This window comes from Cavia porcellus, unplaced genomic scaffold (assembly GCF_034190915.1).
Source record: "Cavia porcellus strain 051 isolate PalLab524CR breed Dunkin Hartley unplaced genomic scaffold, mCavPor4.1 scaffold_31, whole genome shotgun sequence".
In the NCBI taxonomy this organism is placed as follows: Eukaryota; Metazoa; Chordata; class Mammalia; order Rodentia; family Caviidae; genus Cavia; species Cavia porcellus.
Genome location: NW_026947514.1, coordinates 41,246,505 through 41,390,683, shown reverse-complemented (window position 1 = coordinate 41,390,683; position 144,179 = coordinate 41,246,505). Strand labels below are relative to the sequence as shown.

The 144,179-nt window shown below is 38.2% G+C and overlaps 1 protein-coding gene across 1 annotated transcript; it reads left to right on the top strand.

Annotated features, from left to right (window-relative positions):
* Positions 1 to 66,637: 66,637 nt before the first annotated feature.
* LOC100734545 (dehydrogenase/reductase SDR family member 7-like) lies at positions 66,638 to 133,494 on the top strand. Its single transcript, XM_063240808.1, has 7 exons — positions 66,638 to 66,825; positions 95,634 to 95,786; positions 97,481 to 97,587; positions 98,050 to 98,289; positions 100,664 to 100,786; positions 118,559 to 118,771; positions 132,747 to 133,494. The coding sequence occupies exons 1-6, from the start codon at positions 66,705 to 66,707 to the stop codon at positions 118,754 to 118,756; spliced, it is 942 nt and encodes a 313-aa protein (XP_063096878.1). The 5' UTR covers positions 66,638 to 66,704; the 3' UTR covers positions 118,757 to 118,771; positions 132,747 to 133,494.
* Positions 133,495 to 144,179: the final 10,685 nt, after the last annotated feature.

Here is a 144,179-nt window from a genome sequence, read left to right as displayed (position 1 = left end):
GGGAAGGTTTATTTCTTATATTTCTTATGTGATTGGAGGTTTCAGCCATACTCAGTTGGCTCCAAGGCAGCATGACATGGTGGGCCTTCATGGCCACTGTAAATAGCAAAAGCAAAAGAGAAAGACCCTTCTTCCCACCCACACTGGCTCTGCTCCTGGGTGAATGAAACACACCACCAATCCAAGTGCTAAATGATGAACCAATCACAAATGCTAGATTCAGTTGCTTCCATGATTGAATCAGGCTTTGAGGACACATTTAAATAAACCACAACAGTCTGTTTCTTTTGATTGGTGAGTTGAGACCATTTACATTAGTGGTTATAACTAATATGTATTGGCTTATCTTTTTTATTTTTTATTTTAAAGGAAATGGAACAGTAAAATGAAACAAAAGAAAACAGTGATAAAATAGTAGAAAATCCACAATCATTACTATATTGCCTATTGTTATCCTCTAAGTAGTTGCTCAAGGCTATTGGCTTCAGGCTTCTAAAGCCAATCAATCAACAAAAATGTCAGGTTGTTTCCCTACTTCAGTTATCATCTCAACCTGTGTTGTGTTCAGTTGCTTATGGGGATGGGGCGGGAGGCAGAGATGGCTTCCTCTGGTTCTCACCAGCCAACAGGGCCACTGCCAGCACATGGGGGGGCTGCATGGCCTCCTTGCTGTTTCTCCCAGGCCAGCAGGGACTCTACTGGCACAAGAAAAGGGTTGGGGTCTGCATGCTTTCCTTTCTGCTTCTCCTCAACTAGCAGGACCTCTGTCGGTAGAGGTAGATTCCTGAATTCTCTCTCTCCATGAGCTTCACGTCTTGGGTCAGATCCTTCCCTTGTCCATGGGGCCCACCTCCCTCCTCCATCTCTTCCTCATGTTGCTTTATTCCAGGGTCTGAACACCAAAACTTGAAGAGCTTCTTTCTCTGCTGATCATCACTACATCATTTTCCCAGAAGTCCTCTGGTTTATCTTTTTCATGTTATTTTCCTGTGGTTGTTTTCCTGTCTTTCTCCTCTCTCTGTTCAACTGCTTGTCCTATCTGGTGAATTCTACCTGTTGATGTTCTTATGTTTATAGTCTTTGTTATCTCTTTCTAATATGTCCTTCATGCAACTGGTTTGATGGTCATAAATTTCTTCAATTGTTTTTTGTTCTGAAAGTATCTAATTTTCTCATTGATTTTGAAAGATAGTTTTTCAGGGTATATCAATCTGGGTTTAAGACTGTTTTCTTTTAAGGCTTAATATATCTCAGTCCAGGCTCTCCTTGATGTGAGAGTGCATGTTGAGAAGTCTTCTGTGATTCTGGTGAGCTATACATAAGTGGAGATTTTTTTCTTTTGTCCTGCTGTCTTTAATGTTTTGTTGTGTTGAATTTCTATATTCTTGATTATTTTATGCCTTGGTGTAGGTTATTTTGTCATAGATATTCAGAGTTTTATATGCTTCATTTGGTTGTATGTCAAATTCATTATCCATGCTATGGAAGTTTTCAGCCATTATTTATCTGATGAGGTTTTTAATGACATTTGTGCTGTCTCCAGCTTTCTCACTGACTCCAGTCAATTATACTTTTCTTCATTGATTTATCTTGTACCTGTTTGGGTTGATTTTTTGTGATCTCTTGCTATTTTGAAGATATCTTTCTTTTCCTGTTCACTATTCACATTCCTGTCACTAGATCTGATAGTCTATCCTCACCTTCATTCAACCTTGTATATATTTTAAATGGAGTTTTTAATCTCCTGAATTCTTGTTTGGATCTGTTTCATTGATTACATTTCTTGTTTATGTTGGACATTCTTGGTTTCCATCATTTTCCTAACTTCTTCTCTCTCTCTCTCTCTCTCTCTCTCTCTCTCTCTCTCTATATATATATATATATATATATATATTATATATATGCTTTATCTCTCTATATTTATCTCTCTATATATATATACATCTGCTTTAATTTCTTTCATTTTGATTGCCATTTATTTTTTTTATCTAGATATAACTTTTTCTGTGACCTCTTCCATTTGTTTTTTTCCCTTCTTCTGCTGTCATTTCAGAGAGTTCCAGTGGTTGGCTTCTGATTTACTCTATCTCTTTGTCCTCCGGACTTCTTGTGGATGGGCTGGGAATCTGAGGTTGCATTTTGCTGCTGCTGCTGCTGCTTCTTGTCATTTTCTATTTTTTTTTTTTAATTTTATTTTGGGTTTTTTGTTTTTGGTGTTTGTAGATTTCCCACGTTAGATAGCTTTATTCCTCTTATCAAGGCTTTCCTAGGTGATGTCTGTTTCTCAGGGATGTCATCTAGATAAAGGTGGTACCTTACCAATATACTAAGAATGTGAAGTTGCTATCTTTTTAACTCAAGGCCCATTCCTTTAATGCTGGACTATGGTGGTATTTATGACCCCTTGCAATCTCAGCGTTGTCATACATGGAGAAAAAGTTGATTATAACAGGAATGGCATGCTGTTTAAAACAGTACAGTTAGCAATAACAATATACTGAAGCACAGCCTGACTACTGACAAACTGTGTTAAGTATTTCCTGATATAACTGTTAACCATAGGAGCAAGTTCTATAGTTATATAATATAATATAATTTATACCCATCCTGCCATTTGCCAGTTCAATCAAAATGAGCAAGACTGGATCAGACTTACTTTTCCAGTGAAGTATTTGAAATATATATATATATATATAACTTGTTCCACAAAGTACTTTGTGGACTGTATATGCGCCATGAAGAAAAAGTATTTTAAGAAACAATGAAAGAAGAAATGAGCATAGAGATTTTTCAAATGGGAAGGGGCCAAGAGTTGGAGGGAACAAAGAGGAATTGGAGGAAAAGGGCACAAATAATTAAGACATGTTATGTGCATGTACAAAATCCCCATAAGAAATGTAATCATTATGTACTGCACACATTTAATGATAAAAATAATTTTAAAATGAAATGCTTATTAGACATAGTTGTGAATATATGTATTTATGTATGTTAATGATTGTAAAGGAATTTTCTATCCTGTAAGTTCCCTACTCAGGAACGAGTTCCATTCTGGGAGAACGTTCATACACCAGATTCATTCATAAGTCCAAGAGAACCTTATACACCACTGACACAAATATATAATACATATTGCTTTTCACTTCATAATGGCACCATTCACATCAGCACTGCTTTAGCTCTTGCTGCCAGGCATCCTGGCTCTGATGGAGTACTGTAATACTGTACACTGTGGCACTGAACAATAAACACACAGCAGCAGAACTGTGACAATGTCCGGCAGACAGGTGAGATGTTTGTGATTTGTTTGCACATACCAAAATTCATAATGGGAGGTACATTCATATCTGAAAGTTCACAACTTGAATGTTTATAAGTCAGAGACTTACTGAACTATCAATGTTAGCATTATTTATTGGTATTTTTCTCTTGCAACAGTTAAATGCCACAACCATTCCTGCACAGAGGGAAAGTCACTTAGACTCAACTTATTCAACTCAACTCTATATGTCTTCTTATCACAATGATATTACTTACTCTGAGAACCACTTGGTCTGTGCTTCAATGAGTTGTTGCTTACCAGACGACAGTATTTATTTTATGCTTGTGCAAAGTGCATGAATCTTTTTAGGAAGCAGAAGAACATGATACCTCTTCATGGTTGAGATAGATGTTCATATCCCTGACCGAATGGTTTAAACAAAAGGACAGATGTGACCTTGACATTGGCAAAGCTAAATAATTTTATAAATGTAATTGTATAAAGGTTGAAATGTGAATGAGAAGAGAGGACACCATTGTGCTGACAGCTATCCTCCAGAATTCAACTTTTATAATGGTTGAAGAATGTATAATTATGTCTCTGGGAGGACCTGGAAGGGAGAATCCTGGAAGCCTATTTTAGGTAACATTTAGAAAGCCACAACTGTACTTAAGAAGAAAGTTGAGAATTGAATATTACTCTAGTTTGGGTCATTTATTGTAATTGCATTGCATGTCCTTTATACAGAATTCTACAGCTCCCCACTTCTGTTCACATGAGTCAGGACTTTAGATTACTTTCTTGGGGCACCACACCGTGAACTTTTTTTCATTTTAAAAGATGAAACTTGCTTCATAGGCCAAGAATCAAATGCCTTTATCCTTCTAAATCATCTTCCTGTGCTTTCTGAGATTTTTACACTGCCTACATGTTTGTAAGGTTGCAGGCAGGTGAACAGCACTGTCCACTGTGAGTGAACTGTGTGAGCCCTAGGTAGTATAAATAAATCCAAGCAATATGATTACTTTCGGAGAGGTAGTCACAGGGAAAACCATCCAAGGCACCAAATTATGCCCAGAAAAGTCTTCTTGAGTATCTTTTGTTGCTTCCATGGTAGTAAGGTTAACTTGAGATTGTCAAAGGCAATTTAAATGTGTACAGATCACAAGGGGATAATCTTAGGGAAATCAGAAGTGAATAAACGTCAACAGCTAGTAAAATGTGGAATATTAGGAACTCTCTCTCTCTCTCTCTCTCTCTCTCTCTATATATATATATATATATATATATATATATATATATGGAATATTAGGACCTCTCTAATATTAGGAATATTAGGAACTCTCTCTATCCTGCTTGCTTTTCTGTTTAGAGAAATTCATTTCGTGACATCTGTAAGTTGTATCTGCTCTTGACTTGGCCTTATGATGACTCATTTCCAGACAGTGACACAACTGTCATATGTTAATGTGCAGATTTTGAGCTTGCTTAGTTTTTAAGCTTATTTTCACATCTGTATCCCTAGGTCTGGCCTCGGAAAAGCAGAGACAAAGCACAGAAAGGTCCCTCCTTCTTAGAGCACAGTTCCCAATAAAGGGGCAAGGCTTACTTTCTGTAAGATCTGGTGGCTCTGCAACCCTTTGGAACCTCCAGGGGAAATTCAAAGATTGCTCAGACAAGGAAGCACAGCACCAGTAACTGGCTTTCTGTACATTGGAAAGAAGTTGGAAAGAGGACTTGAGATGAACACAGAAGAAGAAAGAAAGGACTGAAACAAACAATTGGGGGAAGAAAGATCAAAAGTCCACTTTGAAATGTTTTACCCTGGGGCACTGCATGCTGTAGTAATAGGAGAGAGGTCTCATGTTGCTCTGTTTGTTTTTTGGGGTCACTTTTGGTGAGTGAGGGGCAGATACCAGGCATTGAACTCAGGACCTTGTGTTTGCCAGGCAGGTTTTTGTTTCACTGAGCTACACTCCCAACCCTGCTCTGTTTATTTATTTTTGGTTTTTTTGAGACAGGGTCTCACGATGCAGTTCAGGCTAGCCTTGAACTCACTATGTAGTGCAGGCTGGTTTTGAACTCACAACAATCCTCCTGATTCAGCCCCCTGAGTGCTGCTGTATTTATTTTTATGATTTTGCTTCACAGAAGATCTTTTGGCACTTGTTATATGTTAAGCATCATTCTACAAATACGAAGTATCATGCCTCACATATATTAACTCACATAGTTCCTCATAACAAGTTTAAGAGGTAGCACATTCTATCACCTCCATTGGATAGAAGAGGAAAGATAGGTTGAAATGGAGGAGCCCACGTCAGAAGCAAGTCAGGACAGAGCTGAATCTTGGCTCTAAACCACTGTGCAGAATTACAGCTGTCAACCTCTCCACTCTGCTTGTATACAAACATTTCCTACTCTTCTGGAAACTTAGATACTGAGACATGTGGATGAGGAAAGTGGATACTGTAATGGTTGTATCTAGCTACCACAATTCAACTTTTATCTGAAGAGTACATAAAAATATCCTTATAGGGGACTTTGAAGTGAGAATCTTGAAATTCTCTTTCAGGTAAGACTGAGAGAGGCACAGAAACTTACTACATCTAAAATTCAGCTTTGATAATTTTGAAGTTTGATGTCAGTAATTTTGATGTTGATCAGCTAAGAATTTTCATTTTCAAATAGCAGAGAGGTTGAGTTTGGCTCATGCACTGGATGTTAGCTTGATAGCCTATGAAAGAAAATTCCCTATCCAGTTAGTTGAGCATAGAGACTAATACAATGGGAGACTAGCGGAAGAGATTAGAGGTACTGTTTGGAATCCGAAATTCACCTATGTCGCTTTGAGTTGTGGGAATTGTGTTGGCCAGTGTTGTGAAGAGCATGAAACTTTACCTATGGGGGATGAGTATTCATCAGGATTAACAGTCATCCAGTTGCTTTATTATATCCACAGTACCAGTTTTCTGTTGATGGCAAAAGAACTGGACCATTATTCATACAAAATCAACACCAGAAAAAGAGTGCCATAATTCATCTAAAAGATTTTAGACTGTTCTGGGGACAGTGTATTTTACTTGAGATTAAAAGTACTTTTGAATCCAGGTGTTGTGGCACATGCCTGTGATCCTAGCACTGGGGAGGTTGAGGCAGGAGAATGGCTACAAGTTCAAGGCCAGTGTGGGCTACATAGTGAGTTCAAGACCATCCTAAACAACACAGCAAGATCCTGTCTAGAAAAACAAAACGGAACAAAAGAGTGTGTTGAATATCCTTGATATAAGAAAAGATGGTAAATCCTGACTGTTTATCTAGAAACATAGTTCAATCTTAAAAGTATGAGAAATAGTGTTTCACAACCTCAAAACTTGTGTTGGGCTTTTTTATTAGTATAGATTTGCGATATGTAGAGATTACATTGTCCTTGGATGTTTCTTACGCAGACACACTGATCTTGACCCTCTTTCCGGATTCTGTAGCCCCACCCTCCTGTCTGCTTTATTTTTCACATCCCTTTCCCATCTCCATTGTCTGCCTTCCTTTTTCTTAACATGTGTCTCTATTTTGATCTTTGAATTATTTGTATTTGTAGGTTCTCTCATCTTGTAGAGACCATATTTAAACCTTTGTGATTGACTTATTTTACTTAGCCATACAGTCCCAAGACCCATCCATTCTCATAAAAATGACTCAAATTTATCCTGTATGCTCAAATAGTACTCCATCATGCATAAATACATTCTCTTTATCCACTCATCTGAGGGGTCTCACATAGGACACTTCCAAGATTTAGCTCTTGTGATCTGTGCTGCTATAAACATGGATATGCTTGTATTACTGCAGTATGACTTTATACTTCATTAGACTATATTCAGGAGACATATAGCTGGGTCAAATGGAGTGTCTATTTGTGATTTTTTGAGAAATCTTCACATTGATTTCCCAAGTGGTTTTACTGGTTTTCTTTCTCACCAATGGTACATAAATGTTTCTCTTTCCCTGCAACCTCACCAACATTTGTTGTTTTTGAGTGTTTGATAATAGTCATTCTTACTGGAATAGGGTAAAATCTCAGTGTTGATCTGATTTTATCTCCCTAGTAGTTAAAGATGCTGAACCTTTTTTCATGTATATTGGTCATTTGTATTTCTTCTGTGAAGTGTTTATTTAGATGCCCATTTTTTAATTGAGATTTTAAAGGATTTTTGATTATCCAACTTTTGAGTTCTTTACATAGTCTAGATATTAGTCAGAGAAATAGCTGGCAAATTTTTCCATTCTGTAGGTTCCCTCTTTACTCTGCTTTTTGTTTTGCTGTTCAGATTTTAATTGGGTATAATTTTTTTATTTTAAAGAGATTAAGACAAAAGAGGACATAACAAAGCAGATCAGATGAGAACAATGCAAGTAACACAGCATTTTACAAGACAACCCATAATTAACAGTAACTACCATAATGTCTCTTTCTTTGAAATAGTTGAGCATAGCTTCGTATATGATAGTATCAAACATAACAAAACAGTATAAAATCATTCAAGAGAATGAAAGCATTGCAGGGATTTCAGAACCAAATAGCAGAGAACGAACAATGGCTACTATATTATCTAATTTTCCATAGAAAATTTGTTTATACTATCACACATAATATCTAATAAGATATAACAGGATAGAACCAAAGGAAACAGAAAAACAAAAGCACAGTAGGACTTCAGAGTAAGATGATACTAAATCAGCTCTGCCTATTCTAATGTCTTGTTTTCTTCAAAATAGCTGTTCATACCATCACAGATAATAAAATCAAACAGACTAGGATAAAACCATTCCACCTAATGAATGCAGACATTATAAGGCTTCAGAGCAACGTAATGGGGAAGCATGATTACCACATACTTTTATATACTTGAATCATTTTTTACAATAGGGAAACTATTCGGTATTCATACATATGAGTTTGATTTGTTTCACTTATGCATATGGTCTCAAGCTGTGTCCATTTATTTATAAATATCCCAATGTGATCCTTCTTTATAGCTGAGTAGTACTCCATTGTATAAAAATACAACTTTTTTATCCATTCCTCAGTTGATGGACACTTGGGTTGTTTCCCAAGATCTGGCTATTACAAATTGTGCTGCTATAAACATGGGTACACATATATCACTGTGATATGATGTTTTCATTTCTTCTGGGAATATGCCTAGAAGTGGAATAGCTGGAACAAATGGGACTTCCAATCCTAGCTTTTTGAGAAATCTCCAGACTGACTTCCACAATGTTAAAATTCAGGTAGCTGGACATAATTCTAAACACACTAAGTCACCTTATCCTTGACAAAGAGGTCAAATGTGCTCACTGGAAGAAAGATAGCCTCTATAATAAATGGTGGTGGTAAACTGACTTTCTACATGCCTATGTCTAAAATTAGACCCATGTCTATCATCTACACTAAACTAAAGTCAAAATGGATCAAAGATTTAAATATTAAAACAGAACACTGAATGTACTGGAAGAGAAAGTAGGTACAAATCTTGGAGGCATAGGTATAGGCAGAGAGTTCATGAACAAAATCCAGACTGCATGGAAAATACTTCAAAGAATCAACAAGTGGGATCTCATCTTATTAAAAAGCTTTAGCATATCAAAACAAATCATAGTTTTCTAAGATGAGCATTTACATCTAAAATTTCCCTCTGATGACTAATTTTATTGTGTCACATGTGTTTTAGTATGTTGTACTGCCATTATCATTTGATTTTAGTATGTTTTCATTTCTTTCCTGATTTCCTCTATGACTCATTGATTATTCAAGAGTGTATTATTTAATATTGATATGTTTGTGTACTTTCCATAGTTTCATTGCTATTGTGTTATTTAGTTTCATTGCATTTCACCTGATTATGTACAGGAGATTTTCTCAGTTCTTTTGTATTTATTTAAGCATGCTTTATGGCCTAGTGTGTGGTGCATTTGGGAGATGGTTCTGTGTGGTCCTGAGAAAGATGTGCATTCTGTTGTTGGGCTGAACCTTCTTTAGATCTCTAATTGTTTAACTCCAATATTTCTGTGGGGTTTTTTTGTATTTTTCCTTTCTTTCTTTCTTTCTTTCTTTCTTTCTTTCTTTCTCTCTTTCTTTCTTTCTGGTTAGTTGATCTATCTGTGATAGCAGAGTATTATATTCCTATAGTATGACTGTGTTGATGTGTCTCATCTTTTGTGTCCAGTATCTTTTATGTTTTATGAAGCTGGTTGTACTGATGTCCAGCACAGGTATATTTACTCTTCTTGATGAATTATTCCCTTTACCAATATAAAGTAATTTTTTTCTGACTAGCTTTGGTTGAAAGTCCACATTTTCTGAAAATAGAATAGATACTGCTGCTTGCTTTTGGGCTCCTGCTGCATGTAATGTTATTTTCCATCCTTCAACTTTTAGTCTGTGAGTTTCTTCATGGAACATGTTTGTCACTTACATGCAAGATACAGTTGGGTTTTGGGTTTTGATTCAATATGCCAATTTGTGTCTTTTAATTGGGAAGTTGAGACTCTACATTGAGAGTTATGAAAGATACTGACTGATTTCTACATTGTGCTGTTTTTCTATTTCTGATGCCTATATTTTTCTCTTGCTTAAGTGCTTACCCTGCTTGATGTATGCATTCCACTAGGCTCCTTGACAGTATTGACTTCACTGACTCTATCTGGGACATCCTTGAGTACTTTACCAGTGCTGGAATTATCATAAATGTTTTAAAGTTCTCTTTGTTATCAATTTTGCAAGGCTATTTTTCTTTTGAGACCCATGGAGAAGTCTACAGACTGTTTTGTATGATTAATTTGTTACATTTATTTAATTCCACCTAAAGTATGTGAGTTACATGCTATTATATCCACTTTACAGATAAGGAAATCAGTGCTTTTTAGAAGGCCATACAGTGACAGAGATGACATTTAAATACAGGTCTACCTATGTCACATCCCATGACTTTTCAAGGTTCTGCGACTGTGATTCAACAGTTGAATTGACAATGATTGAGAGAATGGAATCTGGTTTTTGAGTATTAAATTTAGAAAGGATGACTCATCCTGCATTTCCCCTGATATAATCTGTGTCTGTCTGTCCCGATCACAGTAATTCATGGCTTATAATTCAATTTATACTAACTATTGTTTCTTTGCTTGTTCAGTCTTGTATTTTTAAATTTTTATTTATTTATTTGTTTATCTATATAAAAGCCTACTCATGCAATGGAATCTTTTTATAAAATTAATTAATTAAATATTTTTGATATCAGAGATTGAACTCAACCTTGTGCATTTTGTGAATTTTTCTTATTTTTGTATGTCATAATTTGAGTAATGAGTCATATGCTTAATATTAGGTAAAATAATTTGTTGACTGACTCACAGTAACCCTAATGAAGTTACTTTGACAGAAGCACAACTGTTTCACAGAAGGATAACTCATTATTGAGCTCAATACTTTTTTTCTGTACAAAATTAAAAGTTTGTCCCATGAGTTAAAATGTGAATGCATAAGAACTAGAGTAGGTGAAATCATAGTGAAAGCTTTTTTGAGTTTATTCTTAACGCTTGGTTGGATTTTCTGAGGGGTACTAGGAATCAAACTCAGTACCTCAGGTCTTCCAGACAGGCATTGTGCCCCTTAATGTTTATAAAGTGGAACAACAGTCCCTCATTTCTCTGATGAGACTTAATTCTGTATTCCAATCTTTTTCTGTTTCTCTTCTGATACAAATCTCTATCCTTTATTCTCTGGCTCTCTCTCTCCCTGTTACACACTGAAATTTACTTTTTAAATGCATAGCTTTAAAGACTAAAAAAAAATCAAAGTTTTTACTGAAGGAAAAAGTGTTTATCAAACCAATTATAGGCATGGCAGAATATTCAGACAGTTGGGTGTTGTAGTTCCATGGTTCTTTTATTGAAATTAAGGAACAATATCGTATAACTTATTCAAATAATCTTAGACACAAGTTGAAGTAACAAACATCAGTCACCCAGCAAAGAGTAGTGCTAATTTGAAAATGTTCTTAAAAATAACAAGAGACCACAAAAAAATCTAACAGCTACAAGATGAAGCAAAGAAGAAAAACATAAGATGGATTGCACTCAGTAAAAAAGCTGGAGATAGAACAAAGGAAAATAAATAAATAAATAAATAAATAAATACCCCTTCACAGAAATAATGGCAGAAAGCTTCCCAAATGTGTGCAAAGAATTGTCATACTAAATAAGTGAAGCATATAAAATTCCAAATAGCCATGACCAACATAAATGTATGTCAATGCATATAACAATCAAGATTCCAGAAATTCAACAGAACAAAATATTAAAAGCAGCTAGAGAAAAAATCACCTATAAAGGCAAGACCATCAAAATTACAGCTGACTTTTCAACAGAAATACTCAAATCAAGCAGCCTGGAGTGAGGTATTTTAAGACCTAAAAGAAAACAATCTTCAACTCAGATTGATGCACGCTGCAAAACTGTCTTTCAAAATCAGTGGATAAATAAGATGCTTTCATGACAAAGAACAATTAAAGTAATTTATGGCTGTCATGCCAGCTCTACAGGCTGCTCTGAAGGATATATAAGAAAGAGATAACAAAGCCACAAATATAAGAACACCAATAGAAAGAAGCCTCCAGGCAGGGCAAGCATTGACTAGAAGAGAAAGACAGGGAACCACTGACAGGAAAGTAACATGAAAGAGATAAGCCAATCCATATCAGTTACAGCCATCAATATAAATGGTCTCAACTCACCAATCAAAAGAAATGGACTGGCAGAATGAATCAAGAAACACAATTCAACAATATGCTGCATTCAAGAAAGAAAGTCATAGACTAAAAGGATGGCAAATAATACTCCATGCCACAGAAACAGAAAAAAGTAGGAGTGTCTACTGTATTTGCAGATAAAATAAAGTTTAAAACAAAAATGACCATGAGACTAAGAATGTCACTGCATACTTATTAGGTATAAACTCCACAAAGAAGAGATAATAATTATGAACATATATGCTCCAAACACCAGTGTACTATTATATAAAACAAATATTAATAGGCATGAAAAATCAAATACAACACAACTAACACAACTATAGTAGAGGGCTTTAACATACTACTCTAATAGATCAAATGGGGAAAAAATCAACAAAGAAATATCAGAATTAAACCAAGGCTATGAACAAATGTACTTGGTAGAAGTCTACAGAATAATCCACCCCAAATATCAAAATATACATTCTTCTTAGCTACACGTGGAATTCTCTATAGACTCCATATTAACCCAAAAAATGCTTAAGTAAATGTTGAGGAATTGAAATCATCTCCTACATCTGAGTGTAGCTCAGAGTACGTAGAAGTAAATGACAAAAGAAATCACAAAAACTGCATAAACTCATGAAAATTAAATAATACTCTTCTGAACAACCAATGGATCACAGAGGAAATTAAAGGCAAAATTAAACAGTATGCATAATTAAATGATAATGCTGATGCAACATAACTGAAATTTATGGGACACAATGAAAGTAGTCTCATAAAGAAAAATTATAGTGATAAATTCTCACCTCGGGAAAATAGAATGTAATCAAATGAACAACTTAATGTTGAACTTCAGACTTCCAGAAAAACAAGAACAAATCATACCCAAAGCTCATAAGAGGGAAGATATTATAAAGATGAGTAGAAATTAATGAAAAGGAGACTAAGAAAACAATACAAAGCATCAGTGAATCTAAAATTTGATTCTTTGAAAGAATAATTAAAATCGATAAATTGTTAGACAACCTCATTAAAAAGCGGTAATAAAAACACAAATTCAACCAATTGGGAATGAAAATCAATATGGATCCTACAGAAATCTAGAAGGCTATCAATACCTCATATAAGAAATTGTATTCCAAGAAGATGGAAAATATAGAAGAAACGCACAGATTCCTAGACACAATCAAATTACCAAAACTAAATCAAGAACATATAAAAATTCTAAAAAATCTGATACTAGCAAATGAAGTTGAAATTAAAAACCTACCAACAAAGAAAAGCCCAAGCCCTAACAGATTCACTATTGAATTCTACAAGAAATTTAGAGAAAATCTAATGCCACTAATGCTGAAATTCATTAAGGAAACTGAGAGGGAAGCAATGCTTCCAAAATCATTCCTGGAAACAAGCGTTATCCTGATTTCAAAACTAGAGAAGAACCCAACCAAAAAAGAAAACTTTAGGCCAATCTCCCTAATGAACAAGCACACAAAAATTCTCAGTAAAATATTGGCAAAAAATGCAGCAAGTCATCAAGAAAAGTATACACCATGACCAAGTAGGATTCATCCCCAGGATGCAGTGGGGATGAAAATCAATAAATGTGATAAACTATGTTAATAAAAATAAAGACAAAAATCAAGGGATCATCTCACTAGATGTAGAAAAAACATTTGACAAAGTTCAACACTCATTTATGATTTTAAAAACCCAGAAAATCAGAATAGTTGATCTTTGCCTCAACTTGATAAAAGTAATTTATGACAAACCAAAAGCTAACATCATACTAAATGGTCAACAACTGAAAGATTTCAGTCTAAAATCATCAAGAAGACAAGGATGTCCATTATCACCACACCTGCTGAAGATAGTCCTGGAAACATTAGCCAGAACAATTATACGAGTATTAAATAAGTAAAAGGAAAAAGGATAGAAAAGGAATCATTATTTGAAGATGACATTATGCTCTTTATAGAAGGCCCCAAAAACTCCACCAAAAGAGTTGTAGATTTAATAACCAAATTCAATTGTGTAGTTGGATACCAAATCAACACTCAAAAACCAATAGAATTTCTGTGCACCAGGAACAAACTCACTGAGAGGAAAGTAAGGGAAACCAAAGCTTTCACAGCAGATTCAAAAAAGTGGAACCAACTAACAAAGGAAATAAAAGATCTATACAATGAAAATTATAGTGCTCTGAAAACGAATTTGAAAAGGATATCACAAAATGAGCCCCTTGCTCATGGATAGGAAGAACCAACATGAAGATAATGGTTATAATTACAAAATTGTTACAGATATTTAATGCAATACTAATCAAAATATCATTAGCATACTTCAAAACACTAGAGAAAATTCATTTGAATCTGTAAGAGACCTAGAAAAGCAAAAAGAATTCTCAGCAACAAAGACAAGGTGGGGGGGAGGGGAATCACAATACCCACTTGAAATTATACTACAAAGTTACTGTGATAAAATCAGCACAGTACTGGCAAAAAAACAGACCCGAGGATCTATGGAATAGTTTAGAAAATCCAGAAAAAATTCCAAACAACAAAGTCACCTTATCTTTGATAAAGGTGCTAAACACATTCATTGGAAGAAAGATGGCCTCTTTAATAAGTGGCATTGGAAAAGCTGGCTTTTTGCCTGCCAAAGACTAAAACTAGACCTACATCTATCACCACACACTAAACTAAATTCAAAATGGATCAAAGATCTAAATATTAAAACACAAATGCTTGATCTGTTAAGAGATACAATAAGCAGAACTCTTGAAGACATAGTTATTGGAAGAAATTTCATGAACAAAACCCAGACTGACAATATAAACCCAATAACAAAACCCAGTAAACAATATAAAGAATCAACAGCTTGGATCATATCCTATTGAGAAGCTTTATTACAGAAAAGAAATTACCAACAGAGTGAAAAAAATACACAGAGTGGAAAAAATTTTAGCTAGTTGTTCCTCAGACAAAGGATTTACAACTAGAACATATAAACAATTTTTAAAAATGCCCCCCCAACCTGGTACTATCAAGCAAAGCAGAATAGGGGGACATCAGTCAAAAACAAGATGGTGAGAGTAATACAGGGCTTTAAATCAAGATAATGGAAAGTCAAAGTGAGTTACTATAATATATCCTGCTATTTTTATTTTTCCCTTAATTAAAAGGATAAAAATAAAAAAGTAAATAATGGAGTGGAGATTGAGATAAAAGAGGGCATAACAGCAAAACAGCGCAGATCAAAACATAACCATTTAAGCAGAATAGTGTTTCACCACAAGATAATCCTGACATAAAAGTAGTTACCATATTGTCTCTTTCCTTGAAATCCTTGAGTACAACTTCGTATACTGTAGCATTAAATATATCAAAACAATGTAAAACCATTTAAGAGAATGACAGCATTACAGGGTATTTAGAATCAACTAACAGAAAATGAACAATGGTTTCTGTATAATCTCCTTGTCTTTAAAAGTTTTTGCTTACACTATCGTACATAATAAAATCCAATAAGATACAACCTGTTTAGACCAATGGAGACAGAAGAACAAAAGCTTGATGAGACTTCAAAACAAGATGATACTAAATCAGTATTACCTATTAAGACGTCATTTTCTCCAAAATAGCTGTTCCTATCATCCAATCTTCTCTGCCTCATTTCTGTTGAGCTCTTTTTCTGTTATTAGTTGTCAGTTTGTCTTCTTCATTTTGTTCTCTGCTCCATTCATTGTGGCCTCCCCACCACTATTTCTGGATTCTTTGTATTTTTCTTTTTTAGAATATCCTGCAATACTCTCTGTAGAGTTGAATTGGTGGTTGCAAATTCCCCCAGTTCCTCTTTATCCTGGAAGCACCTTGTTTTTCCATCAATTTCCAGGGACAGTTGTGCAGGATATATCAATTTTGGCTGGAGATTATTATCTTTCTATTCTGCTTTGCTTGATAGTACCAGGTTTGAAAGTTTAGGCAACAGCTGTGAAGAGAGTGAGATTCATTATGACGCCCATTCTCGATGACTTTTATCTACTTTTGAAGACCTACAATGTCTCCAATGTTTTGGTTTTGTCGGTTTTGTTCTTTACTGTTTTGTTCAATTTTATTATAACTGATGATATAGGCAATTCTATTAGAGATAGCGGGAGGCATTATGGTAACCATTATTGATCACCTTGTATTATGCTTTTACATTATCTATTATGTCCACCCTTTTGATTTGATTGACTCTGTTCTGTTAGGTTACATTTGGTTCTACTCCCTTCCAAAAAAGTAGTAAGAACTGTGGGAGTAACAAAACCCAAAATGTGTAATTGTCATTGCACAAAAGAGAGGAAAAGAAAGTGCTCTAAATGATATAACTGCCTGTATGTTTAAGTGTATAAGATAGAAAATGATATCACTGAGTTTTATTGGATCATTGAACAGAACTGTTTGCAGTCTCACTGTTGGAATGTCCACTTTACAAGCTTTAATTTTGTGACTTGAGCAATTATTTCTAAGATGACAATATGTAATCCATTAACTAGTGATTTCCTACTGTTTATTTTTTTCTGTAAATCTGTATAACTTGTACCCTTTCTCTGCTTTTTTTTTCTCCTTAAATAAAATTTTAAAAAAAGAAAAGAAAAAAAATGCCCCCCCCAATTCAAAGACACGGTCCAAAACTGGGCATCTGAGATGAATACACACTTCTCATGTGGAGAAATACAAACAGAAAATGTTCAAAATCACTGGTCATTAAAGAGATGCAAATTAAAAGAATGCTGAAATTTCATCTCCCTCCAGAAAGAATGGCTGTCATCAAGAAATCAATCAATAACAGATTATGCTGGTAAGGCTGTGGTGAAAAATGAATCCTCCTCCACTGCTTGTGGGAGTGCATGGTGCAACCACTGTGGAAATCATTGAGGAGATTTTTAAAAAATCTAGGATCAGAGTTCCTATTTGATCCAGTGATTTTCTTCCTGGGTATTTGTCCAGAAGAATTAAAATCATCATACCAAAGCAATATGTGCATTCCCATATTTATAGCAGCAGTTTTTAATAGCTAAATTTTGGAACCAACCCAAATGCCATTGGTCAAGGAATTGATAAAAATACTATTTCTTATACAATGGAGTACTACTCAGTCATAAAGAAGGTTCAACTTGAGACATTTCTAGCTAAATTGGATGGACCTTGAGACCATACACTTATAAGCTGGGCATACATGAGTAGATGTTGCATTATCTCCCTTATGTGAGAATCTGAAACAGGAAATAAGGACCAAAATGTGCAATTGATATTGTGAAATCAGAAGAAATTCTTGAAACGGAAAGAGGAACTAGGAAGGGGCAAGGTGAGGGATGGAGATAAAGGGAAATGTCTTAGTTACTTCTTACTCATCGCTGAGGCAAAATACCTGATGCACCAAGTTGGGAAAGGAAAGGCTTATTTCTTACAATTTTTGGAGTCTATACTCAGTTGGCTCCAAGGCAAGGTGGCATGACAGGGCCGCAGTTCATATTGACTGCAAACAGCAAGGCAGAAACCTGCAAGAGAGCAAGACACACCTTCTTCCTGCCATTACCTCACATCCTGGCTCCACCCCTATGTGGGTATAGCACTGATACCATCAATCCAAGCACTAGACAATGAACCATCACCGATGCACAATGTAAATGCATGAGACCTGGAGGGCCATAGACATGAACCATGACAGGAAATAAAAACATTTAAAAAGGGTAAAATGGAAACAAAGTTTTGTAAATAGGAGGGGAAGAGGACTTGAAGATAGGGAAGGAAATGGGGGGGGAGGAATCAAAATAGACCATGTACTTGTACAAATTCCCTATGATGAATATGATCATGTATATCTAAATTATACCAATAAACTTAAATATTTTTAAAAGAATAACATATTCCAAATATTCTCAAACATTGACCACTAAAAATTACTGACCTCTAAACAAGTTACAATACTGTAATATAATACAAAACAAAACACCAAATATAAAGAAAAATAATTAACATGCACCTACCTGCCAACACCTATGTGGCTGGTGTGAGGAACACAAGAATGTAAAGAGTTATTGTACGCTATGAATTTCATTATCACTAATGGAATCACTGCTCTCTATTGGCTCAATGAAATTGTTTCCTCTTCTTGCAACTGTAACAAGGAACTTATCCAATCACAAAATGGTATCAAAAAATTAAATACTTAAGAATTAACCTAACCAAGAAGGTGAAAGACCTCTACAATGAAAATTACATTACTCTGAAAAAGGAAATTGAGGAGGACATCTGAAAGTAATATACTAAACTAATATATTAAAATGGCTATACAGTAAACCTTTGCATTGTGAATGACTTGTTATTTGAGTGTGTGTAAGATGAACATACATTTCTAATTGAATTTTGACTTGATAAATGAGCAGTGTCTTGCAATGTGAGTAATATGTGATACAGAATATCACGTGATTGCATAGGATCTCTCTCTTCTCTGTCTCTATCTCTCTGTCACTCTGTCTCTCTGTCTGTCTGTCTGCCTCTCTCTCTCTCTCTCTCTCTCTCTCTCTCACTATGGGATCATGAGTGATGGTTTTCTAACAGCAGTAGCTTATGGAGGAGCAGAGAAGGAGAAAAAGATGGAAGAATCCCTAATTTCAAATGAGAACGGAGAGATGTACAAATGTGGAAAAATGTCAGATTTTATAGAAAAGCCCCACTTGAATAAGGCTGCAGCAGTGCAAGCAATGAGGCTGTTTAATGACAAATGCGATGTCACGTTTCCACAAAATTCTCAAAAGGAGACAAAAGCAAGTGTCATTGAATAAGTTCCTTTCCTCCAAGAAATTTTCCCCTTTGTCAAAACAATCTTTGTTTGTTTTTTGTCAATATCGTGCTGATTTTTTTAAAATCACCATTGTTTGTAGTAAAACTGGAGATCCAGGGTTATGATGCCCCCAGACTTCTTGTTGCATAATGTTGCTTTTGCTGTCTAGGTCTCATCTAATGATGTATAAATAGGATAGCTTCCTCCAGTTCTGTGAGAAATGTTATTTGCTATTTTGATTGCTATTATATTCAATCTATATAACAATTTTGAAAGCATGGGTATTTCAACTATCTGACATCCTCTTCAATCTAATTATTCATAATATTTCAGTTTTGTAATATTTCCTTGGTCAGGTTTATCCCTAAGTATTTCATTTTTCTTGATACTATTGTGAATGATACTGTTTTCCTAATTTCCCTCTCAGTGATTTTGGCATACAGAAACACTATTAATTTTTTGAGACTTTACTTTATATCCTGCTATATTTCTGAATTTGGTTAGTAATTCTAGGAGTCTTTTAGTGGAGTTTTTAGAATCTTCTATGTAGAGGATCATGCAATCTGTGAATAATGATAATTTAACTTCTTTCTCTATACATATCCCTTTTATTTTTTGTGTATCCTCATTGGTGTAGCTCATATTTCTAGAAATACGTTGAATCAAAGTGGTGACAGTGGATATTCTTGTCTTATTCATGATTTTAGAAGAAAAGTTTCCAGCTTTCGGTAAGTATAATATTTCTCATTGGTTTGTCATAAATAGCTTTTATCAGATTAAAATAAAGAACTTCTATTTATATTTCCTTGTGAGATTTTCTTTTGTACTGAGGATCAAACTCCCAACCTCATGTTTGCCAGGCTGGTACTTATGCCTCTGACTTAATTCCCCAACCCTTCTTGTGAGTTTTTAATCATGAATGAATGCAGAATTTTTCACATTCTTTTTCCGCATTTTTAAAGATATCATATGGTATTTAGTCTTTCTTCTATTTACATGCTGAATTGCATTTTCTGGTTTGTGTACATTAAACTCTCTCTGCATCCCTAGAATGAATTCTACTTGCTCATGATGTGTGATCTTTTGATGATTTGTGGCACTATATTTGCCAGTATCTTACTGAAGATTTTTGCACCTAGTTCATTAAAAAGATTGACCTGGAGTTCTCTTTCTTTGTTAGATTCTTGTCTGTTTTGGGGATCATTGTAATGCTTTCATACTGAAACATCTTTGAGAATACTGCTTCCATTTCAATTTTATTAAAAAGTGTGAGGAATATTGCTATAAGATCTCTAAAGTTTTTGTAGAATTCATCAGTTCTGAATCCATTAGGAACTGGACTTTTTTAGTAGTTTTTATTATTTCTATTTCATTGACTGATATTGGATTATTCAAGATTATTGTATCTTCTGTTTAGGTTTGGTAGTTCATATGTATCTAGGAATTTATACATTTCCTTTGAATTTGCCATTTTATTAGTGTACAGATTCTCAAAGCAATTACTGATGATATGGATTTTGGTAGAATACACTGTGATTCTGCCTTTGCATTTGTAATTATACATATTTTGGGTCTTTTATTTCCTCATTTTGGTAAGATTGGTTAAGAATCTGTATTTTGTTTAGTGTTTCTAAGAACTAATTCTTCATCAATTCTTTGTAATAATTTTTGCCTCAATTTCATTAATTTCTCTTCTGATCTTCAAAATTTTTTATACTAGCTTTGGGTTTGGATTTCTCATGTTTTTCTAGGACTTTGAGGTACATTAAGTTTTTTAAGTTCTCTCTGTTTTTCTGATGTAGGAATTTACAACTATAAATTGGCCTCTGAGGGCTATTATCATCGTGTCCCATGTATTGAAGTATGTCACAATAATTATATTGGCATCATTATTCAATTGCAGGGACTAATTCCTTCTATTTAATCTGTGATACATTGATTTTCCAAGAAGCTATTATCTAATTTCCATGTATTTGCATAGTTTCTGTGGTGTCTTTTAATTTATAGTTTCATTGTACTATGATTCAATAATATGCATGGAATAGGTTCAATTCTTTTGCATTTACTTATGTGTCTTCTATGGCCTAGTATGTGGTTTATTTTAGAAAAAGTCCCAGGTGCTGCTGAGAAGAATGTATAATTTGTTTTGGGGTAGAACACTGTGTTTGTCTCCATTTAGTCGATTTGTTGGAAAGTTTGGTTTAGCTCTGATATTTCTTTGTTGCTGTTGTTTGTCTAATTCATTTGGCCTTTGTGATAGTTAGGTATTAATATTCCCATTTATTGGGAATCTGAGACAAACACACAGTTTTCAGGTGAAGATATACAAATGACAAATAAATACATGAAGAAATGTTCATAACCACTGGTCATATGAGAAATGCAAATTAAAACAGCATTGAGATTTCATCTCATTCTGGAAAGAATAGCTGCCATCAAGAAATCAACTGATAACAAATGTTGGTGAGGCTGCAGGGAAAAAGGAACACTGCTCCACTTTTGGTGGGAGTGTAGACTGGTGCAACCACTATAGAAATCAGTATGGAGAATTCTCAGAAGACTAGGATTGGAAGTTCCATTCAATCCAGCTATTCCCCTCTTGGGTATTTTCCCAGAAAAATTGAGAAGGTCATATCATAGTGATATATATGTGCATCCATGTTCATAGCAGCACAATTTATAATAGCTAAATCTTGGAAACAACCAAGATGCCCATCATCCACAGAGTGGATGGAAATGATGTGGTATTTTTTTTCTGTTTCAATATTCATTTTTTTATAATTTTTTAATTTAAAGAGAAAAACAAAAAAAAACAGAAAAAAGGGGGTAGAAATAATATAGAATTACGGGAAAAAACTAAGAAATCACTAGTTGATAAGTTGCATACTCTCATCTTAGAAATAGTTGTTCTGGTTAGAAGTGACATTCAAATAGTGACACTGCCAACAGTTCTGCTCAATGATCCAACAAAAACTTAATAACATAGTTATCAGTCATACACACTTGTTTTTTATCTTAAAGAGGGTAAGATCAAATATACCAAAACAGAACAAAACAGTTCATAAAGAAACAATTTAAAGAAATATGGATTTCAAAGCAAGTCCACTGGAAATCTTCACTATCTTATTGTCTCTAGTTTTCTTCCAAATAGTTGTCCCCATCTTCACACACATTAAATACATACTGCATATTATAGAACTAATCAAATCATTACAAGATGATGAAGGCTTTTTAGGTCTTCAAGGTCTGACATGGGGAAGTCAATAATGACTACCATAGTGTCTTTCATTCTCTTCATAGTAGCTGTCTTTATCTTTAGGTATGCTGAAATTGAATTTAAGAGACTAGATTAATATCACTCTGAACAGTGAATAATAGTATTTGCTAGATTTTATATCACAATTCTACAGAATTAGTATTGGGTTTCTTAGTGTCTCTTTTTCTTCAGAGTATCTGTTCATTACATGGTACATTATATAATCTGTTCCTGTAAATAGTTTAAAAAATTCTTCCCATGTGTGAATTTCTACAAGTATATCTATCCTCTCTGTACTATAGGGAAAAACAGATCATAGCAATACAACAAAACAAATTCCTAGAAAAACATGCAATGAAAAAGACCTAAGACCACAATATTAGGTGATCTACAGTAGTTACTATGCTTTCTCTTGTTATTTTCAATAGACTTGTCCACATCATCAGGCTTAATATAGTTAAGCATAGTATTGCATAGCTATTTTTATAAAAATACAACTTTGAAGACATTGTAGGACTTGAAAGTGGTTAATAATCAAAACCGGTATGGATATCTTTTACATCTTGTCATCTTCAGAGTAGTTGTCTCCACTTCCAGACTAGACACTATCAAGTATACCAAATTCGAATAAAATCAGCCAAGGCAAAACCGTAGTCTAACAAACCAGCTTCAAATAAGATCAGTCATAGTAAGACAATGTAAGTAATACAGGATTTCAGTTTAAGTTAATAGGAAATTAAGGATAGTTATCAAGGTATAACCTGCTATTTTGGGTTAGATATCTGTGCCCTCAAATCTGATATGAGTGGACAGCCTGGAACAAAATAAAATCAAACTAAACAGAGCGATAAGACTACTGTGACTTTTAAAACCTGATAACACTACTAACAATGTCCTCTGCCTTCCTTTTTTAGGCTATTTTCACCTTTCTCCTTCTCAGGATGCTTTGTATGCTTTAGTTTTTAGATTAGAGGGTCAGCCCATTGTTTATCTGAGTGTTGCTGAATCTTTTTACTCCTGAGCTTCATCTTGAGCTGTACTCCTTTACTTACTAAAGTCATAGGGTTTTCCTTCCTTCCAGCTGTGTAGTTCTACGCTGGCCAAAAGTGTCATAGCTTTCCAATCTATCTGTGGCTGCTGGATGAGTTGTCCCTATTTCTCTCTGGTTTCCTGTCACATATAGCATTGTTTTCTCATCTTTGACTTTCAGTTTATTAACCCTCCTTCAGGTTGAGTGTATTTCCCATTCAGAGCATCTCAATGGAGCCTGCCTCCTAATCTACTCTGCCTGGTTTTTTTAGTGTATTAAGGCTATCTATATTAAAGATTATAGCTTACCATCTCTGCCTTATGTGTGCTACAACACTTTACTGCTATAATTTGTCTACCTTACTCCTTCATTCCATTGTCTGCCCCATTCATTGAGGCCTCTCTGTCACTGTTGCTGGGATCCTGGTATCCCTTCCTCTCTCTCTCTGGAATGTCCTTCAGCATTCTTTGTAGGTTTGGGTTGGTGGCCATGAACTTCCACAGTTCCTCTTTGTTTTGGAAACATCTTATTTCTCCATTAATTTTGAGAGAGAGTTTTTCTGGGTACATCAGTCTTGGTTAGAGGTTATTTTCTTTCAGGGCTTGGACTATTTCCCCCCAGGCTCTTCTCAATTTGAGAGTTTGTGTTGATAAGTCTGCTGTTATTTTGATAATTTTTCCATTGTAGGTAATCTGCTTCTTTTCTCTGGCTGCTTTTAATATTCTATTGTTGTGGTGGGTTTCTGGAATCTTGATTATTATATGTCTGGGTATAGATCTATTTTGGTTGTAGGTGGCAGGAGTTCTGTATGCCTCATTTATCTGGATATCATTTCTTTTTCCAATGCTTGGGAAGCGTTCCTTTAATATATCTGTGAATATTCTTTGTAGTTGATTTTTGGTTACTCCGGCTTCCTCGCTCACATACTTTATTCTTAAGTTATGTATCCTTTTGTTGTCTTCTAGCCTTTGAATTGTTTCTTTCTGGTTCCTCATTATTTTTAAGAGGTCTTTTCCTTCACGATCATATATCATAAATGTCTCTTCAAGTTTCAAAAGGCTAACTTTAGTTTCTGTCAAGGCATTTTGCCAGTTTTCAATGGAGTTTTTAGTTTCCTGGTAATCTCTTTGGATCCGTTTCATGTATTCTAGGTTATGTTTAAATTCTTCATCAAAGGTTTCTCTTTCTTTTCTGAATTCCTCCATTCTTCCATGTGTGTTCTCTCTTATTATTTCTTTAATTTTTTTTTATATCTTGCCTCACTTGGATCAGAAGTACAGTTTTAAATTCGTCTATGAGGTCATGAAGGTATTTCTTTATGTCTGCTGATGCTGTGTCTAGTAATGGATGGTTACTGCACTGGTTCTCTTATGTATTTACTTCTCCTGGGCTTATTTTCCCATATTCAGCAGCTGGAGGGTTTTTTTTTTTTTCCCTATCTCTTGTCATGTTTTCTGGTTTATTTCAGACTGATATGTCCTGCGGGTCTCTAGCCTTCTCCATATTGCTTAGGGTCTTTCCAAAGTGTGCTGACTGGAGTTTTTGCTGCCCTCCACAATTTGCTGTTATCTGAGGTACATGCAGGGAATGCAACAATGGTGCAGGCTAGCCTTGAGCCTCTGAGCCAGTCAATCCACAAGTTAGGCTGTACCTTGTGGATGTCACAGAGTCACCGCAATTTTGTACCTGCTTATTGGGTTCCAACCAGGGGCATAGCTCAGCCCCAGCAGAGCCTGCCAGATCTGTCTGCACCAGGAGTGGCTGACTGACATCACCATGGCCCTGGACTCTGTCCATCTCCAAGATGTCCTCCAGCCAGCGACAGCAGCTGTGGGACCCAATCCCTAGCACTGACTGGGAATCAATCCAGTTCTTCCTCTTGGGTCCACTCCACACTGTGCCTCCTTTCTTCACTGCGCACCCAGCACAGAGCGGATTGGTCAGAAAACTGCGCAGGGTACGGCTTCAGGGCCCAGGTGTAGGGTCCTCTTGTGGTCTCCTCTGGTGTGGCCAGGTGGCTCCGGCTGCTTTGCGGGGCCCTGGACCCCTGATGTGGTATTTTTATACAATTAAATATTACTGAGCTATAAAAAAGGATGATCTTGAGGACTTCGTAGGTAAATGGAGACAACTTGAGACTATCCTCATTAGTGAAATAAATAATCATATTTATAAATATCACATTGTATCTCTAGTGTAAAAAGTAATAAGAAATATAGGAATAATAAAACCCAAAATATGTAATTGTTATTGTAAAAAAGAGGAAAAGAAAGTGCTCTAAAGATTATAATTGCATGTGTTCATCTAATTTTTCATGTCCAATAGTGCTTGTTTTATGAATTTGGGTGCATCAGTATTTGATGCATATATATTCATAATTGTTATGTCTTCCTCAAACTATTGCCTTTACATTGTTTCTTTTTTTATTTTAAAGATAATACAACCCCCCAAAATCAAAACACAACAAAGCCAATCAAAACACAGCAGCAAAATTGGTACAGAATTTCAAATCAGGATACTGGAAATACAATAGCTACCATAGTATATTTTGTTATTGTCACAATAGTTGTCCATTTCATCAGGTGGAGCAAAATCAAACCAAAGCAAAACAGATTAGAACCAGTCAAAACAGAACACTGAATAAAGCAAAAGCAATTAGTCAGAACAAAACAAAACAGTAAGAGCAGTATTGAATTTCAAAAACAAGAGAGGAGGAAATCTCCCATATTTGCTGTATTGCAGACTGTCATCCTTCCAATAGATGTTCAGACTGCTGACCCCAGACCTGCAAAAGGAACCAAACAATGCAAGCATTTAGTTGTTTTTTGTATCTTAGTTGCTATCAACTCAGCCTGTTCTCTGATCCAACTGGTTCCTTACAGAAGGATGGAGAGTCTGACCCTCAGCCCACATAGCAGTAGGCTCACAGGAGGTGCTATCTGACTTTTCTCTTCCTGAGCTCCACATGGCTTTCACAGCTTACCAGAAAGCCTGGCTAGCTTGCCTTTTGGTGGTCTCCTCCCAGTTCTAGCTTGGCTGACTGTCAGGAGGTGCTGACTTTTCTCTCTTTACCTTCTTTCTTTCTTTCTTTTCTTCATTCTTGGCTTGAAATCCATCTTTTATGAAATTAGGATACAACTTTTGCTTTGTTTCAGATTCCTGTGTCACACAGTATTGTTTTCTATCCTTTAATTCTTAATTTGTGAGTTTCTTTTTAAATTAAATATTTCTTGCATTTAACATTATGATCTCAAAGTCAATTTACCTAAAAAAATGACTCTAATTTTTCCTCCTTTATGGCAGAGCCATATTTTATAGTATGTAAATATCACATTTTCTTTATCCATTCATCTATTGATGGATGTATGGGTTGTTTGCAAGATTTAGCTATTATAAATTTTGTCACTACAAACATGAGTATGCATATCTCTCTGATATGTTTTTATCTCTTTCTGGAAAGTACCTAAATGGGGCACAGTTGAGTCAAATGGAATGTCTAGTCTTAGTTGGTTTTTATTTTCAGGACTCTCTCAAAAAATCATAGTGGTTTTACCAATTTACACTCCACAAAAATAGCACCTTCAGTGGCCAGGTATTTAGCTCAGTGGCACAAGCACCTCCTTGGTAAGCCTGAAGTTGTGAATTCAATCCCTGCTACCAAAGAAAAAGCACCTTCACAGTGGTTCCTTGTCCTCCACAGCTCCATCAGTATTTGTTATTGGTTGATTTCTTGATGATACTGATTCTTTCTGGAGATGAAATCTCTATGTTGGTTTAGTTTACGTTTCTTGAATGACCAGTGATGTTGAACATTTCTTCATGTATTTATTTGCTCTTTGTACTTCTTCATTTGAGAAGTGTCTCTTCAATTCAGATGCTCATCTTTTGATTGGGTTTTTAATGCACAGGGTGAGATTTCTCAAAGTTATTTATATATTCTACATGCTAGTCCTTTGAGGCATAATTGGTAAATTTTTTTTCCTATTCTGCAGTTTATCTCTTCACTGTTGGCCAATGTTGTTATTGTTATTTGTTATTGTTTTGCTGTGCAAGAGATTTTAATTTGATTCTAGTTATTTAGTTCCTGTGTGATTGGGGTTTTGTTAAAAAATTCTTTGCCTACATCTATCTTCTAGAGTTTTGCCTATTCTGTCTTTCAACAGATTGTTTCCATTTTTATATTTATATCCCAATCCATCTTGATTTTAATTTAGTGTCTGATGAGAGATTGGAATCTGGGTTCAATCATGGGCAGATGGAAAGCCAGTTTTCCTAGCACCATTTATTTAAAAAGGCTGTCTTTCTTCCATTGTGTTTGACCCCTCTTGCAAAGATAAGGTGGTTGAGTTTGCTTGGAATTGTTCCTGCATCATTATTCTGTTCCATTGATCATGAGGTCTGTTTCTTTGCTAGTTCCATGCTGTTTTTATAATGGTGGCTTTGTATTATAATTTAAAATCAGGGATTGTGATATCCCCCACCTTACACTTGTTGCCTGGGATTCATTGTGCTATTCTAAGTCTCTTCTGGTTGCATATTAATCTTAGGATTGTGTTTTTCTACTTCTGTGAGATACACTATTGGTATTTTGATTAGGAGTGCATTAAATTTGTGTAACAGTTTTAGAAGTCTGACTTTTTACTATTCTGTTCTGCCTATTCAAGAACAGGGGATATTTTTCCATTTTCTGATATCTTCTTAATCTCTAATTATAGTTTAGATTCTTCCTTTCCCATCTGCATTCCTTTTATTTCTTCTCCTTGTCTAACTGCTCTGGTAAATATATATAGATCTATATTGAATAAGAGTGTGATCGTGGGCATACTTGTCTTGTTCCTGATTTTAGAGTAAAAGTTTTTGGTTTGAGATGATTTACTATGACATAGGCTGTTTTCATAGACAGCTTTTATCAGGCTTAGATAAAGACCTTCTATTCCAACATTCTTTAGAGTTTTTATCATTAACTGATGTTGGGCTTTGTCCAATGCTTTTCTGCATCTATTGAGGTGATAATGGGGTTTTTGTTCTTGGTTTTATTATATGACTCTACATTTATTTATTTATTTTGAAGTTGTATGTGCACAGGAAGAATCCTAAGTTGCAATTAAAGTATATTCTTAAAATTAATAAAATGGCATTTGTAGAACGCAGACCTTTCCCTAATTTAGACCACTCTTCCCCATCTGACTATACTGTTATTTTGGTGAACGGTTTTCTCATCGTTATTACATGTTTCTACTCAACTTCATACTTTGTCTACATGTATCATAAGGGTTTAACAAATATTATTTAACAAAAGGATAATTTAGTGAGATTTTACTGAATCATGAAACACTCCTTCTGTATAAACAGAGTAACTGGAATCATTGAGTTCTAAAGGCTAAGAAGTTATTTCATTCCTCTACCTATAAAAATTCAGAATTGTGTCAAAATGGTAAGTTCAAGTGTATTTTCCTAGGCAGGGATTCCAATGCTTTCATAAAATGCTCAAGTGAAGAATTCTATAATCCTGAAAAGTACCAATGCCACTTACTGGCAGTGTGATTTAAGACTTATCACACAATCTCTTTTTCTCTGTGCCTCTGCTTCTGCCTTCCTCTCCCCATCTGTCAGAATAGTGGGGTAAATAACCATAACATCTGCAGTGAGTGGTAACGAAGGTTCAATGTTGAAAGCCCAGAACACATTACAAATGCTGTATAAATGCTACAAAAATAACTTAGCTTACATACATGTATTTAATATACATGTAAGAGAAACTGTCTCAAAGACAGCAGATTAGGTTATTTTCCCCTGAGCTCATAACTGTACCAACATTTAGAAACGGAACAAATCCTATGCTGCCAAGTGAAGGGCTTTTATTGTCTAACCCCTTTTATCTGTAATCTGCTTTCTCTGTTGCTCAGATTGGTCATTTCTGTTATTTAAGCTCATGGACATTCTGTCCTCTCCATCCCATTGTTGAGCTCACCTGCTGAGTTGTTATTTTCATTTAATTCTTAATTATTGTGTCTGTTAGTTCTAAAATTTCCGTTGAGGCCTTATTATAGTTTTTATTTCTTTGTTCCAGCTTTCTATCTTATTGTTTCAAGTGTAGTAATTGGCTATTGGGATACATTTGTGATGGCTGCTTTAAGATCTTTGTCAGGTGATTCTCTTGTCTGTGTTATTTTGTTGGTGACTGTCTTTTGTCATTCAAATTCTCATCATCCAAGTTCTTGGCACAACAGTTGATTTTCAACAAAACCTGGACACTTTGGGTATTATGTTACGAGACCACAGATCATATTTAAGTGTCACAGCAGTGAAAAAAGGTGCCGCCTGTTTCTGGTGGGTGGAGATGAAGTGGGGTCACCCTCAACCTCACTACTGCTGAGCAGTGGGGAATCCCCACTGCCCCAGGCACTACTCCTGTAGGCAAACAAGCTGGCCTTCCTGTTGCTGGGTGCCCCAATAGCCACAAGGGCAAAGGTCTCAGTTTTTGCCTTAGGAAGGGGGTCTCAGCTTTCCATGGTGTGTGGCTGGATAGAGCAATCACTGTCTGCAAGTTTTCTGTCTTGCTGAGTTATCCCTCCCCTGGCCCTCTTGCTAGAGGGCAAGCTTGGTATACTGCTTTTGTCTGGTGTTTCCTGGTTGCCAGCTTCTTAAGCACCCAATCTCAGATAGAGGAAGAAAAAGAAAATCTAAAGAACTGCTGAATCCTTCCTTGGGCCCCAAGGTCCCTACAAAATCCATCTTCTCTTCACATTCCAGGGACATTTCATATTTATTTTATACAAAACATTTAAGGTTTTTAGCGAGAGGAAATGGGGAAACATGTCCAGTCTAATTTTTCAGAACATTGGCTTATTTATGGAAGACTTATACCTACGGAGCTCTAAGTCTGGCCTGTAGATATCTACAAGCCCACAGGCCCTACCACTTTAGCCTAACTTGGGTCAGCAGGATGCTGACATAGCTCAGTGCCTTCTCTGCTGAGAGATGCAACTTCTTCAGAGCACTCACACAAGTTCTGGGACAGCTTCCCAGACTGACTCCCTGAGCACAAGAGCTAGAGCAGACCCTGCCTGTTACCCATCACTCAGCAGGCCTGGGCACACCTCAGCCCAGCTCCCCTGACACAGCTCCCATTAGGAGCTGGGAAACAGCAGGTCTAACCATACTGCACTTGCCCACCGAGAACCTTCTGCCCTGGAGCTGAAGAATGGGCTCTCCACATTTCCATTTGTCCTTGCTTTCCTGTCACTCCCCAACACTTGGCCAAGCTCCAGCTAATCAAGTGTTTTTATTAAAACATCTAGGGCTGAGGAAGCATGACTGTTCTTTAATATTGGTTCTCCTGAATCTTTTCTGCATCTGACATGACCGACCAAGCTTCTTACTAGTAGAGTCTTACAGACAGACACCTGCCATTTGCATGTTCTGCCTTGCATGTTACCCTGTAGATATCAGAAAAACAGTGCCGTATCTGCATTCTATGTGAAGAAACTGAGACAGAAAGAAGTCATGTGACTTGCCCATACGAGACAATTATGAGTCAAAGTCAAGCCTACATACATCTGACTTCTCAGTTAAACCGCACTCACTCCCCTCCATCAGTGCCTGCTCCCACCTTCTACAGCACCAACTTTCTCCTTGCTATACAGGACACAGAATTTTAGAATCATTTTTGATTCTTTCTTCCTCTCATTCCCCCATGTCCTCCTATCTGTCACAAAGCCTACTAAATGTTCCTTGAAGCTACTTACCTTTCTATGCATCTCCCTCTATTCAGTTCTCTGGTTATTTACTCAAAATCTTGAATTTGATAATACAGGGTAAAGCATCTTTCAGCAAAACTCAAGATTTTGGGACTCTCCCACCCAAGTTCACCTATACCACCATCAGACTAATCTCCCTTAACACAACTCTTGATTATTCTCCCTATACAAGCCTTTGAAAATCCCAAAACCCGTTTAAAGGACTGTAGAGCCTATAAGTAGCTAATAAGCCCCTCCATCTGTTTCTTCTTCACTTATGGGTAGGAGAGGCACCTCACCTTTCCTCATGCCCATATCATCATCCATGTTTTCTCCTTCACTTAGACTGCCTCTTTCTTCCATCTCCATTTTTATCTTATCCTATCCTATTCTATTCAACCCTGTGTGCCCTTTAAATGTAATTCTACTTTATTCATTTCAAGAGCACATTGATTTTTTTTAGTTCAGAAGAGAAGAATTTAAGCAACACAACTTCACAAGACAACCTGATATAACAGTAGTTACCATAATGTCTCTTTCTTAAAATAATTGAGCATACCTTCATATACAATAGTATCAAACATAACAAAATAGTATAAAACCATTCAAGAGAATCAAAGTATTCCAGGGCATTCAGAACCAAATAACAGAAAAAGAACAATGGCTACTATATTATTTCATTGTTCATAAATCCAGTAAGATACAACATCATAGAATCAAGGGAAACAGTAGAACAAAAGCAGAGTAGGACTTCAAAGCAAGATGATGTTAAATAAGCACTGGCTATTATAATTTCTTGTTTTTGTCAAATACCGGTTCATATCATCACAGATAATAAAATGATACAAACTAGGATAAAACCATCCCAAGTAATGAATGAAAAATTGTAAGGTTTCAAAGCAATGTAATGGGAAATCATGAACACCATAAAACATTATGTATTCTTACTATTTCTTACAACAAGGAGACAATACAGTATTTAAATATCTGAGTTTAATTTATTTTGCTTATGAGCATGGTCTCAAGCTGCATCCACTAACATAAACATTCTCAATGTGATCATTCTTTACAGCTGAGTAGTACTCAATTGTATAAAAATACCACAACTTTCTTATCCATTCCTCAGTTGATGGACACTTAGGTTGTTTCCAAGATCTGGCTACTACACATTGTGCTGCTATAAACATGGTGCACATATATCACTGTGACATGATGTTTTCAGTTCTTCTGGGAATATGCCCAGAAGTGGAATAGCTGGGGTCGAATGGGACTTCCAATCCCAGCTTTTTAAGGAATCTCCAGATGAATCTCCACAGTGGTTACAGCAGTCTATACTCCCACCACAGTAGAAGAGAGCTCCTTTTTCCCCACAGGCTTTCCAGCATTTGTTGTTCATAGTTTTCTTGATCCTGGCCGTTCTTTCTGGAAATGGAATCTCAGTGTGGTTTTAATTTGCATTTATCTAACGAATAATAATGATGAACATTTTTTCATGTATTTATTTGCCATTTGTATTTCTTCATCTGAGAGTTGTGTATTCATCTCAGATGCCCATTTTTGGATGGGTCTTTGAATTTCAGGGGTCTGGTTTTTTTTAATTCTTTATATATTTTAGGCAAAAGTCCTTTGTCTGAGGGACAGTTCACTAAGATTTTTTTCTCAGTATGCTGGAGATTTCTTTTGACATGCAGAAATTTTTTAGTAAGACGTGATCCCAGTTATTGATTCTGGGAAGTATTTCCCGTGCAGTTTGATTCCTGTTCATGAATTCTCTACCTACCCCTGTGTCAGCAAGATTTTGCCTAATTTGTCTTCGAACAGATTTAGTGTTTCTGTTTGAATATTCAGATCTTTGATCCATTTTAGATTTTGGTTTAGGACATAGTGATAGGCATGAGTCTAGTTTTAGTTTTCAGCATACTCCTGAAAGAATGGCCAGGATCAATAAAACCAACAACAACAAGTGCTGGAGAGGCTGTGGGGAAAAAGGAACTCTCCTACACTGTTGGTGGGAGTATAGACTGGTACAACCTTTGTGGAGGTCAGTCTGGAGATTTCTCAAAAAGCTGGGATTGGAAGTCCCATTTGTTCCAGCTATTCCACTTCTAGGCATCTTCCCAGAAGAACTGAAAGCATCATACCAAAGTGATATATGCGCACCTATGTTTATAGCAGCACAATTTGTAATTGCCAGATCTTGGAAACAACCCAAATGTCCATCAACTGAGGAATGGATAAAAAAGTTGTGGTACTTCTATACAATGGAGTACTACTCAGCTATAAAGAAGGATCACATTGAGGCATTTATAAATAAACAGCTACTTTGAAGAAAATAAGACATAATAACAGCTAGTGCCGATTTAATACCATCTTGTCTTAAAGCCGCACCAAACTATGGTTCTTCTGTCTCCATTGATTTTATCATGTTGTACCTTGCTGGATTTTATCGTATGTGGTAGTATAAACAAAAATTGTTATAGGCAAAGAGATAATATAGAAATCATTGATCATTTTTCCTGTTAGCTGATTCTAAATACTCTACAATGCTTTCATCCACTTGAATGGTGTTATACAGTCTTGATATGTTTGATACTATAGCATATGAAGTTATATTCAAATATTTCAAAGAAAAAGACACTATGGTAACTACTATTAAGTCGGGTTATTTGGTGGTGAAGCACTAGGTTGCTGAAAGTGTCATGCTTTGTTATGCCCCCTTTTATCTCATCCTCTCCCTTATTCATTAAAAAGTTATTTAATTTTAAAAAATCAACCAATAAAAAATGCTGCTGGGTCTGTAGGGAAAAAGAAACCCTTTACAACTGTTGGTTAGAGAGTAGACTAGTACAAACACTGTGGAAATCAGTGTGGAGATTCCTCAAAAAATTAGGATTAGAGGTCCCATTCAACCCAGGTATTCCCCTTCTGTGTATCTTCTCAGAAGGATTGAAAAACATCACATCACAGTGACATATGTGCAACCATACGGTTCAAAATATACAATAGTCACTGTGAAATGGGAGGAAAACTGTTCAATAAAAAGATGAAACTAAGATAGGGGAAAAGAGAAAGGATAGAAGGGAAAAGAAAAAAATGCAAGTTAGTTATACCATTAGTGTCACTTAGTTCACTGAATAGGAAAGGTTGTGCTAATATTGATTGAAGAAATTTTTATGCCCATATTTTGTACTTGAGTGACTAAAGATAATGATGTGTAATTTGTCAACAATTGTTACTTTTTCATTATTTTGTTGTGAAAATTTGTTTTACCTTTTCTTCTTAATATTAACAAATAAAGTAAAAAAAAATCAGAGTGACTATAGCTTTTATAGTCATTGATCAAGGAGGCAGATGGGGATCCTGGCAGAATGCATGGAAAGAATAGCTTTCCCAGACATTGCTTCAAAGGTGGGACAAAGAACTCCTGCACCAGGCACAGAGGCTCCCCAATTAGTGGCTCAACAAATAACTTGATGTTTGGAAAGCCAACACTTTTATTGCTGGGAAGGTATATTTCATTTTAAGTATCATGGCCTCAGCAGAGATTTTATCGTGTGTCTTAGCCCTGAAATTTTACAGGCTCTTTCTTGAGCCTCCATTCCAGCCATCAGTGGGGGATTTGAACCATTGTTTGTTTGTTGTGATAAGACACATTGGCACCTTGGCTGAATTTGGCCACATTCTTTTAGGCAATTAAGTGAACATTTACCTCGATGTAGCCAGATCTGCACATCTCAGCAAATAGGGTTGGTGGAAAGTTCAGGTAAAGATGAAGGCAAGGGGCCAACCTTTTAGGAAGATGTGGCTTGGTGGTCTTCCACACAGTGTAGAGTTGATTTTCCTTTCTCTCATGACAAGCCAGGAGCTAGGTACAAAGTGCAGACTGCCCTTCCTTTTTCTGCACTGTGGTCTGTCCAATTTCTCTGTAGGTTCCAAATTTCCCTTCAGAGCTTTGCCTAGGCTCAGAGAGCTTACTGCTCCACCATTGTTGTAGTTACTTCTTACTCACTGCTGAGCCAAAATACCTGATGCACAAAGCTGAGAAAGGAAAGGTTTATTTCTTACAGTTTTTGGAGGTTTCAGACTATCCTCAGTTGGCTCCAAGGCAGGGTGGTGTGGCAGGGCCACAGCTCATGGCAGCTGCAAACAGCAAGGTGGAAGCTGGCAAGAGACAGACACACACCTTCTTCCAACCATTACATTTTATGCTGGTTCCACCCCTAGGTGGGTGTAGCACTGACATCATCAATCCAAGTGCTAGACAATGAACCAATGGCAAATGCACAACGCAAACACATGAGGTCTGGGGGCCACAGACATAAACCAGGATAACCATTTTCCCAGAAGTATGTTCAATGTTTCTGTTTAACAGAATGTAATGGCCTTCGTTGCCTCTTTTGATAAACATTGACCTGCAGTCCAGTTGTCTGAAAAGAAGATAGCTACAACTACTTATTTTTGTGTTCACTTGTTACATTTTGTCTTCACGTTGGTTTCTTTTGCTCCCCATATTTTAAATTGTACTTTTAATCTAGATTTCTATTTGGGATTTTTTATGAGCTGCCATTCATTTCTATGCTGAGATTCATGCTTTGCATCTCCTTTGTTAACTTCACTATAGTTTCACTAGTTTCTTCTCCAGATTTTCTCTTTATTTGTCATTGGGGTCATATGTAGCTAGCTATTTATTCTTTAAATTCAAGAAGCACATTATTGAAGTATTTTACCTTCATTGGTACCTTTTCAAATCTTCCTTCTGTATAATTTAGGGTGGGTTGTGAGTCTTTGGGGGCACTTTGTTGCCTTATCTTTTCATGTTTGTGTGAGTGTGTGTGTGTGTGTGTGTGTGTGTGTGTGAGTGTGCATGTGCGCGCGCGCTGGGATTTGGCTTCTTTGGGCTAGTGCTTGGTTCTTTGAGAATGAGCTGCAGTATTGTTTGTGAGCCCCAGGAAATCCAGATATTGTTATACAGTAAAAGTCAGATGATAAGAATTGTCAATCAGCTATAGCAATGATGGTGTCAAATATAAACTGAATACTGACAAACTCTAGGAACACGCATGCTCTGAATTTTTTTTTTTTTTGTACTAAGGATTGAACTCACAACCTTGCACTTGCCAGGCAAGCACTTGGGTATTGAGCTTAATCTCTGGCCCTATTAATTGCCTTAACCAGATCAAAGAGGGCTATGATTTTAGTGAAAACACTTAGGCTATTGAGCTATTGAGCTATAGTAATTCAGACCACTAATTTTTATAGGTGTCAAGAGCTCAAGCATACCACTTGATTAAATGCCATTACTTTCAGGTCTACCCCTTCTGAAGATTGTACCTACCAAGCTTAAGGTGCAGATGGCTTCAATACTATAGAATACTGCCTGCTGCAAAGAATTTAGAACATGCACTGAATATTGCAAAGTATTTCAGAATAATAACTACCAGTCTTTCATTAGCTCTTCCAGAAATTAAGAGTAAGGAACTCTTCCTAACTCATTTTATGTGGTCCTGAAAAAAACAGAAAATAATATGATAAAGAAAACTACAAACAGGCATGTATGTATATGCATGTGCACACACACACACACACACATAGTCTTATGAATACAGATGATAAAAAGTAAAGAACACTTTTAGTCAAAGTGGTCCTTATATCGAAGCAGATAGTAACATCAAAAAGAAATGGAACTACAGACAGACATATACATCCACAGATTCATTTTTATGGATATATATATTTATATATACATATATATCAGACAAAATAGAAGGCAATTGAATTCTTCAATGTATGAAAAAGATTACATAGCATTACCAAATAAGATTTGTTTGAATAAGAAATGCAAAGCAGTTTTAATAACAAAAATTTAATAATACATTACACCATATTAATAGACTAAAAAACCAAACCCAGGTCACCATTTCAAAAGGCGTTGAAAATAACTCAATAAAATCTAATAATGTTCTTGGTAAAAAAAAAAAGTAACTGAAGGAAAATTGCTCAACCAGATAAAGCACGTCTATGAAAAATCTCTAGCTATCATATGTAAGAGTAAAAGAGAACATACTTCATGGGAAAAACTGAATACTTTCTTCCTGAAATATCCACGTCTTCTATTCAACAGTATACTAGAGTAGTAGTCACCATAATTAAGTAAGAAAAACAAATCCAAATTCAAAGAAGTAAAACTGTGTCTATTGGCAGATATCTTATCTCATATGCAAAATATCTTAAGAATCCAATAAATGTCATTAGACTAAAACGGTGTAGTAAAGTTTCAGGACACAAGATTAATATACAAAGTCAATTATATCCTATAGGTATAGGATAGCACAAAGCCAAAGGATGAAGAAAGACAATTCCATTTATAATATCATCAAAAATAATATAATACTTAGAAATAAATACATTAAAAGAAGTGTAAGACTTTTACACTGAGAACTATAAAGCACTAGTGAAATAAACTGAAGATAGAAATAAATGAAACTTCATCTCCTAGAATACTAATATTTCATGTATTAAAGTGAAGAATGAATATTTCTAAGATGTCAGTATTCCTCAACTTGACCTACAGCTTTCAGGCATTTCCTGTAAATACTGTTAGCATAAATTTACAAGATGAAAGTAATTCATTGATACCTTGGTACTCAACTACTTTGAAACTTATAAAATTTGACAGCTGATGCTTTTTGGCACAAAAATTTTGACCCAGGACTTCCCATTTGTTTGATACTTGACACACAACTAGAACTTGTCAGCCTTGCTTGCCTCCTCACCTTCCTGTCCTTCCCAGCCAAAACAATTTGGTGTGTGTCACCTCTCCCAGAATCACATGCCAATGAGTACCAAGGTACCACTCTATTTATATAGCAGTGCAAGGGTCTTGGGACCATCAAGATGGTCTTGAAAAAGGGAAAAGTTGGAAAACTTACCCTTCCCAACGTCAAAAGCTACCACAAGGTTACTACATACAACCAAGACTGTGTGGTACTATCATCATAAATACAGGGATATAGGGGAACAGAGAAGAATTCAGAGTATTCCAGAAGCAAAGCCTGAGTTGAGTTTTAAACAACAGTAGCAAGAAAAGCCACCTAGAACAGAACAGTCTTTTCAATAAAAGGACAGCAGTATGCCATATCCCAATGAATAAATGTGGTACTCTATCACATACCATCACTCATAAAAGGGAACTGAAGGTGATCACAGATCCACATACAAAGTTAAAACTTCAAATTTTTTGAAGTAAACAGAGTAAATCTTCATAATATTCAAGGAAAAAAGTTTTTCTTAGGACACCAAAGCAAAGTGATGCAGCAGACTAGTTTCTAAGACAGCCAACACTAACACCAGAAGCAATAAAAGAAAAATGAGAAATTAAAATGAAAGCTTTTGTGCCTCAGAGGACATTTTTCAGAAAATTAAAGATAACCTACAGAATAGGAGAAATGTTTGCATATTTTAAACATCTCTCAAGGGGTTTGTCTTTAAAATTACAAACTCTTACAACGTAACAATAAAAAGAAAATCAGTGCAAAAATAAAGAATTTCAATAGACATTTCTCCAAAAACCATATATGAATGACCAGTGAATACATGAAAAAATGCAACATTAGCAATCAGATAAAGACAAATCAAAATAGAAAACAATAAATAGTTCATACCTATCAGTATGGCACGAATGAATAAGTACTGAGTGGGGATGATGATGTGGAGGAACTGGAATACTGATCACATACAATGTTAATGGGAATATAAAATGCTAGAGCTGCTTTGGAAAACACTTTAGTCATACTTCAAAAAGTTACATACAGAAATACACAAGGTAAATAAAAACACATGTGCATACAAAACCAGGAACTCCTAACAGTGAAAAAGGGATCACAAGCTAAGTGTCCATCATCTGAATGAATCAACTAAGGGCAGTATATCTATACAGTGGGATAATTTGGCAATAGAGTTAAAAACTGCTACATGCTATGACATGAAAGAACTTTATGAACACAGAAGTGAAAGAAACCAGATGCAAAAGACCACATACTTGTTAATCCATTTAAGTGAAATGTCCAGAAGGAGCATATTTTGAAGGGGTGAATTCTGTGTAGGTGATTATCACTCAATCAAGCTGTTAAAATGAACTTACCAATAGGAGTCGTATTCCTGTATTTAGGCTTCTGTCCCACCATACGTCAGTACTGGAGATCAGTGAGTGAACTGTTGATACAATGGCTGTCTCCAGCAAAGCGTTTTCTGTATTCTGCCACACCTGCAGCATACAAATACCTACTTTTATCAAGTAGAATATGATAACTAACCTAAATAAACTGTTAGAGTTAACCAAAAATCACAGTCACACTTAGCAACTGGAAAATACTAGTAAGTACACAGTAGGATTACCATTCGAAAGGCTCTTGTGAATCCAACAGAGTCAGACACAGAGTGGGGCCCCTGGAAGGAATTATCCAGGGAAAGAAATCCTATCAGAGCCAAAGGTGACACTAAAAACAACGGAAGACACAGCTTTAGTTAAGCAAAGTAATGTATTTTACCATATTTATTTTGGCAAATAAAGTTTTTTATGAGTACAAGTAAGCAATTAACTGAAAACCTAATAAATAAGACAAAGAATAAATGCTTGTATGCAATGTAAAAGCATCCTATGTACAAACACTGGAGAGACATGGTTTGTAATATCAGGTTGTTAGAATTAATCATCATACCTACAGTTAGCAAAATCCGTCTGACAACACTGACCTTCAGGAGTTTTGCTTGCTTCCCTAGAAATACAGCCACAGTTCGCACATCCTTTGGATAGAAGGGGTTTCGGAAAATTCCCAAAATATAGATGCTTTGAATTTCTCTGAGTATCCACAGTACTATAAATAATATCAGCACAATGTGGCCAACAATAGCCTGGGAACTGCTTTTGGAAATCTGTGAGAACCCAGCGAAGTGATGCAGCAGACTAGTTTCTAAGAGAGCCAACACTAACACAGTGACGTGCAAGAGGATCTCTTTCCAAGGAAAGCGTCTTTCTGAAGCCCCAGATGAAGTCTGCGCTTTGGTTCCTGAGAAAGAAAATGCAGACTCAAACAACCAAATGAAGAAGAAACAGTTAGAAAGCCATCCAAGAATAATAATGAAATTATTTCTCCTTTAAATCTAATCTACATTGGCTGAGATCTACCAAGCATTTCACAGACTTGAGGACTTTAAAATTTAAAACTGCAAGTCACTGTGGAAAACCTTAGTAACACTGACCCATTAGTAGTTTGGACAAGAAAAAGCTGTTCTCCTCTTCCTCTCCTTACTGCTCTGCTGACTGTCAGCATCTGGTGTCAGCAAGTCAGCTTATGACTGAACTGTGGGTCACCCTGGAAACGTAACCAGCCTGTGTTCTATGTTGTATAAGCAGGGGCCCGGTTTGAGGAACCCAAGTTATGTGACAAAATTTCCTCACCGAATAGAAGCTGCCTCTCCCTAAGCAGAGAAACTGACTCTTGGTATAGCACTTCCAGTTCAATGACATTATTAATCTGAATGATCATTTAAATTATTCATTTAATAAACATTTAAAGCACAATAAAACAAACACTATGAACAATTTACTAAGTTTTTATACAGCAGCTAAGCAAACGCTGTAACCAGAGACCATCAAAATCAAAGTATTTATGGACACCTAAAGACTCAAAACACAAAACTTAAGTTCAGAAATTACAGTCCAACTGCACTGTAGTTGAATAGCTGAGCGCCTAGGAGTCAAAGGGAAAAACAACTTCTAACAGTGCTGACCCACTGAAGTCCATGTTCACAGTCCAGAACCAAAAGGCACAGTTTGCATGACAATGATACACAATGTGTCTGCTCACAGACGTGAAGGCCCAGTACAGCTGGTTCACTGCTTCAGTGTCACTGTCACACCACGTTGCTGTGAACAGACAGCTGGTGGAATACTAGGTTAGCAGTCTGATGCAAAATTAAAGAACAGCACTTTCTGTTGTATTATGTTAAAATAAAATTCATCCCATTCCATTAAAAGAAACACTCCATAAGATAGAGAATCAAACTACATGTGAGCGATAAGATATTTAAGGGAAGCATGCAGATTTCTATAGTTTTTTTTGGTTTTTTAGAGACTCTTCTTGGAAACATGCTCAGGGGAAGAATATTGTGTGTACAGAAATGTATACTCAGAAAATTATCTCATCAAAATTGGATTCTACCCCTAATTCATTTTGTTTTTAAATACAAGCAACAGTACATTATTTATGTTTTATGTAATATAGACCATATAATATTACATTATAATAAATTTAACCACATATAATTTTGGAGTCAGCAAATATTGGTCATTCTTCTGTATGCATGACTCAACCTCAGATAGATGATTATCATTATTAATTTTATGCCATATAAATGACTATCACTATTAATTTTATGATGGAACACTGACAACATAACAGGGATTTTTAGAATTTCTTCCCCTTAGAAAAAAAAATTTCTGAACTAAACAACTATAAAAATGTTTCATTTTGTGCACACTGACTGAGATGCGATACCATGAAGAAAGATGTTCAGTATACAGGCTTAGAGGGTGAGAATGTGCATCATTCATTCTGTCCCTGAGCTCAGCACTGGAGATTTCACATTTATCTTTGGTAACAATAATTTACATTGTTAAAGGAGTACTCTACTGTTTAGAATAATGAATAAAGGAAGAGAAAAAGTTACTGTAATTTGGGATATACTTCAGCTTTTACATCCTCTGAAATGAAATTAAGAAATTATCTGGTATTTCTGACAACTATTGCATCTGGGGATGAGCACCTCTGCTCTTTTGTCTGAGCAGCCCACCAGGATGGTAACTCAGTCCCAACATGAACTCAGAGGGTCAGAGTTTAATGAAAGGAGAACGCTGTATTTGTAAGAGGAAAAGGAGGGAGAAAGGAAGGAGATAGCTAGCTTCTTTGTTAAGACAAAATCAGGCTACGAGATGAGATGAGGACCTGTGGGCCCTTTGTTCTCAGCCTTTTTTATGAGTGATTCTTTCCTCGCCGTCTGGAACTTGCAACAACTGCACTGGCTTTGGGGCATGTCTGCCTAACGTCATTTTTTCCAGTGGTCTATGTGCAACTTGCTTTGCCCGTTTAGTTGTCCTTGAACTGCCTTTTAAGGGCTTATCTTTGGGCTGGGCAGCTAGTTGGCAATGAAGTGCCTATTCTTGGTTAACTTGGAGTTTGTAAGGGGGTGTGTAGATGTCTACTTTGCTCTATAATGACCCTGAGTGGACAGTACAGTGCTCTGGAGTGAATGCACTGTATTCACATGTGTGCGTGCCAGTGCATAGATGTGGGTGCGTGCTGCCTTAGGGTTAGTCAGCTCCCACATCCCCGCTTTGCTTCCCCTATTTTTACTGGAGGGGGGGCTGCTTATCGTTTGTGCACCCGGCTTTCTCTCTGTGTCCTGCCTGACAGCTCTTTGTTTAGTCTTTTGGTGCAAGTCCCAAGGTCATCTGTGCCTTTCTTTATCTGTCTTTTTTTTCCTACTTCTGTCTTTGACTTGCTCCACAGGGGAATCCTTCTATAAAATTTGCTCTTTAATGCCTTCCAGTCAGGATTAGCTAGAAGACCTAAGGAGGACCCTATTTTATTTTCTCATCTACAGATCCCTATCGTCACAATTCTAGATTTGAAAAGTATAATAATTTCATGTATTTTAGGCTGTATTATCATATGTGCTATATAAAGATCATCTGAAATATTTATTACTTTCTTATTTATAAAGTAAATTATTCTGAAAATTAAATGACAGGTAATTTTCCTACATGAGCCTGTTATTTCTTCAAAACTAAGTGAAGAGACTGCCTTTATCTTTTCTTATTTATTTATTTTTAAGTAGATAAAATGAAATAAAACAGATCATAAGAAAACAATTTAAGAAACACAGATTTCAAAGAAAGACTGCCGGAGATTCTTAATCTATCATATTGTCTCTTGTTTTCTTCCAAGTAGTTGTCCATATTTTCACTCACAGTGAATTCATACCGCATGAAATAGTATTAAACTGATCAGAACAGGATGATAAAGGCATTTTAGGTCTTCAAGACCAGACAATAGGGAAGTCAACAATTGCTGCCATAATGTCTCGTTCTCTTCGAAATAGCTGTCCATACCTTTACGTATGTTGAAAGTAAACGAAAACAGACTAATATCACTCTGAGCAGAGAATAATACTATTGCTAGATTTTATATCATGATGCTATGGAATTAGCACTGGGTATCTTAGTGTCTCTTTTTCTTCAAAGTATCTGTTCATTACCTTGTGCATTATATAATCAATTCTCGTAAACTGTTTAGAATTTCTAGGCATGCATGAATCTCTACATGTATACCTATCCTTTCTGTATTACAGGGGAAAACAAATTAAAACAAGACAACAAAACAAATTCCTAGAAAAATATGAAATGAAAAAGACATATAAAACCACAATACTAGGTGATCTACAATGGTTACTATGATGTCTCTTGTTATTTTCAATAGAATTATCTATATCATCAGGCATAGTATAATTGAACATGGCAGTACATAGCAATATTAATAAAAACAAAACACTGGAGATAGTATAGGACTTCAAAAGCAGTTAATAATCAAACTGGAATGGATACTATTGCATCTTGTCATCTTCAGAGTAGTTGCCTATACTCTCAGACTTGATACTATCAAGCATACCAGGTTTGAATAAAATCAGTCAAGACAAAACAGTGATCTAAAAAACTAGATTCAAATAAGATCAAAGGCAGTGTAATACAGGACTTCAGTTTAAGTTAATAGGAAATTAAGGGTAGTTACTGTAGTACATCCTGCTATTTTTGGGATAGCTGTCTGTGCCTCAAATCTAGTACAAGTAGACAGACTGGAACAAAATAAAATCAAACTAAACAGAGTGATAAGAATAATGTGGATTTTAAATCCTGATACACTATTAACAATGTCCTCTTGCTTTCCTTTTTTAGACAATTCCTCCCCTTTCCCTTTCTCAGGGTGCTTTGTACATTTTGGGTTCCCACTAAATCCTTTAGTTTTTAGATTAGGGGGCTACCTGATATCTACCTAAGTGGTTCTGAACCTTTTTACCCCTGAGCTTGATCTTGAGCTGTACTCCTTTACCTACTAAAGTGTCGATGTCCGCTCCCGGCCGGCAGGAAGGACACACGACAAAGTCTGGTAGTGGACAACCTTTTCTTTTTATTTTTCTTCTCCGTACAGCCTGCCCTGGGATCGCTCCCAGCCGAAGCCTCCTCTGGTCCGCTCCCCGCGGCTCCTTCCGGGCTTCGCTCCGAAGCCTCTACCGGTCCGCTCTCCGCGGCTCCTTCTGGGCTTCTACTTCCGGGCTTCTTCCTGGCTTCTTCTTCCGCCCAGGGGTGGCACCGGTATATATACGGGTACAGTGTCCAATCATGTTAAAGTAAGCAAGGCAAGCTGATTGGCTAACATCATCAGTTGCCAGGCAGACTATATTGTTGAGCGGGTTGCTTACGCGGTAAGCAGGAAACTAACGTGCTCGATGGGAGGGGCAATCTACCTCAGGCTTTGCTCTTTACTACAGGCCTCACGTCCGCCGCGCAAGGCGAGCTATCACAGACGCGGCTCCCAACATCTCCCCCTATTTTATTTTTTATGAATGTGCGCATCGTAGCCCTTCCTGGACTGGGTGCAGAGGCTTATGCCCTATGTGTAGGTCCACCGTAGGTCCTTGGCTTAGACCCTGGTTGGCCATGCCATGGTCTGCCAAGGCCCTGAGGCCCTCGTCCTTTTTCTAGGGCCAGGCACAAACTGGACGGAACCTGGATGCACACAAGCTTGCACTCATTTCCTCTCCGTAAAGAAATCCCCTCGGAGAGAAATTTAGACCTGGGCAGCATCTAACAGTCCAGCGGCTTACGTGCAGGATGGGGTAGGGCCTGGCTTAGGTCGAGTCGTGCTGGGGAGGCACGCTCTTACCCGTCATTGACTCTCCTACCCTGCTGTGTATTGTCACCTTATGGAGGAGAATGAGGGATGCCCGCCATATCTAGACTCGGTCGTGGGCCAATTGAGCAAGCCATGCATATGCCTGAGGATCTTCTTGTCCATTTCGGGCTACCGCTATTTCTATTCATCTTGTTGGTTGGTCTGTGATGGATCTCCAGTAGGGCAGGTCTGATCTTCAGTCGAGGGCTTTGTCGCCCGTGTCAGTCTCTCCGGTATCCACAGTGGTTCTCGTCCCGGTTCCTGTGGGAAAACACAAACCGCGCCTCGGTTCCAGCTGACCACTGGATCCGGGCCCATCCATTGTCCTGTCAGGACATCTTTCCACTTCACCCACCCTTTATGGTTGGGGGAAGGGTTGCAGTGCTCCACAGCTGGGGAGCGATTATCATTATTTAAATTTAAAAAATTGTGTGTGAATAGTGCCATGGATAATCGTGCCTTTGGGGCCAGGCCTTGGCCTACTCCCCCTTTTTGTTTTTGTAAAATTTTTTTTTGAGGCTTTTATGAGCCCTCTCAATGATTTTTTGACCTTGGGGATTGTATGGGATACCATGTTTTAATTGAACCTCCATCATTTTGCAGAACTCATTGAAGGCTTTGCCTATATAGGCTGGTCCATTATCAGTTTTTAATATTTTTGGTTTGCCCCATGCGGCCCAAGCTGCCAGGCAATGATTGATCACATTAGACACTTTTTTACCTGTTTCTGCTGTTGCGAATATGACGTGAGAACAGGTGTCTGTGGAAACATGAACATATTTAAGAGTCCCAAACTCCTGTATATGTGTGATGTCCATCTGCCAAACATCACCAGGGATCAAACCTCGAGGGTTTACTCCCATCGGTATGGCAGGTTTGTATGTGGCACAGGAGTCACATAGTCGCACGATATCTCGTGCATCTGCTCTAGAAACATGGAAATGGTTTGCTAGTGTCCTGGCATTAACATGAAACTTATCATGGAAGGCACGGGCTCGCTCGATTGGTGTTAGTAAGGTAAAAATCCATAACGGGCGAGTGGCAGTGTCAGCAGCCGCATTCCCCTGTGCCATGGGCCCCGGCAGGGATGTATGTGCTCTTATGTGGGTGGTGAAGACCTTATGGTGTCTGTTCTGAAGCAATGTCTGGATAGACAGGAACAGTCCAGCCACTGTGGAAGTGGATCTAATTAAACTGGCAGTGTCAAGCACTTGCATAGCATTGACCACATACCTAGAATCGGAGACAATGTTAATGGCTTCTGAGAACCGTTCAAGAATCATTTTAACGATCTGCAGTTCTACCACCTGAGGCTGATCTGGTTTAAATTGTATGGTAACCGGGGGCTTGCCTAGGATCACATAGGCGCCTATCCCCGTCTTGGAGCCATCTGTGTATATTGTAGTTGCTGGGACTAATGGCTCAGAGGCAGTAACCTTTGGAAAAATTATAGGGTGCTGAGTGACAAATGACAAGATAGGGTCTTTAGGGTATTGATTGTTTATATCCCCATGGAAAACACATCTCAGAATGGCCCAGGTATCTATGCAGGCAGCCAGGGTCTTGATCTGGCTGGCGGTATAGGGTACTCGGATGGCTTGTGGTCCTGAGCCAAAATGTTGGACAGCTCTATCATGCGCTTCAAGGGCCAATGAAGCGACTGCCTCCGGGTAATGCTCTATGACTTTTGCAGGTGAGACCTTAGGGTGTATCCACAGTAGTGGTCCTTTCTGCCAAATCACCGCTGTAGGCTGTAGACTAGTCTGTAGCAAACAGACATCAAAGGGTCGCCCTGGTTCAATTCTGTGTAAGGTAGCCCCACCTAAGGCTTTTTCCACTCTCTGTAAGGCAGCTCTTGCCTCAGGAGTGAGCCTCCTGTGGGAGGCTATATCTGGGTCTCCCTTCAGAAGGTCGAACAGGGGTTTGAGATCTGAATTTGGTATATGTAAATATGGCCTAATCCAATTAATGTCTCCTAATAGCTTTTGCATGTCATTTAGGGTCCTAACGCCATCCGTCCTAATGGTGACCTTCTGTATAAGTCTGGAGGCGACACTGAGGTCCACACCTGCTGACCCAGGGGTGGCCCTTGTTGAAGGCTGCCACCCTGAGCTGTCCTGTCTCTGGGGCGGGGGCCCGCCTGTGAAGGGGGCCCCCTCTGGCCGTTTTTTGGCTCTCTAGCATCTTGTCCACAAATACGGTTGCCCTGAGCATCAAAGACCGACCTACACTCCTCAGCTTTGTGTGATCCCTTTTTGCATCGCCCACAAACATATGGTTCTTCATTCCTAGGGCGAGGCCTAGCATCTGCATTGTTTGGGCAATGACGTTTAATGTGTCCTGGCTCCCCGCAGGCAAAACACCCTTTAGCCTTACATTCCCCTTCTAACCCGCGAGGTCCCCTCTGCTGTACAGCTGCGGCCAGGAGAGCAGCCACTCCCGAGTTGGAGAGCGGCCCCCCTATCTCTCTGCATATCCTAATCCAGGCGTTGAGGTCCTTGTTCTTATGAGGAGCTATCGCTGCCTTGCACTCCTTTGTACATTGCTCAAAAATCAGCTGTCTTACCAGCGGTTGAGCCACTCCCAGATCAGAAAATATCTTATCGGCAGCATCTTGCATTCGGGCCACAAAGTCAACAAATGGCTCTGTGGTACCCTGAATTATTTTTGAAAGACACAAGGAGGCAGTTCCGGCACCACTTACCTGTTTCCAGGCGCGGAGCCCTATGGCATTGATTTGTTCATAGACAGCGCCGGGGAACTGGGTCTGGTCATCAGCGTGCCGACCTTCTCCCATAAGCATTTCTTTGTTCCACCCCCGGTTTCCCCGATTGGCATTTCTCTCAGCCTGCTCTGCAGAGAACTCTGCGTACCAGGCTCGCCAATCCAGGTAACTGCCGGAGGGCAGACACGCCTTTGCCAGCTGAATCCAGTCCGCGGGGGTGAGGGGCCCAGAAGACAGATTCTCCAGCATGGCAATGATGTAAGGCGCAGTCGGCCCAAAGGTTGTAACTGCATTTTTAAGTTCTCTAATCTGCTTTATCTCAAAAGGCTCCCATACATTGCGTCCCTGGCCCATAGCTACTTGTACAGGAAATATCCCGTAGGGGCCACTATCTATCCCAGGTGGATGTACCTCATGAGACAAGCGTCCCCCCTGCCAAAGCCGCCTGTAAAAATACCGACCCGCCGGCGGCGGAGCATAAGACAGCGGCCGTGATTGGGCGGAAAATGGGGGCCCGTGCATCACTTCCTGTTCTGGCGAAAGGGGAGAGAGCTCCCAGGCGGCCGCCTCGTGGCGAGGAATCGCCTCCGGAAACGGCCCCCAAGGTGGGGCGGAAGGCTTCGCCTCCCTCTCGCGCCGGGGAGCGCTCAGGAGCTCTCTACTCCTCCGCAGACCAGGTTGAGCAGAGCGCAATTCGCGGGGCAACGCTGGAAAAGAACCCTGCGACTCCTTATTGAGCGATTTAGGCTCCTGACAGCTGGTCTCTTTGGCCTCCTTGCCATTCAACTTTCCCTCGTCCTCGGAGTCAGACGACTCCGAGGCTAGAGCCCCGTCCTCCTCCTTAGCATCCTTGTTCCCCTTGACGGACCCCTCTCGGGAGCTCCCTGACTGGGCCTGCTCAGATACCCTGCGTACTTTTGTAAGCTCTTGAGAGCTTTCTCCACAACCACCCTCGCTCTTAGTGTTGCTACCTAACATGTTTCCCATCTTTTAATATGTTACTCACCGCGTGAGGCCCAAGGAATCCGCCACTTACGCGTGAGCCTGAGGGGAGTCTAAAAGCCCTGTAGGTGCGCGCCACCCAGAGCCCAGGCTTATCCCCAACTCACCTGTCTCGCAGCTCTGTACTGGAGCGTTGTCCACTTCCACGTCTCGGGGGTGATCAGTCCCCGTGCGGGCCTCCAAATGTCGATGTCCGCTCCCGGCCGGCAGGAAGGACACACGACAAAGTCTGGTAGTGGACAACCTTTTCTTTTTATTTTTCTTCTCCGTACAGCCTGCCCTGGGATCGCTCCCAGCCGAAGCCTCCTCTGGTCCGCTCCCCGCGGCTCCTTCCGGGCTTCGCTCCGAAGCCTCTACCGGTCCGCTCTCCGCGGCTCCTTCTGGGCTTCTACTTCCGGGCTTCTTCCTGGCTTCTTCTTCCGCCCAGGGGTGGCACCGGTATATATACGGGTACAGTGTCCAATCATGTTAAAGTAAGCAAGGCAAGCTGATTGGCTAACATCATCAGTTGCCAGGCAGACTATATTGTTGAGCGGGTTGCTTACGCGGTAAGCAGGAAACTAACGTGCTCGATGGGAGGGGCAATCTACCTCAGGCTTTGCTCTTTACTACAGGCCTCACGTCCGCCGCGCAAGGCGAGCTATCACAGACGCGGCTCCCAACACTAAAGCATTAAGGTTTTCCTTCTTTATAGCTGAGTAGTTCTCCACTGCACAAAAACTGTCATGACTTTGCAACCTATCTGCAGTTGCTGGATGAACTGTATCTATTTCTCCCTGGTTCCCTGTCACATAGAAAATTATTTTCTCATTTTTGACTTTTGGTTCATTAACCCTAAAAGAGTTGATTGTATTTACTATTCAGAGCATCTCGGTGGACTCTATCTCCTAATCTACTCTGTCTCTGTTTCTTTTTTGTTAGTGTATCAAGGCCAAATGTGTTAGAGATTATAGCCAATCTTCTCTGCCTAATATTTGCTATGCTATTTTTCTGCCATTGGTTGTCTACTTTTCTCCTTTATTCCACTGTCTGCCCCATTCATTGAGGCCTTTCTGGCATTGTTCCTAGAATCCTGGTAATTTTTTCTCTCTCCCTAGAATGTCCTTCAATATTTTTTGTAGGGTTGGATTGATGATCATGAGCTCCCCCAGTTCATCTTTGGCATGGAAACATCTTATTTCTCTATTAATTTTGAGAGACAGTTTTTCAGGATACATCAATCTGGATTGGAGGTTATTTTCTTTCAGGGCTTGGAATACTTCACTCCAAGCTCTTCTTGATTTGGTGGTTTGTGTTGAGAAGTCTGTTGTGATTTTGATGGGTTTTCCTTTATAGGTGATCTGTTTCTTTTCTCTGACCACTTTTAATATTCTGTTCTGATGAATTTCTGGGATCTTGATTATTATATGTGTGGGTGTAGATCTGTTTTGGTTGTAGCTGGATGGAGTTCTGTATGCTTTACACATCTATATTATTCCCTCTATATCAATATTATTCCCTTTTCTTATGCTTGGGAAGTTTTCTTTAATTATTTCTGTGAATAACTTTTGTATTTCATTTGTGTTTGCCCCTGCTTCTTCACTCACATTTTTTATTGGTTTTTTTTTTTTGTCTTTTTCTTTTTTATTGGTACCAGGGATTGAACTAATGACCACACACTTGAAAGGCAGGTGCTTATGCTGCTGAGTTAAATCCCCAGCCCCACATTTTTTATTCTTAAGTTATAGAACCTCTTGTCATCTTCTAGACTTTATATTTTACTTCTTGGTTCCTTGTTATTTTAAAGAGATCTTTCCTTTTGCAATCACACATTGCAAGTCTATCTTCAAGTTTTGAAAGTCTAACTTTAGTTTATGTCAAGCAATTTTGCTAGCTTTCAATGGAGTTTTTAATTTCCTGGTAATCTCTTTGGATCTGTTCCATGTATTCTAGATTTTATTTATATTCTTCATCAAAGGTTTCTCTCCTTTTTCTGGGTTCCTCCATTCTTCCATCTGTGTCTTTTTGAGAGGTGCTTACATTTATTTTATGAATCTTCTTATATCTTGCTTCACTTGAATTAGAATTCAGTTTTCAGTTCATCTATGATGTCACAAAGATATTTCTTTATCTCGGTTGATGCCATGTATTGCATGTTTGCTGCCTGGACCTCTTCTGTATTTACTTCTCTTGAACTTATTTTCCCTGGGTCAGTGGCTGGAGGCTTTTTCTTGTTTCTTTTTCTTGTCATGTTTTTGGTTTCTTTCAGATATGTGTATGATGGAGTCTTAGGTCCTTTCCGTATTGCTTATGATTTTTCTGAAGCATACTGGCTAGGGGATTGCTGTTGATCTGTGAGGTGCACATAGGGGTAATGTGAGTTGGCCCCTCTCCTCTGAGCCAGTCAACCAGCGAGCACCCTCACCACTTTAGTCTGTGCCATGCGGATGTCACAAATTCGGGATAGTTTTGTCCCCTGCTATCGGGTCCCAACCAGGGACGTGACTCAGCCGAAGCAGATGCCACCAGTCCACTTTGGGCCAGGAGCAGCTGACTGACACCACTGCAGTTTCAGGTTCAGGCCTTTCCTGCCCAACTCCAATATGTCATCCAGCCAGTCACCTCCCCCTACAGGTCCAAATTCCAAGTACTCACTGCGGGTCAGTACAGCTCTCTACATTGGTTCTGCTCTCTGGTTGTAGCACATCCTCCCACCAAGAGTCTTGGGCTCACCAATCCCCAGTTTCAGCTCAACCACAACTTCAGAGCAACCGCACATTGTCCAGCTCCAACGCACCCAGCACAGCATGGGACCGGCTCCAGTGAGAACGGGTCTAGCTCCATCCTTCCATCCATGTTTTTTCTTTCTTTCTTTCTTTCTTTCTTTCTTTCTTTCTTTCTTTTTCTTTCTTTCTTTCTTTCTTTCTTTCTTTCTTTCTGTTTTGTCTTGTCTTGTCTTGTCTTGTCATTTCTTTTCTTTTTCTTTTTCCTCAGTTTCTTCCTGGGTCAGGAGTATCCCTTTCTTTTCATCTGGTCTTTTCCACGGTATTAAATTCTGGTGTCTGAGTCGTTCCTCTCAGAGAGGCTCTCTACCCTACTAACTATCAATCAGCCATCTTCCCAGCCAGAAGACATTGGAACCTATCTTTTCTTTTAGTCATACAAAAAAAACTTTGTAATTAACAAGTTTTAAATAAGAAAACAGTATTTCAAATCCAGAAAGAATTCAATGAGAAACTCTCTATGCAGTTATGTTAAGAAATCAGTAATACAGAAAGCCAAGGTATCGAAATTAACTGCCTGATCTTTCGAATAAAATTAAAGAATTTAGAATAACATTTTAAATGCAAAAATATATTATAGAAGTATATAGTTTCTCATTTCAAAATTGATGGTGACTTGAGAATCTAGTCTGAAAATAAATCTTATAAAAATTTAAATCTTTAAAAAAGGATCATATTTTTAAACAATTATACTGTTAATATTTATTTTATTTTTTTTTTATTTAAGAGGAAAAGGAGAAAAACACAAAACAAACCAAAGCGGTGTAAGGGTACACGTAATACAGAACTACAAAAAAAAAAACAAAACAAAACAAAAAAAACAAAAAAAACAAAAAAAAACATAACTATACTGTTAATATTTAAAAATCAAGTATTCAATTGTAATATATGGTTGAGACATAGTGGTGAAATTAAGAAACCAATTGTAGATAAATTTCCTATAAATTTTCCCCTTACATGTTTGACTGTGTGAAGAACTACATAGTTCCTACATAGTCTCCTGGTCCATAAATGCAGCTCAGGTGGAAGAGATTAAAACTTAAAAATAGTGAACACACATTCAAGGAGAGGACAGCTTCTCTATACAAACTAAGTATTTTAACGTTTTGTTATGTGACAAATGTCAACATACTTTAAACAGTCTTCTTGGAGTAGAGAGGACACAATGGCCAAAGAAAACTTCCCTGAGAACAAATGGCTCTTGTTCTGACTGCTGTCCTGCAGATTCTGCTCTAAATTCTAGCCACACATTGCAGGAGTCCTGAACTGTTGCCCAGAAAGTTTCTTCCTTTTCCACATTCACATCAAACATTTCATGGGACAGATTTTCCCCTTGACTCCTTGTTTATGTTTTGTAATCTAGGTTGGGCAAGAGGGGGACGTCTATGCTTGCAAGAAGGTCATCATGATTTTCATATAGAGAGTTTATTGGCACAGTGTATAGAACATTCTTACAACTGCAGGTGAAAGTGTAAAAAGGATTATTTTAATAGTTATAAGAATCCAAAAATGAATGTTGGGGCCAGAAAACCAGTATTTAGGATTGAGTCATTAGATAATATCTTTGAGATGATCCAAAGTAATTTTGCCAGCCTCCATTCAAAGTTTATGGCTTTGAATATGAACTTGGGCCTGAAACTAGCCATGGAGGTGAATAATATCTCTATCCTGATTGGTATGAAAGGAACAATGGAGAAGGTATTTAATCTCCTCCCAAGATTCAGAATGATTAAAAGAAATACTAGTAATGCACATCAACCAATACCCAGCATCACAATTTAGAACACCATATATCTGTAGTGCTTGTTGATAGATACCATGTTAGGTGATAGCTGTCTCGAAGGAATCAAATGTTTGTAGAATTTCTTTATCAATATAAGTTTAATTCTGAAGTAACATTTCAAAAATAGGCATTCATAGCTTAAGCAGTTTGAATAGAGCGAGTCAGAGCAAACATAATAGTTGCAACAATAGCAGCCAATGCGATAGCTGTGATAGTAGCTGCAATCAAGGACATAGATTTAACATGGCTGAATAGAGGAGGAGCCATATTGGAGCTACTGAGAGAAAATCAACCAAAACACAGTAATGGCAGGCACAGAGAGACAGCCCAGGCGTCCTACCACCCTGCCCAGCAACAAGAGGCATGAGAGGATAGAGCCATGCCAGTGGAAGTGGAACAGACAAAGCTGGTCTGACTGCGAGAGCCAACTTTACACACTGGGTGCAGCCTTGAACTGTTTGTCTGAGGGCACCACAGCAGCTGGGAGAGGGATACAGGGACAAACAGGTTCACTTTTGTTTGTTTGTTTGTTTAGCTTCTTTAGGTTGTCACCTTTATTCTTGTGCAAATCTATTCATATTCTTTCTTGTTTTCTTAAACTGTTTTTCTTGATTTTATGATATTTACATATGAGTAAACCTTCTCTCTAACCTGTGTGTCCTGCTTTGATAATATTTCGCTTTCTACTTCACTCTCTTTCTCCTTTCGTCTTCTCTAGTTTCCCAAAGCCTGGGTGATCATCCTTTGTCCTTCAGCCTTTTTTCTACTGTGTTTCTCTTCATTTAGATTTCTGTTTTATCCTCTGTCTCTCTTATATTTCTCCACCACATTGTAAAATCAGTCTACTAAGGAGATACACTTTGTATACAAAGAGTTCCTGGACCACGTTGGATTTTGTTATAACTGTAGATCTTCCTTCTATGGTTAAAGGTACCAAATTACTAGTTATGAGTTTGTCGGGCTTTAGGCAATGTTTGATGCTGTTGTAATTGGTAATTTTACTACTTTAGTCAGTATGTCACACCTGTTGTAATCAGTTGTTCTCCCTTGTATGACAATACTGTGATTATCTGGGGTCACAACTATAGTCAAGTATCAAAGGACTGAGTGTTGATCCAAATAGATAGCAATATTTCACCATTAATAAATTGGAAAAATAGGATCTTGGGACACACACAAAGATTGTGAACCACATACACCTAGAAGGTATCTCTGAAGAACAGACATTCCCTAGGGGTGCCTTGATGCTAGCAATAAAGCAATATACTATAAGAAACTTGTAAGCACCAACACAGAACACAAAATAAAATTTAAAAACAGAAAATCACAAAACACAGACATTAAATGCAACCCCATACCTCCAGCCCACCCAGAAAAATCTAGAGGAAAAGGAAATAGGGGAAATCAGAAGCCACACACCTGAATTCTCTGAAATGATGATAGAAAAAATTAGAAATCAAATGGATGAAGCCATAGAGGAAATCAGAAAAGAAATAATCTCCCAGGTAATAAAAAATGATGACCGTAGTGATGGACTTGCTCTGCAAGCCTGAAGTAGACATATAAAAAAAAGAAGAGTATAGGAAAATGATTAAAAAATGAATACTCAACATAGAAAAGAAAAGGAATCCATGAAACAGATTCAAGTAGATATTCAGGAAATTAAAAATCAAAAAGGAAGTTTATAAAACTCACTAATTAAAAATGAAGACAGAATATGAGACTTAGAATACAGCTCATATTTAGCAATCACAGAGGAAAGCTCTCTTACATAGCAAGGGTGCATGAAAAAACACAGTTGCAAGGCGATATAAATAAGAACAATGTAAGACTGATTGGCATCAATAGAAGACCCAGAGTCAGCATACATTATATAAAAACCTGTTGAAAGAAGTATTGTCAGAAAACTTCTCAAAACAAATCACCTATAAAGGAAAAATAATCAAATCAAGCAGACTTCTCACCACATATCCACAAATCAAGGAGAGCTTGGAGTGAGGTATTTCAAGCCCTAAAAGAAAACAAACTTTAACCTAGATTGATGTATCCTGTAAAACTATCTTTCAAAATCAATGGGCAAATAAATACCTTCATGATAAAGAACAACTGAAGAAACTCATGACAACCAAAGCAATTCTTTTTTTTTTTTTTTTTTTGGTCTTTTTCTTTTTTATCGGTACCAGGGAACGAACTTATGACCACACACTTGCAAGGCAGGCACTTATGCCACTGAGCTAAATCCCCAGCTCCAACCAAAGCAACTCTACAAAGTGTACTGAAAGATACTCTAGACAGAAATTTTAAAAAATGACCACACTTCCAAGAACAACAGCAGAAAGAAACCACCAGGCAAGGTAAGCAATTAAACAGAAGGATGTAGCGTGACAAGAATAAGCCAATACATATCAGTTATAACTATGAATGTAAATGGTCTCAATTCAACAATCAAAATAAACAGATTGGTAGAGTGGATCAAGAAACAAGATAACCATATGCTGCACTCAAGAAGCATGTTAAACCCAAAAAGAAATTTACAGGCTAAATGTCAAAGGATGGAAAACAATGCTCCATGTGACAGAAACTGAGAAAAAGCAGAAGTGGCTGTTCTATTTGCAGACAATATAAGCTTTAAGCGCAAACTGATCAAAAGAGACAAGGAAGGTCACTACATACTGGTTAAGGGCAAACTCCAGTGATAAGAGATAATCATAAATATAAATATTGATGCATGCAACTAAATAAAACCAATATATATAGACATGAATAATTAAATAAACACAACACAACTGTAGTGGTTGACCTTAATACCCCACTCAGACAGATCAACTAGACAAAAAATCAACAAAGAAATAAATGGTGTCTTCAGAGTGCTTCACCCCAAAACATTAGAATACACATTCTTCTCAGCTGCACATGGTGTGCTCTCCAAAATAGATCACAGATTAGCCCCCAAAGCATGCTTAAGTGAGTTAGAGGAATTGAAATCATTCCTTGCACAGTCTCTGAATACAGCACAATGAAACTGGAAATGAATGGCGAAAGAAATCAGAAAAACTACATAAACACGTGGAAATCAAACAACACTCTTTTGAACAATCATTGGGTCACAGAGGAAATTAAAGTTGAAATCATGCAGTTTTATAATTAAACAATAACAACAATATGACATCCTGGAACTTGTGGGATGCAATAAAAGCAGGCTTATGAGGGAAATTAATAGCGATGATATCTCATATTAGGAAAACAAGAGCTCAAATGAACAATCTCATATTGAACCTCCAATTTCTACAGAAAGATACACAAATCAAACCCAAAACTCATAGGAGGGAGGACATTATAAAGATAAAAGCAGAAATTAATGCAATGGAGACTACAAAAACAGTAAAAAGAATCAATTAATTTTCTTCAATTTTATTTTAAAGAGGATAAAACAATAAAACCACGTAAAAAAAAACCAGTGTAAGAGATACAGGATTTCAGAACATTACAAAATCAACAATAGTTACAATAATGCCTTTCGACATCTTCAAAACAGCTATAGATAACTTTGGACATAGTAAAAATCAAACAGAACAGAAAAGAATAGAAACAATAAAAATAAAACAATGAATGTAATAAAAGGTTTCAAAACAAGTGAACAATAAATCCAAAATTGCTACCATAATATATCTTCCTGTCTTTGAAATAGCTGCTCCTGCCATAGAATTTATCAAAAAATAAACAAAAGATAATAAAACCCAATCTGACAAAACAACTGAAATGATATAGGACTTCCAAAACAAGACCATAGGGAATCAGCAATGGCTGCAACTCTCAGAAGGAGATCCCTTCCCACTGTGTATCACTATCCTCTGAATTTATAATCAGACCCCTGGCCTTAGATCTGTAATGTTAGTGACACACCAAAGCACCACAGGCATTCAACTGCATTTCACTTCTATAGCTATCATCACAGCTTGTGTTTCTCCAGCTAAGTTGGTCACTTACATTGGGGATGGGATGGGGAGGTGGTTGATACCTCTTGTTTGCCAGCCCACATGCCAGAAGGGGCTGGTGTCTGTCTGTTCCAGTCCAGCAGTGGCCCATGCATGGTGCTGGTTCCCAGACTGGGCTTGCTTCCTGGTATGGCCTTCTTCCCTCTGTCTCAATCTGTGAATGGCACTGACTCATGAGGAGAGGCTGAAGTCTGGCTGTTTCAGTCTGGTGGTAGCCTTCTTTTCTCTACAAAAGTTGGTTTTTTAAAAGAGTAAGTATAATTGATTATCCATTAGTCAAACTCATCAAAAACAGAGGGGAAAATGCAAAAATTCAAGCAATTAGGACTGAAAAGAGAGAAATCATACTGGAACCTACAGAAACCCAGATGATCATCAATACATACTTTAAGAATCTGTATACTAAAATGCAAGCACAGAAGAAGTAGACAGATTCCAAGACATAACTGAATTCCTAAAACTAAATCAAGAAGATATAAAAATTTTAAATAAATTGATATTAGTCATTGAAATTGAAAACATAATTTAAAAGATATCAACAAAGAAAAACCCAGGCCTTTATTGATTCACTATTGAATTGTACAAGAAATTCAAAGAAAAGCCAATGGCACTAATGCTTAAAATCTTTAAGGAAATTGAAAGGGATTAAGTATTTCTAAAATCATTCCTGGAATCAAATATTACCCTGATTCAAAACCAGAGAGAAACCCAACCAAAAAAGAAAACTTCAGGTCAATCTCCCTAATGAACAAATATGCAAAAATCCTCAATATGATATACTCCAAAAAATGCAGCAAATCATCAAGAAGGTTGTACACCATAACTAAGTAGAATTCATCCTAGGGATGCAGGATAATTGAATATCAATAAACATAATACATCATACTAAAAAAAACAAAGATAAAAATCACATAATCACCTCAATACGCACAGAAGAAGCATTTGACAAAGTCCAACAGCCATTCATGATTTAAAAAAAAACTCTACAGAAAAATGGTATAGATGCTGTTTACTACAACCTGATTAAAACCATCTATGACATACCAACGACTAACACCATACTAAATGATCAAAAACTGAAAGCTTTCATTTGAAAATCAGGAATAAGACAATGATGTCCACTATCACCAATTTAATATAGTTCTGGAAACATTACCCAAAGCAATTAGGCAAGAGAAAAAGATAAAAAGAATAAGAATTGGAGAAGAATTTAAATTATCATTATTTGCAGATGATAGGATACTCTACACAGAAGACTGCAAAATTTCCACCAAAAGACTACTAGAATTAATAACAAAATTCAGCAATGTAACTGGATATAAAGTCAACCCACAAAATCAGTAGCATTCCTACATAAAAGCAACAAACAGAGAGAGAGAGAGAAATTAGGAAAACCACATCTTTACAATAACATTAAAAAAATGAAATACTTAGGAATCAATCTTACAAAGGAAGTAAAGGACCTATATATTGAAAATCACAGTAATCTGAAATAGGAAATTGAAAGGGATACCAGAAAATGCAAAATATCCCTTGCTCCTGGGTAGAAAGAACCAACATAGTGAAAATGGCCACATTCTCCAAATTTTTTAAAATTTTATTTAAGGAGATAAAAAAACAGAAAAAAGGCACAAGTTATACAGAATTTCAGAAAAAATAAACAGTAGGAAATCACTAGTTAATACATTACATATTGTCATCTTAGAAATTGTTGTTAAAGTTATAAAATTAAAGCATATAAAGTAGACTTTCAAACAGTGAGACTGCAAACAGTTCTGTTCAATGATCCAACAAAACTCAGTAATATGGTTATCTATCTTATACACTTAAATATACATGCAGTTACATCCTTTAGAGCACTTTCTTTTCCTCTCTTTTGTACAATGACAATTACACATTTTGGGTTTTATTACTCCCACAGTTCTTATTACTTTTTTTTGAAGAGAGTGAAACCAAATGTGACATAGCAGAACAGAGTCAGTCAAATCAAAAGAATGGATATAATACATAATGTAAAACAAAATATAAGGTGATCAACAATGGTTGCCATACTGCCTCTTGCTATCTTAAAAAGAATTGCCTATATCATCAGTTATAATAAAATTGAACAAAACAGTAAAGAACAAAACCAATAAAACCAAAACATTGGAGACATTACAGGACTTTAAAAGAAGATAATAGTCAACCAGAATGGGTGTCATAATGAATCTTATTGTCTTCACAGTTGTTGCCTGTACTTTCAAACTTGGTACTATCAAGCAAAATAGAATAGAGGGAAATCAGTCAAAACAAGATGGTGAGAGCAATACAGGGTTTCAAATCAAGTTAATAGGAAATCAAAGTGGGTTACTATCATATATCCTGCTATTTTTATTTATTTTTACCTTAATTAAAAAGATAAAAAATAAATAATAAGAAAGCAGATTGAGATAAAAGAGGACATAACAACAAAACAGCGCAGGTCAAAACATAACCATTTAAGCAAAATAGTGTTTCACCACAAGATATTCCAACATAAAAGTAGTTACCACAGTGTCTCTTTCCTTGAAATCTTTGAGTATAACTTCATATACTCTAGCATCAAACATATCAAGACAATGTAAAACCATTCAAGAGAATGACAATATTACAGGGTATTTAGAATCAATTAACAGAAAATGAACAATGGTTTCTGTATAATCTCCTTGTCTATAAAAGTTTTTGTTTATATTATCACATATAATAAAATCCAATAAGATACAACACGTTAAGACCTTTGGAGACAGAAAACAAAAGCTTGATGGGACTTCAAAACAAAACGATATTAAATCAGCACTAGCTATTATGATATCTTGTTTTCTCCAAAATAGCTGTTCCTACTATCCAGCCTTCTCTGCCTCATTTCTGTTGAGCTCTATTTCTGTCATTAGTTGTCAGTTTGTCTTCTTCATTTCACTTTCTGCCCCATTCATTGTGGCCTCTCTGCCACTGTTTCTGGAATCTTGGTATTTTTCTTTTTTAGAGTATCCTGCAGTATTCTCTATAGAGTTGAATTGGTGGTTGCAAATTCCCCTAGTTCCTCTTTATCCTGGAAGCACCTTGTTTTTCCATCAATTTCTAGGGACAGTTGTGCAGGATATATCAATCTTGGCTGGAGGTTGTTATCTTTCAAAGCTTGAATTATTTCCCCCCACGCTCTTCGTGTTTGATGGTTTGTGCCAAGAAGTCTGCTGTAATTCTGATGGGTGTTCCCTTGTAAGTGATCTGTTTCTTGTCTCTGATGCCTTTTAATATTCTGTTCTTATATTGGATTTCTGGAATTTTGATTATTATATGCCTGGGTGTAGCTCTGTTTGGGTTGTAGGTGGCTGGGGTCCTGTATGCCTCATACATCTGAGTATCTTTACCTTTAGCTAAATTAGGGAAAATCTGCTGGATTATTTCTGTGAATAGCTTTTGTAATTCATTTGTTTGTGTCCCTACTTCTTCTTTCATGTTCTTAATTCTTAAGTTATAGATCCTCTCATCATCTTCTAGCCTTTGTATTATTGCTGTTTGTTTTCTTGTTTTTTTTTTAAAGTTTTTCATTTCATGCTCCTACATTACAAATCTGCCCTCCAGTTCAGAAAATCTATCCTTAGTTTCTTTCAAGCTGTTATGCCAGTTTTCAATAGAGTTTTTAGTTTCTTGATAATCTCTTTGAACCTGCTTCACGTATTCTATGTTTTCTCTATTTTCTCCATCAAGCAATTCTCCCCTTTTTTTCTGTTCTTCCATTCCACCATCTGTTTTTTCTTGAGTGGTGCTTAGCATTTCTCTAACTATTCTACTTATATCTTGCTTTATTTCATTAAATACTTCACTTTTGAACGCATCTATGAGGCTCTGGAGATATCACTTTATATCTATTAGTGCCATGTCTAATATTGCATGTTTTCTGTCCTCATTCTCCTTTGCATTTACCTTTTCTGGATCAGTGTTCTCAGGATTGGGAGCCGAGGACCCTTTCTTGTTGCCTCCTCTTCTCTTTTTTTTTTTTTTTTTTTTGTTCCTTCCATACAGGTGTATATAGGAGGCCCAGTTTCTTTCTTTGTCAGTTACAGGTTGTTTGAATCCACTGGCTAGGTGTTCCTGCCCACTACAGTGTACTAGGGAGACACAGACCTGGGCAGCCTCTGCTGGGCCTGCCCCTCCAGGTCAACCTAGTGAAGGTTCCACTGCTAAGGTGCACCGCCAGGTGCTGGGACCTGGTTTGGGCTAGCCTGCTGGCTCTTAGTCAGTGGCGTCACCCAGGCCAAGTGCTCCACACCAATCCCACTTGAGAGGAGAATACACGACTAGAGTCACTGCAGCATCCTATTCCAGCTAGTCTGCCCAGTCCCAGAATGTCCTCTTTTGGAGCCTCCTTGTCTATGGAAGGGTCCCCGCTCCTCTCACTCACCACAAGTTGATGCAGGGCTCCCCGCCAGTCCCAATCTCAGCTCCCTATTCTCAAATTTTTATACAGATTTATTACAATACCAATCAAAACACTATTAACATACCTCACTAAACTAGGGAAAACAAGTCTAAAATTCATTTGGAATGAGGAAAGATGTAGAATAACTAAAGCAATTCTGAACCACAAAGACAAGACAGGAATACCACAATCCCAAACTAGAAATTATGCTACAAAGCTACTGTGATAAAACCCGCATGGTATTGGCAAAAGAAAAATCAGGCCTGAGGATAAGTGGAATATATTAGAAGACATAGACACAGCTCCAAACACACACAGTCACCTTATCTTTGACAAAGGAGTCAAACATATTCACTGGAAGAAAGATAGCCTCTTTAATAAATGTTCTTGGAAAAAATCGGCTTTACACATGTTAAAGACTAAAATTAGACCCATGTTTACCACCATGCATTAAAGTCAAAATGGATCAAGGATCTAAATATTAAAACATAAACACTAAATGTTCTGGGAGAGAAAGTAGGTAGAAATCTGGAAGACACAGGTGTAGGTAGAGAGTTCATGAAACATCCTAGACCTCATGGAAAATACTACAAAGAATCAACAAATGGGATTACCCTTATTAGAAACCTTTTACATATGAAAAGAAATCATCAACACAGTGAAAAGATAACTCCCAAAGTGGGAAAAGATTTTAGCCAGATGTTCCTCAGACAAAGGACTTATATCTAGAAAATATAAAGAATTGAAAAACATCACGTACCCAAATTCAAAGACCCATTCCAAAAATAAGCATCTGAGATGAATATGCATTTCTCAAATGAAGAAATACAAACAGAAAATAAATATATGAAAAAATGTTCAACATCATTGGTCATTCAAGAGATGCAAGTTAAAACAACACTGAAATTCTATCTCACTCTAGAAGAAATGCCTCCCATCAAGAAATCAACCAATAACAAATACTGGCAGGGCTACAGGAGAAAATAAACCCTTTTGACTGTTGCTGGGAAGGTTGGCTGCTGGAACCACAGTGGAAATCAATGTGGAGAATCCTCAAAAAACTAGGAGTAGAGTTCTCATTTGACCCAGCTATCCCTCTTCTTGATACCTTCCCAGAAGAGTTAAAAACATCGTACCACAGCACATAGAAGCTTGAGTTGTAATAGCTAAGTCTTGGAAACACCCCAAAGGCTATGAACCAAGGAATGGATTTAAAAAGATGTAGTCTTATTATAAAGTGGAGTTCTACTGAACCATAAAGAAGGATAAACTCTAGACTTTCATTGGTAAATGGATGCAACTTGAGACCATACTCATAAGTAAAATAAAACAGACCTACATGTGTATACATCATTTGTCTCCCTAGTAAAAGAAGCTAGAAGAGTAAATAAGATTCAAAGTCTACAATAGATAATTGAAATAGGAAGAAACTGTTCAAAAGGAAAGAAAAATTATAATGGGGAAATAAGAAATGATGGAAGGGAAAAAGAAAAAATATATTCATATATGATTTAGTTACTTTTTACTTACTGTTGAGACAAAATACCTGACGCCCAAAGTTAGGGAAGAAAATGTTTATTTCCTATGGTTCTTGGAGGTTTCAGTCCATACTCAGTTGGCTCCAAGGCAGAGTGGCATGGCGGGGCAGCCATTCATGACAGCTGCAAACAACAACAGTGAAGGTAAAAGGGTGAGACACCTTCTTCTTGCCATTACATCACACTGTCCCTCCAGCCCTGGGGGATGAAACACTCACATCGCCAGCCCCAGTGCTAGACAACAAACCAATCACAAACGCTACATTCAGCCGCATCCATATTACATGAGACCAGGGGTGGGGGAGAAATATAAAATTCCACTCCACCCCCTGCCCCAAAGACTCATGTATATCCTTTTACAAAAGACAATTAGTCCATCTCCAAGAGTTGCCAAAAGTCCTAACAGGTTCAGCATTGTTGAAAATTCTAAGGCCCAAATCTCCTCTAAGATCTATGGCGAACTTTTAACTGTAATCCTCTGTACAAATGAAATAAGGTTAAACATTTCCAAAATGCAAAGGAGTATGATAAACATTACCATTCCAAAAGTCACAAACAAGGCAATGTCAAGGATTGAAACCAAAAGGAGTTCAAAATCCAGCAGAGCAAACATTAAGTCCTTGAGCTCCACGCTCAGCATCTGAAGCAATCTGGTTGCAAGACTTGGGTAATTCCACTTCCTATGGCCTCTGTCACCACTCTGGAATGTGGCACTCTGCAGCTTTGTCCTCTGAGCATCAAAGTTTGTCACTTTTGGAAGTCTGAGGCTGCAAAAGGTAAAGACCTGCTGCTTCGGGGATGATGCCCCAGGCCATCTTTTTTATATCTCTGTTCCTTCTCAGCAAACAACGTTTTGGCTCTGTCTTTATAGTCCACAGCTTTACTAAGTTTTTCTTTTAGCCAAATTCACAATGTTTTAAATTATCTTGCTGGGCTTTTTGCTCTTGATTTGCAATATAAATCTGGGTAAAGACCTCCAACAATCGCCATGGCAATTATTAATGACCAATCTACACCAATGCATAGAATAATAAAGATTGCAGAAATTTGCCATAGGAATGAAGTGTATAAAGCAGTCAACAAAGAAAAACAAATCACCTATAATGAAAGCACAGCAGCTATCTCAACACACACCATTAAATCAAGGAGAGCTCAGAGCAAAGTAATTCAATCACAAAAGAAAGCAATTTTCACTCCTGATTGATGTAACCTGCAAAACTATCTTTTAAAATCAGTGGACAAATAAGATTCTTCCATGATAAAGAACCACTGAGGGAATTCACAGCCACCAGATCAGCCATCCAAAATGCTCCAAAGGATATTTTATAAAGCTGTACAAAGACTAAAATACCAAAAACAGGGGCAATAACACCAGGCAAGACAAGCAATTAAACAAAAAGAATCCACCAGGCAGGACAAGCAATTAAACAGAGCAGAAAGACAGGGAACCAATAATAGGAAAATAAAATGACATGGTTAACTCAATGCATATCAGTAATAATCATCGAGGTAAATGGTCTCAATTCACCAATCAAAAGAAACACACTGGCAGAATGGATCAAGATACAAGATCTAACAATATGCTGCATACAAAAAAAACACATTTAACTCAAAAATAAACTCATAGACTGAAACTAAATAAGTGGAAATCAATAATTCCTGTGACATGACCCTGAAAAAAATTAACAAAATTTATCCATTCAAGGATTCAGATGATGAGCCAGCCTACAGACACACTCTCTCTCTCTCTCTCTCTCTCTCTCTCTCTCTCTCTCTCTCTCTCTCTCTCTCTTTGGTACTAAGAATGAAACTCAGGACCTTGCACTTACCAGGCAGGTGCTGTGCCACTGAGCTATATATTTAGGTGCAGACCATGACTTTCCTGATAAATTCACCAAGCTTTCTTAAGGCAGCTCAATCATCCTTGATATGTAGTCACTAACTCCTTTCTCCTTGGCTTCTGATAGGCATTTTTTCCAGTACAATTAGTGAGTCCAAATATACCAAGGTCATTAGCTCATAATTCCCAGAGACCCCGGTAGGCAGGGACTATAGCCTCTTTCAGCATGAGAGACTATATGAAGATGATAGACCTCTGTACTCTCCACCTCTCACAAAGAATTATGAGGATTTTTCTATCAGGGTAAAAGAGGCAGGAGATTAGGGCATGGGCACTTGGCTGAGCAAGTTGGTGTGATGTGCCAATCAGGGACACCCAGGACATACGTACAGAAAGTTTCCAAGCTCTGCACTTAGGATCAATCAGAAAGTGCAAGGTTTCAATTTCTGTGCATGAAAACAATCAAGTTTTTGATAAGAGGACCTAGCTCTGACCTAAGCCTGAGGAATGAGGGATGCAAATTACCTCACCATCCACTTTGTGGACACTGTGAACTCTATGAGTAGCCTGGTTTTGATCTGCAAAGCCTATACCTTTAGTAAATGTAAGACCCCTTACTATATTTTTGGGGTGTCTTACCCAATTCTTTATTTTTTTATTTTATTTTGTCTTTTTCTTTTTTATCAGTACCAAGGATCAAACTCATGACACACTTGCAAGGCAGGCGCTTATGCTGCTGAGCTAAATCCCCAGCTCCCACCCAATTCTTTTTTAAGACATCAAGGACCTGAAAGGAGTCCTCAAAACCCCAAAAGCTGATCACAAGAATTCCTGCCTTTTAGGCTGGAGACCATGGAATGATAATTACAATGGGAAAAATAAATGATAACTCATAAAGATAACTAATACCAAGAGTTACAAAGGAGAGAATAAATATAACTACTGTGGATAAGTAACTGTACCTTTCACATTCATTTTTGCATTTAAATCTCCCTAGTTACTGTTTAAGAGTACAGATAATGGAAATATTTATAGAATCTAGACAGGCACAGCAACCAGATTCCAGCTGTGTCTCTGGCTCCTGATCCTAGCCCTGGAACTAATGGCACTTTTTAGACCAGCCATGAGAAAGTGTCCTTTGCAGGGAGATTTCCAAATTCGGTTGACGTGGTACCCCAAGATAACGTTACTGGTAGCAATCCCTCTGCTTTGTGCATTTCAGTTGGTAAGAGACATAGGCATGTGGTTGGTGTTGCCTAGCTAAGGGGTTCAGTTCCCTGAACAGCAGCGTGGGGGATGAAGAGTGAAGGGCAGGGTTGCACTCAAAGATAAAAAACTTGTTTCTCCCCAAGGCAGGAGCAGGGCTTGAGATAAAAGTACCTGTTCTCAAAATACCTAATTAGAGGTTTTCCAGTCTCCAGATATCCTGTTGACTACGTGACATGCCTAGTACAGGGTCGTGCATGCCCTTAAGCCTGAAACACAAGTTTTCCCCAGCACTTGCCCAACACGCCCAAAGGTTCCGAGGCGGTTCTAAGGTCGGCCTCCTTAATGCCTCAGGAGCAGTGGCTACAGCTCCTGGGCAGGGCCAGGCGGGACAATCAGCGGGGACCTGCCCGGCCCCTCCCTGTTCATTGTCCTTGCCAAGAGGCTTTATCTCTTGACCTTGGCGCGGGAGGCTCTCGGAGCTGTGGAGTGCGCGATGGTGCTCCTGCTGCTCGCGTTGTGCGCGCTGCTGCTGCTGCTGCTGCTGCTCGGGTTCTTCCTTCGGACTGATGGTGACCTGACCCTTCAGTGGGCCAAGAGGCGGGGTCGCAGCCCAGGTGAGGACCCGCGCGGCCGCTCCCTGACGCCCGTCCTTGCCTCTGCAGGCCAGTGCTCGCACGGGGCCTCCGAGTAGCCCGGAGACTGGGTCCCCAGTTTGTGCCCTTTCCAGTGGCTGCGCGATGGGGAGCAAGGTTCCGAGGTGCGGGGCAGCTGTGCCGCTTTGTCCCGTGTCCTGGTGGGAAGAAGAGCAGGACTTGATTCCTGCCTGGCAGCTTTCCCCGGGGGTCTGCCAGTCTGCAGTGAGCAAGGATCCTGGGGCGCACAGGACCCCTGAATGTCAGGGATTCAGGAGCAGCGTCGGGGGAGCGCTGAGCTACAGTGAGGGGATCCTGCTCAGCTAAGAGGTTCAGAGATTCTTCTCCCTGAAGTTGTGTATCCTCCGCCTCTTTACTCTCCCTAGCTGGAAAGTGCAAGCTGAGATATTCCGACTGAATTCTTAGAAACTCCTTCAGCTTTCCACGTATAGAGACGTGTCCAGAAAAATGAAGCAACAGCTCCAAAGGTAGCTTTGGAGCCTGAAGGACTGGAAGCGGGGCTTCGCTGGGCCAGGTTGCAGGGTGATACGCCTCAAGCCTGCGCGGAATGTGCTGGAGGTTCCCTGCTGGGAGGTCACAAGGTAGACCAAAAGTTTTCTAAACGGCCACGTTGTTTGAACATGAAAACTGGCTCTGAAGAAATCAGTGTGCATCTTGTTTGCCCCTTCAAAGTTCCACCCTTTCTGTGCAAATCTTGTTCCTGGGACTTTTGTTTCCGTGATTGGGTTTCAATTGTGTGCAGCACTGATCTTGAGTTAGTTAGGAAATACGCAACGCATGTGCGAAACCAGCACTGCAAAACTGTGGGAAATAGATGGATTCAATTGACAGGCTTTCTGTTTCTTACTATTTCTCTTTGTGAGTGTGTGAGAGTGCGTGTGTGTGTGTGTGTGTGTGTGTGTGTGTGTGTCTGTTGTGCCTGTGTGTGTGACTGGTGATTGAAATCATGGCTTGTACATGCTCAGCAAGTACTCTACCACAGAGCTGTACCCCTAAACCCTGTCTGTTTTAGAGCAGGAATTCCCCAGGAAAGTCAAGTTGACTTAACTCTAGAGCTCTGTGGATTGATTCCTCCAATTCAGTAGGTGGAGGGCTTGTGTCTGTTTGCCAAGGTTGGCTGCTTATCAATGTTGTGCTTAATCTTCAAGGCTTTTCTTTCTTTAAGCATGGACTTTAGAGAATTAATAAAATGGGCTTATCTAGATAAAATGGATTTATAATTTTGAAATCCATAATTTTCCTTTTTTATTAGTACATGTTTGTACTAATGGGGAGAGGGTATGTGTAGGTAACCCCTCTTAATTTTTTTCTGGCCACCTCCTCCCCGTCTCTTGGTCCTTCTCTCCCACTTGGAAAAGCTCTGCCACCGTATTTTCCAATTCTTTTTAAAATCCCCATTCCTCACCTCCCTCTTCTGTCTCTTCCTCCTGTATGTAATTTTCAAATGTTACTCAGCCCATCAAATTATGTTTGAAAAGGCAAAATATTTACAATATTCTACTAAATATTACAGTAAATGATAAAGAGTTATTTTCACATTTCAAGCAAATGTCAAAGTTGTTAAAAGTATTTTTTTAACAAATTGATTTCTTCAGTTGTTTTGTTTAACTGAAAGTTTGGAAGAATTTTAAATGGTTGCATGTCACTTAGTAATTTTCAAATTTTTATATTAATTTTACTAATTTTCTAACATATGAGCTACATCAGAGCATATTTATGAAATACATTTCAAAAATGTTAGTAAATTTTAAATGTTAATATAACCTTTAACTTAATTGTAAAATTATTCTACAACTTGCAGTAACCGAAGAGCAAGCATTGTGGTGCCTCACAAGAACAGAAGCACATACAGCATGTAAACAGATACATACTAAATCTGTTGAGTTAAAATTCTATTGAAGGAAGATGTATGAGGCAGAAAAGTTAAAGACAGAACTCTTGGCTGGGTGGAGAATTTTAAAAACGAACGGAAGACAATAATGCAGCTATAAAGAAGGATAAACTTGAGACATTTATAGGGAAATGGAAACAACTTGAGACCATAACCTACAAGTGAAATAAATCAGACTCCCAATATCATATTGTCTCCCTATCATAAGAAGCTGAAAGAATAAATAGGATCCAAAATGTACAATACCTGTAGTGAAATGGGAAGAAACTGTTAAAAAAGAAAGAGAAACTGGGATGAGTAAAAGGAGAAGACAAGATAGAAACAAGTAAAATACATATGTTTATACACAAAACAGTTAAGATTACACTACTAATTGCTATCAGTTCATAGAAAAAGAAGGTTGTGCCTGTATTGTTTGATCAATTTTTCATGCCTGTATCTTGCAATATGAGCAACCGCTTTGAATATAATGATACACAATGTACTAACCATTGTTATACTCCTACTATCTTGTTTTGAACTTCGTGCCATTGGTTTTTTCCTTTAAAATAAAAAGACAGCATCTATAAGCAGAGATAGCATATGGGAAATAAAAGTGAATCCAAGTGCAAAAGCAGAAGGAGAGGAAAAATGGGGAGAAGGAGACTGAAAATGAGATGAAGACAAAGATGAGGAAGAGGAATAAGAAAAAGAAGAGGAAGAAGAGGAGTAGGGAGAAGGAGAGGGAGGAGGAGGAGGAGGAGGAGGAGGAGGAGGAGGAGGAGAAACTCTTAAAGATCAGACTTGTCCAATATTTGAAGAAACCTCCATGTCCTGTGCGGTATTGAAGGAGAGATGAATGGGTGACTTGAAAACAGACTTCTCCACTTGGGTTGGGTGTTAAAATGCTACTCAGCAGCATTTGGAATTTATTTGGGACAAGTAGAATCTGTAGACTTGGTAGACAGAAAATGGTGCTAAATATTCTTCTTCAGAGTTGGAACTGTCATTTTTATTTAGGCAATCATTAAGCTGTGAACTTTTACCATTGAGTGGCTATTTATATAAAAACAAAACCTTTGTTACCTCTGGTTTAGATTTATCCCTAAAATAAAATTTGCCCTACACTCTGACTATTGTAAAACTTTGGCATAATACATGTTTGATAAGTGACTAGAGATGGCTGGCTAATAAGCAGTAAATCCTTCTTGCCAGATTGTATCATTCTTCAAATATACCTTACATGATGGAAAGGCATTGTATTAGAAACAAAGTATTTGGAAGGAGACCATTGTCCTACTAACAAACTTAATTTTCTTGTATATCTAAGAAACAACTGGTTTTTTAAAATTTTTATTTAAAAGGAAAAAGAGAAAAAACAAAACAAAACAAAGTGGTGTAAGGGTACAAGTAATACAGAACTACAAACAAAACAGTAAGAAATCACCAGTTAATAGATTACATATTATCATCTTAGAGACAGTTGCTCAAGTCACAGTATCAAAGCATACAAAGTGGGCATTCAGAGAGACTGCAAACAGTTGTGTTCAATGATCCAACCAAAAACATTAATATGGTCAGCGATTTAACACCCCTAAACACACTTGCAGTTCTATCCTTTAGAGCACTTTTCTCCCCCTCTCTTTTTTGCAACAAAATTTACACATTTTGGGTTTTATTACTCCTTAGTTCTTATTACTTTTTTTTGGAAGAGAATAAAGTCAAATATGGCAGAACAAAGCTGTCAGTCAAAACTAAGGATAGACATAGTACATGATGTAAAAAACAGAGTACAAGGTTATCAACAATGGTTACTATAATGCCTCTTGCTTCTTTAAAAAGAACTGTCTATCTCATTGGGTATTGTACAGTTGAACAACACAGTAGAGAACAAGACAAATAAAACTTAAACATTGTAAATATTACAGGACTTCCAAAGGAGATAATAGTCAAACCAGAATGGGCATCTTAGTGAATCTTATTGCCTTCAAAGTAGTTGCCTATACCCTCAAACTTGATACTATCATACAGAACAGAACAGAGTCTAATCAGTCAAAACAAGATAGTGGGAGTATTACAGGACTTCAAGTTAATAGGAAATCAAAAAAAGTTACTATAATATATCCTGCTAATTTTTTAAATTTTTCCCCTTAATTAAAAAAAACCATAAAAAATAACTAAATAATATTTTTAATGAATAAGGGAGAGATTGAGATAAAAGAGGACATAACAACAGAACAATACAGGTCAAAGCATGACTGTTTCAGCAACCTAGTGCTTTACCACCAAATAACCCGACTTATTAGAAGTTACTATAGTGTCTGTCTTTTTCCTTGAAATATTTGAATATAACTTCATATACTATAGCTTCAAATATTTCCATATCAAGAAGCCCACAATAAAGCCATTACAATTAATAAGTGAAAACTTTATAAGGCTTCCAGGCCACATAATGGGGAATCATGATTACCACATACTTTTATATATTTGAATCATTACTTACATTAGGGAAACTATTTGGTATTCACACATGTGAGATTGATTTATTTCACTTATGAGTATGGTCTCAAGCTGCACCCATTTATTGATAAATATCTCAATGTGATCTTTCTTTATAGCTGAGTAGTACTCCATTGTATAAAAATACCACAACTTTTTTATCCATTCCTCAGTTGATGAATGGATAAAAGATCTGGCGATTTTCCAAGATTTTCCAAGATCTGGCGATTACAAATTGTTCTTCTATTAATTAGGTGCACATATATCACTGTGGTAGGATGCTTTCAGTTCTTCTGGGAACATGCCTAGAAGTGGAATAGCTGGAACAAATGGGACTTCCAATCCCAGCTTTTTGAGAAATCTCCAGACTGACCTCCACAAAGGTTGAAAGAGTCTACACTCCCACCAACAGTGTAGGAGAGTTCCTGTTTCCCCACAGCCTCTCCAGCATTTGTTGTTGTTGGTTTTATTGATCCTGGCCATTCTTTCAGGAGTGAGATGGAATCTCAGTGTGGTTTTAATTTGCATTTCTCTAATGACCAATGATGATGAACATTTTTTTGTGTACTTATTTGCCACTTGTATTTCTTCATCTGAGAAGTACGTATTCATCTCAGATGCCCATTTTTGGATTGGATCTTTGAATTTTGGGGGGCTGAGTTTTTTTTTAAATTGTTTATATGTTTTAGACAGAAGTCCTTTGTCTGAGGGGCAGTTCACTAAGATCTTTTCCCAGTTTGTGAGTTTTCTTTTCACTATGCTGGAGATTTCTTTTGACATGCAGAAACTTTTTAATAAGAGGTGGTCCCAGTTTTTGATTCTGGGAAGTATTTCTCGTGCGGTTTGAGTCCTGTTCATGAATTCTCTACCTACTCCTATGTCTTCAAGGTTTCTACCTAATCTGTCTTCCAATAGATTTAGTGTTTCTGTTTTAATATTCAGATCTTTGATCCATTTAGATTATAATTTAGTACATGGTGATAGGCTTGGGTCTAGCTACAGTTTTTGGCAAATGGAGAGCCAGTTTTTCCAGCATCATTTATTAAAGAGACTGTCGTTCTTCCAGTGAACCTGCTTGGCTCCTTTATCAAAGATAAGGTGCTTGAGTGTGTTTGTAGTTGTGGTTGTATCTTCTAATCTGGTCCATTGATCTTTGTCTTAGTTACTTTTTACTCATCGCTGAGACAAAATACCTGAAGCCCAAAGTTGGGAAAGGAAAGGTTTATTTCTTACAGTTTTTGGAGGTTTCAGTCCACACTCAGTTGGCTCCAAGACAGGCAGGCATGGCTGGGCTGCAGTTCATGGTGGCCGCCACAGCAAACTCGAACCAGCAAAGAGAAAGACACACCTTCTTCCTGCCATTACATCACATCCTGGCTCCACCCCTATGTGGGTGGAGCACTGACACCATCAATCCAAGCACTATACAATGAACCATCACATATGAACAATGCAAACTCATGAGGCCTGGGGGACACAAACATAAACCATGACATTCCACCCCTGGCCCCCAGGACTCATGTCCTTTATACAAAAGACATTTTGTCCACCTCCAAGAGTTGCCAAAGTCCTGACAGCTTCAACATTGCTGAATAGTCCAAGTCCAAAGTCTCCTCCAAGATCTATGGCAAACCCTTAACTGTAAGCCCCTGTACAAAAGAAACAAGGTTAAACGTTTTTGAAATGCAAAGACACAAGATAAACATTACCATTCCAAAAGTTACAAACAGGGGAATATAAAGCATTGGAATCAAAGCAAGTCCAACATCCAGCAGGACGAACATTAAGTCCTAGAGTTCCAAGCTCAGCATCTGAAGCAATATGGTTGCAAGTTCCAAAAGCCTTGGGTGATTCCACCCCCAGGGCAGTTCTGGTGATTTCAACTCCCACAGCTTTTCTCTTAAATCTTCTCTGCTTGCTTTTTGCAGCTTCCCTTGGATCGTCCACGTTCCTGGCTTTTCCAAACTTCTGGGGTCTCCACTGCACCTTCAGCTTCACCTTTACATCTGCACAAATTGCCCTCTCAGGGGCACACTGCTTGGCCTGCCAGGCCCTTTGCAATCGAGGTGGAAGCCGTCTTACCCTCAGAATTTGTGAATTTTCCTTGCACCTAAAATCAGCACCTTGTGGATGCCGCCAAGGTTTGCTGCTAGCTGAAGCAGTAGCCAGGCTTTTCTCTCTCTTGGCTGTAGGGGTCAGTTACCTGGATCACAGGGCTCTGTTTACCTGATTGTGATGAAAAGCTTCTCTATGTTGCTGCCTTTCTGGAACCTCACATGGCCTCTGTCGCCATTCTGGAACCTCACGTGGCCTCTGTCGCCATTCTGGAACCTCACTTGGCCTCTGTCACCATTTTGGAGCATGGCACTCTGTAGAATTTTCCTCTGAGCAAGATTTTTCATCTTTGCTGTGAGGCACAGGGTGGGGACTTGCTTTCTGGGATGGCCCGGGGCCATCTTTCTTATCTCTCTGTTTCTCCTCAGGAATCAAAATCTCAACTCTGTCTTTACAATCCACACCTTTCCTGGAATCTTCCTTCGGGCCAAACTCACAGCATTGTACATTATCCTGCTGGGCTCTTTGCTCCTGATTTGAAACATAAAGCTGGCTAAAAGCTCCCAACAATAGCCATGCCACAGCCTCAATGTTTGATTGCTTTTTAATTTTGTTTTCAAGATTAATCAGTCCATTGCCCTTTGTCTCAGTCTCAGGCAAAGTCTCTGGGCAGGAGCAAAATGCAGACAAACTTTCTGCCAAGCCATAACACACATCATGTGGAGTCCAGCAACCAATGCAGTCCTTTCCAGCAGAAACCTCCCAGGCCTGGTCTTTACCATCTGGCTTTCTATCAGCTTTCTGGTCTCCTGAGCTCTGACAGAACAGCCTAAGCTGCTCCAGCTCTATGCATCCAGGCGACATGTCCAAACCTTTCCAAACTCTGCCCACAAGCCTTTCCAAAACCTCTTGAAAAACATAGCCAGGTATAGTCACAGCAAACGACCCCACTCCTAGGTACCAAATTTCTGTCTTAGTTACTTTTTACTCGTCGCTGAGACAAAATACCTGAAGCCCAAAGTTGGGAAAGGAAAGGTTTATTTCTTACAGTTTTTGGAGGTTTCAGTCCACACTCAGTTGGCTCCAAGACAGGCAGGCATATCTGGGCTGCAGTTCATGGTGGCCGCCCACAGCAAACTCGAACCAGCAAAGAGAAAGACACACCTTCTTCCTGCCATTACATCACATCCTGGCTCCACCCCTATGTGGGTGGAGCACTGACACCATCAATCCAAGCACTATACAATGAACCATCACATATGAACAATGCAAACTCATGAGGCCTGGGGGACACAAACATAAACCATGACAATCTTCGTCTCTGTTTTGATTCCAGTACCATGTTGATTTTACTACTGTTGCTTTGTAGTATAACTTGAAGTCAGGGATTGTGATGCCTCCTGCCTTGCCTTTGCTGCTTAGAATTGCCTTTGCTATTCTAGGTCTCTTCTGGTTCAAGATGAATTTTAGGAGTGATTTCTCTAGACTTATAAGGTATGTTGATGGTATTTTAATTGGGATTGCATTGAATCTGTATAACAGTTTTGGAAGAATGGCCATTTTCACAATGTTTGTTCTTCCTATCCATGAGCAAGGGTATGTCTTTCCATTTTCTGAGATCATCCTCAATTTCTTTTTTCAGTGTATTATAATTTTCCCTGTATAGGTCTTTCACTTCTTTCATAAGAGTAATTCCTAAATATTTCATTTTTTTGCTTGCTAGTATGAAGAGTATGATTTCTCTTATTTCCCTCTCTGTGATTTTGTTGTTAGTGTATATTTTGTTAGTTGCTATTGATTTCTGAGTATTGATTTTTGTATCCAGCTACATTACTGAATTTATTTATTATATCTAATAGTCTTTCAATGGAGTTTAGGGGGTCTACCATATACATACATGATACTATGTAGAGTATCATGTCATCTGCAAACAATGATAATTTAACTTCTTCTTTTCCTATCTTTACCCCTTTTATTTCTCTCTCTTGTCTAATTTCTCTGACTAGTACTTCGAGTACTATATTAAATAGGAGTGGTGATAAAGGACATCCTTGTCTTGTGCCTGATTTTAAAGTAAAGGCTTTCAATTTTTGGCCATTTAGTATGATACTGGCTGTTGGTTTGTCATAAATGGCCTTTATTATATTGAGGTAAAGACCATCTATTCCAATTTTCTGTAAAGTTCTTATCATGAATAAATGTTGGACCTTATCGAAGGCTTTTTCTGCATCTATAGAAATGACCATGTGATTCTTACTTTTGGCTCTATTGATATGGTGGATTACATTTATTGATTTTCGTATGTTGAACCATCCCTGCATTCCTGGGATGAATCCCACTTGATCATGGTGTGTAATCTTCTTGATGATTTGCTGCATCCTATTTGTCAATATTTTATTGAGGATTTTTGCATCTGTGTTCATTAGGGAGATCTGTCTATAGTTCTCTTTTTTAGTTGGGTCTTTCTCAGGTTTTGGCACTAGAGTAATATTTGCTTCCAGGAATGACTTAGGAAGGATTGCTTCCCTTTCAATTCATTGAATAGTTTGAGTAGTGTCAGCATTAGGTCTTCTTGGTATTTCTTGTACAATTCTGCAGTGAATCCATCTGGGCCTGGGCTCTTCTTTGTAGGTAAGGACTTCATTACATTTTCAATTTCATTAACAGAGATTGGGTTATTTGGCAGTTTTACATCCTCTTGATCTAGCTTTGGTACTTGATATGTTTCTAAGAATCTGTCTATTTCTTCTGTGTTATCAAACCTTTGAGAGTAGAGGTTTTCGAAATAGGTGTTGATGATCTTCTGTATTTCTGTAGAGTCTGTAGTGATTTCACCTTTTTCATTTCTTATTGCATAAATTTGAGCTTTTTCTTCCCTTTTTACAATAAGGTTGGCTAGGGGCTTATTGATTTTATTTATTCTTTCAAAGAACCAACTCTTTGATTCATTGATTCTTTGGATTGTTTTCTTAGTCTCTATTGCATTGATTTCTGCTCTGATTTTTATAATTTCCTCTCTTCTTTTGGCTTTGGGCTTGACTTGCTCTTCTTTTTCTAGCTGTTTGAGGTGTAGCATCAGGTTATTTATTTGATTTTGTTCTGTTTTTCTGATGTGGGAACTCATTGCAATAAATTTTCCTCTGAGGACGGCTTTCCTTGCATCCCACAGATTCTGGTAAGTTGTATCTGCATTTTCATTTTCTTTTAGGTATTGTTTAATTTCTTCTTTAATTTCTTATGTGACCCACTGATTACTCAAGAGTGTGTTATTCAGTTTCCATGTGTTTGTGAGATTTTTGCAGTATCCTTTATCATTAATTTCTAATTTCAGAGCCCTATGATCCGATAACATGCAAGGGATGATTTCAACTCTTTTGCATTTGTTTAAATATGTTCTGTGAGCTAATATATGGTATATTTTAGAGAATGATCCATGTACTGCTGAGAAGAATGTGTATTCTGATGTTGTTGGGTGGAACATTCTGTATATGTCTATCAAATCCATTTGTTCACAGGTGTGATTCAATTCTGTTATTTCTTTGCTCATTTTCTGTCTGGTTGATCTGTCCCTTGGTGTCAATGGCATATTAAGGTTTCCTGTTACAATTGTGTTACTGATAATTTGAGTTTTCATTTCTGTTAATAGTTGTTTTATATAACAGGGTGCTCTGGAGTTTGGTGCATATATATTTAAGATAATTATCTCTTCCTCTTGGAGTTTTCCCCTAACAAGTATGTAGTGACCTTCTTTGTCCTTTATGGTCAAATTGGTTTTTATAAAGTTGCTATATTTAGGGCTGGTTTTGTAGCTAGTGGTACTTAACTAGCATGCAAGAGATCTTAGGTCACTTTCTGCTTTTGGGAAACAATTATATTTAAATGTGTGAACCATTAACTAGGGTACAGTGCAGGCTCTAGGGTTAGATAGACCTGAGCTCATATCTTAGCCTGCCTGGGCACATAGGTGCTTGTGTAAACATAATTCATTTATGTGATCCTTTCTTTGCTCCAGTCCTAGTCCAAGATACTGAAGCCATGATTGTCATCTTTCTATTACTGTGCCAAAATTACCTGAAATAATCACATTGTAGAAGAAAGATTTATTCTGGCTCAGTTTCAAAGGATTCAGTATATGTTTAATGGCTCTGTTGTTTTGCTTCATTGACCTGAAAACCTTCATGTGAAGGCATAAGGTATCTCAAAGCTGCTTATTTCATGGAGCTGGAATGAAGAGGGAGATGCAAAGAGAAGGAGAAGAAGGGGTAAGGAGGGGAAGGAGAAAGAGAATGAGAAGAAGAAGGAGAAGTAGAGGAGAGGCATGCTATTGTCTCAGTATAATTCTCAGTTACTCTCTATTTTTTCAATTATATCACACTTTCTAAAGATTCTTCCCTCTACCTAAAACCACAATCAGATAAGGACAAAGACCATAATATATGAGCTTTTAGGAACATTAATGATATAAAACAGACCATTCTTCCCCTGCTCTCCAAAGGCTCATGTGTGTCTCATAAAGCAGAGGACGTGCAGTGCATCTCCAACAGCCTCATAGTCTTAACCAGCACTGCTTTGCTCAAAAACCCAATGTTGCTTTCCTCTGAGATTCCAGGCAAACTGTTAGCTAGGAGCCCTGTAAAAATAAAAGAGAATGTTACGTAACTCAAAATATAAAGACACAGAGTAAACATTTATGTTCTTAAAGGCAAGAAATAAGAGCATATAAGAGAGGCATAGGACTACAGCACCACTGAAATCCAGCAGGGCAAACATGAAATTCTATACCATTGTGTCTGCAGCCCACAAAAACATAATGTAGCTCCAAGGAACTTGGGCAACCTGTGGTCTTAATGTTTACAGCCCACGTGTTGAACTCGATCATTTTTTTTTTTTTTGCCTTCAGCTTCCTACCACAGTGATTGCAAATTCCTGCTATGTGTAACTTCATTGCCACTTTGGCTTCACTCACATAGCTTCATGCCTTAACATCTCAGGGGCTGCTTTCAAAGACTTTAGTACATCTTGATGCTGCATGAAGTCTTAGGTATTCCTCTGTCTCATTCAGCTGGTTGAGAGATGACCTTAAGATTGTCTATTTTTATCATCATTGGGACCCCTCACCTCATATGAGCCTAGGGACACATTCCCAGGAGGAGCAGTTATAGTCTGTTCTGGATCTGTAGCTTGTGTGCCGTATTTGTCTCCAGGATACATATAGAAGTCAAGTGCCATCAGAGCAAATTCCCTGTGGGGTTCTCTGGGCTCTTTGACAAGTGGACATCCATGTGTCTGGAATAGGAACCATTTGGCAAAAATCAAATTCAAGAGTTACTGGACCTTGTCCGTTCCAGAATTTGGACTGAATTATAGCCCAGGTGTCAGCTTTTACTAGGCAAAACTCAACAGGAACTTGAGCTTTGGCTATTTGATTTCCTCTGGTTACATGAAACAGATGCAGAGTCCAGACCCTAACATTAAATATTGGGACTTTAGTTACAACAAACATTTTCTCATTATAACTGGTAGCCCTAGGTTTTTTAGATGGGGAAGACAGTTTAAAATAACAATCCTGGGGGGCATAGCAAAGATGGCAGATAGATAACAGCTGGCTACAGAGGCTCCCTGAGATAGTCAACTTAGAATTCAACATAATACAATGTGGGGAGCCCCAAACAGAGGGAGATGAATTCTCTCATCCCAAGAAGAAACTAAGGTAAGAAGAACCAACCGAACATATAGTCCCGGTGCTATTGTTGGAACAGCTAAAGGTTCAGTGCTCCCGCTGCAGTGAGTGACTTGCCAAGCCATCCAAGGTCCTGCTGCTTCAACTCACTGGAGGTGCAGTCACACTGAGGTTGGGGGTCAGCCAGCCAAACGGAGAGCTGAACTGGTGGGGATCCTGTATCGACCTGTGGTGATTGACAGGAGTGGAGCCATTTCACAGAAAGGGGGATTCTGGCAGACAACATTCTGGGACTGGGCAGGACTCACAAGTACAAAGGGCAGCAGTGACTTCAGTCAGTTGTTCTCTTCCCAAACGAGATTGGTGGAGTGAGCTAGGCCTGGGTCACTCGACCTGGCTGAGACCCAATAGGTTGTCTGAAATCAACACCATGGCAGTGGTACATTAATGCAGTGAAGCCTCAGAAATTTGACTGACCTGGAGGGGAGGCGGTGCAAAGTAATACATTTCAGGACACAGAAGCTTGACTGATCTAGAGGGGAGGGGTCAGCATATGGTGCCCCTGTCTGCAACTCACTAGCACACTGCAGTGGGAAGGGTCACCTAGCCAGCATGTTTTAGAAGAACTGTAAACAACAAAGAAAGAAACTAGGGCCTCCTGGAAGACACAAAAAAGACAGGAAGAGGAAGCAACAACAAAAAGTCCCTAGGTCCCAACCCTGAGAATATTGACCCAAGACAGGTAAAGACAAAGGAGAATGAGAACAACAAACATGCAGTATCAGACACGGCACCAGTGGGCATAAAGAGATATCTTCAGGACCTCATAGATGAGTTCAAAAGGGAAATATTTAGCCAAGTAAAGCAAGATATAAGAAGATTAATAAAAGAGATGCTAAGCACCCCTCAAGCAGACACAGATGGAAGAAGGGAGGAACTCAAACAAAGGAGAGAACCATTTGATGTAGAATATAAAGAAAATATAGAATACATGAAGCAGATTCAAAAAGATTACTGGGAAATTAAAAACTCTATGGAAAGATGGCAAATCTGCTTGAAAGAAACTAAGGATAGATTATCCAAACTGGAGTACAGGTTTGCAATGTGGGATTATGAAAGGAAAAACTTTTTTAAAAATAACAAGGAAACAAGCAGTAACAATACAAAGGCTGAAAGATGACAAGAGGATCTACAATTTGAGAATAAAGAACGTGAATGAAGAAGCTGGGGTACAAACAAAGGAACTACAAAGGCTATTCACAGAAATAATTAAGGAAAACTTCCCAAAAATAGGAAAGGGAAGTGATATTCTGATATATGAGGAATACAGAACTCCAACCACCTACAACCAAAACAGAGCTACACCCAGGCATATAATAATCATGATCCCCGAAATTCAATATAAGAACAGAATATTAAAAGCTGTTAGAGACAAGAAACAGATAACCTATAAAGGAAGGCCCATCAGAATAACAGCAGACTTTTCAACACAAATCATCAAGTCAAGAAGAGCCTGGAGTGAAGTATTCCAAGCCCTGAAAGAAAATAACCTCTAACCCAGATTGATATATGCTGCTAAACTGTCTCTAGAAATTAATGGAGAAACAAGATGCTTCCAAGACAAAGAGAAACTTGGGAAATTTGCAACTATCAATCCAACTCTACAGAGAATACTGCAGGGCATTATATATAGAGAGAAAAATACTAGAATTCGAGGAGCAGTGGCAGAGAGGCCTCAATGAATGGAGCAGAAAACAGAATGAAGAAGATAAGCAGACAACTGATGGCAAAAAAAAAGAGCATAACAGAAATGAGGCAGAGAAGGTTGGTTATAATCTGTCATATAGATGGTAATGATACACTAAATTAAAAAAAAAGAACCACATGTGGAGTAGATCAGGAGGCAGGGTCCACTGAGATGCTATTTGTAGAAAATATCATTAACATGAAAAAGAGTACATAGACTGAAAATCAAATATGAGAAAACAATGTTCTATGTGACAGAACCAGAGAATAATAGAGGCAACCACACCAGTATTTGTGGATAGATTGGAAAGACAAGCTTTAATAAGTAAAGGAATACAATTAGAGATCAAGTCCAGCAGTGAGAAGGTTTACAACCACTTAGGTAAATAGCAAGTTGCCCCCTGCCAATTTAAAACCAAGGGTCTTGGTGAGACCCAAAAATGCACAGTGTACCCTAGGGAAGTGAAAGGAGAGGGAGAGACTTAAAAAAGATGGCAGAAGATATTGTTAATAGTGTATCAGGATTTAAAACCCACATTACTCACACCACTCTGCTTAGGTAGATTTTATTTTTATTCTCTTTTTGATAGATTTTATTCTGTCCCACTTTGTCTACTTGCATTAGGTTTGAGGGCACAGACAGCTATCCCAAAAACATCAGGATATTGCACAGTAATCATCTTTAATTTCCTATTATCTTAATCTAGAGCCCTGTATGACTTATACTGTTTTATCATTTCTGATCTTAGTTAAATCTGATTTGTTTGATTGCTGATTTTATTCAAAACTATTATGATTGAATGTATCAAGTCTGAAAGTATAGGCAACTGCACTGAAGATGACAAGACTCACTACGATACACATTCTGGTTTGATGACTGCTGGTTTTTGAAGTTCTATACTATATATAAAGTTGTGTTTTTATTAATACTGTTATGTACTGATATATTCAATTATACTATGTCTGATGATGTAACCAATTCTATTGAAGATAGCAAGAGACAACACAGGACCTATAGTAGAACTCCTTGTATAAAGATCTTACATGTCTTTTTTGTTTCATGTGTTTATAGGAATATGTTTTGTTTTGTTTCTCCCTCTAATATGGAAATGATAGAAATGCATGTTAAGGCTTATGCATATGTAGAATCTATAAGCAGTTTATGAGAACTGATCTTATGATACATGATGAAATGAACAGATACTTGGAAGAAAAAGAGACACTAAAGTACCCAGTGCTGATCCTGGAGTGTCATAATGTGAAACCCAGCAATAGTGTTATTCTTTGTTCAGAGTGATATTAGACTGCTTGGGTTTGTTCAATCTCAACATAATTGAAGATATGGATAACTTCATGTATGTTTAAGGGTATAGGATTGATAACCATATTTCTAAGTTTTTGTTGGATAGTTGAACAGAACTGGTTGCAGTCTCACTGTTTGAATCCCCACTTTATATGCTCCACTTTAGTATCTTGAATAAATATTTGTAAGAGGACAAGGATAATTTGTAATCATCAACTAGTGATTTATTACTGTTTAATTTTTTGAAAGTATGTATTATTTCTACCCATTTTCTGTTTTATTTAGTATTTCTTTAAATAAAATTTTTAAAAAAGACGCTACAGTACCCAGTGCTGATCCCAGAGTGTCATGTGAAATCCAGCAATACTATTATTCTTTGTTCAGAATTATTTTAACCTGCTTTAGTTTTAATCTCAACATAAATGAAGATATGGATAACTGCATGTATGTTGAAGTGTATAGGATTGACAACCATATTACTAAATTTTGTTGTATAGTTGAACAGAACTGTTTGCAGTCTCGCTGTTTGAATTCCCACTTTGTATGTTCCATATAACTTTATAAAAGGACAGTATGTAAACATTAACTAGTGATTTCTTACTGTTTATTTTTTCTCTGAACATATATATTTCTGCCCATTTTTTTGTTTTGTTTAGTCTTTCTTTAAATAAAATTTAAAAAATAATAATTCTGACTAACAAAGCCATGTAGAGAGTAAGGAAAACAGCTTCACTGGCTATTTTTCATTCCTCTGGGGCAACTATTCATAAGGTCAAGGCAAAGGTTATAGTCAGTAAGTGGACAGAAAGTAAGAACCAAACTGGATAACACAATATCAAGTTCATATGGGAGAGAACTGGGACACGCAATCCCACTTGGAATCCTGTGAATGCTATCCTCAAACTTCAGCTGTGCATTGACCCATCAGCATCTGGAGTGACAAGAGCAAAGCTTTGGGTTTGTTGTCTCTTTATAAGTGAGCCCTGGAGGAGCTGTTCAGGTGAATTTTTCAGCAGATCTAAGGCTGGATTTCTATGTGAATATGTACTTGGGTTATATGTGTGTGTAGGAATGTTTAAAGATTTAGCTGGTCTTTTAACTTGTTACAAACTGTATGTAGCTTTATATTTATCAATATATCTTTAAATGATGAGAATCCACTAAAATGCATGAGATCAGAACCAGTGACACAAATGCTGAAAACTGAGCTGACTGTGAGGCATGAGTGCTGGCACTGCGGCTTGAGCTTGCAGAACAAAGGGTGAGGGGTAAATCTTGCCCTCATTTTCCAGGAACACCAAGTAAAGCTTTTCTGACTGGGATTGATGTTTCAGTCAATCAGATTCCTCAAAGGGGAGTTGGGCCTCAGCATCAAATTATATTGCATTGGTGGCAGGTTTTCAAACAGCATCAGAAAGCAGTAGCAGGAAAGACTTGGCCAAAATATCACTGTCCAAGGTAACTACAGCGTATCTAGTCAGACTCCTGTCAGAACTCTATTCCTTTTTTTTTTCTGTCTTTTTCATTTTCATAGGTACCAGAGATCGAACTCACGACTGCCTGCTTGCAAGGCAGGTGCTTATGCCACTGAGCTAAATCTCCAGCCCTAGAACTCTATTCCTAACAGAGCTACTTCCATCTGTAAAAAGGGTGTACTCAGCATCTGTCAGTGGAGGTACTTTTTAAAGACTAATTGGTTTGGAAACAGTTTATCAGACAGTATCAGGCAGCCATGGTTTGTTGGGTCCAGCTTTGTGGGCAAATATATGGTGGAATTGAAGAGTTTTATTGCATAAGAGTCAGGTGCATATTTCTGCATAAGAGCCCTTGGTACTGGGTAAGGTCCAGCACAGCATATGGTACCTGGACAATTAGGTCTTAGCATAAGGTGAGCTTGTCACCTTTTTTGATCAGAAGGACAGTGTCCAAGTATTAGCATAGGTAGACTGCTGGGGCAACAGTCTAAATAAGCATCATGCTTTTCATGGACTCAAGGATCCAGATTTTATAGAAGCCAGATGCTCCAAAAAATTTGAGGGGTTGTTTTTTTTGTAGTCAGTTTCTGCAAGATATTGTAGCAGATCTTTTGTGTCTTTCCAGCAGGCAACTTGAGTGTCATTCTGGGAAACTAGAAAGGTCAGAAAACAAGTTTCTGGAACCTCTGAGAAGTTGAGTCCAGGACAAGTATGAAGAATGACTGGCTGGCAGGAGCTTATTGAAGGCAGAAGAGGGCATTCTCAGGGGTACCAACATGCTGTGGGTGGCAAAAGAATGAGGCAACATTTACAGAGGGTAATCCACGTGCCACTGGAAGTTGAGAGATCTTGAACTTGCTTGAGGGACCATGGTAGCGCCAAATCTGTCATCAGAGCCTACCCAAAACAAGGAGAGATTTTAACCCCTTGTGGTAATTGAGTCCAAGTGAGCTTACTGTTGTTCCAGGATTTTCCTAGTTAAAAGGACTAATGAAAGCAGATTGGAAGCAGATGAAGGCACATTTTTTGCATTCTTGACAGAATGAAGATCTTGCCCAAACTGACTGATTAACATTCTGGCAGGCTGATGTGTGCCTAGATGCCTGTTTGTGCTTTCCATGACATCTGATAGCAATGTGGTTGTGGTAAGGCAGCATGGTTGATGTCCAAGTCCAGAGGTGAGTCTTTAGTCCATATTTACAGCAAGAGAGTTTTCAGAATTATAGGATTGTGGTTATCTGTCTCAGGCTGATACAGGCATCATTTTCCTCTGGGAGAACAGTCAAAGTTGAAGATGCAGGATTAAATGAAAGTGAGTTTGACTGAGTTGGTGTGAAGGAGATGTCTTTCTAGGCTGTAAGTTTGTGCCTATTAGAGGAGCAAGAATCCAAGTAATGCAACAGACAAAGGGTGGGTGCCCTTCAGAGAGAGACCATTCAGATGTCCACTTGGGTTTAAATGCAACTTAGCTAAGAAGGGTACAAAGCTTCTGTTATGCCGTATGTTGATCAGCACAGAACTGCAGGTGAGGACCACCATGACCAGTGCTTTCCAGTCTTGGTGCACAGACAGAGCAGCTTATTGCTGCTGGCCATTCCACTCACTCACAGATTCATTCATCGGGCACTCAGAGATTAATTTTTTTTAATTTAAAGAAAAAAGCAAATAAAAAGGGTAGAAACAATACAGAATTTCAGAAAAATAAACAGTAAATCACCAGTATATAAGTTACATAACATCATCTTAGAAATAGTTGCTCAAGTTACAAAATTAAAGCATACAAAGTGATATTCAAACAATGACACTGCAAACAGTTCGGCTCAACGATCCAATAAGAACTTAGTAATATGTTAATCAGTCCTACACACTTGTTTTTTTATCTTAAAGAGGGTAAGATTAAACAGAACAAAACAGTTTATAAGAAAACAATTTAAAGAGACATAGATTTCAAAGCAAGTCCACTGGAGATCTTCACTGTCTATCTTATTTTCTCTAGTTTTCTTCCAAATAGTTTTCCCTCTCTTCACACACATTGAATATATACTGAACATTATAGAACTAATCAGATCATTACAGGATAATAAAGGCTTTTTAGGTCTTCAAGACTTGATTTTGGGGAAGTCAATAATGTCTACCATAATGTTTCTCAGTCTCTTCATAGTAGCTGTCTTTATCTTTGCATATGCTGAAGTTGAACATAAGAGACTAGACTAATATCACTCTGAACAGTGAATGATAGTATTGCTAAATTTCATATCATAATGCTACAGAATTAGCACTGGGTTTCTTAGTGTCTCTTCTTCTTCAGAGCATCTGTTCACTACATCATCTATTATATAATCTGCTCCTGTAAATAGTTTAGAAATTCTTCCCATGTATGAATCTCTACATGTATATCTATCATTTCTGTATTATAGGGAAAACCAGATCAAAACAAGACAACAAAATAAATTCCTAGAAAAACATGAAATGAAAAAGACATATAATACCTCAATATTAGGTGATCTACAGTAGTTACTATGCTTTCTCTTGTTATTTTCAATAGAATTGTCCACATCATCAGGCATAATACAATTGAACATAGCATTACATAGCTATTTTAATAAAAACACAACTTTGAAGATATTGTAGGATTTGAAAGCAGTTAATAATCAAAACCAGAATGGGTATCTTGTACATATTGTCATCTTCAGAGCAGTTGTCTCCACTCCCAGACTTGATACTATCAAATTCGAATGAAATTAGTCAAGGGTAAACAGCAGTGTAACAAACCAGCTTCAAATAAGATCAGTCATAGTAAGACAATGTAAGTAATACAGGGTTTCAGTGTAAGTTAATAGGAAATTAAAGATAGTTAACCTGTTATTTTGGAGTTAGCTGTACCCTCAAATCTGTACCCTCAAATCTAATATGAGTAGACAGATCAGAACAAAATATAATCAGACTAAACAGAGCGATAAAACTACTGTGACTTTTAAATCCTGATACACTATTAACAATGTCCTCTGCCTCCGTTTTTTAGACAATTCCTCCCTTTGCCCTTTCTCAGGGTGCTTTGTACATTTTGGGTCCCACTAGCTCTTTTAGTTTTTAGATTAGGGGCCAACCTGTTATCTATCTGAGTGTTGCTAAACCTTTTTACCCCTGAGCTTGATCTTTACTTACTAAAGTCACAAGTTTGTCCTTAATTCCAGCTGTGTAGTTCTACACTGCCCAAAAGTGTCATAGCTTTCCAGTCTATCTGCTGCTGCTGGACAAGTTGTCCCTATTTCTCTCTGGTATCCTGTCACATATAGCATTGTTTTCTCATCTTTGACTCTCAGTTTATTAACCCTCTTTCAGGTTGAGTCTATGTCCTATTCAGAGCATCTAGATGGATCCTGCCTCCTACTCTACTCTGCCTGTGTTTCTTTTTTTGTTAGTGTATCAGGGCTCTCTATATTAAAGATTATAGCTTACCGTCTCTGCCTCATTTATGCTATTTTATTCTTCTGTCATTATTTGTCCACTTTACTCCTTCATTCCACTGTGTGCCCCATTCACTAAGGCCTCTCTGTCACTGTTGCTGGGATCCTGGTATTTTTTCCTCTCTCTCTCTTTGGAATGTCCTTCAGTATTTTTTGTAGGGGTGCATTAGTGGCCACAAACTCCCACAGTTCCTCCTTGTCTTGGAAACATCTTATTTCTCCATTAATTTTGAGAGAGAGTTTTTCTGGTACATCAGTCTTGGTTGGAGGTTATTTTCTTTCAGGGCTTGGACTGCTTCCCCCCCAGGCTCTTCTCGATTTGAGAGTTTGTGTTGATAAGTCTGTCATTATTTTGATAATTTTTCTGTTGTAGGTAATCTGCTTCTTTTCTCTGGCTGCTTTTAATATTCTGTTCTTGTGGTAGATTTCTGGAATGCTGATAATTATATGTTTGGGTGTAGATCTGTTTTCGTTGTAGGTGACTCGAGTTCTGTATGCCTCTTTTATCTGGATATTGTTTCTTTTTCCTATGCTTGGGAAATTTTCCTCAGTTATATCTGTGAATAGTGTTTGTAGTTCATTTGTATTTACTCCTTCTTCTTTGCTCATGTTTTTATTCTTAAGTTATAAATCCTCTTGTCATCTTCTAGCCTTTGAGTTGTTTCTTCCTGGTTCCTCACTATTTTTAAGAGACCTTTTCTTTCATGATCATATATCATAAATCTCTCTTCAAGATTCAAAAGGCTAACTTTAGTTTCTGTCAAGGCATTTTGCCAGCTTTCAATGGAGTTTTTAGTTTCCTGGTAATCTCTTTGGATCTGTTTCATGTGTTCTAGAATTTGTTTATATTCTTCATCAAAGGTTTCTCTTTCTTTTCTGAGTTCCTCCATTCTTCCATCTGTGTTCTCCTGGGAGGGGTTTATTATTTCTTTAATTAATCTTTTTATGTCTTGCCTCATTTGGATCAGAAGTACAGTTTTATTTTTTTTTTCATTTTTTTTTAAATTTTATTTAAGGAGAAAAGAAAAAAAGCAGGGAAAGGGTACAAGTTATACAGATTTACAGAAAAAAAATGAACAGTAGGAAATCACTAGTTAATGGATTACATATTGTCATCTTAGAAATAATTGTTCAAGTCACAAAATTAAAGCTTGTAAAGTGGACATTCCATCAATTATACTGCAAACAGTTCTGTTCATTGATCCAATAAAACTCTGTGATATCATTTTCTATCTTATACACTTAAATATACATGCAGTTATATAGTTTGGAGCACTTTCTTTTCCTCTCTTTTGTACCATGACTATTACACATTTTGGGTTTCATTGCTCCCACGGTTCTTATTACTTTTTTGGAAGAGAGTAAAACCAAATGTGACATAACAGAACAGAATCGGTCAAGTCAAAAGGGTGGACATAATAGATAATGTAAAAACATAATACAAGGTGATCAACAATGGTTACCATAATGCCTCCCACTATCTCTAATAGAATTGCCTATATCATTAGTTATAATACAATTGAACAAAATAGTAAAGAATAAAACCGACAAAACCAAAACATTGGAGACATTGTAGGTCTTCAAAAGTAGATAAAAGTCAACAAGAATGGGCGTCATAATGAATCTCATTATCTTCACAGCTGATGCCTAAACTTTCGAACCTGATACTATCCAGCAAAACAGAATAGGGGAACATCAGTTAAAAACCAGATGGTGAGAGTAATACAGGGCTTTAAATCAAGGTAATGAAAAGTCAAAGTGGGTTACTATAATATATCCTGCTATTTTTTTCCTTTAATTAAAAGGATAAAGATAAAAAAATAAATAATGGAGTGGAGATTGAGATAAAAGAGGGCATAACAACGAAACAGCGCAGATCAAAACATAACCATTTAAGCAGAATAGTGTTTCACCACCAGATAATCCTAACCTAAAAGTAGTTACCATATTGTTTCTTTCTTTGAAATCCTTGAGTACAACTTCATATACTGTAGCATTAAGTATATCAAAACAATGTAAGACCATTCAAGAGAATGACAGCGTTACAGAGTATTTAGAATTGACTAACAAAATGAACAATGGTTTCTGTATAATCTCCTTGTCTTTAAAAGGTTTTTGCTTATACTATCGTACATAATAAAATCCAATAAGATACAGCCTATTTAGACCATTGGAGACAGAAGGACAAAAGCTAGATGAGACTTCAAAACAAGATGATACTAAATCTGTATTACCTATTAAGATGTCATTTTCTCCAAAATAGCTGTTCCTATCATCCAATCTTCTCTGCCTCATTTCTGTTAAGCTCTTTTTCTGTCCGTAGAGGTCAGTTTGTCTTCTTCATTTTGTTCTCTGCTCCATTTGTTGTGGCCTCTCTGCCATTATTTCTGGATTCTTTGTATTTTTCTTTTTTTAGAATATCCTGCAATACTCTCTGTAGAGTTGAATTGGTGGTTGCAAATTCCCCCAGTTCCTCTTTATCCTGGAAGCACCTTGTTTTTCCATCAATTTCCAGGGACAGTTGTGCAGGATATCTCAATCTTGGCTGGAGATTATTATCTTTCAATACTTGAATTATTTCCCCCCACGCTCTTCGTGATTTGATGGTTTGTGCAGAGAAATCTGCTGTAATTCTGATGGGTGTTCCCTTGTAAGTGGTCTGTTTCTTGTCTCTTACAGCTTTTAATATTCTGTTCTTGTATTGAATTTCTGGAATTTTTATTATTATATGCCTGGGTGTTGCTCTGTTTGGGTTGTAGGTAGCTGGGGTCCTGTATGCCTCATACATCTGAGTATCTTTACCTTTTGCTAAATTAGGAAAATTCTCCTGGATTATTTCTGTGAGTAGCTTTTGTAGTTCACTTGTTTGTGTCCCTACTTCTTCTTTTATGTTCTTAATCCTTAAGTTATGGATCCTCTTATCATCTTCTTGTCTTTGTATTATTGCTGTTTGTTTCTTTGTTATTTTTAAGAAGTTTTTCATTTCATTCTCCCATATTACAAGTCTGCCCTCCAGTTCAGATAGTCTGTCCTTAGTTTCTTTCAAGTTGTTATACCAGTCTTCGATAGACTTCTTAGTTTCTTGGTAGTCCCTTTGAACCTGCTTCACGTATTCTATGCTTTCTCTGTTTTCTCCATCAAACAATTCTCCCCTTTTTTTCTGTTCTTCCATTCCACCACCTGTTTTTTCTTGGGTGGTACTTAACATTTCTCTAACTATTCTGCATATTTCTAGCTTCAGGTCATTGATAACTTCATTCCTGAATTGGCCTATGAGGCTCTCTATATGGTGCCTTATGTGTATTGGTGTGGTGTCTGCTATTGCCTGTTTCTCAGAATTGGGGGCCAAGGAGCCTTTCTTGTTGCTGCCTCTTCCCATGCTGCCTCTTCTTCTCTGTTCCTTATATATGCAAGCTTATATAAGAGGCCCAGCTTCTCTCCCAGTCAGCCACAGCCTGATCGAATTGCGCCAGTTAGTTGTTCCCGCTCACCGCTGCGCACCAGGGAGTTACAGACCAGGCAGCCTACGCGTCTCCCCTCCCGGCCACCGTCAGGCTCTGGGATCTGGGTTGGGACAGTCTACCAGGTCCGCCGGCAGCGTCACGCAGGCCAGGCACTTTTCACCAATCCCGCCCGAGAGGGGGATGTGTGACTGGAGTCGCCACCGCGCCCTGCTCCCGCAGGACTGCTCGGGCCCAGAAAGTCCTCTGCTGGAGTCAAACTGTGGTAGAGTGTCAGTTTCTCTCACTCACCTCACCACAAGTCAGTGCACACCTCCCTGCCGTTCGCAGATTGCCATTCTCAGAGCTTCCGCGCGTCTCTCTCCTTGCCGAGCCGCTGTAGAGGCAGCCAGCCGCCGCGCGGCCGGAAACCCAAATCGCGGCTTACAATGGCGCGGTTCCAGCCTCCACACCGAGTCTTTTCTGTTCCTGTTTTAGCACCAGGACTGCATTCCAAGTTGGCTTCTCTCAGCCCAGTTCGTTCCTGAGTCAGCAGAGCATATCTCCACCGACTTATGTCTCCTTAGTCCCCACCATTCCTGGCTTCTGAGCCGAGTCTTTCAGAGAGCCTCCGGTAGTTGCTGTTATCTGTCCGCCATGTTCTCCCGGAAGTCAGAAGTACAGTTTTAAATTCATCTATGAGGTCATGAAGGTATTTTTTATGTCTGCTGATGCTGTATCTGATATTGCATGATTACTGCACTGTTTGTCTTCTGTATTTACCTCTCCTGGGCTTATTTTCCCAGGGTCAGTGGCTGGAGGGTGTTTTTTTCTATCTCTTGTCATGTTTCTGGTTTCTTTCAGACAGGTGTGTCCTGGGGAGTCTCTTTCCAAAGTGTGCTGACTGGGGTTTTGTTGCCCTCCCCAATTTGCTGTTTTCTGAGGTATCTTAAACTCCCTCCCAGGGGCTTTGGATGGTGCGGGGACACTCACCTCAGGCAGCCCAGTCCAGAGTTCAGGGTGCAGGCAGGCAGGCAGACCCAATTCTCTGAAGCTGGTTGATCACGGCAGGAAACCCAAAAGTTCTGGTTCATATTTTGGATTATTGTCTGAAGAGGTGTTTTCAGAAGCAGCTTCTTTGGGCTCCGTGGGGCTCCAGTCACATGGGCCTGGCAGCAGCGAAGACATACTTTCTCACCTGGGGACCTCGGCATTGATCTGATGGTGGGGCCTGCTCAGCACCGGCACCGTGGGCTTGGGTCCTTGCATGAGTGGCGAGTGCAAAGGCTGTGGTTCATCCCAAAGGTCTGGTCCCATGCCTGTGATGCTGCAATGCACCCTCTGGGATGTGGCCCTTATCTGGGGAGGTGGCGGTGACACAATGCTGCTCAGAGATTAAATTCTTACCTTTCCTTGAAGGTGGCCTTAACTAACAGGATTTGCTCAAGCTCTTCTGACTGACTAACTTGGGTACCCCCTGGTGTCCTATCAAAATCAGAGAGGCAGGCAGAATCAGACAGCAGACAGATAGACAGACATCATCTTCCTCCCTTTGAGGTCCAATGTGAGTCATTCAACTGGGGATCCAGGAATCCTCCTCCAGATCTCCAAGGAGACTAAAGGAATCTTGACTTCCCATCAGGACTTAGAGAAATCCTTGCTTCATCTGCAAGGGCTGTGTCTGGTGATCAAAGAGGTCAGCATGGCCAGTCTTCCTGGCCAATGCACCAGATGGAATGGCAATAAGAAACACCAAAATGACACCTGAATTTGGAGGCAGATTTATTTATGTCAGTGGGCACTGATTAGAATCATTCCCATAATATCAGGCCCAGATCTCTCTCTGGTGATCTATGGCTTTTATATGATGCGCAAGCAGGAGGTACAAAGGAGGTGCAAAGGTGGGACAGAACTGCCTGGCAGTTCTGACTAACTAGCAGGGTGAGATCACTGGTTACAAAGGTAGATTAATGATTCAGGCATCCTGCATGTTCATTTATGCGCTTGTGGTTACAGGGGTCAAGAAAGTAATACAAAGCCATGAAACAGTTACAGATCTAGGCAGTTCCCAAAGAATAAATTTTTTTAAAAAAATTTCTCTGTAGAATTGTTCCCTTTCAGCATTTATCTCTTTAACAAACACAGTCCTCTTGGGTACACCATTACTTATTTGGCCAAACTCATGTTTTTCAAGTCTTAGGGCTCTGTCTCTGTTTTTTCCCCAATTTCCACAATAATTCTGACTTAAAGCAGCTGGGTATAGTGATGCAATAGCCTGAATGACAGCCTGCCTTGAAATTTTCTCTGCCAGATTGATTGGTCCATCACCTTCAAATTTAGGATCCCACAAAAATCTCACAATATAGTTGATACATAGGTAGGTTCTTGGCCAGAATACAAGAAAATCCTCATAACAATTCTCAATTACACTATAGTAAATTAGTATATTAATATAGCCACCTATGATTATTCTTCTTTCCCATCTGAATCTTCATGAATTTGGTCTCTCAGGCTACATTCCAGCTGGAATTCAGGTCTTCTGAACTTCCATCGGAATTTCTCTTTAAACTCTACTATAATGTTCTAAACTTTCTCTAGTTTTAGTCTGCAAAATTTTCCATTTTGTTGCAAAAAGCCAGTTTTAAAATCTTTTGTGCCATACAGTCAGTCATAGGGACACCAACTGTCCCATTTTGGATATCAGTTATCTGTATCAGAAAGCTTTCTATTGCTATAACAAAATACCTTAGGCAATAAGATTAAAGGAGGAAAGATTTATATTTCACAGAGTTGCAGATGGTTGCACAGCTCCATCAGTCTGGAACTATAACAGAGCAGAACATCATGGCAGGAAACACATATTGAAACAAAGCTCTTCAGTCATGGCTCTAGAAGGAAAAGACAGAGAAGGGACTGGGTTCCTACTATAAACATTGAAAAGCATAAGCTCAATTACAATTTCCTCCAACTTTAGGTCCCATCTTTCCAGATTTCTACCATCCTCAATAGCATCATCAGGTAGGGACCAATGCTAAAGTGCATGCATTTTAGGGGAACATTTAAGATAAAACAAGGAGAGCCCACAATAACAAAAAAGGCAGACAGAGTCCAACACTTGGTGGAGCTTAAAATCCAGTTGGGATAAATCTGTGCAAACCTTAGTTATTTTCTGTCAAACTGAGATAAAGTTACCATGAGGGTTTTCATAAAGTAATGTGTTAGGTACTTAAGAAATAATGAAAAATTATTATGCCATTAACACTAGTAACTCTATGGTCCATGGTGGGAGAAATTAGAACACAGACATTACCTAGTGAATACAGTATTCCTTGTTTTTCTGCTTAAAAGCCTGACTGTTAAAAACTGTTCACTGATAATTACAGGTGTCCAAAGTTACACACTGAATAGGTGTCAGATTCTGCTCTGAGGGCTTTCCGTGGGTTAATTCAATCCTAGGAAGAATGTTTCATTGACTAGTTTTGCAGCACTAAGAAGCTAAGACACTGTGTTCCCACACAAGGGTTGTTCACAGTTATGTGAGGAAGTTAAATATGAGCCTGTCAATCTACAGAGTACATATTGTTCAGAAGATAGGGCTAAAGACTATTTAACTAACAGTATTTGGTAGATTCATGATTTTAACTTTTGGGTAAAAATCAGATATGTGATGTTGCTTGCTATTTTTAGATAATAAAAAATACTTTCATAAGCAAGATGCACAAAAACTTTTCAGCACAGTAACTCCACAGGGAGAGGTGGACAGTGGCTTTCATCTCTAGCAACATGAACAAGTCACTTACTCTTGCTTTAGCATTATCGGTGATCTTCCTTTGGAAGACAATTGGATAAGCTAAATACAGAGCAAAATTCATCTTGCCTGGACTACTAGAGTTTGCTAAGATGAGAGCTCAGGCATTTGGGGAGGACTTCTTCAAAACTGATACTATTTGATGGACATCAGATATAACTTGCAAATGGGAACATTTCTTTAACTACATATGGTGATTATATCATAACATAGTCAGAAGTTGGTGTATTTGTTTCCTCATCAAAACCTCAACTGCAAAATCTGGACTAATAGAAATACAACTTTGGTATGAACTTTATCAGTTACCAAAATCTAAATTTTCTACTTAATAAATGAAGAAAGTGAGGCTAGGCAATGACTTCCTAATTATTTAACTTTTCTTGATCAAAAACAAACTTAGAACCATGGAGTGAAACTATGGAATTATATGGCTTTCCTTGAATAAAGCCTAAAAGTTAACTGAGATCTACAAATACACAGAATATCATGTGGATGTCTGTTGACAGTATACTTTGTATTCATACCTTTTAAACAAATCCATATGAGATGTTTCCTTAGGACAGTAAAATTTAAATCCATGGTGGTGAATTGAAAACTGGTGGTCAATTTAACATCCAGCTCAGCTGAATCAGTGTGGTGCTGAATGTGTATGGTCCACTTGAGGATAGTTGCCAAGATACAAAAGAGAACTGGAGAGGAACAGTTTAGTATTGTTGGTTCTCCATTATGCTGTTGGTTTTGCTGTTGCCATTGGTTCTCCTGGAGGAGCTTGTTGAGCTTTTCCTGATATGAGGTTGGCTGTTCTCATCATCAGAGGAGCTCAGGACCTTGTTGCTGAGAATGGCTGAAGTTTACTTTGGGGAAGCTCTGTTCTTTACTGCTCCCTGGCCTCAGAGAAGAAGATGTTCAGTCTCCAGCAGAAGCTTGTCACGCTGGCTTCCTCATATGAACTCAGCTGTTGTCATTGTCAGAAGATCTTGGGACCTCATTGTCACTGAGGACGGCTGTGGTGCTTTTAGGGGAGCCTTAGTCCTTTTTTTGAGCATTGTTTCCTAGCTCCAGTGCAAAACCCTCAACCTACTGGCCTTGATCCTTCATCCTACTGGCATAGACTTTCTAGCATCTACTGCTGACCATCAGGCCTTCTCAGCACAGATCCATGAAATAGACTTGCGTGAGTCATTGTCGTGAGTTCTAGACCTCCATTTGGGCTTGTAGGAGGCACTGTCATGGACTCTAGGTCTTCAGCTGAACTCATGTAGGTTATTGCCATGAGATCCAGGGCCTGGATGGATTTCACCCATATATTGGGCATTTGTTTCTATTGATATTGCATAAAGTTTTCTTACTTTTTTGATATTATTTGATGTATTGGAGTAATTGTTTATTTAGTGCCTCTCTTACATTCTTCCTCCATCCTGTACAGAACAGGAGCTGACTGGCTTGGTGGTGTGGGTGACAGGGGCCTCAAGCGGAATTGGTGAGGAGCTGGCTTACCAGTTGAGCAAACTGGGAGCGTCTCTCGTGCTGTCGGCCAGAAGAAAGCATGAACTGGAGAGAGTGAAAAGACAATGCCTGGGTGAGTAACCCTCAATCAGCAGCCTTGCTTCCTAAAAATGAGTCAGTCTCCAACTGAGGTGCAGCTCTGGGAGTCCTAGCGGTAAGATGGGATTTCCCCCGTCAGCACACTCTGGCTGTGGAGTCTCCAAGTATCTGGACCTAAACCTGCTTTTGTTACCTGGTAAGCAGTTTTCCCTCCTTTTGCTTCTTTTCTGCCACCTTTCTACCCTCTCTGCTCCCCTCATTTCACCCCGTCCTCTTCCCTCTCCCCTCTTTCTCCCTATTAACGTATTTCTTGCACTGACACTAATTTCTCAAATGCTCAGGAATTTTTAGCGACCAGGTCACCTAATGTTTGTCTTGGAGTACAGTGTGATCCTGTCCATCACAAATACATTAAACCTATGGAATTTAATTGGGAATAATCCTTACTCATTTTGCCAAAGTGCCGGATATTATTTTCAAAAGGGATGGTAGCAGAATTTTGTTGTAAAAAAGAATTTTTATATCCAGTTATAAGAATTCAACTATGGTTTTGCAAAGGAACCTGATTAATATATTTTATATTCAAATAAATGGTGACTGTATGAATAATTTAGTCGCTTTCAGATTGTAAATAGTGATGTTCACATAGGAACTATCCTTAGGTTTAAAAAATCTTTTGTTTCTTATATGGCACTTAAAACTGAAATTGAAATAATTCTGAGATTAGTGGTAATCATTATTTTGGTTCTCTCGGTCATTCTTTGAAAATTTCCTTTTCCTTTGCGGTTGGCTAAACCAGCTCATTGCCCATCAACCTTGAAGAAGTCTCAGTGCTTTCACGATACTGTGTGCTTGATGGGCCACCATTCCTTCAGACAGCTGTTCTCCAGTGCTGTGACTTGCAAGGCCTGCTCCAGCAGAAATGCATCCTATCAGCTTTTTTTTTTTTTTTAAAGCTGGAAAGCGTGTCATCACTTTCTTTTTGTCTATCACATCCTTGGTGTAAGTCACTGTGCTGCTTTGACTATAGTTGATTTTCACCTTTTCGTCTTTTGCTCGTAAAGCTGCTATCCTTCATATATTCCCTACTCCTGCTTGCTTTTCTAGTTGACATTACTTACGGAATTTCAAACTTAGAGTTCATGAAAACTCGTTTCAGTTTTTCCACTGGTGAACAGCTGACTATAGCCCCACGTATTTTTATAAGTGGAAATTCTGGAAAAGATTGTGCCTGTTTCCTTCCTTTATCTCCTTAAAAACCTTGAGCTTTGTAGAGAGGCTTCTATGTATCCTTGACTATAGAGCTCTGAGCTTTCTATTGATTTAAGTTACATTGTGTAGCCTTTTAATTTGTATAAAATAGCTAAACATTGTAAACATAGAACAAAACAAATGTAACTGTACTTCTAAAGAAATTGCTGTACAATTTTGGCTTTGTTTAGTCTCTTACATAAACCTGCTTTCCTCAGAGTCTGTTCTAAAGTCCTACTGTGTATATTAATGCTGAAGCACAGTATCCAAATGCCTGTGAAGCTACCAGCTTTCTGTCTGCATCATGCACACTCAGCCTCTTCCAGTTCACTGAGAGAACTATCACAGGACCCACACAGACCCAGCCTTGTTGCCAGCTCCTTGTGTAGGGTAGGGGTTAAATGTAATGGGAATAGCCGGGAGTTTAACTGAGCCATGGCATGATGTTCACGGTAATTTTTAAGTGTCTTTCTTTAGAGAATGGCAATATAAATGAAAAAGACATCCTCATTCTTCCCCTGGATCTGACCGACAGAAGTGGCCATGAGGCAGCTACCAAAGCTGTTCTCCAGGAGTTTGGTAAAGTAAGTAATGTTTGCAACTGTAGATTAATGATTTGCTTTGCCTGGTTTTTAAGTAGCTGCAGAAATGATTCCCATGCACACTGCACTTATTCAAAGAGCTTTTGGGAGATAAGTGTCCATGGAATGGCCTCAGAGCTGTGAGACCTCATCATCTCTGGGCCTTATCTTTAAGTAGTAAGTATTTTTTTACACCTTACCAAAAACTGTTTTCTCTATGTAGGACAAAAGAAGGCAAAAGTTCAGTGCTGTTTTTGTTTTTACAACTCTTTTCATGAGGAATTACTTAAAATGGGAAATCTATAGGCAAATTCTGTTTCTTTGTTTTAGTTTATTTTTTTATTGCTGACTTCTCAAAATATACATCGTCCCGCTGATTCTTGAAAGAAACTATAATAACTACGGCGAGGAATTATTTCAGTCCATTCACACAAGACATCGTGAATTCTGATCTTATTTAACTAGATTGACATTCTCATCAACAACGGAGGAAGATCCCACTGTGCTTCAATTGTGAATACCAGCATGGATGTCTTCAAGGAGCTAATGGAAATTAACTACTTAGGGACGGTGTCCTTGACCAAGTGTGTGCTGCCTCACATGATCCAGAGGAAGCAAGGAAAGATTGTGACTGTGATTAGCCTTTTAGGCATTATATCGGGGTGTTTCTCAAGTGGATATTGTGCAAGCAAACATGCTCTTCGGGTAAGGCAGCTGGAATCCAACTGTCCTATAACTAATCTACTCATGTATGGGGTTTATGGTCACCACTGGGCAGTTCATTTAAAGTAAGCATTACATGAGGACATAGAAAAAAAAAAGAAATTTGGCAGAAATCATCTTCAGTAAACAGTAAATAAGAATTAAGTCACAAATGCCTTTAGCTTACCCAACACAGTTGTACAAGCGATTTTACTCTACCATGCACTGCAGCGGATTCTGTGAACATAAAATAAGCTGTGTATTTTGCTCTTAAGAAATATATAGTCAATAAGTCACTTTTTATCTGACTCTGCTTGCTGCCACATCTTGGCAAACATTGTCTACCCAGTTTTCTTCTACATACTTCAGGATGTTCTCCTTCTGCCTTAATTTCTGTGACTTCTTTTACTTTCTCTTTGTATTTCTACTTTGCTTTATGTTGTGTAGTTATGCCTGTCTGTCAAAAATAGGTGTTGACATCAGAGTGATGAGTCCTGAGTGTCGTATACCTGCAGGGGGAAACTTCTCCTCTGATTAGTCTGGTTTCAATGGGAGGAAGAAAGTCTCATCAAGGCAGAAGCTCCGAGTGAGGGTTGATTGATGTAACATAAATTATAAGGTGATAAATACTAGAATTGAGTGAATTTGTAATGTTGGATTAACAGTGCTTATGAAGGGCTGGGAAGGCAACACTGTTGTAGAACACTTACCTAGCATGTGCAAGGCACTGGATTGGGCCTAGCACTGCAAAAAAAGAGAATAAGTGAATGTTACAACATTCCAAGGACAACAGAAAGAAAACTATTAAAGGTGATGCAAGAGTAATAACTATTTCTGCTGAAGGCAAGTTTTAGTAGAATATTCCCCAGTTGGAATAATAAGATGCAATAACTGAACAGTTACTACAGTTCATGAAAATGGAAATTTTGGTTCATTTGGGCATTGTCTCTGCTGAGAAGAGCAGAATGTTGCTGAGAAAGACAAAGCACAATTAAATACTGATGATTTGTTGACTTTGGGGTGTAATTGGGCTTTCAGTGACTTCCAGTGGAGAACTTGGGTAAGTCTTAGGCAGGCTCAAAGAGAGAGCATCTTCCCTCTTGGCTGGCACCAAGTATTTCATAGCCCAGGCAGGAGCCTTTTAATAAAGCAAGAAGAGCTGTGTGACTTGCCCACCTACACACCCTATTTAATCACTGGTCTTTATCTGCTAGATGTGACACATTGAAGGTTTAGTTAGTCATAGTAGTACGTCGACACTCAGACCAGGAGGCTCTTTCTGATTAACACAACTCCTTCTGCCACTCCCAGAAATACACAGAGTGAATGTGTTTATGGTTGAAAAGACTACAGTACATACTACATGAAAAAGGATTTCAGTGAAGACAGGTTTTAAGGTTGGATATATTGGCTTGCACAATGCACTGTTTTGCTAGAGAGGGTCAAACAGTGAAAGACACAGGAATTCTCCAGTATTTCCCCAGCACTGTTTTTGTCCACCTTTCAGTTAGGCAGTAGATCAGGCTCTGATGACAGGAGCTCTTGAAACCCCTGTGCTTGTTAGAGGTCAGCTGTTGAAGGTTGTCGAAACATGTACTACTATGGGGTAACTATTGAGGTTTTTCAGAAGTTAAATAACTTTCTAACAATATAGTTTTAGAACATTTCTTAATTTAGAAAAATGGATGATGGGATTTCTGTTTTCTCCCTGTTCATTTGGAAATGACCAATATCTATGTCTAGAAAGTGTATCTTTTTTTTTAACACAAACATCATTCCATAAGTGATCATATTCTGTTTTAAACTAGCCATGTACTAGTTATCGCCAAATAGATAAATGTTTGCTGAAATTTATAGACTAGTGATATGAACTGAGAACACTGAATTCTTCCTTGGTGACTATTTCAGTGACGTGCTAATCCTGCTTTCCTTTACTCTGTTCCATACCTAGAGCACTTTGAGGAATAAAGAGAATCCAGCCTTCCCACCTTCCCCCCACCAGATTGGCAAATCTGGGCAACACAAACTTCTTTTGCAGTGTAGTGATGAGCGTTAGCATGTGTAAGGTGAATCTGAATAGTCAGGAATAGTTTTCACCTATTCATTTTTTCCCTGTAATAAAAGCCATTAGTAGTAAGAATGACTGGCATCAAGGAGGTGGTCGATTTGTGCTAGTCAATAGATGTGGATGTGTGTTCTAAATTTCCTCTGGTCTTAAAGTTAAAAATGTCTAAGAAGCTTGGCTGACTCCATTACCTGTCCTTTACTCTGTGAATTCAGAACAAATTTTGGTAAATGAGATATGTGTCTGTATTTAAATTGACTTCCTTTTTTATTTTGATTATTGAGTTCTCTTTTTGTGTGTGTTTGCTCTTAGGGATTCGTTAATAGCCTCGACATTGAAATTGGGGAATACCCTGATATTATAATTTCTAATATCTACCCTGGACCTATACACTCAAATATATTGAAGAATGCACTAACTGAGGAAGTCACAAAGGTAAAGCTTTCTAGAATGTAAATAATTTCAACGCTTAGTAGTTATGTCTTCATGGTATACTGCAGAATATCAGGGTTTTATGTCTGATCTGCCTATGAGTTATTCATGAATCTTGAATCATGGCATTATGAAAATTGTAGAAGTTTTCTGTTACTACTTCAGCACCCAGTTTTAATGATGAGTAATGAAATTACTAAGGACCACTTATCGGTGCTCTACCATTTGTGTCTACTGTTAGTTGACAGGTGACAGACATTTTTTTAAATTAAGAAATTCCTTTGAAAACCTGGCATAACAATATATCAAGTACCTGTAAGCAAGTCAGGACATCAAGGAAAACTATTCTGAAGTGAAAGTGAGAAAGAGAGCTCTTGGAACAAAAAACTAATGAGAAACCTAAGCGGAAAAATGGAGTGGTAACTGACAAAAGTACAAACCAGTTCACAACTTCAATACCAACTATTCAGCTAGGGGGGTGGAATCTGACACCGCAAGCACAGGATGCCAGGTATGGAACACAGCACTCCCAGCGTGTGAGTGGGGTGCTTTGCTCTGGTGGTACATGCCATCCCACTGAGAAGAGTTTTGTCTTCCTCCATCTTCAGTCCATCTCCACTTGAACCTTGGCTGGTATCTCAAATTAAAGAACAGGGAGATAGCTGTTCCCAGCATTTGACCTGATCCCAGAAGGGTATGACTGGCAGCGCTGTAACTTCTTCCTTCTGGACATATAACCTCCTTGATAACAGCAGACCGAAATAACACAACTGTTATGGACACTGAAGCTCTGAGGAATATACTGCACAGTTTAGAACACACCTTCCTGACCCAACATCAAAGAAAGTCCATCATAATATTCATACCTAAGCCTACTTGTCACAAACGAAGATGCCTCTAGGGAAACTACACTATAAAGTTTATTTAGAATCAGTCTTTCGACTACATAACTAACTGGTGTCCCACTCTACACTGTCAGAAGAAGGCTTCCCACTAAGAAGTTTCACACATAAAAATAGAATAAATATCTATCCAACAAATGCACACATCTCAAGATAGAAACACAGGAAGTATGAAACACAGGAAGATACTCTCTGATATCTGAATTGAAAACAATAAGGCAGATTAAAACTTGGACAAAAATTCAAAAGAAGGGTTTTAAATTACTAATTAAATAAAGAAGAATAAAAATAAGTAGCTAATGGCTTAAAAATCCTTGAAAGATCAATTTAGTAAGGAGATAGAGATGCAGAGAAAGGATCAAACAGGAATGAAGATGTAAAGCTCAATGTATCACAGGAAAAGAATTCTAACAAACTGTGAGTGAATCAGGAAAGGAACACAAACTAAAACAGGAGGATACAATATCACATTCAAACTGTAAAAAACCAAATTTTTTATACTTTTTTTTTTTATCGGTATCAGGGATTGAACTCACAACCACCTGCTTAAAGGCAGGTGTTTATGCCACTGAGCTAAATCCCCAGCCCCAAAAAACCAAATTTTTTTAAAAAAGAACAGAACGTAGATCTATAGGATGCCATTAAAAGCAGAAATGTATATATACGATCAAAACTGACAAGAGTTTTGAGTCAAAGGTTAAAAGCATAAAAATTCTAAGTAATAGCAGAAATTTTACATTTTTGAAAGAAGTGAACAGCCAGCTACAGAAGGCTTTTGCAACTCCAAATACACACAACTAGGAAACAATTTCTTTACCATGTATCCCAGTAAATCTTCACTACATTCAGAGCAAAGGCCGACTATTTAAAGATACAAGAGAAAAGCACTCCATCACTTATATTAAGCCCATGAAAATATTGATACGTTTCTCAGCAGAAGCTCTTAAGACTAGGAAGCATAGAGTGAGGTTTATCAAATTCTGAAGTTAAGTAACTGCAACCTAGATTATTATATTGAGCAGTTTTGTCAGGTGTAATCAGAGGAGAAATAAAGACCTATCAAGATAAGCATAAGTTAAAGAATTCATGACCACAAAACCAACATTATGTTTGATTGTTTGATCATTTTTATGCCTAAATCTTGTAATCTGAACAAGTACTTTTAAGATAACAATATGCAATATATTAACTAGGTCAATTTCCTTCTATTTTTTGAAATTCTGTTACAATTTTTATACTTTGTTTCATTTTCAAAATAAAAACATTTGTAAAACTAAGCATTATAGAACATATTGAAAAGAATCCCCTAGAAAGAAGCAAGAAAACAATCGTGAAATCTTGAAAAGAACAAGACTCAGTATAGGAGTAGAAAAATTAGAATTAGAAAAGAATCTAATGTGATTAATTTAGGAAACATCACCCCTCTAAAATAAGATGTGACCATACCTTATATAAAACAACCAGAAGCAAGATAAAATCACATTAGTTTTTTAATAACACCAACTGTAAATGTTATTTCCTTTAATTATAAAAATTCAGAGTAGCTGATTGGATGAAAATACAAACCCCACAGTTGTTGCCTGCCAGAAATTCACCATACTAGTTTGGACATGTAGAGACTAAAGGTGAAATTACCAAAAATGGTAATTCAAGGCAGAGGAATCTGAAAGCACACAGGAGCACCTATACTGAGATAAGAGCTTTCTGTTTCTGGGGCAAAATACCAGACATAGACAATTTAAAAGAACAAAAGATTATTTTGTCTCAAGGTTTCAGATATTGAAGTCCATGCATGAATGGCTCCAAGGCAGATTAATATGGAGGGAACCTTCTCATCTCAGGGCTGCTGAAAATCAGAAAACAGAACAAAAGCCAGGCAGAGAGAATGACTAAGGACAGTATATTACATCAGAGTCATACCTGCAGTGATCTTTTCCCTCCAACTATTTCTCACCTCCTAATAGCTCATCCAATCATGAAATTCATCAAATACTTAGTACTCTGATGAGATTGGAACCATGATAGCCACATTCCAAAAGTCATACCCTAAATATTTGAGCCTTTTATGAGAGATGTTTGATGCGAACAACATTTCATCCTGAATGTTACTGTACATCTCATTATTCAAAGTGCATTCAGTCCATCTCCAAGAGTACTGAAAGTCCAAGTCCAAATCTCCTCTCAAATTCAAAGCAAACTCTTATCTGTGATCCACTGCAGAAATTGAAAGCAAATTCTGTACTCTTAGGATACATTGGCACAGGGTTCACATACCTCTCTCAAAAGGGAAGAAGACAGGACTAGAAAGGAAGCACAGAGGAAGCACAGAGATAGAAAGGGGCACATGATGGCAGGATGTGTATTCCAAAGTGCTTTGGTGGTTTTTTTGGGTTGCAGTTCTGTCATTGACTGTCTTTGCTTGTTTCTTGAGCTTTCTGTAGCACATGTTCTCCATTTCCAGCATCTCTAAACCTGGGGTCATATACACAAATTTGGCCTCTCTTCCACAGTGTAATGCACCACATTCTCTGTGTCTCTCATCATGGACTCCAACCCTGATAAATATTGCCTGGCCTCCCACCCCTTCCTTTGAAATTCTAAGTGGAAACTTCCAAAATCTCATAACTCTTGAATTCTGCATGCATATAAAACCAGCATGATGTGGATGATTCCAAGGTCTCCCATCAGTGTGAGAAAGAGTAAATACTCCTTTCACAACAGGCACATTGGCCTCTGTTATGGATTAAATATTTCATTCCCCCTCTCCCAGGCCTCATGTAGTATGGATGCAGTTGAATCTGGCGTTTGTGATTAGTTTGTTGCCTAGCACTAGCATTGATAATGTGAGCGTTCTACTCACCCCGGGGTGGAGCAATGGTTTCATGTAAAGGCAGGAAAAAGGCATGTCTTGCTCTTTTGTTTTTACTTTTGCTGTTTGTAGCAGCCATAAGATGCCACCTGAATGATTGGGTGACTGGAACAGTTTACGCTGCTCTGTAGAGGAAATTCTGGTCAGATCTCGGGAGACCAGAAGGTGTATAAAAAGCCTGCCAATGAAGACCAGTCTTGGTTGGAAAGAAGGATCACATTGGTTATTGAGTCCCACATGATGTGTGTTATGGCTTGACAAAAAGTTTGTCTGCATTTTGCTTGTGCCCAGAGACTTTGCCTAAGTCTGAGATTAAGAGTGATGGGCTGATTAATCTGGCAAAGGAAATTTCAAGGCAGTTGAAAATGGAGTTGGTGGCATGGTTGTTGTTGGAGGTTTCAGCCAGATATATGTTGCAAAACAGGAGCAAAGAGCCCAGCAGGATAATTTAAAACATTGTGAGTTTGGCCAAAAGAAAAACTCCAGTAAAGCTGTGGACCATAAAGACAGAGCCAAAACTTTTATTGCTGAGAAGGAACAGAGAAATAAAAGAGATGGCCTGGGGCCATCCTGGGCAGCAAGTCTTCACCATTTGCAGCCTCAAACTGTCAAAAGTGAAAGACTTCACTTAGAGGAGTTGCAGAGTGCCTCATTCCAGAGTAGTGACAAAATGGTGGCAACCACATCATATTCCAGACTGGTGGCAGGAGAGAGAAGGTTTTCCTCACATTCAGGTTCAGAGAGCTCAGTGACCCAGGCAGTCAACTCCTGCAGCCAAGAGAGAGAAAAGCCTGGCTACTGCTATGGCTGGCAGCAGATCTTGGCAGCATCCACATGGTACTGGTTTTAGGTGCAAGGAAATGCACAAGTTCTCAGGGTAAGCCAGCTTCCACCCCAATTGCAAAAGGCCTGGGAGGGCAAACAGTGTGCCCTTGAGAGGGCAATATGTAAAGATGTAAGGGTGAAGCCAAAGGTGCACTGGAGATCCAGAAGTTTGAAAAATCCAGGAACTTGGATAATCCAAGGAAAGTTTGCAAAAGCTGAGCAGAGGGGCCTTAACAGGGAAGCTGCAGGAGCTGAAATCCTGGAAGCTCTGTGGAGTGGAATCACCCAAGCTTTTTGGCACTTACAGCCAGATTACTTCAGATGTAGAGCATGGACCTCGAGGGCTTAATGTTTGCCCTGCTGGATTTTAGACTTGTTTTGGTTCTAATATTTGGTATTGCCCTGTTTGTAACTTTTGGAATGGTAATGTTTATCTTGTTCCTTTGCATTTAAGAAATGTTTAACCTGGTTTCATTTGTACAGCAGGTTGCAGTTAAAAGTTTGCCATAGATCTTGGAGGAGATTTGGGACTTGGGATTTTCAGCAATACTGAACCTGTTAGGACTTTGGCAATTCTTGGAGATGGACTAAAGGATATGCATGAGTCTGGGGGAGCCAGAGGGAGAAGGTTATAGATTATATATTCTTCCCCCACACCCAGCCTCATGTGATATGGATGCAGCTGAATCTAGTGTTTGTGATCAGTTTTTTGTCTAGTGCTAGGATTGGTGATGTGTGTGTTCCATCCACCTACGGGTGGAGCTATTATATGATGTAATGGTGCAAAGAAGGTGTGTCTTGTTCTTTTGCTTTTGCTGTTTGCAGGAGCCATGAATGAATGGCTACCTTGCTGTGCCATGCTGCCTTGGAGCCAACTGAGTATGCACTGAAACCTCCAAAAATAATAAGAAATATGTTAGAGTTTTCTGGCACCATGGAGAAGCAAAATGTACAAAAAGAAAAGAACAGGTTGATTGAGGATGTGGAAAGGAGTGCACAACCCATGGTAGTTGGGCTGTCTCCTTCAACTGGATACAGAGAAGTAGAAGATTATATGACCTCTGATTGGAAGTGACAAACAGGGCAAATATTGATGATGGGTGAGGAACTGATTGGAATTCTCTTTGTGCACAAAGAGGAAGGGGAGTTGCAATTAGGGCTGAAGAAAGAAGTGATCAGTGTTCCTGCTTTGGCCTTCCACCATGTTAGACCACCACCATAATTGTACAGTAATTCATATCAGGGCAAGAACCTTTCGTTCCTATCTTTGTACTGTCTCTCTTACTACTTCTTGCTGGGTGGGAGTGTCATTTTGGGGTCTAAGAAGTTGACAGATGATGGTTGAAGCCCATGTAAAAGCTGCTACCAGCCAGGACAAGAAGTTTCTTGTTGGGAAAATGCTCACATCCTAGATTGGAGAAATAAAAAACACAAGGTGCTATGAGGAGGCAGGTCACTATCATAATTAGATGGCCTACGCGTGGTAGAAGGAAAAGTGCCCTCGATCTGAATGTGTCGTTCCATCGGGGCCATGGTGAGGAAGAATCTAAAAAACAAGCATGGAGTTGGGAAGGGTGGAGTTATGAGAGGTAATTTTTCCCCCATCTGAAAGGATTAAAGTGTAGGTAGGACTTGTCCTTGGTCTAGGGGTTGAGCTGGAGAGAATGGGAAGCATGAGAAAAGTAAGGCCTGACAGTTGAATCATACTTGGGAAATTATAAACTAAGGTTGGGTAGGGCTGTGGCTGCACTGCTGTAAGTGAGATGAGATCCTAGACCCAGAGGGCTCTCATGTTCAGAATGTAAGGGATTAGGAGCCAAACAGGTTAACAAAACATGACCTAGCCTGAAAGTTGTGGCTGTGCGACCTTGGTGAGATAAGAGATGAGATGACCACTAAGGGGTGTAGAGTCAGGAGAGCCAGGGTTAGGAAGGCACAGCTTAGTTTGAGTCACATGGAACAAGGACAACAGTCCGGCAATCTTGACTACTGTTGAAGTTCTAAGGAAGACCAGGTAGGGGCCATTCCATTTTAGCTGTAGTTCTGATGAGGGATCTGAGGAATAAAGGTTGGGCCCTTATCTAACTGGATACTCTGAAGTAGACTAAACCTTGGAATTATTTTTTTGAACTGAGTCTTTCACAAGTAGTCTCCCTGGTTGTGGGAAAGGCTTTTATCCATCCTGAAAAAGTACAGACAAAGATAAGAAGATATTTGAAAGTTTTGTGGCAGGGCATATATGCAAAATCTATCTGCCAGTCCTGACCAGGGATGTGTTTATGAAATTGATGAGTAGAAAAGGGGGAAGGACATGGTTTGAGTCCCTGAATTGAGGTTCTAACACAGACATGACAGGTATGAATAAGTTGTTGAGACCTGAGGGTGTCTGAGTCAGTCAACATAAACACAAAAGAATCCTGACAATCAGGGTATAGATGGATAGTAAAAAAGGCATCTTTAAGACCTAGGACTGTAAAGTGAGTGGTAGAGGAAGGGATAGAGAGGGAGTATGGTGTAAGGGTTTAGCACCACTGGGTGAACTGGGGTAACCGAGTCATTGGTTACCCTAAGGTCTTGTACCAGGTGATAGGACCCAAACGTCTTCAGTATCAGGAGAATGAGAGTGTTGTAGGGTAAATGGGGAGGTTTAAGAAAACCATTGTCTATAAGATGCTTAATTAGAGGTTTAAGTCCCTGTAAAGTGTTTGGGAGCTATATGATATTGGGGAATGCAAGGAAAAAATTGAAGGATCCCTGAGACAAATTTAAACAGGCATAGCATCAGTAGCCTGGGTGGGGTTGGAGGTGTTTCAAATTATGGGATCAACAAGGGAAGAAGGAAGAGGAAGGGACTTTGCAGCACTTTGGTGGTGTTTGGAGGATGGGAGCTGTGGGGAGGGAGAAAGTAAAGGAGAAGTTAAGCTTTTGGAGAAGATTCCTACCTAAAGGCATTATAGGATATGTTGGAATTACCAGAAAGCTGTGGGTCTCAGACAATTTGGAGCCTGCATGGAATGGGCCCTGTTTGAAGAGGCTGCGTAGGTTGGCTTTCAACCCACTACAGAGACTGAGGATTTAATATAATGGCTTAAAAACACTATATATGGCCTCCGTGTCTACAAGTACAGAGAATGTCTTACCTGAGACCTCCAGTGAGACATGAGGTTCTGAGAAGGATACCTTAGCAGGGGCTGTGGGCTGCGAGCCCCATCAGTCTTCAGCAGCAAGTCCAAGTAGATCAGTCAGTGATGAGTCTAGTGGTGACAAGATCTCCTGTTTGAGCAAGGAGTTAGAGGATGGCTTACCTGCTCTCTGGTGGCTGGGACAGTCACTCTTCCAGTGGCCCTTGAGATTGCAGAAAGGGCATTCTCGCATCCAGTGTTTTTCCTTGTTGCAATTGAAGCATGATACGGGAGGGGCTCAGGCAACTCTGCCCTGCTTTGGTTTACCTGTCTTAGAGCTCCAAGTGCCACTGCTAAAAGATTATTATTTTTCCTCCTTTTGAGTTTTATCTCTGTTGTTGGAAACATGAAAAGCCATATTAAGAAGGTCTCCCTGTGAGATTTGAGGCCCAAGTTTAGCCTTTTGTTTGGGGATCTAGGCATCTGTCTCTTCCAAAGTCACAAGACATCTGGTCCTCTATGCTGGCTCCCTTGAGGCCATAGCCCTGTCTGACTGCCTATAATATTTTTTAACTGACTCAGCTGCCTGTAGCATTTTTTTCACTGAAGAAGTAACCCAAACTGCCATGAGGGTAATAGGTGATGACTGATCTGGCTTCTTCAGGCTGAAGGGATTTGAAGTCAAGTGGTATTCAGGGATACTCTGCAGAGCTTTTAATTAGTGGCCGTCAGTGGACAGCAGGCATTTTCATCTTGGGTAGGTGTATAGCTGCAAGTCTAGAGGAGACAAAGGCAAAGAATCAATTAAGTATGTAGGAACCAAATAATAGAATCAACAGGACAATTATGAGTATAGTTTTGCTAATGGCTTCCCATAAGGAGATTAAGGATAAAGTCCAGGGAATTTTAGAAACTGGCATGTCATTGATTTGTCATACACACATCCCTAGTTTTTACAATTGCATAAGTACCTCCTGTGCTGTTAGAATTCCTACTGCCATCTGATTTTGGAGGATGGTTTGTTTTATTAATTTTATCTTTTTTACTTAGGAGAGAGACCAGCTATGGTGTCATTTAAGCCCTGTTGAGTACAGTTAATTATCGTCTCAGTATGCACTATATAACCTTTTTGGCAGGAGAGAGATCTGGTAGATCCCAGTAAAAGGAATCTAAAAGGAATTTATAACTATCTCTAAGTTTTAGTTGTTGAACATCCAGAAAAGATTGATAATAGTATAGTTTAGTAAAGCAGTAAGCGTAACATTTAACGGAACTTCTATTTTCTGTTAACCATGGGTGTTTTAACATTTGAGATGACATTTTGTGACACATATCTTTTAATAGGATATCATTGAAGAAATTTGTGACATTGTTTGGACTGTTCAATATTTAAGCATCACTAAGTATAGTGGCACATATATAACATGTACATTACATAAATTTTTATTTAAAAATTATCATTTGACTAGTGACCTCATGTTGGTTTGACTTGAATCTCCTGGCTGGAGCACAAGAAAAAAAGCAGATGTCAGGATCTGAAAGAAAATGTTTATCATCATAAACAATCCCAATTTTATATTTGAAGGCATAACTATACCATAAGCAAAAATGAATTGTCTTAGCTATATGAACTTTAGTTGGGGTGTCTCCCATAAGGCTATGGAGATTATTGGGGCTTCTGATAAATGAATAAGAGCTGGTTAAAGTTACCAGGTAGGCACTTTCTTATTCAACAATTGAAGTCTTTTCCAGTCTCTCTTCACCCCAAGGAATATTGTTTGACCAGTTTTAGCATCATTTTGACCAGCTGGCAACCTATAAATCTATAGCCCAAATAAACTTTGATTAAATGATCTGAAAATGAAAAAAAAATTAAAGAGAAAAGATTGTTGAGTTCAAATAAAAAGGAATAGCTATTTACAGAGCAAACAAATAGATTAACATGGACAGATGATCTGCACAATATAAACAGACTGGACAAACAGACAATAGATATACAGACAGACTGACAAACATCTTTCAAAATCAGAGTGCACTCATATATTTTTGGCCAATTTGAACTACAGTAAATAGACTAGTGTGAACTTTTTTGTAGGCTAATTAATAGAGATCTCTTGAACTAAGAATAGCAGAAAAGGAGTCTAATTTATGATTACTCTGAGATACGTCAGCAAGGGAATAAGGAACACGAATATGAACTAGTTCCTCAGGACCAGCCTGTTTCCAAAGGGGAAACCTGGGTTGAGGCTGAGAGGCTATGGAGTGAGAATCTTCTGAGCAGTCAATCATCCAGCAGGCATCTGTGGGCAGTTACCAGGTGATCCACCACAAAATGGCCACTCATCACCAAGTAAGAGGGAAGCACAAGATGGAGACTCGTCATCATGTGATCTGCAACAAGATGGCTGCTGCTGATCCCATGATAAGGGACCACAAGATGGCAGTCATTTACTCTGTGACCTGTTACAAGATGGTGGCACACTGTCATGTGGTAGAGGACCGCAAGATGGTAGCTGCCCTCCATATGAGCTGTAGCAAGATGGCTGCTGAGAACTATGTGGTATGGAATTGCAAGGTGATGGTCAAATACAATGTGGCCTACTAGGTGGCTGAAACATGTGAGACCAAGTATAGTGAGGTGGTGGGGAGAATGATAATGCAGGAGCAGAGGGGAAAAAAGAAGAAGGCCTGTCTGAGGGGATAAATGGCTCAGGTTGAGGTGTCTGAGATTTAGGAGAGGAAGTAAAGGGAGAGTTAGAGACTGCTGGGGTGAGGAAAGGGAAGAGAATGAAACGGGTGGCTCAGAGACCTGTGGTTGAAAAGGCCAAAGGTTCTGGACTTGGAGAAATGGAGGAGGAGCAGTAAAGACAGGAGGTACATCATCTTAGGGGTTCAGCGGAGAGGAAGGGAGAGATCTTAGTGGAGTAGAGTGAGCCAGAAGTAAAATGAAAAAAGGACATGCCTTCAAAGTGAAACAGGCCTAAAAATAAAGGTGTTTTTGCCAACTTGCGGCTGTTATGACAAATGTATAAATAAAAGATCAGCTTTTTGGTTTTTACAGCCTTCTTGAGGACAAGAGCACTAAGGTTATGAACCAGGCACTCCAGAGGTGTGTTTTACTGGGGACAAGAAATGGTACCTGGGATTGAATTATAAGTGAGCTAAGAAAACAACTTTGCCTTGAGATGTAAGAGCTTTAGCTCCCCTGACAAAGGAACATGAAAGCTGTCCTAGATCTATCACACTTATCAAAAGAAGTCATCACCTGTCTTGAAAGTGTGACATGGAAGGTCCCAACACCCATTCTCTCTCTCTTTTTTTTTTTTTTTTTTTGTCTTTTTCATTTTTTATCGGTACCAGGGATCGAACTCACAACTGCCTGCTTGCAAGGCAGGCGCTTATGCCGCTGAGCTAAATCCCCAGCCACATCAGGCATCACTGAAAGTGCGGGGTGGGGTCCCAGAGAACAAGTGGGTAACAGTTTTGCCTAGAGCTGTGCTTGCCAAGTAATGTGAAAACTGTTATTTTCTGTCCAGGGATGGTAAGGGATAGGTTTTCTGATATAAGCTTGAGAATTTTAGTAACAGAAACAGAAAACCTCTGATGGCAGCTCACCTGTAATGAATGAAGAGATTTGGTGTTGCATGCAGATTAGCAGTGGCAAATAACAGGTCCTGGAGGAAGGAAAAAACTTCATAAGCAGGGGGACTCTAACTAGAAGTGATTCCCAGTAGCTAATGCATTCTGCCATCTGAGTCTCAAGGGATCAAAAATGTTAGAGTTTTCTGGTGCAATAAAGAAGCAAAATGTACAAAAAGAAAAGAACAGGTTTATTGAGGATGTGGAAAGGAGCACACAGCCTATGGTAGTTGGGCTGCCTCCTTTGACCAGAATCAGAGAGGCAAAGGGTTATATAACCTTTGATCAGAAATGGCCAATGGGGTGGATACTGATGATGTGTGAGGAGCTGATTGGAATCCTCTTTGCATGCAAACAGGAAGAGGAGTTGCAATTAGGGCTGAAGAAGCAGGAAGTGGTGAGTGTTCCCGCTTTGGCCTTTCGCCATGTTAGACCACTGCCATAATTATACAGTAATTTACATTAGGGCAAGAACCTTTCAGTATAGACCTCTTCTTCCCTAACTTTGGGCGTCAAATATTTTGTCTCAACAATGAGAAAGAAAGGTAAGGAAGACAGTCTCTGAGGACAAGGATGGCTGAACATGTAGAAAGTTTTTGTTAGACAACCCTGGGTAACCAGAGTTTGACGGTCTCTTTTTAAATAAAGTACTTGCAGAGCTTACAAATTTACACTTTTGAGTGTGCATTCAATTCTATTTGAATGGACTGTTCAATTCCTAAAATATCCTCAAATCATTTTCTTGTTTATTGTGGGGTAAAGTATTTGTTATTTTAGTGGCACTGATCTCTTCAGTCACACTTCCCTTAACTTCAAGTTTCTATATGCTACTTTTCTGTCTAAATTTCACATTTTAAAAAATCTTTCCACTGTGCACATTCCCTCACAATTCTCCATGTAAATCTGCACAAAACCAGCATTACATCCATGACAGAATATGGATATTATAGTTTCTTGCATCTTTCTCTTCCAGAAAAAAAAGAGTCCATTATTTTGAAAGTCAGCCTTCCACAAAATTTCAGAATATGGTTAATATTCAGACATATTATTGCCAGCAAGTTACACTCATGGTCTCTAGTCCAGTTAGCAATAGTTTCTGCATTCTCATATAAAACCTATCAGCACATACTCTACAGCCCATGTTCCCAATGTTTTGATTCCCTGAACTCATAGAATTGATCATCTTAAGCTCTGCTTAAATCATTCTAGGATTTCCTTAGTTCTATTCTCCAAACATTTCCAAATTCTTCCCGTAACTCAGTTCCAAAGGCTTTTGAACCAGATGACCAGATACAGTCACAGCAATGACTATATCTTTTCAGTACTGATTTTCTGTAGTCATTAAAGTTCATAGAGGAGCACAATCTATTGGATATGTATTAGCTTCCTTACAAGATCAGAGGGCTACAGAATTCACAACATCTGCATGCATGCTGTAAAGCCAGAGTATCTCATAGCTTCTTGGTCAAGAATCTGGAAGCCTCAGGATGGGAAGAACCAAAGATGTAGCTAGGTTCTAAGGTGGAGAGTTGTTGGTGTGCTTCCCTGTTGAAAGGTTGAAGATGCTAATGCCTGTTATCAAAGGCAGTAACAACAGCAAACCCATCCCTGTTTAAGCAGAATTCAGCTCTGAAGTGTGTTCTGACTTCTTTTCATTCTTCCAGACTACAAGCCTATTGAATGTAGCCACTTACATTCTTCTCCATTTGCTCACCTATATGCCAAATGCCTCTGGAAGTTTACTCTCAGCCACACACAGATGTGTACTTTGCTAATTCAGGTGTCTCTCTCTCCAGAGAAGTTGATGTTAATATTAAATATCACAATTCATATCCACAAAACACATCAAGCCAAGATCACTCAACATAGAAGAAAGAGATCCACTACATAGTCATAAAGGAAACAATCCAGCAAGATGTTATGCAGATTGTAAATATCACTATAATGAACATCGGTTTAATTTATTGAATAAGTAGGACAGGACTTAAAGGAAGAGGTAGGACTCAAAGTAATGAGAGTGCCTTTCTTTAATCTCTCACTGTCCCTAATAAATACATCCTGCAAACCAAAACTCAATAAAGAAGCTTCAGGATTAATTTGTGGTACAGATAAATTGGACTTAACAGACTTCTAAAGAATGTTCCACACACCTGATAAAGGATACACTTTCTTTTCACCAGCACATAGAACTTTTTCCAAAATATGACATATTTCTTAGACCAGAAATCAAGACTTACAAATATAAAAAAATTAAAGAATGTGCCTCATCTTATGTATTCATTTCATAATGGAATGAACATACCAATCAACACCAAAACAGACTATAGAAATTGAACTCATGAACATTGTTGTGTATGTTATCAACTGATCAGAGAGTCATCGAACAGTTAAAAGGGTAATTATAAAATTTCTTACAATCAAATGAAAATAGAAACACAATATACAATAAAAAAACAGCAATATCAAATAATTAGCCTATTGACACACCTCAAGATCTTAAAAATCCAACACAAATCAAATGCCAAAGGAGTAAAAGGAAATAAATAATAAGGATGAGAGGAGAAATAATTTAAAGAGGGACAAACAGATCAACCCAAAGAATCCATTAAACAATGCATGGTTGTTTGAAAAGAAACATTAAGTTCCCAAACTGTTAGTCAGAATATCAAGAAGAAATAGGGAGACAAGACCCAAATATATTTGGATATGATAAAGACTAAAATAGGTTCCATGGAAATCTATAGGATTATTAGGAAATATAATGAATGTTATATGCCCCAAAATTGAGAAACCTAGAGCAAATGTAAAATATCTAGGCACATATGACCTACCAAAAGGATCTAGTTAATAACCTAACTAGATCAGTTTCAAGGAAAGAAATTGAAGCAGTGATAAAAAATCTCACAATAAAGCGAACACAAGGTTGTACTAATTGACTGCTGAGTTTTGCCAAGGTTCTAAAGAACACCTCAAACTGTTCTATAAAATTGAAAGAAAAAGAATACTTCCAAACTCATTTGGCACCACCATTATTAACCTGCTATCACAAGCTGATAAAGATACAGTAACAACAAAGAAAACTATGGATCAGTATCTTTGAAGAATATAAGTACAAATTCCTTTAATAATATGCTTGCAGATTGATTTCAGAAGCACATTGTAAAGGTCATAAACCGTGAGTGGTTGGTAGCATTCCGGGGATGCAAGAGTGGTTCAGCAAATACAAGCTAATAAATGTAATAATACAGCTTATAAACAGAATCAAGAATAAAAACCACATGATCAATAAATATAGAAAAGGGGGACTGGGGATTTAGCTCAGCGGCATAAGCACCTGCCTTGGAAGCAGGCAGTTGTGAGTTCGATCCCCGGTACCGATAAAAAAGGAAAAAGTCAAAAAAAAAAAAAAAATATAGAAAAAACCTTCAGAAAATTTAAGGTCACTTCATAAAAACTGCTTTGAATAAATCAGGTACAGAAGGACAACATCACAACATCATAAAAGCTATATTTGAGAATCCCAAGGCCATCATCAGCCTGAATGGGAAAAACCTGAAAGAAAGATACAAATAAGCATACAAAAATCAGTAGCTTTTCTTGGCACTAATAATGAGCTTGTTATGAAAGAATTCAGGAAATGAATCCTATATACAGTAGCCAAATCAAAAAGAAAATGGATGCGAATTGAGACAATACTCACAAGTGAAATAAACAACACTTGCATGTGTAAATATTGTTTTGTCTCCCTAGTGTAAAAAACTGAAAGAGTAAATAAGATACAAAATGTACAGTAGATACTGTGAAAGGGAAGGGAAAAAACTGCTCAAAAGGGAAGAACAACTGAGACGGGAGAAAGGAGAAAAGAAAGAAGGGAAAAGATTATATGTAAAAATAACATGCACAAGATAGAAAACTATACTACTAATCTATTTGTCAAAAGAACAGTTTGTGCCATCATTGTTTGATTGTTTGGTCACTGTTTTCATGCCTATATCTTTTAAGCTGAACAACTACTTTGAAGATAACAATGCACAATATATTAAAAAATATTAATCCCCTAATATTTTGTTTTGAAATTCTGTATTACAGTTTTTGTTCTTTTTTCTAACCAAAGAGGTAGAAGCCTTCTATAATGAAAATTATAAGCCACTGAAGAAAGAATTGAAGAAAAAATGGAAAATGGAAAGATCTCCCATGTTTATGTTGGGAGAATTAATATTGTTACTATGGCCATAGTACTGCATGTGTACAAGCGGTCTGATGTTCTCTCCATCCAAATGCCAATTAACCATCTTCACAGAATTAGAAAGAATAATCCTAAACTTCGTATGTAAGCACACAACAGTCTGAATTCCAGAAGCAATAATCAGTAACAGAAGCAATGGGAGGCATCAGATTACTTGATTTCCAATTATGCTACAGAGATTTAGTAACTAAAACATCATGGTATTGGCACAAAAACAAACACATAGTGCAATGGAATAGAATAAGTGACTCAAAAATAAACTTTTATTTTTAAAAGCAAAACAGAAAAAAGGATAGAATTAATATAGAATTTCAAAAAGCAGTAAGAAATCAACACTAGTTAATATATTGCATATTGTTATAGTAGAAATAGTTGTTCAGGTTACAAGATCTAGGCTTAAAGATGATCAAACAATCAAACAATGACTGTCATTGCTTGAAAAAATAAACTTTTGTACCTATATCCATCTGATTCTCAAAAAAGGAGCTGGGGATACAGGTTGGTGGAAACATAGCATTTTCAAAACTATTGTGGCAAACCAGACATCCCCAGGTAGAAAGAAGATAGAATCTGGGCCCATATCTCTCTCCTGGTGAAACATCAATTAAAAAATGAATCAAAGATCTTATGCAAGACCTGAAATTCTGAAACTATTGGAAGGAAATCTAGGAGAAAGTTTTCAGTGTATTGACACAGGCAGTGATTTCTCAACCAGGCTACATAGGCAGGAGAATCAAAGCATGAATGGACAAATGAAATTATCTGAAATTAAAAAGCTTCTGGGCAGCACAGGAAATGATGAACAGAGTCAAGTGACAACCTTCTGAATGGAAGAAGATCTTTTCTAGTGATTTATCTAATAGGGAAATAATATCCAGAACATACAAACAACTCAAAAAGCCAACACCAAAATAGTGAGTAATTCAATTAGTAAATGAGCAAATGAGCTGAACAGCAGCTTCTCCAAAAGTAGAGTAAAAGCAGTCAATAAATATATGAAAATACTTGACATGATTAACCATCAAAGACTGTAAATCATAACTTCCATGACAGCCCTGCCATATAGAGTATTATGAGTAAAACACCAAACAGCAACTCTGGATGAAGATGTGGGAAAGAATACTTATACCCTGTTCCTGACAATATGAATTAGTAGTCACTATGAAAATGAAGGTGGAGATTTCTCCAAATACTACTGTACAACTATCATGTGAACAACCTATTCAATTCCTTTGTGTTTATCTGAGTAAAATGAAATTAGCATACAAAAGAAATCTGTATGCACATGCTTATCATGGCACTGTTCACAACAGCTAATATATGGAATTGAATCAAGCTGGGTGCTGGTCAACAGGTGAATGCATAAAGGAATATATATGTAATATATGCATATATATTTATTTTAAATAATAAACTTTGGGTATTATTCAACCATAAAGAATGAGATTCTGTCATTTTCAGGAAAATGCAAGAAACTGGGTGCCATTATGTTAAACAAAATAAGCCAGATACAGATTACAATACATGATTTGTTTCATATTCGAAAACTGAAAAACAATATTGACCTGAACACAGTAGAAGGACTAATACAGGAAACAAAAAGGGATGAGGAAAAGGAACAAGAGAAAGATAAATGAAGGTAGCCCAGAGAATGTTTACATCCACCCTGATTGTGTACATGTCACCATGTCTCAGACCCCCACCAAATCCAACAATTAATGTGTTATTAATTATAACTAAGCAAAGACTTGGAACTGTCTTCCCAATTACAAAAGAAAAAAAGAAATTCCTTTTATTTTTCCCTATATTTTTCATTTTGATGGGATTTTACGTGCTAAATGCAAATCTTAATAACTTGATTCTTATCATTTCCGTGATAATAAAATGGTCATTTAGTACTTTAAAATGGTATAATACTGATTAAAACCAAAACGCTTTCATCTTTCATGAGCCTGGATAACCTTATCTGCTATGTGTAGGATTCCTGTAGGCCATTTGACACTTTATAATAGTTCATAAGTCCATATTAATATCTAAGGGACTCTTAAGAAGTGTTAGGCTCCATTAAGGAAAGCACATGAGCAGACAGCTCTCATGTCTTCTTGATTTAATAATTCTGTGAACCATTCTGGGTAAATTCTCAGTATTTCCTCAATTCTAAACTTTCCTTAGACTTTTGGGCAAGATATAGCCATTCATCGGATGGCAACGAGTCATTGTGTGCAGCTGATATTAATTGCCATGGCCAATAACTTGAAAGAAGTATGGATCTCAGAGAAAGTATTTTTGTTACTGGCATATCTGTGGCAATATATGCCAAGCGTGGCCCTCTCGATGTCCAGGGTGCTAGACAAGCTACTGCGAAAATGACCTCAAAATGCTGCGGTAAGAACAATTTATGTGTTTTTTGCTCATGTCCCAGTCTTGCTGAAAATCCAGTCTTTCATTGCTGGACAAACCTCTACCATCACAGCTGATAAATGCAAAGCAGGTTTCATTTCTATGCCCACCCGTATCTGATGGCTTACTGTAAATTTTTCTTTGCTTTGAGATTTTATAAAATGTTAAATCAAATCTAAATCACCATTTTATGCTACACTATTTCATCAGTACATACGTCGCTGTGCACTTTTCCACTTACTCTGCCCAGCTCTACCCATCCTACCAGGCTCAGCTCAGGCATCACCCTCATGACCCCTGGCTACCCCTGCCACCTCTCTGTAGGGTGGGTGCACCTCACCCTGAACCTGATATCCAAGTGTTGAATGCACGGTTAAGACAGATGCATATGCAAGATGCTATACTCACTGCTCAAGCTCCATTCCCAAATTACTCCGCACACCACATGTGCAGCTGTGTCCATGTCAAATTCAAAAGACTGGTTGCTCCCCTTTCTACAGGCACTAGTGGAGAATGTTATCAACCATTTCTGTGGAAACTGTAAGCATCAAAGAGTTGCTTTCTTTTTTATGTAAACAGCCAGCAAATATAATGAGTTAAGCCCAAAATTGTGGATTATGATTAAGCAACAAAGGTTATTGCTGTGAATGATTTTAAAGTTTTTTATAAAACTTTTTATTACCATCTCTACTAAAGTTAGTCTTTATGGATTGAGATATATAACAGGATGATAAGACAAGAGTATATTATACATACCATTGTAGAATTTCTCTTTTCCAGCCAATCACATGTGTCTCACGACTTGTGAGGCAATTAATTTGCTTCAACTATTTGCAAGACAATGAAAATGAGTACAGTGAAAAACCCACAAACTAGAACACAATGAAATTCAAAAGCTGTTTAATGCCTTTGTGATACACTGAAATATCCAGAACTGGATAAGTCAGTAAGGAGTTTTTCCTTGTGTTACATCGTGTGTGGTGGGACTTGGTAGAGTGAGATGGTTCTGCATGTGGAACTTTAGCACATATTACCCCTGAGTTTAAGGTTGGAGGACAGCGGCGAGCAAGGAGCAAAAACACATCTTAGCAGAGAGGAAACACAGCGTCCTAGTCATGAGCACGGATCCTGTATTCAGGCTACCTGGCTTCAGCTCTCACCTAACCCCATATTTGCTCCATGCCAAAATACATTTCCTTAACTCTGTTTGCCATTCACAAAGTGGAAGTTACAGTAGTTAACTATTGTCACTGTGCTATGCATTGCATTAGAATTAGGATAACAAAAGATATTCATCCTGTAACTGAAACTTTGTGGCCTTTGATCAACATTTACTCATTTTTTCTGTGTTCTCCCTGGAAATCACCATTCTGAATCCAGATTCACAAGGGGTATGTTTTCAAAATCTACACATGAGATCACACAATCTATTTTTGTGAATTGCTTATTTCACTTTACATAACGTATTCAAGGTTCATACCTGTTGTCACAAATGGCAGGATTCCTTTTTGAGGACTGAAGTCTACTCTGCTGGATCTGAATAAGCAACGTTTCTTTACTCACACTTTGTTTTTGTATCTTGGCTCTTGTGTATAATGGTGAAATCAACGTTAAGAGTGAAAATATTTCTTCAGGAGACTGAGTTTATTTCCTTTGGCAAATACCCCAGTCGAGTGTAAATGTGGTTATGTGATTTCTCCTTCCAAAAGTTGGTCCCCATTGGGGCAGTATTGAAAAGTGGTGAACCTTCAAGAGGTTCACCTTCAAGAGGGTGAGTGTAAGTTTATTTAGCCTTGGGGACACTACACGTGGTCGGAATTAATGCACTTCTCACAGGACCCTCGTTTGTTCTTGAGAGTGGCTTGTCATCAGGCCAGGCCTCTCCATGTATCTTCCTGCTTCTGACCCTGTCTGGCTCCTCTTCCATTTCTCTGCTATGTTGAGACCCAACCAAGGGAGACTCAGCAGAATTTGAACAGATATCTTGGCCTTTCAGCTTCCAAAACTGTGAGCTAAAGTTGTTTTTCTTTGTGTAGTATCCAGTCTGATATTTTGTTTACAGAAAGTAAACTAATATCCCTAAAGGGAAATGCCTAAATCTCACATAGCAATTTCAATTTTAAAACTCCCCATACAGCTTTTCACAATGTTGATACCAATATACATTCTCAATGACTTAAGTAATAGGGTAAAGACAGAGTATATTATAGCAATATTTTTGTCAAAGCAGAGAGAAGAACTAGAGTTTCAGTCCTATGATAGTTGTTGTCTTTTCAGAAATGTTGATGACTATGTTACAGTAATATCTAAACATCACTCAAGTAAATCTAGCAGTTTGTTACACACAGAACTTCCTAAAGGACAATGACCTTTTGTGTCTACTCCCACCGTTAATATTTTGCTTATTATATGGTTGCATTGCTTTATCTCTCTTCTTTGTGATAAACTGGTCATTCTTTCTTGTTCTAGTAGCATTTTGCAAATGTATTCCCTCATTCTTTATACAACATCATAGGAAACAGCCACACCGAATCTTTTGATGTTATTGTTACTGTTTCCTTCATTCTTAGTGTACAGTCTTAGAAGAGATAAATGCATATCTTCCCAAATAAAAGTCACATGTTGGGGATTGTTACATTGCCTTTGTTTTGTTTTACATGATATGCTAAAATTTCCTGAATAACTCTAGAGTTACTCCCAAGTATTTCAATTACAAGTTCTTTGTTTTCATTAGGGCAAGTAAGCGGTGACCTGCTGATCAAGAAGAACGATGTGAACTCTGCACTTCAGATATGGCCTGAGCAGATACTATCCATAGTGGTTATATAACACAGAAACAGTGATGCTAAGCCCTATAAAGATATTTTGGTGTAGATCCTGAAATTAGGACGTTCTGACTTTTAAATTCAAATTTAATCATTTGCCTAAGTTTTATAAGGATTCTTAATGTCAGACCTCCACCTGGACAGAAGAAAAAATTCGACAAGCAGAGCTGCTGACCACAGCTGTAGAGACACAGAGCTTGCAGAGGGAAATAAACCAACAACCACCGTAGACAGCCGCACTAGCGAGATATGGACGTCAGCCAGACTCCCAACTCTGCAGACCTCGACCTGGAATTTCCCATTCCTCCCCGCTATCCCTCCTCCCTATCCAACACCAGTCATTTTGCTGAGCTTGTCTTGCCTGCAGCCAGGCTCCAATAAACTTTGCTTGCTGCTTCAACTTCATGTAACTTGGTGGTCCTGATCATGCCGCAGTTTACTCTACATTTTATTAGTTACTCATGATAGGAGTCCTCCAAACAAAAGCTGTGTTGATTGTGTTAACAGCTCAGATTGTGGCGGATTGTGGCTTAGTTTTACACTGATGCAAAAAACAAGTCACTGTAACAGGATTCAAATTCTTCTTATATTAAGACATACAAGAAAAAATCAGGACTGAAAGGGTCACTTGCAGTTTGGAAGACACTGCAGAGAGAAATGGAAACCCATAGTCACATCACTTATCTTTCATACAGGAAACTAATTGAAAGCTAATTTTACTTTTTTGACATAAATTTCCTTTTGTTATTTTAATTGATGTGTGTGTGTGTGCGTATGTGTGCGTGTGCGTATGTGTGTGTTTATAGTACTGGGAACTGAACTCAAGTCCTTGAGCTTGCCAGGCAATGCTTGTGCTGCTGAGCTATATCTCCAGCTCATAAATTTCCTTTTAATGTATAAAAAATTATAGGTAAATTTTTCCATGAATCTTTTTTAAAAGACACTAACATATACTCTAGATACATACACACACACACACACACACACACACACACATATATTTCATTTTGTTTAGTTTAGTTTTTTGTTCTTTGAGACAGAATCTCACTGTGCAGCTCTAGCTGACCTTAAACTCACTTTGTAGCTTAGGCTAGCCTTGAACTCATTCATGGCAATCTTCCTGCCTCAGCCTGCAGAGTGCTGGACTCACAGACGTGTACCCCAACACCTGGCTACTATATCTCAAACAAAAGAAAATTTTAAAATACCTAAACACATATGTTTAAAGCCTAGATTATCAGAAATCTGCCAAGGAATTACAGTAACCTGTTTAAAACATTCCATAGTTCATTCATCCTCCTATAGCAAAACACCAGCAATTGGATGATCTGCAGCCCGGGGTGGTTCGTTTCTCTCACTTCTGTGGCCTGGGAAGCACAGGGCACTGGCAGCAGTGAGGGCTGATCTCTGCCTTGCAGTGGTCCTTACCGCTGTTTTCTCCAGTGGGAAGAGACACTGTCCTTGTAGGATGAAATGGATGGAAGGACATAAAGGGGAACCTCTTCCTTAAGCCCTTTTGCAAGGACACCTAATCCCACATGACTTTGTCACCTCCAAAGCCCATTCTTCTTACTACTGTTACATGGAGGATTAAGTTTCAGCCTGAATTTGGGGAGAACCAAAACTTTCGAACTGTAGTCACATAATGGTCTGGGATATTTCACATGGGACAGAGCACCAAGTCACAAGAAGATATTGTTGGGGGCACAGTTATAGTGTAAGGACACACATATAGAAAGCAACCAATAGTTATTTCATAGTAAAAGGCAGTAATCAGTTGACGGCCTGTGACCGAGCTCCGGCTGCTTGTCAGTCAGTAGCCAGCCTGCTAACTTCAGGTAGCCCGAGTGTCTGCATCCTGAGTCGACTTGGCTGTGTTACTTGTTTCCAGGACTTCAGGTCCAGAATGGACTGGCCTAGTGAAGGGCATATTTAACTCTGCTTTTCTTTCCCTGCAAGAAACGCCCTCCCCTCTTCCCAGAATGTTCCTATATTATGATAAACAATTCCTTTTAAGTAAATCTATTTAGAATGTAATAAACTGCTGTCAAATTTGTAATTCCTGCTCACAAAATATGTATCAGTTTCTGTCTTATTCTCAGTCACTGCTAGAGATTTAGACTTGTTCCCACTAACCCACTAGCTATAACCCCACCCCACCTGCTTTCTAACTCCTCAGTACAGAGTCTTTCATTTTGTTTGAGATTGGATTTCCTGTAAAAATATAAGGCAGTTGTTGGAATGCTCCTCCCTCCAAAATGTTTACATTCTTCAAAATATGGAATGCTTTAAATGCCCATAATTTGAAGCAGTAAGTGGAACCCATAGTGGGAATCATTTATTTTACAACAGTAATATGGCCATGCCTGTCCTGGGATCCCTAATATTACTGAATTTCCTTAGTTCTCATAGTGAGTACTAAAGTGGGTAATATTATTTGCCTTTATAGATGAAGAAAGCAATGCCAAAAGCAACCAACTGTAGCATTTCCAAAGTTTCAAAGTCCTTAAGGTAAAATTCAGAATTAAACACAGCTCAGGAAGGCAGCACAGGAACTCTTTTTTTTTTTTTTTTTTTTTTTTTTTTGTAGTCCAGGCCTGCCAGGAACTCACTATGACACCCAGGCCGGCCTCAAACTCATGACAGTGCTCTTACCTCACCTCCTGAGGGCTGGGATTACAGGCATGCACCACTAGTCCTGGCAACAATGCTTTACTGCTACTAAAAATAATTTTCTTTAGTGTTTAGCGCTTTTCAGCAGCAAATATTACATAGACCATGCACTGGTTTGGGTGCTGTAGAGTAACAGAATGGGGACTGCAGAATACCCCTCGAGTACCAAGGGGTTTAGTAGTTAGGGTTATAGTATCAGAAGCAGGAGAGTCCATGGTGGCCATCAGCATGCATGAGTGCCAAAGCATCCAGTGGTTGCTCAGTGTAAAAAGCTGGAAGCTACTAAGACAGACATTAAGGACACAGCACCCGCCTAAGATTGGAGGCTATGAAACTCCAAAGAGTACCAGTGTGAGTTTGCATTGAAAGATCTGCGTTAGACCTGGAGTCTGATATTTACAGGCAGCAGCAGGAAAAGATGTACCCCTCAAGCACGAGGGAGCTCTTCGATGCATGCCAACTTCTTTCTTCCTTCATTTCACTCCACTCAGGCTCCAATCCTATTGGATGGTGCTAACTACAGTCAGAGTGGTTGATCTCCCTCATTCTGAGGCTATCCCTATTACTCATCACCCCGCAGACACACCCCACAGACACACTCAGAACTGTACTTTTCTGATCGTAACCCAGTCATATTGACTTATCACAATGGTCACAACCCACTTGTTGTGTGGTGGTTAACTGACTTTCAGTTTGAGTGCAAAGGCCCAGATGAATTGAGTCACAATGATTCTAAGCGTGGAAGCAGGATTGTTATTGGAATGGTAGAGAGAGAAAAATTTCAGCTTATCTTCCTTGGAGAAGAGTCCTGGAGATTGTTGTGTTTCTTTGTTTGATTGTTTATTTGCTTTTAGGAGTTTAAGTGGCTTTTCTTTGAAAGAGTTTTGACTGTTTTCTTTCTTCAGAGGAGCTTCAATCCTTATCTTCATATTGGACATCATTTCCTGGTTTCCAGTGCAGATGCCTTGGCCTTCTGATACAAATTTCTCAGCCTTCTAACACAGACCCTTCAGGTTCCAGCACTGACTTTTGAGTCTTTTGGGCACAGATCTTTCAGTCTGCCACTCAGAGCCTTCAGCCTCCTGATATGACTTGTAAAGGACACTGCTGTAGGCTTCAGGCCCTTGATAGACGCTGTGGGTCTCCAGCGTGTGCAGACACACATTTTGCACTCTTTTACCTCTGACTGTACTAAGCATTGACCAATAAAACTTGTCAATGAGACACATCACTTTGAAGCATACTTAATATCCAAATTAATAAAAAAGCCAGTTCATACTTCTACCTGATATAACACAACTATCCTGCATATATCAGAACCCCACTAATTCCTTCTCCAAAATATGAAGCAAAGCTTCCTTTGGGTGATACTTACCCTTCTTGTGACATTATATAACATACAATGTAGACTGAACCAAACTTAAATACTGATAAAGGCAATAAAGATATGTTACTTGGTGAGGAACACAAAGAAAAAAATACCTGCCATATATATTTATATGCACAACTATATTAAAACAGAAAATAATCATGACAATTTTTATTCTGTTTCTGGAGAATATGACCACTTTTGGATTGGAATTGCATTAAATCTGTATAACATTTTTGTAATATGGCCATTTTAACAATATCAGTTCTTCCATTCCAAGAATATAGAGGACTTTTCAATTTATAGACCTTCAAAAGTACAGGGAGCACTGTGCTTTTGTTATAGGGGTCTTCAATATGGCCATTCTTCAAAAATTAATATAGAAATTCCATTTGAGCCAGCTGTACTTCTTGCGTGTATCTTCCTGCAAGAGTTGAAGTCATTGTATTACAGGGATACATGCAAAAAGCAGCACAACTCACCATGGCTAAATAAGGAAAGCAGATATAATATTCAGTCATAAAAAAATAAATTTGGGTCCCTCATTGGAAAATGGATGAATTTGAAACCATTATGCTAAATAAAATAAATCAGACTAAAATCATATGGTTTACCTGAGACCCGAAATATAAGTAATTTAAAGAGCAAAATAAGAGAAAGATGGTAGGCCATAGAAAGAGATGGGGAGGGGCCAATAGGATAATGGAAAGGGAAGGTTAAGGGGAAAGGGAGTAAAAATGAAGCACAACATGCATGTGTGCCAGTTCCCAAAGAGGCGTGTAGTTGTTATGCATTGCAAATATACTAATAATAAAGAAATAATCATACCAATTACAGTGCTTGTTCATGAAGTCATCACTGGTATTTGAAACTACCTTATTCGACTACCATTCTGTATTCCCACAGACTTCAGCAGGCACCCATCAGGTCTTAGTTCTTCAACTGGAAAAGTAACTTGATCTTCATTCCTGAGACCTGGGTCCTTCGTCATCTCCTTCAGAGTGATTCTCTGTATCTAGGTTTGTTTTCCTATTTCCATTTCAGAGTTTCTGTGTCACCCCATTGGCTCTCCTCTGAGCTCCAAGCCTGCATCTCTGTTTCCATCTGGCTATGGTGGAAACTCTGGACTGATTTTAATATATATATATTTGATTTGTGAGATATATATATATATATAGTGATACATATATAAATATGTTGTTCATATTTGTGATACACATACACACACACACACACACACACATACTTTTTTATTTTTATTTTTACCTTGATGCTTTGGAATGAAATAGATTGGTAATTTCCCTTTCTCAAAATTATCCTTGTCAGGATTTTTTTAAAGAAAAAAAAGGAAAACAGAAAAAAGGGTAGAAATAATAGTCTTTAAAAAAAATTAACACTAAGAAATCACTAGTCGATAAATTACATATTAATTTGCATATTAAAATTACATATTAAAATTTACATTACAAAATTACATATCAAAACATGTCATTTTAGAAATAGTTGTTCAAGTTACAAAATTAAAGCATAAAAAGTGGACAATTAAACAATGAGAGTGCAAACAGTTCTATTCAACAACACAACAAAAACTTAGTAATATGGTTGTCTATCTTACACAGTTAAATATACATGCAGTTATATAGAGCACTTTCTTTCCCTTTCTTTTTTACAATAGCTATTACACATTTTGGATCTTATTACTCCTATAGTTTTTATTACTTTTTACACTAGAGAGACAATATGACATTTACAAATATGATTCTTATTTCATTTATAAAGATTGTCTCCAGTTGCCTCCATTTACCTATAAAGGCCTCAAAATCATCCTTTTTATAGCTGAGTAATATTCCATTGTATAAAAATACATCTTTTTCATCTACTCTGCCGTTGATGGGCATTTTTGTTGTCTCCAAGATTTAGCTATTAAAAATTTTGCTGCTATAAACATGGCTGCACATATATCACTGTGACATGACCTTTTCAGTTTTTCTGGGAAAATACCCAGGAGGGGAAAAGCTGGATTGAATGAAACTTGCAACCCTACTCTTCTGAGGAATCTCCATTCTGATTTCCACAGTGGCTGCATCAGTCTACACTCCCACCAACAGTGGAGACGTGTTCCTTTTTCCCCACAGCCTCGCCAACATTTGTTATCAGTTGATTTCTTGATGGCAGTCACTCTTTCTGGAGTAAAATGGAATCTCAATGTTGTTTTAATTTGTATTTCTCGAGTGACCAGTGATGGTGAACATTTCTGCATGTAGATATTTTCCATTTGTATATCTTCATCTGAGAATGTGTGTTCATCTCATGCCCATTTTTGGAGAGGGTCTTTGAATTTGGGGGGCTTGATGTTTTTCAATTCTTTACATGTTCTGGATATAAGTCCTTTGAGGGGTCTGACTAAAATTCTTTCCCATTCTGTGGATTTTCTTTCCACTCTATTAGGATTTCATTCAAAGTGCAAAAACTTTTTAGTAATATGAGATCCCCGTTGTTGATTCTTTGAAGTGTTTCCCATGCAGTTTGCCTTTTGTTCATGAATTCTCTGCCTACTCCTATGTCCCCAAGATTTCTATCTACCTTGTCTTCCAGTAGATTTAGTGTTCTTGTTTTAATATTTAAATCTTTGATCCATTTTAACTTTAGTTTAGTGCCTGGTGATAGGCATGAGTCTATTTTCAGTCTTCAGCATGTGGAGAGCCAATTTTTCCAACACTACTTATTAAAAAGGTTATCCTTCTTCCAGTGAACATGTTTAGCCCCTTTGTCAAATATCAGGTGGCTGAGTGTCTTTGTAGTTGTTCAGAAGATTGTTATTTAATTTCCATGTATTTATGCAGGTTTTGCAATTTCTTGTGCCATTAATTTCCAATCTACGTACACTATGGTCAGATAATATGCATGGGATAATTTCAATCCCTTTGCATTTACTTAAGAATGTTTTATGGGTTAATATATGGTATATTTTGGAGAATGTCCCATGTGCAGCTGAGAAGAATGTATATTAAACTAAGTCATTTGCTCATAGGTATGATTCAGTTCTATTATTTCTTGCTGACTTTTTGTCTAGTTGATCTATCTCTTTGTGACAATGGGGTATTAAGATCCCCTGTTATAATTGTGTTCTTGTGTATTTGATTTTTCATGTCCACTAGTATTTGTCTTGCATAGTTGGGTGTTCCTGTACTTGGTGCATATATATTCATAATTATTAGTTCTTCCTCTTGAATTTTTCCACTAACAAATATGTAGTGACCTTCTTTATCTCTTTTAATCATTTAAGTTTTGAAGTTCACATTGTCTGCAAATAGAATAGTTACTCCTGTTTTTTTCTGGGTTTCTATTGCATATAATACTGTTTTGTATCCTTTGACTTTTAATCTATGAGTTTCCTTTTGGGCCATATGTATTTCTTGAATACAGCATATTGTGGGATCCTATTTATTGATGCATTTTTGTCAACCTATTTCTTTTGATAGGTGAATTGAGACAATTTACATTTGTGGATATAACTGATACGTATTGGCTCAACTTTGCCTTGCTATGTTCCAGTTGTTTGTTTTCTGCTTTTCCCCCTTGTTAATTGCTTGCCTTGCCTGGTGGTTTCTTTCTGTTGTTGTTCTGGAGATTGTGGCATTTTTATCTCTAGCTAGTATGTCCTTCAATTCTCTTTCGAGGGTTGGTTTGGTAGACATGAATTTCTTCAGCTGTTCTTTGTCATGGAAGTATCTTATTTCTCCATTAAATTATAAAGAAATTTTTTCTGGGTCTATCAATCTGGGTTGAAAGCTGTTTTCTTTCAGGGCTTGAAACACCTCACTCCAAGCTCATCTTGATTTGAGAGTTTGTGCCAAAAAGTCTGTCATGATTCTTTTTTTTTTTTTTTTTTTTTTTTGCCTTTTTCCTTTTTATCGGTACCGGAGATTGAACTCACGACTGCCTGCTTGCAAGGCAGGCACTTATGCCGCTGAGCTAAATCCCCAGCGCCCAAGTCTGTCATGATTCTAATGGGCTTTCCTTGATAGGTGAGTTGTGTCTTTTCTCTAACAGCTTTTAGTATTCTGTTTTTATACTGTATGTCTGGGATCTTAATTATTATATGTCTGGGTGCAGATTTATGTTGGTTGTGACTGTTTGGCATTCTGTATGCCTCACTTATCTGCATATCAGATTTTTCACCATGTTTGGGAAACTTTCTGCTATTACTTCTATGAATAGTTTACCTATGTCATTTGTGTTGACTCCTGCATCTTCACTGATGCCTATTAGTCTTACATTGTTTCTGTTGGCATCATCTTGAAACTGCTGGATTGTCATTTCATGATGCTTTGTTGTTTTTAAAAGTCCTAGCCTTTCATGATCACTAATTACAATCCTGTCCTCGAGGTCTGAAATTCTATTCTCAGCTTCATTTAAATGGTTTTGCCAGCTTTCAGTAGAATTTTTTGTTTCTTGGATGTCTCTTTGAGTTTGTTTCATGGATTATGCTTGTTTTCTATATTGTTCATTCAAGGTTTCAATCAGTTTCCCATGTTCCTGTACTTTTTTTAAATGTATTTCTTCTCTAGCTATGCTGAGCAACTCCTTTACTAAGGTTGTCATTTTTGTCTTTATCTGAGAAACTGTTTCTAATTTGATTTCCTCTATATCCTCATGGATTGTTTCCTTATTTCACTTGCTATCTTTTCAGAGATTTCAGGTGTATGACTTCTAAAGTCTTCTATTTTAATGCCTGCTGTACTTGCTCCTGATGGACTAGATGTTTTAGATTGCATTTTGCTTTTTTGTTGTCATTTTCACCTTTTGGGTTAATATTTGGTCTTTCAATCCCACTGGTCTCAACTATCAGTAGTGTGCATCTTAGGGTCCTATTGTATGGTTGATGTTTGTCCAATTGCTGTGTCCCTCAATAAAGAGGTGGGCCAGTAACCTGAATTCCTCCTGCAGGGCCTGATCAGTGAGTTCTATATTCTTCCTAGGCTGACAAGCCTAGTAGTATTGATGTAAATGAACCTTTAGTTCCCGCTGTTATTATGTCTTCAGGTTGTTCTGAGTCACAAGGTATCCATGTTTAGTGTTTGTCTTGGCTGGGACTCTACTGTGTCACTGTGTCTCATAAGCCCTTTTAATTTTCTACAGGTTGGGGGAGACTTTATTGACGCCCTCCTCAACCTACCTGATGTTCTCTGTGTGGAGGAAAGACTCACCCACACTCTTGCCAAGCTCACCAACATCCTACTTCTGAATTGGCTTGGCTAGTGCTCCTGTTTATCCACTGAAGGTGGCAAACTCTATTCTTATTTAGGGGCAAATTCACCACACCAATGGAAGCCTACTGAGGTCTTCTGTTTGGATGAGGGGTTACTGAGTCTCCCATCAACCAAGCACAGTTAATCCACTGCAGTTCAAGGTTCTAGGGGGAGAAGTGGGAGCTGAAGATCAACAGCAATCATAGGTCTGGGAGTCAGAGGTCTACGAAGGCAGCAGTGGGATAGCAAGAGTGCAGAAGTGGTCGGCTTGGCCCAGCCCTGCATGCCACTGGAGGTCTTGTGTCCCAAGGTGGGTGACATGATAGCAGGGGCACAGGAGGGGCCAGCTCTAGCCCAGTGCTGCACACTGCTGGAGGTCCTGTGTCCTTGTCAGTTTTTAGAGTCAAGGTTTTCTGACTACATAAAATGTGGTGAGATTTCCTCCTTTTTAAATGTTCTTTGGAAGAATTGAAGGCTGATCTTATTTTGTTCTTAAATTATTGGTAAAATTCATTGATGAATCTTTTCGGGTTTGCAGTTCTCATTATGGGAAAGAAATAATAGTAGGTTCATCTTCCTTAGCATATAAGGGAGTACTCAATTTTCTAGAGGATGTAGTTATAACCAACAGAAATCCAAACCTGAAACACTTAAGCAATTAAACTTTACCCCTTGAATGTAAAGTTTGGGCTGAATAGTTTTAGAGAAGTAGCTCAACAACAAGAGCAAGGATCCAAGGGTTTCCATCCTTCCATTCCACAACCCTCAGAGTGGTACAGCACCTCCCCCAGGGTACAGAATGACTACATTGGCAAAAAGAGTCTCATTCTCATAGGCATTAAAACAAAAAGAGAGGAAAAGAGAAACCATTTTTAAATCCTTCCCCTGAACTACCCCCATTTACTTCTGCCTAGACTTTCCTGGATCAGACTTGATCACAAGTTCAACACTAGGCTCTGCCCTGGCAACGGGAGGAACACTGTGTTTGGCTTGCAGTAGAAATATTCAAAATCATTGTTTTAGTATTCTCTAAAAGGATTTTGAAGATTAGTCAATTTGTCTCATATTTTATATTAATACTTAGACATTTTCACCAAAAGTTAAATGGCTTAACAATGTGATTTATGATGCAATGTAAAATACTATTAAATAATAAAACTGTAATATTCTCCCCAGTGTATCCATACTGGTTTTTAATACCCACTATTACTCACTTAAAAATGAACATGTTCTTTATTAATAGATACAGTACTTGAGTCTTGCATCACCTACTTTTCTTCTTGGACTTATATTTTTATTCTAGTTCTACTGTAGGATTTCATGTTAATTTAATATATTCTTGCTTCAAATTTTTTACCTTGTGACCCTAATAATAATCCTTACAGTAACAATACATATGCTTTTGTATTTAATATTATCATATTCATAACGAATAAATGGAGGCTCAAACTGTTAAGATACTTTTATGAACTTAGTTATCATTATATAAATCAGAATATATATATGCCTATATACATATATGGTGTAAAATTTTTGATTGACTGAAAAAAGTAAATATCCATAATAATCTTTGAATGAAAAGGGTAGGATTTATAAAAATTTGTTTATTTTTATGTGGGCAATTATCACTTATTTCTTCAAAGAAAATGAGGTTCGGTGTAATGTCCATTCCCATTCTTCTAGATGTGCTCATGGTGGGAAAACTTGTGCATATAAATTGATGCTAATGATAAGAATTTGGACATGCACTATTATTCAGCTGTTCAAGCTCTTTCTGAGTTATGTAACAAAACTCTAGTTATTTATAAAGAAACTTATTTTCTGTCATCTGTCATTCTCAGGTCCTCTTTCTATCCTGATGAAAAGAAAGAATTGAAATCTCCTGGATTTGCAAAGAAATCTATGAAGCAGATATTACAGACACTTATTTTTAGCATCTAAGAAAAATATTATGAACTTATAAATGTCCTTCATTAAGTGACTACAAATTAAACCAGTCACTTTTTAATTTAGAGCACCTTGTTCATGAAACTAAAACTGGTTCACATCTGTTAAAACACTCTGTAAAACTGAAGATTGTATATTTCAAACTTTCCTGTTATCTATGAACAAAACATCAAAATCACACCATATTTTAAGTAAGTCTACTCAAAGGACATTTCAAAGTAGAAAAAGTTATACTAGTGGGTTTAGTTGAAGAAACATCTCTGTTACTAATATTTAGAAATTTTCCTTGATTTAATGCATCAGAGGTTTATACCACAGGAATGTAGCAGGGTAGGACTCCAGAAATAAATATATAAATTTCTTTTGTAAAATGAAAAAGGAAAATTATGGGACGAGGTTAGGAACCGGAACATTCTGATAAATGTTGATGAAATCATTTTCCTACCAGTATGCATGAGATCAAAACATCAGTTGTGCTTCACGTTCCTTTCAATCTAAGCTGTATCATTTTCCTATTGGAAGGCAACAAAGGATATTTTGGTGGGGATATTTTTCAGTGAAAAATTTTTTAAAATGTATAAATTTATGCAAATGATTGTTGACTATCTGCCATATTCCCTAGAACCATCCTTACAATCTCCCCATGGCCATTTGAAATAAAATAAAAACCTTAAGATTAGTCTCAGTGTGATTTCATGTAACTCAAGAAAAGTTAGGACTTTCTGAACAAGGACAATCTTAAAATATCTGCTGCAAGTTGTCTTCTGAGAGAGACTTAGGGAAACAGCAAATGCAGAGGAAGAAGGATCAAGTTTTCTACAGAACAAAAGTGAATTTGCTAGCTTATCTAGACATGTGCTGAACTACCTAATTAACACCATACTGTGATGCCAATATGAATTGGTTTTATGATTTCTATGCCAATAGTCTATCACTCAAGCACTGACACAGGGGAGGTCAGTGACTGAGTCCTTCTAGATGGATTTTGTGTGTAGGCAGATGCTGCAAACAGAAAAAAGATCCAATCAAACTTTGCATATCTCCAACAAGATGACTAATACTAGGTCTAGGTGTCAGAGCTGAAATGGGACAGCAAACAAAGAAATGTGATGGGAAGAATGATGGAAGGAAAATAGTTCAAAAAGCCTTGTTAGGCTTGTTAGAAAACAGAAAAGCTGGAGTGAGTAAGTCACAGATTAGAAATAGGATGTTCCAATCTGTGACTGATGAGATGAGTTCCTCAGGTGAAAATTAGCAGACTGTGACTGGAGCCCTCAGCAACTATGGAGGAATTGGGATCAGCAGAAGTTAGAATGTCAAGGAACTGAGATACACAGCTAGTGCATGATCAAGAATGACGACAGATCTGTGGAAGGGTGGGTATCAGTCAGGCCCTTTTCAACAGTGTGAGCAGGAAGCAAAAGGGTGACAAGAAGATTGTTGTTCCTAGGTCAGTGGGGTAGGGTGTGTACTCTGCCTTGAGGGTGGAATAAAGAGATAGCTTGCAAGAGGCTTTGGAGAGCAAATAGAGAACGTTTCCCAATATTGACTCTGATGACTAAATAACTTTAATAATAGAATGGTAAATCAGGACCATAAAATATGTGTCAAAATATTTGACACCCACAACTTAAAGGTTTGTTTTGGCTCATGGTTCCAGTCTAAGGTCATCTAACTACAAGGCAGATGCAGCATGGTTGGGTGGGCATGGAAGAGCAAGCTTTTCAACTCATGGCACTGTGGAAGCAGAGAGACAGACAGAGACAGAGACAGAGACAGACAGACTGAGAGATAGAGACAGAGAGAGAAAGGAGGTTCTTAGCAAAAGAATACACTTTTCAGGGTCAGGCACCCAGTGACCACCTCCAACCACCTCCTAACAGCACAATTAACTCCTAAACTGACAAAAGGGTGACTGCACTGGTAAGTATAGTGCCTCCATGATGTGAAATTTCTTTTGCCAAATTAATCAATCTATCATCCTTAATCTCAATGTCATGCAAAGCCTCTGGACATGAGTAAAATGCAGAAAACTTTTCTGCCAAGCCATAACACACATCATGTGGGGTCCAATAACCAATGTGATCCTTCTTCCCAGCAGAAACTTCTCGAGCCTGATCTTTACAGGCAGGCTTCTTACCTGCCTGATGGTCCCCTGAGCTCTGACCAGAATCTCCTCTGCAGAAAAGCCTAAGCTGCTCCAGCTCTATTCATTCAAGTGACATCTCTGAACCTTTCCAAACTCTGCCCACAAGCCATTTCTAAAGGCTCTTGAACCACATGGCCAGGTATAGTCACAGCAATGACCCCACTCTCGATACCAAATTCTGTCTTGGTTACTTTTTACCCATTGTTGAGACAAAATACCTGATACCCAAAGTTAGGGAAAGAAAAGTTTATTTCTCACAGTTCTTGGAGGTTTCAGTCCATTCTAAGTTGGCTCCAAGGCAGCATAGCATGGCAGGGAAGCATTCATGGCTGCTCCAAACAACAAAAGTAAAAACCAAAGAGCAAGACACACCTTCTTCTCACCATTATATCATATTGCTGCCCTACCTCTAGGCAGGTGTAGCACTCACATCACCAATGCCAGCACTAGACAACAAACCAATCACAAATGCTAGTTTCAACTGTGTTCATATTACATGAGGCCTAGGAAGGCCAAAGGATATGGCCAAAGGAATATAGTCCATAACAGCAATGTTTCCTACTGAGTGTAATTCCCTAAAGATCCATCCAAAAACTTCTTGATTCAATAGTGTGTTCTCTTTTTGCATCTCAGTAGTTTGCCATAATAGATACGTATCACAATTTATTCAACCATTTATCTTCTGATCAACTGAGCTCTTTACAGTTTGGGACTAGCTATGAATAAAATTGTTAAGAATACTCACTTTATATTTTGGTATGAATATAAGTTCCTTTCTCTGTGATAAATGCCCAAGAATACAACTTATGGATTAAAGGGTATTTTACGTTTCCCTTGAAAAGAAATTCTACTTCCAGAATTGCTGAATCACTTGTGCATTCTAACAATACACGAATGAATCAATTTCTGCATTACTCACCAATATTTGCTATTGTTACCCTTTTTTACTTTTACCATTCCAGTAGGTGAATAGTGATATCTCATTGCGATATTAATTTCATTTCTCTGATAGAAAATGATGCTGAATGTCTTTTCAGATGGTCACCATGTTCAGCAAAATGTCTGTTTATGCCTTTGGTCCATTTTTTCATTGGATTTCACAGTGTTTTAATATTAGTTTGTAATTCTGATTTGTCAAAAATATGTTTTGGCATATATTCCTGTGATTATTTTATTCTTACACTCTTGCCCTGTATCCATCCCTCCAGAAGTAACTACTATTTTGAGATTTCTGGTAATTATTTCCTTTACAGTTTTATCTATGTTATGAAATATGATAGCATAGTTTCACTTTGCATATTCCTTAACTTTTATTAATAGAATTTAACTTGCTACTTTCACACATCCTAATGTCCACAAGCCTTACCCAGTGTGTTAAACACTCTAAATGTAGTGAGAATATGTTCATAGGAGTGTACATGATTCCACCATAGATTTACCCATTTAAAAAACAATTCTGTAGATGAATAAAGTTTGTTCACATTATTGATGTTATGATAAACTTTCTTATACATGTGTAGGCAGGTTGTATTTGCCAATATTTTCTCCAGGGTAAATACATTGGAATGCAATTACTAGGGTGTAGTTATCTTCAACTTCATTAGAGGATGTCAAAGAGATTTGCCTATTTAGTCTCCCACCAACATTTCCCATGCTCCTTGTGAACAAGGATTTTTTTCTGTTTTGGCAGAATGGGGTATGACGCTGATGATTTTATACAAAATTCCTTTTTCCTTTGTGCCTGTGGATCCATGAGTAACAGCAGTAACCAAATTACCTAGCACATGGATAAAGAATAATTCTACCAAAAGACTCATGTTTATGTCTTTATGCAAAATCAATTTAGTCCATCTCTAAGAGTTGCCAAGGTCCTATCAGTTTCAGCATTGCAAGTCCAAGTTCAAAGTCTCTTCTGAGATTTTAAGGCGAACTCTATAAATAAAAAAAAGTTAAACACTTCCAAAACACAATGGCACAGTATAAACATTCCCATTCCAAAGGTTCCAAATAGGGGGTTAGAAAAAATGAGAAAAAAGCAAGTCCAGATTCCATCAAGGCACACATTAAGTCCTGTCATTTCATATCCATTATCTGGAATAATCTCAGACAAGATGTGAATTCCAAAGAACTTTGGTGGCACCAAAGTGGAATTACAGTGGAATTACCATGGGAATTACAATTTCCATAGGTTCTCTCTTTGGCCAGTTCTGCTCACTCCTTACGTTTTCCTCCAATGATCCACACTCGTGGCTTCTCCAACCTTGGCAGTCAGTAGAAGCTTTGACCAACCTTCCCCTGTACCCAGATGACCTCAGCAACTGACAGCTTTGGCTGCTCCTCCTTGACACCTTGACAACCTCTGCAACCTATGGGAGCATCAGGGATTTCTTCCACCACCTGCAGTACCTCAGTGGACTAACAGGAACCTCAACGACCTCCTCCCCCCACCCAAAGTACTAGGCAGGCCAGCAAGAGTGTGTCAAGTCCTCTCCAAGGCAAAAGACCTTGGTGGGTCATCAGGAGCCTTTGCAAACCCTCCTCCACCTGGAGGATGTTGGCAGACTGGCAAGAGCATGGCTGAGTCCTTCTTCCATGCAGAGAACTCTAGGTAGGCTGGAAAGAGTGCCAGTGAAGCCTCTCCCCATGCAGAGGAACCCAAGTGGGCCTAAAAGACCCACAGTAACACAGCAGGATCCTGACTGGTGTGCACCATGGACAGGTGTTTCTGACAGCTGGGAAAGGTCTGAAGCCACAAATAACAATATGAACTAAAGTTTGGTTCACATCAATACCCCTAGGGTAGTCAGCCTAGGAAGAATATAGGACTTACCCAAATGGCCCTGCAGGAGGAATTCAGGTAACTGGCCCTTCTCTATGCTGCAAGACCCAGCAACTGGGTGAATGTCAGCTACACAGTAGGACCTTAAGATACACATGATGGATAGGTGAAATAAGCAGGATTGAAAAAACCTATATGTTAACCAAGACATGAAAATGACAAAATGAAAAGGCAAAATGCAATGTCAACCACCAGCCCATCTGAAACAACTACAGGAAACATCAAAATAGAGGATGTTGGAAGTCACATACCTGAAATTTCTGAAAAGATAGCAAGTGAAGTAAAGAAACAAATCCATGAGGCTATACAGGAAATTAGATCAGAAATAATCTGTTATGTAAAGAAAGAAATGATGACCTTAATAAAGGAGTTTCTCAGTGTCGGTGTCGCTCCCGGCCGGCAGGAAGAACACGCAACAATATCTGGCGGTGGTCAGGCTTTTCTTTATTCTCTCCTTATACAGTCTGCCCCGAAGCCTCTACCGGTCCGCTCTCCGTGGCTCCTTCCGTGCTTCTTCTCTACAGTCTGTCCCGAAGCCTCTACCGGTCCGCTCTCCGCGGCTCCTTCTGTGCTTCTTCTCTGCAGTCTGTTCCGTGCTTCTTCTCTCATGGCGGGAGAGGCACTCACTTTTATAGGGTTACAGTGGCCAATCAGTTCAAAGCGCACGATGCGGGCTGATTGGCTAACATCAGTTGTTGCTAGGCAGACTATCTTACAGAGCGGGTTGTTTACCAAGCAGGAAGCAGGAGATAAGCGCCATCTTAGCACACTTGATGGGAGGGGTAATCTAGCTCAGGCTTTGCTCTTTCTTACAGGCCTCATGTCCGCCAAGTAAGGCGACCGGGCTCGGCCGCGGCTCCCAACATCTCAGCATAGTTAGAGAAGACATAGATTTTTTTTTTAAAGTACAGGAGCATGGGGAAATTATGAGAACCTTGAATGAACAATATAGGGAAGAAATAGAATGCATGAAACAGATTTAAAGAGGTAATCAGGAAATTAAAAATTCCATTGAAAGTTAGCAAACCACTAGAACAAAACTGAAGATAGACTTTCAGACCTTGAAGACAGAATCACAGCTAGTGATCACAAAAGGAAAGAACCTTTAAAAATAACAAAGGACCATAAATAGATGGTCTCTATCTCAATCTGATAAAAGCTATCTGTAGCAAAGCCATAGCCAACATCATATCAACTGACAAAAACTGAAAGCTTTCACTTTCAAATCAGAAACAAGACAAGGATATCCACTATAATTGCTCCTATTCATTATAGTTCTGTAAACATTAGCCAGAACTAATAGACCAGAGAAAGAAATAAAAATAAAAGATAAGAAAGTAAGAAGTTAAATTAATCATTATTTGTAGATGACATAATACTCCACACAGAAGATCTCAAAAAATCCACAAAAAGATTACTAGAGTTAATAAGGAAATTCAGCATCATAGCTGGATACAAAGTCAACACTCAAAAATCAATAGCATTCCTGTACACAAACAACAAACTCACTGAGAGAAAAATTATGGAAATAACACTTTTCACAATAGCATCCAAAAAATGAAATATTTAGGAATCTAACATAGGATGTGAAATATCTATATATTGAAAACTATAGTACTCTGGAAAAGGAGATTGAAGAGAATTTCAGAAAATGTAAAAATATCACTTGATCTTGGATAGGAAGAATGAACACTGGGAAAATGGTCATATTCACAAAACTGTTATATGAATTTAATTCAATCTCAATCAAAATTCCATTAGCATACCTCACAGATCTAGAGGAAACATTCTTAAAATTCATTTGGAAACAGAAGAGACCTATAATTGCAAATGCAATCCTGAGCAACAAAGTCAAAGCAATTCCTGGCTTGAAATTATACTACAAAGCTATTGTGATGAAAATCAGCATGGACTGGAAAAAAAAAGCAGACCTGAGGATCAGTGGAAGAGATTAGAAGTTGCAGATACAACTATAAAGACGCTCAGCCACCTTATCTTTGACAAAGGAGCTAAACATGTTCAGCAGAAGAATGATAACCTCTTTAATAAATGGCGCTGGAAAAACTGGCTTTCATATTGAAAGAGTTTTTGGCACAATAAAAGAGAGAATATAAAGTAAAAATAGCCTTTATTCCAAGGACGTGGAGAGAAGGCCATGACTGCTGGTGGTCTGGCTTTCTCTACTGGAATGTGGGTATAGGATATATATATAACCTCTGAGTGGCGGTGGCACTTAGGATGGGCGTTGATGATGCGCGAGGAGCTGATTGGAATTCTCTGTGCATGCAAACAGAAAGGAGAGTTGCAATTAAGGCTGAAGAAGAAGCAGGAAGTGGTAGGCATTCCCGCTTTGGCCTTCCGCCACGTTAGACCACTGCCATAACCATACAGTAATTTATTCTAGGGCAAGAACCTTTCATCCCTGTTTTTTTATTGTTAGGAAAAGGTCAAAGTCTCTCTCTTACTATTTCCTGCTAATGGGGGGTGCCGTATTGGGGTTCAGGAAGGTTGATGGAATGATGGTTGATGCCCATGTAGAAGCTGGTGCCAGGTGTTTTAGCCAGGACACCTGTATCATTAGTGAATGCCCACAGCTTACACTGGAAAAACAAACGGACAAGGTGCTATGAGGAGGCAGGCCACTGTCATATTTAAGGACCCAGGGAAGATATCAGGAAAAGTGTCTTTGATTTAAATATACCATTCCATCAGGACCACGGTGAGGTAGAATTCTAAAAAAAAAGTGTGGGGTTAGAAGGAGTGAAGTTATGAGAGATAATTATTCCCCCATCTTAAAGGGTAACAGTTTAAAGTGTAGGTAGGTAGGGCTTGTCTCTGTTCCAGGAGTTGAGCTGGAAAGAATAAGAGGTACGAGAAATATACATGAATATAAATGACTGAATCATATTTGGGAAATTACAGAGTAGAAGAGGAGAGGGCTATGGCTGTGTCACTATAAGGTTGCTAAGAGCTTAGGCCCACAGGGATCTCATGTTTAACTGAACAGCTGAAGGTGGAGAGAACTAAGATTGTTGTCACATAGAATAACATGAAGACAATTTTACGCATGATGTGGGACTCTTTAGGAAAGACTGTCAAGAGTCCTACTGTAAAAAAAAATAATTAATAGAATGTAAGGGATTAGGAACCAAATTCAATAACAAAACATGACTTAGCTTGAGAGTTGTGGCTGTAAGGCCTTGGTGAGACAGAGATGGGTGGGTGATAGAAGATGAGATGACCACTCAAGATGGTTAGATTTAGGGCTGGGAGGTCACTGCTTAGCTTGAGTGATGTTGAACCAGGATGGCAGTCAAGCCACAGTTTGACCACTGTTTGGGTTGCCAAGAAGACCAGGTAGGGGCTGCTCCACCTTGGTTGTAGTCCTTGGGATGATTTTGTATAACAGGACTTTAGTAACTACATCAGCAGTCTCCTTGGTTGTGGGAAAGGCTTTTATCTATCCTGAAAAAGTACAAACAAAGGTGAGAAGATATTTGATAGTTTTGTGGCAGGGCATGTGTATAAAATCTATCTGTCAGTCCTGACCAGGGTTGTGTCCATCAAATTGATGAATAGGAAAGGAAGGGGATGGTATGTGTCCCTCAGGAGAGGTTTTACCATAGAGATGACAGATGTAAGTTTTTGAGCCCTCAGAGTATCTGGGCCAGTCCGCACAAATACAAAAGTATAATTAAGATCTATGACTGTGAAGTGAGTGGTGGAGGGAGGAATATGAGAGAGCATGGTATAAGTGTTTGGCACCACTGGATGGATTGGGATAATGGCATTATTGATTACCCCCAAGGTCCGGCACTAAACAAATAAGACCCATCAGGCTTGAAAACTGGGAGAATGAGAGTATTATAAGCTGAATGGGTAGGTTTAAGAAAACCATTGTATAAAAGGTACTTAATAATAGGTTTAAGTCCCTGTAAATGTTTGAGAGCTATGGGATATTGAGGAATGCAAGGAAAAATTGAAAGATCCCTGAGACGAGTTAAAAATTGAAGGATCCCTGAGACAGCATGGGTAGCACAGGTGGGATTGGAGGTATCTCATACTATGGGATTGACCAGAGAAGAAGGGAGGGAATAGGTCCTGTCTGCAAAAGCTGTGTAGGTTGGCCATCAACACCCACTATTGAGACTGAAGACTTAATATAGTGGCCTGAAAACTCAGGAAGAACACTATACATGGCCTCTATGTCCACAAATACAGAGAATGTCTTACCTGAGAACTCCAGTGGGACTTTGAGAACTCCTTGGGGCTTTGAGAAGGCTACCTTAATGGAGGGCTGTGGGCCCTGAGCCCCATCAGTCTTCAGTAGCAAGTCTGAGTAGATCAGTCACTGATGAATCCAGTGGTGATGAGATCTCCTGCGAGAGCAAGGATTTAGAAGATGGCTTACAACTCTCTGGTGGCTAGGACAGTTGCTCTTTCAATGGGACCTTGCCCCTATTGCAAGGCCCCAAAGGAACACCAGGACTGTGGCACTCTCTTGCCCAATGTCCTTTTTGTTGCACTTGAAGCATGGTTTGGGAGGGACTCGGGAAGCTCTACGTTGTCTCAGTTTACCTGTCTCAGAGCTCCCAGTGTCACTGCTAAAAGATCAGATTGTTATCTTCCCTTTTGATTTTTATCTCTATTGTTGAATATATGAAAAGCCATATTAAGAAGGTCTCCCTGTGGGGTTTGAGGCCTTTTGATCCCAAGTTTAGCCTTTTGTCTTGGGATCTGGCCCACAGTGGATGGTATCTGTCTCCTCCACAGTCACAAGACATCTGGCTTTTATCTTGGGTAAGTGTACAGCTTTAAGTCTAAAGGAGACAAAGAATCAATTAAGTATGCAGGAGTCAAACAATACAATCAACAGGGTATTTATGATTATAACTTTAGTAATGGCTTCCCATAAGGAGGCTAAGGATAAGATCCAGGGAATTTTAGAAACTGACATGTCATTTATTTGTCATTACACACATTTAGGTTTTACAATTGGATAAGCATCTCTTATGCTGTTAGAATGTCTAGTGCCATTTGATTTTTGGAGGATGGCTTGTTTTATTAATTTTACCTTTTTATTTAGGAGAGAGATTAGCTGTGGTGTCATTTAATGCCAGTTGAGTATAGTTAATTATGGCCCCAATATGTATCATATAACCTTTTTTTTGAAAAGATCTGGTGGATCCCAGCAAAAGGAATCCAAAAGGAATTTATAATTATCTCTTAATTTTAGCTGTTGAACATCCAAAAGATTGATAACAGCACAGTATGGTATAGGCAGTAAACTTAACATGCACACAAGCACAAACATGGACAGAAGATCTGTACCGATTCAAACAGAAATAGAAACAAACACAGAGCTGTCAGTGTCCGCAAGAACTCTCTAAGTTCCTAGGGGCTATTTCATGCCCTTTTGCTGAACTAGCTCGCTTCTTACACCCTGTGTCCTCGGAGTGGAAACACCTATCACCTCTTGCACCCATGCCCTCAGGGCATTTCTCAGGCACTCCATGCCACTTGGGCACTCCCGTGCGGGCACTTGTGGTATTCAGGTGTAGTGATGACTAGCTCAGTGACTCCCAGCAACAGTTTAGCAGTTTGGAAAAACACACAGATTCCTAGACAGACTGACAAACATCTTATACAATCAGAGTACACTCAAATATATTTTAGCCAAGTTAAATTACACAATTTTTTTATAGTTGTAGAATTTGTAATTTTAAATAGAGTAGGTAGGTTTGTTGTAGGTCAATTAACAGAGATCTCTTATCAAAGAATTTGAAAAAGACAAAATTTTATCTATAATTTAACTTATATTTCTGTCATAGGACTTAGCATGCACTTTTATCATCTATTTGGACCTTTTTATTTTTTGTTACTATCTTCTAAGCATGTTGGGTCAATTAAGGTTAGTTCTAGCTTCATCCTTTTCTATTAGTTGTGGCATGATCTCTAAGACATCAGTGTCATAGCACTGAGCATCAGCCTCTTGAGAGGTAAAATCAATTCCTTTTCTGGGTTTGGGTCTATGATACAACCAGACAGCATACACTGGCCCCCAGATAGCTTTTCCTGGACAAACATAAGAATACCCTAATTAGCACTGGACTGGATGCTTTTATTGTCCCGTATGAAGATCTTTCCAACGGACTCTTTTTAGCCTTTATTTGGTTGCATTATTTGATTGTAGCTGTGGCAGCTACATTTTTTATTAGGATTTAAACATTTTAAATGATATATACTGCCAAGTGAAATGTATTATGAGGTGAACTCTCCTTTTTGTGTTTTGAAATTTAAATCATGATCACATTTAACTATTGTTAGACCTGAAGATTA

Coding starts and splice junctions, on each gene's coding strand:
- LOC100734545 (XM_063240808.1), top strand. CDS start 66,705: ATGGTGCTCCTGCTGCTCGCGTTGTGCGCGCTGCTGCTGCTGCTGCTG. Junction 97,588..98,049: donor TTCTCCAGGAGTTTGGTAAA/GTAAGTAATGTT, acceptor TTATTTAACTAG/ATTGACATTCTCATCAACAA. Junction 100,787..118,558: donor TAACTGAGGAAGTCACAAAG/GTAAAGCTTTCT, acceptor AACTTTCCTTAG/ACTTTTGGGCAAGATATAGC.